At 43.5% G+C, this 144,179-nt stretch overlaps 2 protein-coding genes across 2 annotated transcripts; one reads left to right on the forward strand and one right to left on the reverse strand.

The window, feature by feature from the left end:
• Positions 1 to 8,649: 8,649 nt before the first annotated feature.
• On the reverse strand, positions 8,650 to 53,277 carry TBP (TATA-box binding protein). The gene is made up of 8 exons (XM_030195953.1): positions 53,170 to 53,277; positions 45,995 to 46,237; positions 41,098 to 41,417; positions 34,554 to 34,641; positions 20,701 to 20,792; positions 12,015 to 12,182; positions 11,397 to 11,491; positions 8,650 to 8,812 (listed from the first exon to the last, which is right to left on the reverse strand). The coding sequence occupies exons 2-8, from the start codon at positions 46,046 to 46,048 to the stop codon at positions 8,733 to 8,735; spliced, it is 897 nt and encodes a 298-aa protein (XP_030051813.1). The 5' UTR covers positions 46,049 to 46,237; positions 53,170 to 53,277; the 3' UTR covers positions 8,650 to 8,732.
• Positions 53,278 to 62,997: 9,720 nt separating this feature from the next.
• PSMB1 (proteasome subunit beta 1) lies at positions 62,998 to 87,554 on the forward strand. Its single transcript, XM_030194638.1, has 6 exons — positions 62,998 to 63,147; positions 69,180 to 69,287; positions 72,074 to 72,155; positions 73,145 to 73,274; positions 77,163 to 77,269; positions 87,242 to 87,554. Exons 1-6 carry the CDS (start codon positions 63,083 to 63,085, stop codon positions 87,425 to 87,427), a joined length of 678 nt encoding a protein of 225 aa, XP_030050498.1. The 5' UTR covers positions 62,998 to 63,082; the 3' UTR covers positions 87,428 to 87,554.
• Positions 87,555 to 144,179: the final 56,625 nt, after the last annotated feature.

Raw genomic sequence — 144,179 nt, forward strand, 5'->3', positions numbered from 1 at the left:
CAGGGTTTCAGACAATATCTGTAATTGGAAAATAAGTGAAAGAACCTAGCATAGTAGCCAAAAAGTCTAACACATCACCCTTTTCATGTGTAGGTTGGACAGGACATAGATAAAGAATTTATAATGAGAAAAAAATGTAAAACATCAGAATTGTCCCTATTTTCTAGATGCAAATTATCATCATCAAACAATGTAAGGGAATTAAAACAGACTGTTGAATTTAAAAAATTGGTAAGAATATTATGAATATCCTTCCATTTACCAGGTGGATGATATATTAGCACAAGTCCATTGTTCCTGAAGGAGACTGGTTCAGGAGCTTACAAACCATATTTCAAGCCCTTGAATAGTCAGTCAACCAGAGAGATATTGAAAAAAAGCCCTTATAAACAAGGGTGAGCCAACCCCTGATTTTGTTACATCATGCACAAAAAAATGATTTTATGACTGGGAGGCAAAGGTCTATAATGGTTGGAGAATCAGAATCCAGACGCCATGTTTCTGTAATAAATGAAAGCCCACCTATGAGTCCCCTATCAACTTTCCTAAGAGAAAACTCTTTTACCTACTAATCTAGCATTTAGAAAAAATAACACCAAATGGGAAGGCAAGAATTGCTAGTTGCTCTTTTTAAATTCTTGTCTCTCTATTCAAGTTAGCCAACTTTTTCCTAAAAAAAACCTTGGAGGGCGATTACCTATTACATCCTCAATCGAATGTGGTAAAACAGATGAGCAATCAGCTAAAGATCTGACTAAGCAGGAGCTATTATACTGAATTATGCGATGACTAGTAAGTTAAGTTTGTTGTATCATTCATAGAAATGTCCATCCCACCCTACTCTAATAAATATAAGACACAAAAGATCCACCAACGCATTTTAAAAGCCAGATCAGAGCAAACTAGAAAATATTCCAAAAATTTGAGGATCTTAAAATTTTCCCACAAAGGGGCACTACGTGTCCCTTAAGTATGCCCCTTTGGCGGCACACCTCAGTGGCAGTGCACTTAAGTGCAGGATATTTGAACTGGTGATGATGTCTGAGAAAGGGATGGGGCCAACACCACATTGCCAAACATAGCAGTTCAACACAGCACAGATGTCAGGAATAAAGCAGCATTATGGTCGAAAGTCAAACAGGAACCAGGAGAAGGTAGTTCAACAGAGTGCTCCTTAATGGCAGCACAATGAAGTATGGGATCTTCAGGCTGATGATGATAGCCAGTATCACTTACTGTTTGGAATATTATCTACATTATTCAAGTGCTCAAGTTCTTTTTAGCTGTGTGAGTGGCAAACTGCATATTGGATGTTGGACTCCCAGGCAATTTCAGCTGAAACACGGCTGTGTTGAGCCATTCATGCATTAACTGTTGTGATTTCACACTTCTCTTTGGTTGGTTCCGCTTCTTGACTTCTGGATTTTAACTGCAGGATCTCTTCCTTTTTGTATGGTTGTTTAAAACAATAGCTTTTGCCATAAAAGGAAATGTGTAAAACAAAAGGATACTTTTTCTATCAAAATGTGGTAATTACACTATGGAAACCCAAATCATCATCTTTCTATTTAACTTGCATCACAATCGGAAAAGGAAGCAAATATTTAGGTGGAAAAAGCCTCTGTATGGCTGTAGTCTCAATTTAGTTTGTGGTTCTGTGAGTCCTAAAATACAATCTTCATCGGCTGCAAAAGACCTCCAGTTTTTGTTACTTTAATTCTCACTTTATCAATTCTTTTTATAAAACAAAACTGTGTAGCACTTATCTTTCAGATCCACCTCCAATGCAAGTCTTTGAGATTGTGCAACCAAGAGATACATAGTAACATAGTAGATGATGGCAGAAAAAGCCCTGCACGGTTCATCGAGTCTGCCCAACAAGATAACTCATATGTGCCACATTTTGTGTATACCTTACCTTGATTTGTACCTGTCTTTTTCAGGGCACAGACTATATAACTCTGCCCAGCACTATCCCCGCCCCCCAACCACCAGCCCCGCCTCCCACCACCAGCTCTGGCACAGACCGTATAAGTCTGCCCAGCAGTATCCCCGCCTCCCAACCACCAGTCCCACCTGCCACCACCGGCTCTGGCACAGACCGTAGAAGTCTGCCCAGCACTATCCCCGCCTCCCACTACTGGCTCTTGCCACCCAATGTCAGCTAAGCTCCTGAGGATCCATTCCTTCTGAACAGGATTCCTTTATGTTTATCCCATGCATGTTTGAATTCCGTTACCATTTTCATTTCCACCACCTCCCGCGGGAGGGCATTCCCACATATCCACCACCCTTTCCATGAAAAAATACTTACTGACATTACTGCTGAGTCTGCCCACCTTCAACCTCAATTCATGTCCTCTAGTTCTACCGCCTTCCCGTCTCCGGAAAAGCTTTGTTTGCGGATTAATACCTTTCAAATATTTGAACGTCTGTATCATGTCACCCCTCTTTTTTCTTTCCTTTCCTCCAAGGTATACATGTTCAGGTCAGCAAGTTTCTCCTCATACGGTTTGCAACGCAAATCCCATACCATTTTTGTAGCTTTTCTTTGCATTGCTTCCAGTCTTTTTACCTCTTTAGCAAGATGAGATTGAAGGGGGGGCAGACTCCATGAAAAAATACTTCCTGACATTTTTCTTGAGTCTGCCCCCCCTTCAATCTCATTTCATGTCCTTTTGTTCTACCGCCTTCCCATTTCCCTGTAAATGTTTAATGCAGTATTATAATGTCAAGGTATTTTTTGTTTTGAACTTTCACAATTAACATTCTTTTGGTCTTCTAAAAGCCCTATGCTTTGCCCACCCGAGAGAACTCTGCAGGTTGCTCCTCTGGGGACCCCCAACATGCCTGAAATGAATTAGTTGACTGGATTTCTTTGCTAGTAGTTACCTGTACTACTGTACTTGCCTTTGTTTTCTTCCATGTAATACTTGTTCTGACCACTCCTATGGTGGACTTGATAAGAGGATTGTTTCATTTTGTCTTATGTTTTGCCGTTGATAGATATTATGTTTCTTAATTGTAATCTCTTTTTCTTTGCAAGTGTGCTTGGATGTATTACTAAAATTTTTCATTAAAAAAAGACAATATTAACCAAATCCTTAACAAAGAAACCGATGGACATCTCATCGTTTTGAAATCATTTATTGAATTATTATATTGAGAAGCATGTTAATTTAAAGTTAGAGAATGTTGACTTTATCTATTTCCATTTTTATGTTGAATATTGAAATAGATAATTTGTAATAAAAACATTCTAATATATTTTCAAATGTTGTAATATTACCTTGTAAGCGGTAAGCTACTATTTCTATTGCTATTGTGTCCCAAATTCCTTGAAACCATTCATTTTCAGTAAGAGCCCATGACACATCTAGCAGACAGTGATTTTGAGCCCCTTTTACTAAGGTGCATTAGGCTGTTAATGCATGGATTAGGGTGCGTGAACTGCTAGCACAGTGCTGCGGTAGTTGCCCATGTGTTAAAATCAGCAGCAGTGCACACAGCGAACCACATCTTTAATAGCCTAAGGTGGACATGGGTGAATCTGGGAAAGAGGCATGTTGTAGGCGTGTCTACAGAAGGATGGTAGCGTAGGCATGCATAGGTCCTTAACATGGGAGATAGCTCAGGAGGTCTTAGTGCCATGAAAATAGGTGTAGTTAAAGGATTTTCATCCATTTACATGTCAGATTCAATAGCATGCAATTAACAGAAAGCACAGGATTAGTCAATGGCTCCACCTACATACACCTTCAGCCAATAAAGGGCAAGTAAACCACCAGTTGATTTCCTTACAATGGCTTGGCTGATGGGGTCCACCGATAAATAGCTGCACAGGTTGTGTCAGACACAGAAAAGAAGGTAAACAGAAGTGACCTGCCCATTACAAATGTAACTCACATTAGGACCTGTGATGTACTGTTGCAAGTTGGTACATAAGTGGGGGGGGAGGGGAGGGGCCAGCTTCCTTACTGTAGCACTGCCCAGGGAATGGAGAATTCCTGTCCATTGCCATCTGTGTTGTGACATAACCTAGGCCACAACCAGTCAGGTAAGAGCATCTAGAAAGGCACAATGCCGCCCAAAGCACAAGTAAGATCTGTACCAAAACACTACTGTGTCATTCTCACACCACTCCCATTGTTGCTGTTACCTCATGTTCTCTACTGTTAGCCTCACATAATTCACTGTCACAGCACATCACTATTGTCAGGGTGTATAACTGAAGCATGTCTTTGGACTAATGTGTGTTTAAGAGTTAACAGTGCACTGCCCATAGATACATGCACATTCCATCTCTGAGTGCCATATTAGAACCAGATCCACAATTCCAGGAGTATGTGATGTCATGAGGGTCAGGACATAAAATGGTTGAGAAATCCACATGATGCCAATACAATCCCCATGCAATACAGCAAGGTCAGGACAATGTAACATCAAGCTGCACACTAACCAGCTTGCTATTCTGCCATCAGAACAGAGCACCTTGTGTAGCCCTTATTGTAACCACTGTTGATAGCTTCTGAGATATGCCCACCATCAGTCCCTTTGTACTCCTTTCTAATGTTTGAGGCTTGGTTACGTGGCTGTGAAAATAACTCTAGGACTGCTGTGCAGTTAGTGTCTGCCTTGTCATCCCAGTTCAGTGGGTTCAAATCCTAAGGCCAGGTCTGCTGATGTAATCAAAGTGACTTCACTTCCACAACTGCAAGGGCAGAATAGGAGATCTCCAACTATCACTGTTTAGGAAATTCACACTTGGGACAGATTATCCCACACCAACTATTGTGAAAACCTCCTTTACAGGATCTATGTTCTCTAGAAGTCCCTCAAGCAGCTGTAACAGTAAAGGCACACTTCTGGAATGTGCAAGCTCTAAAAGGTAAGGTACCCTACTATGAGCACAATCAACGTTCAAGCATCAACAGAACAAGGCCCTGTTAGGATCACATTCTTTTCTCGCCTCCCATGCCACTTGGCCCACTACTTAGCACAAGGTCTGCCAGGCTTTTGTACGATACAAAGGAACACGTGGTTACAGCTTTTAAATCACAGTCTGAATTCCTTCCTACAGAACTCAATGAGTAGTGGCTTGGTGACGCATGGACAGAGTATGATGACATTGTTTTCCCCTCAGTATGTACCTCCTTATGAACAGAAGCCTAGAGCCTGAACTGGACACGTAGTTGGAGGGTACCTTTATATGTTGTGTGTTTAGTGTAGTCTCAACTCTCTGTGTATACCAATGCCTCTACCAGTTGGAGCATGAACTAGTCTCTGTTGGATGAAGCTGTATGTTGCAAAACAGACACCCCATGTTTCATACCTGTCACATCAGAGATATGTTCAAACATGTGCAACCATTTGCAGACCAGACTTTGTGCATTTTAATACAGAAGCTGGGTAATTTGGTGCCAACATTGTGCCTAAGGTTAAAGTGATTTGACAGGTGGGAAAGACTGACTATCCCTACCTAACAAACCCATGCTACCTTTCCTATAGGAAGCCTGTCAAATGGGGAGTCAGGTATTCTGAGCATGCCTGTTAGTGTCCATGGGGCTAGCAAGTCCTTAAGTGTCCTACCTTTCCTCACAAGGTACTGTCACCTAAGGCTTGAAAGTAGGGGGAGGGGTACAGATGCACATACTTCCCTACTGTGTTCCGCAGGTGTGTTTGCCCCTGGCCACTAATATGGAGGAGTGGCCTAGTGGTTAGGGTGGTGGACTTTGGTCCTGGGAAACTGAGTTTGATTCCCACTTCAGGCACAGGCAGCTCCTTGAGACTCTGGGCAAGTCACTTAACCCTCCATTGCCCCAGGTACAAATAAGTACCTGTATACAATATGTAAGCCGCATTGAGCCTGCCATGAGTGGGAAAGCGCGGGGTACAAATGTAACAAAAAAACAAAAACATGTGTAGAGGCTAGATCTTTATGTTCTATCCTACATTCTTTTAGTGTTGATCTCTAGCAGACCCTAACAAGTATCTCACACACATTACTCAGACAGAAATATGTTGTGAAATTTCATGCATTTACATGACTCCAGTGACTGAGTGGCATGCTTACAAACAGATCATTGGTCCAACCATGGGCATAATAGGAGAGGGCCCTCGACACCCCCCCCCCCCCCCCCCCCCGTACCTTTGCTGGCAGGGGTCCCCAACCCCTGCCAACCTTAGTCGTCTTCAGCGCCAGTTTCTGGCATGTTCGCTGATCTGTACTGAGTCCTGACTGACGGCCTGCATGCATGCCCTGCACGTTCCTTTAAAGGCATGTGTAGGACGTGCATTTAGGACGTCATCAGTCAGGACGCACAGCACAGATCAGCGAACGTGCCGGAGACCGGTGCTGAAGAAGACTAAGGCTGGCAGGGGTTGGGGGACCCCCGCTAGCAAAGGTACCTGGCAGCAGCGGTGGCCGAAAGTGGCGGGGGAGGGGGGCTAAAATGTGCCCCCCCCCACCTTGGGCTCTAGACCCCCCCTCCTGCCGAGGTCTGGCTATGTCCATGGGGTCAACAACTGTCTGAGCAACACACACTCCTGAACACAGTGTGTAGCGACAGTGGAAAGTGTCACACAGTGGTAGTTTATGCACAAGCTTGTGCAGTCTCTATGTAATGGAAAAGAAATGCTAGTCCAAACCTCTACCAGGCTACTGTAACACGATGAGGACAGCTCCAAGACCTTAAAAGACTGTCATCCCTGCTTTGGCCCGTTACTATCCTAACAGCAGGGTCACATGTTTGACACCATAAAAGGGACAGGCAGTGCTTACAGCATTGTCCATGGCATGCTGGGGTGGTGGGTTCAAATCCTAGCACGTCTCCCTGCAATGCTAGCTGTCTTACTCAAATAGAGGCCAACACATTTACAGATGTGTGTTCACAAGCTGTCTGTATGTTACCTGCATTACACTGGCACCTGTTTTCCCTAGTTTCCTACTTTTCCCAATGTGTCCAAGAAACTCCAAGTGTAGCAGAGTGGTTAGAGTAGTGCCTTCAGACCTTAACTAAGTGTACATAAGTAATGCCATACTCCCAAAGCTTCTCCTTGTGGTTAATGGCAACACAGAAAACCTTGTACTCCCCCCCCCCGTGTAGTATCTAATTTCACACAGATTGACAGTGACTACAGAAAATATCATTTTTGACATTATATTCCTGAAACTGTTATTCCCTGTGATGAAACAGCATTAAGGGTAAAATATCATACTATATGAGCAGTACCAAGAAATATATCATGTGAAGAATAATCCCAAGAGGCCTGATAGGTTTGAATTTCCTCTTTCACACAACCCAGTGGGGTTGGTTCAGGGTTCTCCCTCTCTCTCACCACCACGAGACCTGAGATTGTGGTGACCCAGGAAACTGTGGAGACACCAGAGAAGGAGGAAAGAGCAAATGAGGAACTGGCAGTGGGAGAGGAGGAGGAGGAGGAGGAGCAGTGCAAAATCCTACACCGACACCAGCCATGCCTCAGCTGAGGCTGAACCAGAGGCACTGTGCTCAACGTCCTGCACACAGTGACAGTAATGAAATGTCCCAAATTTACCCGAAGACATTCTCAGCTGTATGGTCCACATCACTTGATTAGCAGAGAAACTACATCTACATCCATGCTAAACATATTCTGGTGGTTCTGGTGTGGATTAGGAATTGGTTATTGGACAGGGTAGGGTTAAATGGTCATTTCTTTCAATGGAGGAGGGTGAACAGTGGAGTGCCGGAGGGATCTGTACTATTTAACATATTTATAAATTCATAAATGATATGGAAATCGGAACAAGTGAGCTGATTAAATTTGCAGATGATACAAAACTATTCAAGGTTGGCAAATGGATATTACGCAGGAGCAAGGAATTTTAACTCTGAATCAGATTCTTAAATGTGTGGGCTAGGACTCAGCAGGTCTTACAACTCTGCACCACCATCTATCTGCCTTTCCAGAATGCATTTTTTTTTAATTCTTAGCAACATACTCAGAATGCAGATAGTGAAAAATTGAATTAGCATTACACCACCACTAATTTGTATATCTTCCAGTTACTTATTCAATAAGTTGAAGAAGTTAAGCAGTAAAGTCTATCTTACACAAGCTGAATTTGGGTTTAGCCCTCTCTTTACATGTAAGGATAGTATAATTGTTTAATAATGCTGACAAGATATTCATTCTGTTTGTCCATTAACACATTTTTATTATGCTCTAGTGAACACTGGAAAGAGTGAAAATGTCTCTGCTAAATAAGCTATTTTACAATTTACAAAAATCAAGAATAAAACATTTTAAAAATAAAATATTTTAAAATGTTTGCAATAAGAAAAAGGGTGGTTATGGTGGAGGGTCATGACACAAACATTACATGTAATTAAAGAGATCTGTGTCTTGTACACTGTTCCACAGTTTGTTTGTTTTTTAACCACCATGACTGATAAAAGGTCTCTAAAATTTGTAAAAACATAATATAAATAAAAATAGTAAACTGTTTACAAGACTAGTCAAATGAAAAAAAATTACAACAGAGAATCTATAAAATAAAACAACCTCCTTTCCTCAAATACTGTAAGCAGTAAAAATGGGCACTAGCAGTAAATACTCTAGGTATGAAGGTCACAACGTGCAAATGAAGTCCATATCGTTTGTGTGTCAGAAAAGGACATTACCATTTAAAACGTACCAATTTGATTAAAAAAAAAAAAAAAAGTAAAACTTGCAAGAAATAAAGGCCGTTATGTTGTCTTCCGGAATCCCTTTAAAATAGGATATATGTTCTCAAATGCTTCATAAATTTCTGCTCTGACTTTAGCACCTAAAATAAAAAGTGCAATCAAACAAAAAGATTCACACCAAGGAACATTACGTACTGTGAAGAAAACAGCTATACACATTCACATTGACCTAGTATCAAAATCAAGAGGATATACCAGAAGTATGAGATATAATTGTCTGACAATTTGACAGTAATCCTTCTCAGGGAGTCTAGCTACTGAAAAGCTAAGTTACTTATCTGTAAGCAGGTGTTCTTTGAAGACAGTAGACATATATTCTCACATATGGATGACACCATCCACGAAGCCCGGTGCGGACACTGCCATACTGTTCTGTCACTTTAAAACTTTGAGGCAGTGCCCCCATCACGCATGCACGAGTGCCTTCCCGCCTGATATTTGAGCGTGGGTCCTGCAGTACAGTGCTAAAGCTAAGATGACAACTCCAAGGGGAGGCGGAAGAGTAGCCTAGTGGTTAGGGTGGTGGACTTTGGTCCTGGGGAACTGAGTTAGATTCCCACTTCAGGCACAAGCAGCTCCTTGTGACTCTGGGCAAGTCACTTAACCCTCCATTGCCCCATGTAAGCCGCATTGAGCCTGCCATGAGTGGGAAAGCGCAGGGTACAAATGTAACAAAAAAATGTGAGAATATATACCTGCTGTCCTCAAGAGAACACCTGCTACAGGTAACTTACTTAGCTTTTTCTGAGGACAAGCAGGCATAATATTCTCACACGTGGGACTCACTAGCTACCAGGCTCACAATATAAATGAATCTTAGCAACTAAGTAGACAGTGAGCCTGATGGGAAAAAAATGGGCCAGAGGGCGGAGTTGGCTTAAGTAGTAAAAAGATTCTGCAGAACTGTTTGTACAAACCGGCTATCTTGCCTAGAATGCTGCTCCAGACAGTAGTGAGCAGTGCCCAGAGTCACAAGGAGCTGCCTGTGCCTGCAGTGGGAATCGAACCCAGTTCCCCAGGACCGAAGTCCACCACTCTAACCACTAGGCCACTCCTCCACATACATATATACATACACACACATGCATCTTTGTTTTTAGTTCACCTTCATTACACTTCTTAAAGCCATTTGGCACCCTTGTTAACATGGAGGGAAAAATGGCCAATGTAAGGGGCTGAAAGACTCTATGGCCTGGGGAGCTCGAGTAGTTCCTTACCCGAAAATGGTTGATGCTTCCCGGGCAAAAGAAGGGCTCAGAGGCCCCAAATGATAAAATATTTTTAAAAAATGGGAAAATTAAAAAAAAAAATGAATACATTGATCAAAATTAATAAAGAAAAAGAATATGAAGAAAAAATATCCCGAAAAAGGGAAGGCACCAAGGCAAAAGTTTGATGCACTGAGGAAAGATTAGAAAACCAACATCTCTGCTCTGCGGAAAACAATAAACTACTGGTCCTGAGCTTGAGTGACGAACAGGAAGGCACCCACGCATGCACGGTGTGGGGGCACTGTCTCAAAGTTCTAAAGTGACGGTGCACTACGGCAGCTTCTGCACCAGGCTCTACTGATGTCACCCACATGTAAGAATATTATGTCTGCTTGTCCTCGGAAAAATAGGCTACAGATTTAATTCTTGTACTAACTACCTTTATACTAATTGCCTATATACCTAATTAAGGAGACTAAAACATCTAACTAAAATTAGCTACCAGATTAGGATAACAATGAAGCCAAGACACGAAATAATACAAACTACTAAACAAATAACTAGGGATGTACCCAATATTCATATTTGATTTGATTCAGCCCAAATACTGATTTAAATTTGAATACTAATAATTCAGGGCTCTTCCATGCTAAATCCTACTGAAATAAACACTTGATCTCCGATTTCATGTTGCTTCTTCTATTATGTGTTAAGTTAAAGCTCAATGCCAGTTATTCGTATTTGGCCGAATAGTAAAATATGCTATTCGGTACAGCTCTACCAATAACTGAAAATGTATGCAGAGCATGCTCATGGAATCATGTTTAACCTCCATGTATGTGTGTTTCTCTCATGGAGTAATGTCTCCAAATGGATTAATTTTTATGCATACCAGAACAGGACTGGAGGTCACTCCTATGCCAAGATATGTTGAATAAGATCAGTCTCAAAAAACTGCTTACATTTAACCCAACATTTGCATGGTTCCAAAGAGTGTCTCTGTCTAAGGATCAAAAGGTGTAATATGCACACGCAGTGTATGAAGATGATTTGGAAATTCTCTATAATCAGATTAGTGGCATCCAATAAAGTTGGGACAATTTCTGTATCTTTGTCACATTTTCTTGGTCTGATTACATTCGTTAGTAATTGAGGGTCTTTCTCCACAAATAGTACAGAGTAGGGCTGCATTTTAACTGTAGTTAAATTTGCAATTAATCAATCATTAATCATGATTTTTAAAAATTAATCACATTGCAGTGTCTTTTGTCTCCTCCAAACATCTCTTCTGCTCTCTTTCACTCCCAACTCCTGTTCTCGGCACAATTTGACATCTTTCCCCCACCTGAGAATCAACTAAAATTGAACTAAGTAATGTAACTGCAGGCTGCTGGTGATCACAGCTCCTGCTATATCAATGCACTGGCCAGTAACAAAATAACTTCTAACTTACCAGTTAAAACAACTTTCCCAGAAACAAATATAAGCAGGACAATTCTTGGTTTTATCATCCTGTAGATTAGACCAGGAAACAACTCAGGCTCATAGCTGCAAAAGAAAGGACAACACTCAGGTCTTTTTTTGTTTCCCCTTTACTGGAGGTTCCTCGCTGACTTCCTCGCTCCTGAAGCAGCCCAAGGAGGAAAAGGGCCGCTTTGACAATGGATTTGTTCAACAGGTGGGGCTTTGGCATCTCCACCAGGAAAGGTATAATATCTAATGGGGGGAGGGGGGGGGGAAGACATGCATGCCCACCCTGTGTCCATCCCTGTGCCCTCCCCCAACAGACTGCTGGCTATACCCCACCATTAATCACAAGATTAAAAATGTTAATTGAAATGCAGTCCTAATTTGGAGACATTGCCCCCAAAATAAACTCCTGTGTCATCTTCAAAACATGAAACAAATGAACATTGTAGTAGCATCCTTGGGGAAAACATACGAAGTCATAGAATAAGTTAGAAAACAAGTATCTGATTAACTGGAGAACAGGTAGTCCATTCTGATTGCTCAAGTTGAGAAATTTTCTAAGTATAACTTATCTGATGTTTGATATAGATAGATGAGGTACCTGCTGAACTGCTGATGTGTAAGAACCAATCCTTCTAATCTGATTGGAAACTTCACATCACAGCTCCCCACCATATTCTGAATCTTGAAATCCAAGAATTTTGCTGGGAATCCCAGTTTCTGTACCACTCTGGCGTATTTCCTCGCTGCCAACCGAGACTGCTCTTCACTGAAGAGTAAAACAAAATAACTTATATCAGCTGTTTGTGCAGCGCTGCGTATGCTTTGTAGCGCTATAGAAATGCTAAATAGTAGTAGTAGTAGCAGTAATAGAGGTCACAGACTACAGTAAGTTTATAAATAAGCTATGGTATTGGCATATAAATTTCAAGTGTGAAAACTTCCACTGAATAAACTAACTGTAAAACAACCAGCAAATAAAGAATAATCAAAGAACAGACATGAATAATGATGGCCAAACAACCTCATGACCTGCCAGTGCAAAGAGATATATTGCCCTTCTACAGTCATAAACACTAGCAGTGGCATACATATATCTCTGGCACATAACAGAATCAGCCTAAGATCCAAAAATACAGTTTTACTATACGAGTGAGTATAAAAAAATGATTTAGCATATATGATTTAAAGTTACAGAGCTGGGCTCATGCTAAACAGCACTGTTAGTAACTGTGATCTGTTTTTGATGACCAACTAGCTATGAAAGGCAACACAGAAATCTAAGTTAAATAGGCAAATGAAGCATTTCAACTACTTCCCTTCAAGAAGGCTTGGCAACAGGTCACTTTGTTTTGGATAACCAATTCCTAAGAGATGTAAATTAGTACAACAGTCATTCACATCTCATTTATTTGCATCTGCAAAGTGATCTGACAGTTGAAGCACCCTTCAAATCAATGAAAGAGCTACAGCTTCATTCAGTTCATTATATCTGCCAGGGAGAAGCTCACTCATTTGAATGGGGCAATTACCCAGGATGGTGGAACCCAGATATTGTACACATTTTGTTTCCTTTGCACTATATTGGCACTACTGCCATTCTCAGCACTAAAACAACAAGAGATAATAACAGAACAGTACAACGACTGTTATTTTCAGCAACACATTCAGTTGGTAAAAGGTTTTTTAAAAAATTGTGCATCTTTTTTTTTTAAGACTAAAGTATGCCAATAGAATTAATTATGAAAAACATGTGGAGCATGGCTCATGGTATTCTTTCCAACTCCTCTGCATGCAAATGCATGTGTGTATGTGTTTGTTTGTATGTATGTATGTGTGTGCTCATGTGTGTATGTGGAGGGGGTGTACGTAGTTGTATGTATCTGTACAGGTCTAAGGAATGGCTAGCGCAGTGGGCTGAGAGACTGGGGAACCAGGTTCAATTCCCACTGCAGCTTCTTGTGACCCTGGCCAAGTCAGTCACTTAACCCTCCATTACCCTAGGTATGAAAAACTTGCCCACTACGGACAGAGAATGTAGTGTATATAATATTTAAACCGTTTTGACTACATTACAGAAAGATGGGGTGCCACATTAAGGAGCCCAAGGGTCTAGAACCAACAAATGCCTGCTCCAGATGAACCCAAAGCTTATAAGGAAGCACCTGGTACCATTCCTGGACCGCCCTGTAGTACCAAAAAGACATTTGGCACTCCCAAACCACCCTTCCGCTTATCCCGGTAAAGAAAAGAATGAGGTAGATGCAAAGAACACAGTTTAAGTGGTTATGGACTGGACCTAGGTCCACCCCGATCCACCCAGGTCGTCCACTCCAGGTGCAGTGTGCTGGAACATCTTATCTCTAGAGGCTTTTGTTTCTTTTTCTCCTATTCCCAATGACTAGTACAATTTCTCTTCTTGATACTGTCCCTTCTCAATCTTTATCTCTTTCTCCATTTGAAACTACTGCATACCTCAGGACCACATTAACAACCTTCTGCTTTCATCACCTCACCATCCCTTTTGTCCTCTCCCTTCTTCTCAGCTCTCAAGCTTCAACATTTCATTCCTTTCATTCAACCATCTCCATTCTTCTGTGAGTGCATCTCATCTTCATCGCTGAAGTAATGCCTCTCCTACTCTTCTCTGTACACTCTTGCTCTTTCTCCTGCTCTCAGCTGGAAATATCACTCCCAATCCTGGTCCTCCAAATAAGCTCTCACCCTACTCGGGCAGGTCACAACACAATATCTCCAATCTAATTTCTGTTCCTCTCCTTTCCCCATCTTCTCATGTGCCCTGTAGAATGCCCGCTCTGTCTCCAGAAAGCTTTCCTACAGCCATGACTTCTCTCTCTCTCGTACTCTCCATCTGCTTGTTCTGAGACTTGGCTTTGCCCTGAAGACTCTACTTTAGCTGCTGTCCTGTGTCATGGAGGTTACATTTTCTCCCATACCTCGCCTGGTTGGCCGTAGAGGTGTCGGGCAACTACTCTCACCCTCTTGTAGATTTCAACCTCTTCTTGCACCTCTGTCTCACTGCTTTTCTTCCTTTGAAGTCCACTCCATTTGTCTATTCACTCTTTAACTTCTCTGACTAGCAGTCATTTATCGACCCCCCCTGATAAGTCCCTTTCTTCCTTTCTCACCGACTTTGACTCCTGGCTTTCCTTCTCTCTTCAATTCATTTCCTTCTCTCATTCTTGGGGATTTTAACATTCATGTTAATGATCACTGACTCTTATGCCTCTCAGTTTCTCGCTTTAACATTCTCTTTCAATCTTCAGCTGTGCTCCACTACCCCTATCCACTAGAATGGCCACTGTCTTGATCTTGTCTTCTCCAACTGCCCACGCTCCAATTTCTGCACCTCAGTTCCTCCCCTCTCTGACCATCATCTGATAACTTTTATACTTAAACACTCTCCCCCCAGCCCCATCTAATCTCTACCAATAAATTTAGGAATCTTCAGGCTATTGACTTGTAGTCATTCCACCAGTGTTTCATCTCTCTTCTCAACCACTATGTTATCCTGGCTGACCTCTAGAATCTCTAGCTAGTCATTTACTCAAAATTGTGCTTAAGTCGTGCTCTGGAGAAAAGCCCTAGTCAAACTTGCCGAAGGTTTTAAACGCTATTACGTTAGAAATTGATCCTCTCAGCAACAGACACTGTAATAATCACTTTTCCCAAATATTTTATTAATTTTTAAAGAATACAAATAACAGGAAAACAATGATGGAAAAACATAGGAAGCAAGAAACACAACAGGTGGGAAAGGAAAAAAAAAGAGAAAGGAAAGAAGAGAAAAAAGGAGGGGAAAGCATCCAGGTGTTTAACAAATAAGTCCTTTGTACTGGTTTAAGGTGTGGCCTGAATAGTTTGGAGGTAGTTGTCCAAAATAGACCAAATTTTTTTCTTAGATACTATCATCCGACTTTTCACAGCCATGGCGAGCTCAAACTTCTGATGCTGCAGGACTGTATTCCACCAGAAATGAATATTCAGCATCTGTGCGTTTTTCCAGTTTTGCAAAATATGCCGTTGAGCAATAGTGAGGAGAATGTCCAATAGTTTTGATTGCGGGGAGGTCAAATCAAAAGTCGCATGAACGGACTTAAAAATTACAATTGAATAAGTCAGGTCATCAGTTATGGGCAAAAGTTTTTGTATAATATTCCAAACAGCCTTCCAGAATTGAAAGATCGGAGGACACTCATATAGCATATGAGAGAAAGTACCCACTTGCAGCAAACAGTGCCAACATTTGTCTGATGGGCTCAGGCCAGCAGTAGCAAGTTTTCGAGGAGTCCAATTGGTTTTATGATATAAAAAAAACATAGACTGCAAAACCGCTGCAGAGGAAAGAGGTTTCATAACTTTAGACCAGAAACAGAACCACATATTTTCATCTACCACAGACTCTGTATCAAGCTGCCAATTATGTTGAAGGGCAGTATTGAAGTTGTGTGTTGCGTTAATAAAAATTTTATAAATAGATGAAGCTGTGTGCCCAGCTAATACTAGTGTCTGGGCGTTGGCAAATAAAGAAGGCAGCTGAGATGACAATGATGCCAGCTCAACAGATGCCTTCACACTATGAGTAAGTTGCATCCATTGAAAGAACATAGTAGGAGGTAGAGAAAATTTGGATACCACCTCAGAAAAGGACCAAAAACTATTATCAGCATTAACAATATCAGACAGATAGAAGACTCCCTTATCTATCCACTCTTTCCAAAAGAATGGAGCCTTATTTATTAAGATATGCGGATTATACCAAAGTGACTGATGTGATGACTTACTGAGAGGTATTGCTTGAAATTTGTCGAGGTCCAATAAACATTTGACCGTGGAGACTATAATCTGATTAACTCTATGTGATGGAAATGAAGAAGCAGTAAGAAGAAGTGGTAAAGTGAGAGGAGCTACCATGGCCTCCTCCAATTGCAGCCACATGGGCTTGTATTCAGAAGCGCGGAAGAACCATCTGCACCCCTGCTGTGAAATGTAAGATTTATGATAAGTGAGGAAGTCGGGAAATAAAACTCCGCCTTTTTCCCTGGTGCATTTAAGTTTCCTCAAAGCAATCTTTGGAGGCTTATTTGACCATAGAAAGGAAGATAATAATTTGTCAACTTGTGAGTAGAATGGAAGGGGGAAGATGATCGGAAGCATACTGAGGATATAATTAATTTTTGGAGATATCATCATTTTAATAGTTTCAAGCCGGCCCCACCAGGACAAGTGTAGAGGATGCCAGGAATGCAGCAAAGCTTTAAGAGTTTTCAAGATTAAGTCGGAGTTATGATGAATAGAATCTATGGAGTTGGCGTGCAATTCTATTCCTAAGTATTTAATTTTTGGGGTGGCCCACACCAAGTTAAAAGACAGTGCTGTATCCAGAAATTAAGCTAAGTGCAAATCTGTTGATTATTGCAGTGTCTGTTGCTGAGAGGATCAGTTTCTAACTCAAATAACAGAAGTAATAACGAAGTAAATTTAGACAATCTTTAAGAGAAAAAATACACAAAAAGTTCTCGCTGGAGTTTTTCATGCCCTGTGATAGAAATCAAGCGCTTTTTACGTTCAAGTTCACACTACATAATAGCATTTAAAACCTTCAGCAAGTTTGCCTAAGGTTTTTGAGGGCTTTTCTCCAGAGCACGACTTAAGCACAATTTTGAGTAAATGACTAGCTAGTTTATCTATCATTCTACTTTGTGATAGCTCTAGCTCATACTGCAGTTGTTTTGGTTGCTTGACCTCTAGAATCCACTACCTACGTTCCTGTGCCCGATCTGCTCAATGCCTTTGGCTGAAATCCCGTGCACATGCCGACTTCATACATTTCAAATTCTTGTGACTTCCCTCCATTCTGCTCTTTCACTTGTCAAACAGGACTACGACATCAACTTGAGAAACTCTCATGGCTCAAACCCCCGATTAAGGAGTTGCACGGGACAGAAATCTTACTCGTCCCCGCTGGAATCTTACCCATCCCCACAAGAATTTAACTGTCCCTACAAGAATTTAATGGTACATTAAAAAAAATTCCGGTCAGCTCTCTCTCTGGGTTCGAGCTGCAGCACTGCAGGAAAGGAAGGAACAGAAGTTGGAACTAGGAACACTCTGGTGAGCACATGTAAAACTTGTCTGATTCACTGGCACTGTGCTGATAGGTCGCCCCACACACACGCGGCAGTAAGTCAGGTGACATCTACTGCTTGTGTCAGAGCTGAGGTCTGCGCATCAGCCCAGGAGCAGAGAAGATTAATAGTAACATACTACGTTAACAGCAGATAAAAACCTGAATGATCCAGTCTGTCCAATAGTCACTCTCATTATCAATTCATAATTAAATCAACAATGAACGTGACATTATATACTTGATTATGGTCTTTCTTTGGCGTTTCTAGGACATAAACCACAGAAGACCGCCCAACCCTTATGTTCCAACTGCTGGTGTTGTTGTCGAGAACCACTCCAGCCTACTTGTCTTCTCCATTTGCAAGAAACAGACTGTAAAAGTCTGTCCAGCACTGTCCTTATGTTCCAGTCACTAAAGTTGCTGTCTAAGCCCTTTCCTGCCCATCATATCGGCCCTAACTCATCACAGCTGGAGTCACCATCTAAGCATCACTCGACACAGCCACACACATGCAGTCATTTAAGTTTAGGCTTTTTTTTATACCTTCTATTTTCTAATTAGAGATCCTCTATGTTCATGCCATGCCTTTTTGAATTCAGTCACAATTTGTGTCTCTACCACCTCCTTAATGGAGACTTTCTGCATCTGTGCTGTTAAAGCAAGGAGGAGGAGACAGCACTCAAAGAACTTGGTATTCGGTAATCGAGAGGCTGGCACAAGTGCAGTGTACACTTCCACAGGAACAGCTTCCGTCCCCACGGGAACAGCTTCTGTACAAACGGGAACCCTGGAGGAACAGCTTCTGTACAAACGGGAACAGCTTCCGTCCCCGCGGAAACCCCGCAGAACTGCTTCCGTCCCTGAAAGAAATCCCCCGGGCTCCGCGGGATTCCCACAAACCCCGTTCCTGTGCAATTCTCTACCCCCGATGCCTCTTTGCCACACTGAACGCACTCCTTAAAGTGCCTTCACCTCCAATCCCCCCCCCCCTCCACACACACACACACACACACACCTTCACTTTCTCCCCAGACAATGGCTGAGTATTTTCATGACAAGGTTTACAAGATTAACTTCGAGTTCCCAACCAATTCAGCTCAATCTTTCCTTCCCCCAGTCCATTCTGTCAACCCTATTTCAACCCCTGCCTCCTTTTCTGAAATCACCAAAGAGGAAACTGCACATTTTTTTTCCTCCTCCAAAGTAAAAGTACCTGTTCTTCTGATCCTATTCTCACCCATCTACTCAGCACTATTGCTTCTACTGTCATCCATTCTATGTCATATCCTCAATCTTTCACTTTCCACTGCAACTGTTCCTGATGCCTTCAAACATGCCATAGTTACACAATTCCTCAAAAAACCTTCACTGGGCCCTACCTGTCCTTCCAACTATCACCCCATCTCCCTCCTCCTTTTCATACCCAAGCTACTTGAACGTGCTATTCACAGCCGTTGGACTTGACCTTCTTTCAACTCAAGCTATTATTGATCCACATCAATCTGGCTTCTGCCCCCTTCATTCAACTAAAAAACAGCCCTTGCTGAAGTCTACAATGACCTATTCCTAGCCAGATCCAAAGGTCTCTATTCTATCCTCATCTTTCTTGATCTATCTTCTGCTTTTGACACTGTTGATCACCACCTACTCCTTGATTTGTTGTACTCGCTTGGATTTTGGGGTTCTGTTCTTTCTTAGTTTTCTTCTTATCTCTCCCATCACATTTTAGTGTATGCTCTGGTGGATAATCCTGCACTTCTATCCCACTATCAGTTGGTGTACCTCAGGGCTCTGTCTTGGAACCTCTACGTTTCTCCATCTATACTTCTTCCCTTGATGCTCCGATTTCCTCCCATGGTTTTCAGTATCATCTTTACACTCTTGACTCCCAAATCTCTCTCTCCAACACCAGAAATTTCAGCAAGAATCCAGGCCCTAGTCTCAGCCTGCCGGTCTGATATTGCTGACTGGATGTCTCAGAGCCACCTGAAACTAAACATGGCCAAGACTGAGCTTCTCATCTTTCCCCCTAAACCCACCTCTCCTCTTCCCCCTTTCTCTATCTCTGTGGATAGCACTCTCATCCTCCCCGTCTCATCAGCTCTTAACCTTGGGGTCATTTGACTCTTCTCTCTCTTTCTCTGCAAATATCCAACAGACACCTAAAACCTGTCGTTTCTTTCTTTATAATATCACCAAGATTAGTCCCTTCTTTTCTGAGTACACTACCAAAACCCTTACCCACACTCTCATCACCTCACGCTTACACAACTGCAACTTGCTTCTCACAGGTCTCCCACAAGCCATCTCTCTCCTTCAATCTGTTTAAAATTCTGCTGTACAACTTATACTCTGCCAGTGTTGCTAGCTCACATTTGCCCTTTCAAGTCACTTCACTGGCTCCCTATTCGTTTCCGCATACAGTTCAAACTCCTCTTACTGGACTTACAAGTGCTTTCACTCTGCAGCTCCTCAGTACCTCTCCACTCTTCTCTTCCTATACTCCTCCCCCAGGAACTCTGTTCACCAGGTAAATCTCTCTTATCTGTACTCCACTGCCAACTCCAGACTCCGTTCTTTTTATCTTGCTGCATTATACACTTAGAATAGACTTCCTGAGTAAGTCAAGTTCCACCTCTGGCCATCTTCAAATCTAGGCTAAAAGCCCACCTTTTTGAGGATGCTTTTAACGCCTAACTCCTAGCACTTGTTCAGTACCCAAGTCTATTTTATCATTCCCACCTTAAGTAATTCCCTTATCCCTTATTTGTCCTGTTTTGTTTGTCTTATTAGATTGTAAGCTCTGTCGAACAGGGACTGTCTCTTACATGTGTACAGTGCTGTGTATATCTAGTAGCGCTATAGAAATAAGTAGTAGTAGTCAAAACATAGTATGCTGGGTAGTGTTTGCGTACTGGGCTCCATCAGATGGCCTCACTCACATGTGACAATATTATAGCCTGCTTGTCCTTGTAGAAAATAAGGCTCAAGAAAGTGTCAGTGACTAATGTCAAGAGTCTCCATAAAACCACTCACTCAATCAATAGACATACACATGATATCAATTCACATAAGTAATTTGTACAGTCCTTTTCTTCATATCACGTGGATATAATTCTCTCTGCATAACATTTACCTTTTAGCCCCTGTGCACACCATTTTCCCAGAGCTGAATATAAGCGCTGTAGTACGTGGCTCTCGTATTCTCATAATCACAGCCGCAAAACGCTGGAACATATAACTAAAAGTGTCAATCAATTATTCCATTTAAAAACAACAAAAAAACCTAAAAAAAAAAAAAAAAAAAAAAGAAGAAAAGAATCCATGAACACCAGGCATTCTTGTTCTGACTCTATGAGATAAGGGCTGAGCGCTCCTATACTTCTACAGGTATCACAGTGCAGCACACAAATACAAAAAAAGAGAAATTAGGTGTTACTTGATAATTTTCTTTACATTAGTCCATCTTACTATTCCAGAACAGAACCTATGTGGTAGTTGCGTCCATCAACCAGCAGGTGGAGCTAGACAGCTGAAAACTGAGCTAAAATCTCTCTCTTGGCATCCAGTCCAGCTCCTAAGTATTTACATAGACAAGCAGTACAGATAAACTCAGTATAAATGCAACAACTTTAAACAACTTGCTAACCTAACATTAACCAGAAAAGCAAACGTGTGAACCTCTCTCATCTGTGGACAACTTGAAGAGAACAAGAGATATGCAGGAAGCACCATGCAAGGTGACATCTCAGAAACATCGAGCGGGCCTCTGGAATAGTGGGAAGGACTAATGGAAAGAAAATGATCAGGTTAAGGCCTAATTTCTCCTTCCATTACGTAGATTCCCACTTTTAGAACCTGTGGGATGTTTAAAAGCAATCCCTAGAGTAGGTGGGATCCTGGTGCCACCACCCTGAGGACGCCACAACATACACTCTGTAGTGCTTACCAAAAAGCACAAACAGTCTGACCGATTTTCGAAACTCATTTGTGACTTCCAGATATCTAATAACGACTCTCGCAGAGAGGACAAAAAGGCTCAGTATTCTTCATTGAAGGTTCTAAATGTGCATAAAGGACAGAAGCTCCACAGATTGGTTGAGATGAAATGCTGATACCACTTTTGGAAGAAATGAAGAAACCGTGCACAGGAAGACCCCGCCTCCAAAAACAGAGAAAGGGATCCCGACAAGGAAGAGGTTGAAGCTCTGAAACCCTACGTGTTAATGCAACAGCCACCAAAAACGCTGACTTTAATATAACATCTTTCAAGGCGGCTTTCTGGAATGGCTCAAAAGGAGGCCTCTGAAGAGCCTGAAGGACTAAATTAAAAGGTTCCACTCTGGACACGGTGTATGAAAGGGAAGTTGCAAGTGGCCCATGCTCCATAAGGATCAAACAATATCCAGGTGAGCCACAAGAGACATCTTCTGTTGTTGGCCCCTGAAACAGGCTAAAGCCACAACCTGAACTTTTAGAGAACCCAATGCCAATCCTTTCTGAAGACTTGCCTGGAGAAACACTAGGATGTGAACAATTTGAGAACAGAAGGGAGGAAGTCTGCACTCAGAACACCTGCCTTCAAACTTCCTCCACACTCTCACCTATGCCACGGATGTAGAAAGTTTCTGAACCTGAAGCAAAGTAACAATGACCGAATCAGAATAACCTTTCCATCTCAACCGAGCCCTTTCAATGGCCAAGCCATAAGGCCAAAGGGGCACGGATCCTCCACGAGCACCAGGCCTTACTTCAGTAGGCTATGTACCTGTCGAAGACCGATAGGATGCCATCCAGTAGTTGAATCAGGTCCGCATACTTTAGCCTCCATGGCCAATCCGGGGTTACAAGATTTGACCTTGGTGCAATGCAATCCTTTTCAATATGCAGCCTACCATGGGCCAAAGAGGGAAAGGGAATGGGACTTGATATACCCTTTCTGTGGTTTTTGTAACTACATTCAAAGTGGATTACATAGTATATACAGGTAATTATTTGTACCTGGGGCAATGGAGGGTTACGTGACTTGCCCAGAGTCACAAAGCGCTGCAGTGGGAATCAAAGTCCGCTGCACTAACCACTAGGCTACTCCTCCAGAAGACATACAATAGATGTGTCTCTAGTCAACGGCTGAAGAACTTGGGCACTTTATTCCTTTTCATCACCATCGTCCAGAAATAAAGAACCCCATCATGCCACTATTAGCTGAAAACTCTGGCTGGATAGTTTCCATTTTCCTGGGTTCCAGGAGTGCCTGCTGAGAAAGTCCACCTCCACCTTCAAGAACCCAGCGATATTAGCTGCCGACAATCAGGAAAGATTTTTTACCCAACTTGTGAGGGAAGCCGCCTCCACTGCCTCTGGACAGCTGCGGGTCCCACCTTGCTTGTTGATATAAGCCACCGGTGTCGACCTGTCTGAGAAAACTTGGACCAGGGCCCCTGCCAGAAAGAGGGCGAAGTCACATAAGGCATTCCACACTGCCCTGAGCTCCAAGAGGAAATTTGTTGAACACGAGACTCCTGTTCTGTCCAGGTGCCCTGTGCCAGCCTATTCTCTTTGACAGACCAATTGCCACAGTCACTTCCTTTAAATATCTTGGAATAATTATTGACTCTGCTCTCTCTTTCACTCCACAGATCATGACTGAAGAAGACAGAACTCCTGATGACGAAGCAAAAGGCTCCTCAATGGAAAGAATACCAATGGCTGAGAAATGAGTATTAAGCTCCTCTTTATGAAACAACCTCAGTACTTTTGGGTTATCCCGATCCTCAGGAGGTAGCTCTCCCTCCTCTAACACTCCTTCAATGATGGCTTCTCTGAATAGACCAAGGCCACATCAGATGAGGGAGAAGCAGAGACCTCCAGGAGTGGGCAGATGAGGCTAAATGAGATCTGTTAGGAGCCAGAGGGGTGGGGGCAAGAAATTGAAGCATCTTGCAGCAACTCCAACTGTTCCTGCTTCAGTAAATAGGCCTGGTGTAAAAGCAATATAAGCTTCGGAGAAAACAAAGATCCCAATGCAGCTGAATGCTCTGTCCGGCCCCGAGGTTATAAAATGCCGGCTGTGCTCTGCAAGTATCAGATAGAGGCTGTTCCTCACTGCCAGTTGACTCCTACAAAATGGCACCCATTCCTGCGCTCTCCTGCATCAAACTGTGAACCGGTCCTGCCAGAGAGCCCACGTCCCCCCATGTCATGCAATCACTGCAATGCCCAGACGCCAGCCGGTGGGTCCCACAGCGGGAAAACTACTTAACTGCCTCTGCGGAAGTTGCCATTCACCCAGACTGGCACAAGAGCAGCACAATGCTGTCCCAAGCAGTGAGTCAGTATCCCTTCCATGCACCAAGCAGAACTTGCAGACCTCCAAGCAGTTCAGAGTCAAACTTTAGTCAGACTTACCACTGTCAGCTGTTCCCCCAAGCTCACAGTCTCCACAAGTCTTACCCCAGATGAGAAAGGCTCAGGACTGATACTCTGTGCTATGCTCTCTAGCAACTCCTTTAGACCTCCATATATGACTCTGCAGACTCAAGCCATCCACAAAGCTCAATTGGGGACCAATTGACCAACTGGACCAAAGGCAAATCACTCAAAACCTGAAGCTGAAATGTGTTCATCTGCTGGAGACAGAAAATATTGAGGAGATGGATTGGATGCAAAGAGATGTCTCAGCTCAGGTTTCCAGTTATTTATCTCCACCTGCTGGTTGATGGACACAACCATCCTACAGGTTCTGGAATAGTGAGAAGCTACGAAATGGAATAAGGCATTTGTTAGCAAAGCTCTACAACTGGATTATATCTCCCAAACAACAACACAGTGGCCATTCCTTTTTCCTGCTCTGTGCACTATGTTGATATGACTCAATTCATGCACAATCAAAGCCTCATTTATGAGCATTCTTTACAATTAAGTACTGTAGTAATGTTGTATGCGCCTGCTGTGTCCAGTTGTGCAATTTTTCATTTGACCACCCACATGAAATTAAGCACATAAAATTAAAAACAGACTGACAATGGACCTGGAGGACAGAACAACCTGGAGAAAGGAATTTCCCAGACCCCACCAGCAGAACTACTACAGGCACCAGTGGCAAAATACTGCCCAAGTGTCCTTGCAGTATAGGAGTAGGGTGGCCTAATCAAGTGGGGAGGCAGCAACCCAGACACTGCAGAGATTAATGCAGAGCAAACATTGTATGTTAACAGTTTTGCAGCAGAACACGATCTTCCCAAACTCAAAGCAGAACAAGGAACACAGCGAAGATGACACAGAAAAGAAGGTCTTAGACGATGTGTAAAAAGGTCCACTTTGTTGAGCGAGTCCAGAACAATGTGGGAACTCGAGGTGACTCAACACGGCCATGTTTCAGCCAACCGGCCTGCTTCAGGAATCTTAATGGTCTTATGGAATAGTCTGTAGAAACAAATTGTGTCTATCAATCTGCTTCCCAACGGTGACACATCTCTACAGACCCTGTACAACTCATCCTTGGAGCATTTCGCACCATACAAGAAGTTTCCTTTGGGAAGCAGACTGATAGACACAATTTGTTTCTACAGACTATTTTGTAAGAACATTAAGACTCCTGAGGCAGGCCGGTTGGCCGAAACACGGCCATGTCAAGTCACCTCGAGCTCCCACATTGTTCTGGACTCACTCAATAAAATGGACTTTTTACACATTGTCTAAGACCTTCTTTTCTGTGTCATCTTTGCTGTGTTCATAACAGTTTTGCAGCACCATCTTCCAATATCTATTTCTTTTTCAATAAATTAGCAAGACCGTGTCACAAGAACAGCTACTGAATCACGTGATACTTAACCTTGGCATCAGGAGAATAAGCACTTAAGTGCTTCTTCAGCTGCTAGGCAAAAATCAGGCAATTTACATGAATAAAGAAAAGATGCTGGGAAATAGTGCAATAACACTATTAAAAGGCAAGTACAGTGTTTGCCATGCTGAGCCCATAATATTCTTAAGGCTTTATGGCACCTCTCCCTCCTCAGCAAAATTCTGTTTGGGAGTCCCTCAATTTGAACTTATGCTACCATGGAGACCAGGTGATCATGGGCCACTAGAGAAGGTAGAATCAGATCCCCCAAGGAAAAAGTGAACGGTGCACCTAAGGAGAGAGGGAGGAGAGGACAGAGAGCTAAAAAGAGAAAGAAAGAATGGATTAATTGAAGTCAACTACTCTGGCATGGGTGCATGAGTGGAGCTAAACAGAAGACTGCTCTGTACTGAACAGGGCTAGATTAACATTATAATGTGCCCTAGACAAACATGTGTTTCTGGGCTCCTCCCATGGACATCCATTTCTTTCATCGCCACTCCCTCCACTCCTCCTCCCAAGTCACTCTTTCCTTACTTCCCTCTCCCTGGATGTTCATTTATGGTCTTCCACATTGGTAAATCCCCCAGGGCGCCCTACTGTATCAGGGGTAACCGTTAGTACTTAAAATAGATTCATATATATATATATTATGCTCATTTGTTGGTTTTGTTACAGCAATACCAATTAACTGAAGCTCAGCATATTTATCTAGTTACAAAGGATGTCTCAGCATTATACACTAATAACACATAGGAAAGTCCTTGTAGTTTCTTATGATAGTTTACAGCATTTGGAAATTTCACTGAAAAAAGTTACTTTGACATGTCTGAAGCAATTGGTTCTAGGGAAAAATTATTTTTTGTTTGTGGATCAGTTTTATTGACAGATTAAAGGCACAGCGATAGGGTTCACGGTGGCTCCTTCTTCAGTTTCCTTGTTTATGAATCAGTTTGACTAGACACATATGTACACGTCTCATTATTACCAATACATGATAGTTTAGAAGTGATTTATAGATATTTTTTTTCATTTGGACTGATGATAGGGATTTGTCTGAATTTTTACAGTGGGTTAATGGATGCAATCCCGATGTTCAACTTACAGCTGAGATTTAGTCAGAGTCTATCTCCTTTCTGGATATTTACATCATTGACAAAATGGGCCAGTTTGAAACCACTATTTACAGGAAACAGACAGATTCTTTATTGCATTTTTGTAGTTTTCATCCCCAACATCTTAGACATAATAAACCACTGGGTCAATTTCTCCAGTTGAGAAGTTTATGTACATCTTTGTCAGAACTTAAAGTTCAAGCACTGGGATTAAAGCTCAAGCAGTGGGATACCCCCGATTTGTGGTTTGGGGGTATCCTACTAGTATTGTAAAGAAGGCCTATATGTGAGAATTGTATGCTGGACATCAGTGGTTCTTGTTACCGAAGTCAAAGTGAGATGCAGGAATTAACTTGTGTTTTACCATATTCAACTAATGTATTTGATGTGAAAAGAATTATACATAAACAATAGCAGGTGTTAACAGTATCATCCTCAATTGAATTCTCTGTCAAGACTTGCATACAGAGTAAAAGTTTGGGAGATCATTTAATGAGCTTGGTTTTGTCATCATTTGCTTTGAGGGATGAATCTCAAGAAATTGGTCACACTTTTTGTGGCCATTGCAGTTATTGCAATTTTGAGTGGGTCACATCACAGATTCCGATTCATGACCAAGATACGTTATTTAAAACATAAGTCGGACTGTAATACATTACAAGTTGTGAACTGTATTAAGTGTCCTTGTGATAATTACTATATTGGATATACTGAGCTAGATTATATATATCACGCCTAAAAAAATCCACACCCAAAACACCTACAGTTTATAGAATATGCTTAAATCTAGGTGTAATTTATAGAATACTAGTAAATAAGGCCCGTTTCCGACACAAATGAAACGGGCGCTAGCAAGATTTTCCTCGGAGTATGTTTGAGAGAGTGTGTGTGAGAGTGACTGTGTGAGAGAGAGAGAGAGAGTGAGTCTGGGTGCAAGTGTGTCTGTGTGAGAGAGAGAGTGTGAGAATGAGAGTGCGTGTGTTTCAATGAGAGTGTGTGCGAGTGCGTATGTGAGACAGTGTGTGAGAGAGTGTGTTTCACACAGATACACTGTGTGTGAGAGTGTGTGTGAGACAGAGTGTGAGAGAGTATGTGTGCGATACACAGACTCTCTGTGAGACCGAGAGTGTGTGAGAATGACTGTGTGACAGAGAGTGAATGTGATACAGTGTGAGACATAGTCTGAGAGACTGTGTGAGAGTGACAAAGACACTGACTGTGAGAGAGTGTGTGTGTGACAGAGATACCTCCCCCCTCCATCAATGGTGTCAGGACCCCCTCCCCCTCTGGTATGAGGACTCCCTCTCCCCCCCGTGGTCTCAGGACCCCCTGCCTCTCCCCCCCTCTGCGTGGTTGGCAGCACCGTGTGAGTGTGTGTGACAGAGAGAGAGTGAGACTGGGTGCGAGTGTCTGTGAGAGTGTGTGTGTGTGTGTGTGTGATTGTCTTCTCTCCCCTACCCCCCTCCAGCCACCCAGCCCCCCTCCAGCCACCCAGCGATATCCCCTGCCCCTCTCAAACCATCCAGCGATTCTCCTGTCTCCCCTGCCCCCCCTCTCCAGCCACCCAGCGATTATGCTCTCTCAGAACGTTGGAGGTGAGTGCCCCCCTCCAGCCACCCAGCTATTCTCCTGTCTCCCCTGCCCCCCTCCAGCCACCCAGCGATTCTCCTCTATCCCCTGCCCCCCCTCCAGCCATCCAGCGATTCTCCTGTCTCCCCTGCTCCCCCTCCAGCCACCCAGCAATTATGCTCTCTCAGAACACTGGAGGTGAGTGCCCCCTCTCCAGCCACCCAGCGATTCTCCTCTATCCCCTGCCCCCCCTCGAGCCATCCAGCGATTCTCCTGTCTCCCCTGACCCCCCTCCAGCCACCCAGCGATTATGCTCTCTCAGAACGTTGGATGTGAGTGCCCCCCTCCAGCCACCCAGCTATTCTCCTGTCTCCCCTGCCCCCCTCCAGCCACCCAGCAATTCTCCTGTCTCCCCTGCCCCCCTGAGCCATCCAGCGATTCTCCTGTCTCCCCAGCCCCCCCCCCCCCCTCCAGCCACCCAGCGATTATGCTCTCTCAAGTTGGAGGTGAGTTCGTTCCCTCAGTTCTGCCTTCTGATTACCCGCCCTCAACGTCATCACATTTTGAAGCAAGGGCGGAAAGAGAGAGATGGTGAGTCGAAGTCGATGACACATTTACGAACCCTTCACTGAAGCCACGGAGTCAGCTTCAGAAAGTTGAGGGTACGTTTTATTATTAGATGCCCAACATCCATTTTCTGCAACTATATTTATTCACAGCCATTTACGTCAATGTATGCCAATCTGGTACAAATGCTGAAGCCTAAATTACCTGCGTAACAGGCATATTCTGTAACAGTGAGAGTAAATTCAACGAACGCCTATGGACACGCTCCCTTTCAGATCTGTGTTTTAGAATTTACACGTATCACTTTATAGAATATGCTTAGGCATCCGTGCACGTAAATTCTAATTAAAGCAAATTAATGTCAATAATTGCTTGCTAGCTTCAATTATCGGCACTGATTGGCCCAGATTTGCACGCACAACTCAAGTCACACTATACAGAATCCAGGGGACTGTGCATAAAATCAAGATAAGGATAGCAGAACTTTTGAGTTATCTGAGACAGTAACAAATGGGGGCACTACTGGTAGATCATTGATGGGCAAAATAAACATCGACTTCAGGATTTGAAATTTGTTGTAATACTGACATTGTATTTTCCAGGAGTAGGGAATGTTTCACAAGCTTTGTTATGTAGGAAACAAAAGTTTATATCTGAAAGAATACTGTTTTGCCAGTGGGTTTAACCATCTCCTATACTCCAAACTGTAACCTCTGGTCATTAGATGCCAATTGCCTCACTTTGCTGTCACTTCTTATGGCCAAATACAAGGCCACTCGTTCCTCAACTTTCTATAATTTAAGCTGTTTTTGAAGACTTTTTTTTTTTTTTTTAACGTGGCCTTTGTTATTGAGCTTGGTTATTCCTGGCAGATTCCTCAGATTTCCCCTCTTTTCCCTATACAATTGCGTGGTTTTCCTGCTACAAATAGTGATCCTTTATATTTTATTTTGCTTATTAGCTTTTTATTGTTAACTGCTGTGACCAGATGCTTTGTAACAGCGGTATATCAACCATACTCTGTGGTTTCCATATAAGGCTCACTTGAAAAGGAGACTCAGCATTGTCAGTTCTCCTAAATACCATTTTGTGGTGGAGTGGTGCCCCACCTTCTGTATCTTTGTGGATATGCAGTTGCTTGATTTCTCCTGAAGCCGCCAACTGTTTTGGCGAAACTTGAATCCAGGTTGGGATTAAGGAACTTTTGAACTCTGTATCTACCGCACACTGATTGTAGTTCCCTATAAAAAGGATTTGCGATATGAATTTGTTGTGATACGTTGATATATCTGTGATTTACATCACTGCAAGACAAGACAAGTACTGAATATGCTATTTTTTTTTTAATATTGAAAATATTATAACAGCAAGGGATGCTAGATGTGCAATTACAGATAAAAGTGGCAAAGGCTGGATGTTACTCACATTGATAAAGCCACATTTTTTCTGAGCACATCACATTTACATATATTTTTTGTGTATTTAAAAAGAATAATGATTTCTGGTTTACCTCTCCAGAAAGAAAACTGCAGGGTGTAGTTCTGGGTATGACAGCAGCAGCAGGTTGTGAGTGAGCACAGGAACTGTGCAAGCAAATGCTTCAAATGCCCATAGCACAAAGCATAAAACTTCAAAATCCTCTGCCTGATGTTCAAAACTCTACAACACCAAACTTCGTAGATCCTCACATCCAAAATACAAGTCTACCAGCAAAAAAGACCACTTATATCTGAAGCCAATGGTCTCCTAATAACTCCATCTTATCTTCTTATCCGGCAAGAGGAATTTAGATGCAAGATCTTTTACACTGCCGGTCCTACATTATGAAACAAGCTACCGCTGAGAATCAGAAACATCACCAACCTCAAAGAATTCAAAAGAGAACTTAAACTCTCCTGTTTCTACATACTTACAGCTGGGGAGAACTGGAACATCTGTCACCAGATGTTCAATATATGATACATGGATCAACACCTTGCACCAACACATCCCAGTGACTCAATGACTAGACACCGAATTACTTATACTGTATCATGTCCCCTGTCTTATGATGAATGTTCCCACTGTAATCCGCTTAGAACAAAGGATAATGTGGAATATAAGGTTTTTTTTTATTAATAATAATAAAAAATAGAGTGGCCCAGTGATTACAGCACTGGGCTGAAAACCAAGGAAGCTGGACAAACCCAAGATGTAGAGGATGAACTGCACCAAAAAAATCAGATTTACAAATGATGCATCCAAGGTATCATTTATACAATTGTAAGTGTCAAAAAGGCTTCACCAATGGAAGAAGCAACAGAATATGACATTTAGCTTCTTTGTATCTCTCTTGGTACAATTTTCCTAGTTAACTAGTTAGCTGTTTAAGCTCCATAGGCTAAAATCTTCCATTCACTTGGTTTGCACGATTACACGACCATGGACTTCTACACTGTAGCCCGAATTTTCAAAAGGAAACTATATTTGTACAACATTATCTCTACACTCTTCTGGTGCTGTGCTGCTGCTTGTGTGGTCACTTGGTCACTCCTGCCTACCGCCATGTAAAATTCCTGCTTTTGCTACCACTCTCTTCCTCAGCCTGCAGCAGCCTCTCCTGACACTTTCACTCATCTTAACTCCTCCCCAAGAGCACTCACTGGTTCCACGGTGTCTCTTCAAGTCAGCCTAATGTCCCACGCAAAGCACAGGAACTTCCCCTGGCTCATCCCTGCCTATTGGCTAGATCCTACCATAGTGCTGTTGCTAGTAACACTGGAAGCAAGCAGGGCAGACAGGAAAACTGTAGAGGTCTGAACTCAAACATATCCAGATATTTCAGTACCAGAGAGTTGTTTGGCGCGGTTTTGTTGATTCTCCCTTTAGGAGAAGAGTTAGTACAATGCCTCCTACCTCCCTAGGAAAGGATCCTGTGTTTAACAAGGATTCTGCCATCATTTTGATGTGCTCTACTACTAACCTCTCATTCTTTGCGGGGGGGCATTCAATGTTGCCTTGTGCGGTTCCCAAGCCTCAGTGCTGATTTCTACAGCTCCTTGCAGTGTTACTCTGCCTCGTTCAGGTCCCAGAGTTGTGGCACTGCTCTGCACAGCTTCACTCAGCATTGTTCCACCTCGTGGGAAGAGGGACTTTTCTGTTTTTGAGACAATGCAGCTCCCAGAGACTGCCACAGTATAGCTCCCTCTGGGCCTTTTCCACAGGTTCCCCAGGTCGTGGCGCTACTTCACTCAACTTAGCTCGGCATTGCTCCACGCTGCACCCCTCCGCCTTTCTTAGAAAGGGGATCCTTGATAATGAACAGTTGTGTCCCACCAATTCAGTGGGAAGGGGGTGCCTTCTCTGGTGTTGAGGCAATATGGTTCCTGTCGTTACCGTGTCTCCCTTCTGCAGGTGGATTTCATCAAGCCACTATGGACACCCGGACAGCCTATCAGGTAAGAACTGCCTGATGGTGCCAGTTGGTAACTTGTTTTAGGGGGTTAATTCGAGTAGGGTCATTGGAGCTCACTGCTGGCGCTCGTCGCATCGCGGCCATCTTTAGACACAGTCTGAGTGGAGCAGAACAGATAAAAGTGAATTGATTTTACACTTTCAAAAAAGTACAAAGACCAAGGGACACTCATGGAAATACTTTAAAAATAAATAGGAGGAAATATTTTTTCCACTCAAATAGTTAAACTCTGAAACTCGTTGCCAAAAAAATGTGGTAATGGTGGTTAGCATATCTGGGTTTAAAAAAAGTTTGGAAAAGTTCCTGTTGGAAAAGTTCCTGGAGTAAAAGTTCAGAGTCTGTTATTGAGATGGACATGGGAGAAGCCACTGCTTGCCCTGGGATTGCTACTATGGAATGTTGCTACTAACTGGGTTTCTGCCAGGTACTTGTGACCTGGACTGGCCACTGTTTGATGCAGGATATTGGGCTAGATGGACCATTGGTCTGACCCAGTATGGCTATTCTTACGTTCTTACCTCTGAAATGGGATTAACTTGCTCCTCTCGAAGTTGATCACCCAATCGAGCATCTGTAGTAGACCAACCACTGTTTGTAGTCTGTGGACTCTCCTGTTCCAAGGGAGCCCTGATCAACCAATCATCCAGGTAAGGATGAACCCCGATGCCTAACTTCAGTGCCGTCACTATCATCATTACTTTGGAAAAGCTCCATGGTCAGACCAAAAGGCATCACCTGGTACTGAAAATGCTGCACCATGACTGCAAACAGAAGGACCAACAAAAAGAAAGGAAGGCAAAATACCCTATGTAAGGAATTACCAAAATCTGCTAGAGTAGGTACAGTAGTGGTATATTCATATTAGACCCCTGCCACAGGCAGGAATGCCCATACATGGCCCCTATCAGGTCTTTGAATAAAGAATTGCTAGCCTAGCTCCAGAGGCTCTTAATGCTTTTTTTGTTCTTCTGTTGGAAAAAATCCAGACAGTTGGGAACCTTTCTAAGTGCTGAACACATCTGACAGGACCCCATAAATATTTGGACACTTCCAGGGGTCGGTTGAACAATTCTTGCTAGATGTCCCTGGAACATTTTTGACCTCTATCTAGTGCCACAACTCTTTTGAGCTGTAATTTCTGTCTGGTGGCACTGAAAGTTATCTTACAATATTAGCTTTCTCCAGACCCTCCTGCCTTTTGGCAATGGAGGAATCAGATACATCTACTGGTCTCTTGGGAGGCAAAGGGAACGCTTAGACATAAGAAGACATTCCTGCTTATATGGAATCCCTATTTGGACATTTTAAATCCTCTTGGGCACAGTCTCATCGTTAATAACCTTTAGGGATGGGGGAGAGGGAGGAGGACACTTTATGGAGCATGTATCTAACTGTACTGAGGGGTGGGGAATTAAGGTTGTACTGTTGTAGGGTTATACTAATGGGGAGAAGAGCGAAAGGGGGCTTTGATGTTCCCTGGGGAGGGGGGGGGGGGAGTACAAGGGAAGTTGGGTTGAATCCAGATGTTTATTCATGTATTGATATCTTCTAAGATGGGGGGGGGGGGGGTAAACGGTTTACCAGTTTGAGGGCAAAAGAGACATAAATCTGTTTCCAACCTATAGGGTGGGGGGGGGGGGGGGGGAATAACTGGTTAAAAGTTTTGATGACAAATGATATTGTTGACTATTATTATGAGCACTAGATTTGTTCCCTTTTTTATATGTGTGTGAAGTTTTTGAAGCTCTCTTATTTGTAAAGTGTTTACATTGAATTGTCATCAATAAAAATGTTGAAACAAATAAAAATTGTGCCAACATCTAGGTCACATTATACTGAAAAAAAAAATTGGGGCACTAGGTATGTACCTAAGCTTGCCTCTGCCTTAATCTAGCTCCAGTGTGAACAAGGATTTATTTATTTATTTGCATCCCACATTTTCCCACCTATTTGCAGGCTCAATGTGGCTTACATAGTTTTGTTATGACACTGTTAATCCAGGGTTGTCAGATACAATTAATAATGTGCAAAGATTAAGTAAGGGAAGAAAGAAGGAAAGTATTAAGCGGGTAATTGTAGAGGCGGACTTTCATAGTTGGGTGGGTTAGTGAAGTGGATTAGTAAGATGGTTCAGGGGTGAGTAAGACAGAGGGAAAAGAAGAGATTGCATTTGTGGTGAGCGCACACATGTATTCCTGCCATCCTAATCCACAAAATATTAGAGGAGGTAGGTGGAATAAGTGAACAGTTATAGGTTTCATCATCTGTAAGTAGTAGAAAAGAAAAGAAGCCCTTAGAAATTATTTAATGCTAGCTATAAAACTGTGCATAAATCACAACCAGGACCAGTCTTCGAAGTGCTCCTATTCAGTTTTTGTCTCAGGTTTCTCAATCACAGTAGAGAGATATATGTACAAATTGTTTCTAAAACTACAGCTCACCTTTGGATTATACTCTGCATTTCGTGCACGAAGAGCGATGGTTTTCAAGTCCAATTTACAACCAAGATTCACTGTGGACACAATATTCCTGGCAAAAGAAAAAAAAAAAACATCAATGGAGTCCATGTTCAGAACAATTTAACCAGGCAGGAGAGGTTCCTGCCTGGTTAGTCAGTGGGCCATTCAACCATGGAGTGCTGCCAAAAATCTGGTGTGATCACCACAGCACTTGTCAGTTAGTGTCAGGACAGTCCAAGGGTGGAATTGGGGAGGGGCAAGGAGTTATGCAGGCGCTGGCAATATTCAGTGCCGATGGCAACATAGCTATCTTGGCATACAGCACTACGCAAAAGGCGGTCTTAACTTTGCCTGGTTATCTATGAGTAAAACACTAAATATCGGCCATGCCCACATAACTTCCGGGTGCTGCTCAGAACCCAGATATTCCTTGCTGGTGCCCAGGGTCAAATTTAGCTGGCAACCGTCAGCACTTGCCATCTGTTGAATATTGACCCAATTGTGATCAATGATACTGTCTTATACTGCAGCACAAATGTACATTTTGTAAAGCAAATTAAGTTGTTTTCTTTTTTCTAACCTTCTACGATTAGTGATCCACACATAGACAAACGTGCATTTATCTTGGCTTAAAAGTTTCAATGCATCAAAATGTAACAAGATCAATCACACTGCACATTTCAATATAGCTTGACTCCTTCAACGGGAACAAAAACATTTACTGCTTTTTAAATACAATCAAAGTGTTCTCTGACCAAATACTACTTGGTCAGTATCTTAAAAATATAAATTTAATGATTTCCTAGCTCTAGGTCTTCCTTTTTCCAGTTGTTCCTAGTTGTCCCTGGGTTTTTTTTATTCCACTGTTTTTTGTTTTTAACAAAGACACACGCATACCAAAAGAACCCATATATGTGCACCTTACATTATTATGACCACATAGAAATACTGATTAACTAATTATGCCATGCTTGTATAGTTTCCTATCTGGGTCTGAGATCTGCATGGGTATTTCTAAGGATCAGACTAGTAGTATCTAAATTTGCATAACTACATCTATCATTATGAATTTAAGCAGGATGGTATCCTATTCAGACTATTTTGAGAAACCATCTGTCTGCCTCCCTCCTTCAGATAGCCTTAGTTCCTGTATCTGTTCTAGATGGCCTATGTCTCGCGAGAAAGCAGTCAAAGCCCCATCCCTGGTTTTGGCTGTGATGCAGGTTGGGACTTTTGGGCCCTCTACTGCCTGGGATGAGAGCCAGAACCCCAAGACTGGGAGGAGTAGTAATAATAGGATCTCCATTGTCCTCAATTCTGATACTTCCTGGAGAAGGCCAGGCCGGAAATGGGCCTGGAGAATGGGCCTGGAGAAGGTGTTAAGAGTGGTAGCTTCCTGAACTTTATCTCAGAAGAGATTCTCTCCACGGCACAGCAGATCAGCAAGCTTTTTATGTAAATCTTGTCCGAGGCCAATAGCCCTTGCAGGCACCAATCTAGCAGAAGATCTTGATGCCATCCTGAAAATACAAAAGTCACTCAGACTATGTATTTTCTACATTCCTACCCTTTGGCTACTGTCCAAGGCACTCCCCTTGTCCACAGACTCCCTGCAACACTAACAATACACACTATATTTTTCAAGTACAAAAGAACTGGCAGGATTCTATGCAAAAGCATAGCATTCTGCATCAGTCTCTCCCCAAAAAAACTCCAATGTCTGAGTCTCCCTCTCAGGAGGCAGCAAGGAGCAAGTCCTGGAACTCTCAACTCTTGAGAGTGAATTTGACCACTACTACTACTAGTATAAATCACTTTTATAGCGCTACCAGTCGTACGCAGCGCTTTACAATTGAACATGAAGAAGAAAGACAGTCCCTGCTCAAAAGAGCTTACAATCTAAATCAGGACAGACAGGACAGTGCACTGTATAAACACACATACACATATATATATATATACACACACTTACAATGCACTCCATTTAAGTGCATGTCGGATAAGCGCATGCTCTGTTTAATTGCATGCCGTACTTCGGTCCCGTTTTTGGCACCATCAATTTCTATGGGGACAAACTATGGTTTAGTGCACCACTGATAGGTGCAAGATTCGCTTATATGCATGGTTTAAGACCGCTCCACTGTAGGGAAGACTCTGCATAAGCGAGCACGTAATACTGAAGCCGATTGGCGCGTGACAACCAACGAGATTTCAAATTTACCACCCCTTTAGCTGCCACAGGCAGAATAAGTGAAAGAATGTTGTTAGAGTGTACACTGGGGTCGTCGTCGCAGCGGAACTGTAAGACTAACACTGGCTGAATGAATAGAAGTTCTTAAAAAATTAGAAAACAAAGTCAAGCAACTATTGCTAAAGAATATGGTGTCAATCCCCGTCAAATTTCACGTGTCTTGAAGCAGAAAGATCAGCTTCTGGAAGACTAGCAAAACAATACAAATCCACAATGGAAACGAAAACGGGCAGGAAAAGCTGAGGAGGTAGAAGATGCTCTTCTTCGGTGGTTTTCTCGAGTCAGGAGCAGACAGTTTCCTGTCAGTGGTCCACTGCTTATGGAGAAAGCTAACCAGCTAGCAGAAAGTCTTGGACTAACTGAATTCAAAGCCACTGTTGGATGGCTGGAAAGATGGAGAGAAACAACATAAAATTCAAGAAACAGCATGGTGAGAAACAAGACGCTGATGACTTTGGTGCTGAAAATTGGGTTGTTTCAGTTCTTCCTAAAATCTTGAACGAGTTTGCACCTCGTGACATTTTCAATGCTGACGAAAACGGTCTCTACTGGCGAGCGATTCCTGATGGAACACTTGCATTCAAACATGCCAAAACTACTGGAGGTAAAACATCGAAGGACCAACTGCCGATCCTCCTTTGCTGCAATATGGATGGGAGTGAGAAGTTGGAACCCCTCATCATTGGAAAGAGCAAACAGCCCCGTTGCTTCAAGAAAGTTAAGCGACTTCCTATGTCATACGAGGCTAACGCAAATTCATGGATGACTGGGGAAATTTGGAAGCAGTGGCTAAAGAAGTTAGACACTAGAATGCGGGCACAAAAGTGTCAGATTTTGTTGCTTTGTGATAATTGTGCTGCAAACAGGGATGATGTCAGGCTGTAACATCAAGGTGGTCTTCCGGCCACCAAACACTACCTCTCTGATCCAACCTATGGATCAGGGCATAATAGCCAATTTCAAACAACATTATTGGGCTCTTGTGCTACGTCGTCTGATGAGCGTTATGGATGACCAGACTGACAAGGATAAACGTGCTGTTGAACTGGCTCGTAATTTATCACTGTTGGATTCCCTACATATGCAGAAAGAAGCCTGGAATCATGTTACACAGACAACCATTGTGAACTGCTACAAGCGGGCAAGCTTTGTTAAGGATGTGGAGAGGGACGAAACAGATGCAGCTGTTGCAAACGCATCAGATGAAGAGGTTATTGACATCCCAGCCAGTGTTACTGAAGAGGAGTTTCATCGCTACCTAGCTATTGATTATGATCTACAAACAGCTGACGACAGCACTGATGTCGAGATATGCGCCTACATGCAGGCGAGTCAGGAGCAGAATCTGTCTGCTCCTGACTCGAGAAACTACCGAAGAAAAGCATCTTCTACCTCCTCAGCTTTTCCCGCCCGTTTTTGTTTCCGTTGTGGATTTGTATTGTTTTTGCCAGTCTTCCAGAAGCTGGTCTTTCTGCTTCAAGACACGTGAAATTTGACTGGTATTGACACCATATTCTTTAGTAATAGATGCTTGCCTTTGTTTTCTAATTTTTTAAGAACTTCTATTCGTTCAGCCAGTGTTAAAGTCTTACAGTTCCACCGCGATGACGACGACTCCAGTGTACACTCAACAACATTCTTTCGCTTATTCTGCCTGTGGCAGCTAAAGGGGTGGTAAATTTGAAATCTCGTTGGTTGTCACGCGCCAATCGGCTTCCATATTACATAAGTGAACATATGCAGAGTCTTCCCTGCAGAAGAGTGATCTTAAACCATGCATATAAGCGAATCTTGCATTATCAGTGGTGCGCTAAACCAAAGTCTGTCCCCATAGAAACTGATGGCACCAAAAACGGGACCGAAGTACGGCATGGAGTTAAACAGAGCATGTGCTTATCCAACGTGCACTGTATGTGTATATATATATATATATATATGTATATATATATATATATAGATATATAGATAGATATACCACTGAATGGGAGCTCCTCTGGAGGGGGATTTGCAGTTCTCATGTGGAAGGGAAGGGTCTGAAGAAAACCAGTGGACCTCTTCTCCACAAAGTTCCCTGGCTCCAGATTCCAAGGAGTATTCCAACTCACAGAAGAACGCAGTAGTGTGATACTGGCAGAGACTCAGCAGCTAACACAGTGGTCAGGCCTCCTATTAGGCTTCCTTAGTGTCAAGACATTGAGAATTCCTAGTGCCTCAGTGAAGCTTCTTCTCCCAACACACTGGAAACACCTAGACTCTGAACCTTCTCAAGGCCTTGGTATCAAGGCGTTTATTTCACGCAGGGGGTGAGTCTCGGGTATCAGTTGATTAGGCTCTGCTCTGGATACAGATGTTAAGGCTGCAGCATCACATCGAGCAAAGAAACCCTCCATCCACTTCTTGAACTTTTGCATGACCGTAGGAGTGGCCACATCCTCCAAGTCACTTGAGGAATATCAAAACTAAGGTCTCAGATTCATGGAGACCATCATGCCTTCTATGATGACATGAAGTATGAACAATCTTCATGGCAAAAGACACAAAGATTTCCAGGTCATGCTTCGATTGGGAGCAATGGCCAGACACCTCAGCCTCTGGTCCATGTCCTGCATTGGTATCATTCATTATTGATAAATATGTGGCTGAAACTTCCTCTTCTTCGATTAGACTGATCCCAGTGGGCTCTACTGATGTTCAGTATCAATAGTGACCAAGACATTCAGGGGAAGATGCACTAAAAAAATCGTTAGAGCCCTTCCCTTACTGATTCCCTTAACGAATCGGTAAGGAACAGGCATGCATTAAGGAAAGGGAATGCAACTGAGCTGCTTGTTGTAGCTCACTTGCATTCTCTATTCTATCGGTAAACACTCGGCCAGTCAGCCGGTCAACAATGCGCAGAGCAACCAAGCGTTATGCTGGCTGCTCTGCGCATGCCAAGGACGTCCTTAATGGCACATTTTTCTTCAGTGCACCTATTGCTCCAAGCATTATGAAGAGACATTCCCTCAGAATAAACAGCAGATCACAGCAACAGACTCCCTTCTCTTAGTAATCTGGTGCCAACTTTATCCTAATAGCAAAAGAAAGCACCAAGAGCCTTCAAAATTGGGACAGAGTTCCATCATATAAAGGAATTCTGTCCCGATTTTGAAGGCTCATGGTGCTTTCTTTTGCTATTTGGACTTTGCTCTGTAGTTTGAACCCTCTCAATGCTGTGTTGTCTCAACTTTATCCTACTCACAATGTCATAAAGACAGAAAGCTCACTTAATGCAAGCAAATGGGATTCTTCCTGGTATCCTGAGTTTGAGAACAAAAAAAAAAAGCAACTGAATATTCTTGAGGACTCACAACATTTGCATTAATTCATGTGACCACTATGAGTCTGGGGCATAGATTGAGGATACTGTGCCATATAAGCAGTGTTTCTTTACAAAGCATCAAAGCAAGGAATTACTTTGGAGCCAGCCTCTAGCTGCATGCTTAGGGGGTCTTTTACAAATGCACGCTAGCATTTTCAGCGTGTGCTGTGTAGATGCCCATGATATTCTTATGGGTGTTTATACAGCACACACTAAAAACACTAGTGCGCCTTTGTAAAAAGGGCCCTTAGGAAAGGACACTATCTTTTAAGTAATTCAATAATTTTCACAGAAGTCTATGCTACATAAAATTTCTAGCATGCTAGATGAAAGCAAATCAGGCTGCTCAAAAGGCACCATTCATGGCATTTCACTCTGTGCTGGTAATACTGAAAAAAGCAAGGTAAGTTCCCCATCAACCAATGAGATGTCATGGAAAGGTATGTTATAGTGCCTTAGCCATAATTACTTTCTGAATATTTCTATAGTTGTTCCCATCATATTGAAAGCATAAAGTACGTATATTTTGTAGATCAGTGAAACAAACTGCTATTTTAATACATTATGAATTGTATTTTTAGACAGTAAAATGTGAAAAATGTACAAAAGTGTGAAAGCTTTTACAAAGCATGGTACGTTCTTCTGATACCAAAAAACTGCTGCAACTTCTCACATGGCTACAGGAGGTCAAATCTTTCTATCCACTGAAAAGAGTTGTGAAATAGCCCAAATTCTTCCACTGGTTCAACAATAAAAAACCAGAACCAATTTCAGCTAACGGTCATCAAAATAATTTTAAGATATATAACTCAGGGCCAAATGTACTGAACAGCTTTCCCATTTTGCATCTATGGGAAAACTGCTTAGTAGAAAACCCTTCAGTACATTAAGAAATTATCTCAAGGACTACATACTGTAGTTGTGGTACAATGCCAGAACTCTCAGATGCCGGTGTTGCAGGTGTGATTGGCGTCATGGGAGTCATTGGAGAGGGGTACAATGGTGTGTTTCCAGGTAACGGTGCCGTTGTAAGTGTCTGTGAATGGAACAACTGTGGTGCTTGGACAGTGGATCCCTGCGTTACTTGTGATGTAGATTGCTGAACTTGCTGCTGCTGCCTCTGTTGTTCCTCCAGTATAGATAAACTATTTGTGCTCTGAACAGGCTGTGGTGTCAATCCAGTGCCATAGGGCATCATAGGGCTGAAAATAGGGATTCCAGGCGTCACAGCACCCTACAGAAGAGAATGAATCATTTGTAAGGAAATAAAGTATTAGCCACTTGGCTTACATAACTTCAGCTGCAAACAAATACTTAATTAACAATGTGGCTTCAATTACAGAAAGGCCAAGAAATCTCAGATCCTAAACCCTACATTTTATCCAATGGATTTTCCCATGCTGGAGACAGGGCCAGCTCAAGAGATGTGGTACCCTGAACCAACTTTTGCGAAAGCAAAAGAATTTGCTTTCACCACTGAAGGGAGAACCAGTGAGGCAGGCTTTGACATCCTTGAGCTTCAGTACCCCGAGACAGTTCCTCACCTGGCTCAGGCCTTAAACTGGCCCTGGCTGTAGGGTTTCTAGGACTTCAAAACCATATTACAAGGTTACAACTGTTCTAGTTTTATTAGAAAATTGAAGCTTCTTTACCATACCACCATGCTATACAATTTTCATAAAATACTAAGTGACAAATCAAACGCAATCCATCCATACTACATTTCCAGATCAAAAATGAAGAGTTTTTGCAGTTAATATTTTCTGATGAACCCTCCCTCCTGTCACGGCCAGGTCAGCACCACTTGTCTTTCATTGAATGTAGAGAAAACTCAAGTTCTGTGGCTATCCAACTCCGAGGAGAAATGCTCGTTGTCAAATTTTCAGTTTGAGAATGTTTCTCTTCCTGTGCTAAATGCAGTTTGAAGTTTAGGGGTCATTTTTGATTCCTTTTTATCATTTAAACATCAACTTGCTGCTATTGTTAAAACTGTTTTGTTTTTTTAAAAGATCTTTTTGGTAATAAGACTTAAAAGCTTTTTGTCTACAAACTTTTAGTGATGCAGACCTATGTTATGCCATACTTGGACTACTGCGATGCCCTCTTTTGAGGTCTTCCACAAATGTCTGAGGGTGCTGCAGGTTGCCCAAAATTCTGCAGCAAGAGTTGCTGGAGTATTAAATAGATGGATCACATTACACCAAAACTTATTGACCTTCATTGGTTCCCTACAGTTTAGCGTATCAAGTCCAAAATATTAATGTTAGTTTTTAATGCGCTACTTGAGGCACCAATACATATTTCACAAAGTTTGAAAATTTATCACCCACCAAGAAGTCTAAGATCACAAGGGAAGTGTCTTTCAGATGATCCTTCATTTCACCAAGTTCGTCCGGAGGAAAATCGTTCACAAATGTTTTTATAGCATGACCAACAATGTGAAACAACCTCCCTCTAGAATTACACCAGTTAACTTCTTTGTCTGTGTTTAGAGGTAGCCAAAAACATTTCATCCACAAGGCGTTTTTAGATGAGATTTTAATACAATTTTGTTGTACTAATATTTATACTCAATTATTTTACCTTCTGAACTGTAATCATAATTGTGTTTTTATGTATTTGCTGTTTTGAATATTTAACCATTATTTATTATTTGATTTTAATTGCTGCATTTGTTAGTTCCTAACTCGTGACGCAGCCGCAGGGCGAAATGTGGCCAAGTCAGGTAACTGTTTCAATAAAATTGGCCAGCATTTCTGGCCTGCTTCTCTTTCTGCTACTCTCTATATACACATACATACATACACACACATGCAGCTTTGTTTTTAGTTCACCTTCATTTTCAATACATTGATTTGCATTGTATTTGACTTATCAAGCGAAAATATGCACTTTACTAAATGTTGATCCTTTCCCATATTGGGAGCACATTCACATGTACTTATCACCTGTGTATTTATATGATCTTAACAAAGGGATTGCACTGCTCTTTTTCATGCTGTTTTACATAAGTCAAATACTATTTTTATCTCCATTCATCCATATTTGTACTGATATTTATTCATGATGATTACATTCAATTTTCCTCTATACTATTTTTATTATATATATTGATTCAATTGTCCTTTTTCACATTTGAGCAATATCACCTCAAGTATCTATATTTGAGCATGTTTATATATGTCTGCATATATCACTCCAGAATTTACTTCGTTTTGTTCACTTTTAAATAGAATGCACTATTTATTAATTTTTCCTACTTCACGCTCATGTCTGCTGTTCACTTTTAGCTTTTTAACACCTGTCAATGCCATTCACTGTTCACCTTGCTTATGTATGCATATGTGGCGTCATTGTTGCTTGGCGCCAATTTCCCTCTAGATCCTATTTAAATCAGTTCTTCGATAGCAGCTCTGTTTGGCTTTGACTGTGTTCTGCAGTAGTGCTTAATACTGGAAGATTTTACAACACCCCTGAGGTGTGTCTTTTTCAAGGTACAGTAACCTATTTCTTTCTTGAAATCTCCTTGTGTTATCCACACAAGACCGATTGTAAACTCACTCATTTACATTTTTTGCATGAATGCGTGAGCCTTAGGAGTTTTCAATCTATAACTTGAATCATTTTTAAATTGCATTTTTAATGTACAATAGCATATTTGTGCACCGTGTGGTACATTTCCCCACCCTGCGTCACTCCACAGTGGATTTAGCATCTTTTTGCACGCTATTCGAGAACACAGCTGATTTCAGCAATGTCTCCGCTTGTCCAATAAATCTTGGTTATTTTAGACACCCAATTGTAGCTGCGCTATATATACATCTTAGGAACCAGGGTATATCTAGTTCTTAAGCATTCTCTGGCGACTACTGTCTATTTTAGTATTGTATGAACTTTTGTTTTTACTGTCAGCACTTTACTCCTATCCTTTTGGTACATCCTTTTTATTTCTCTGTTTTTTTTGTTGTCAGTATAGTTTTGTATCCAAGAGTGCTTGCTGCTAGTTTCTATCCCTTGGAACACTTTTTAATCTTTCCTTTTAGATTATTTATTCTAAGAGACAGCTTTTGTGGGGGGGGGGGGGGGGGGGGGGGCGGGTTTCAATATGGTCTATTTTCATACCTTTGTAGACTGCTCCACGTCTGTTGTGCGTGGCGTACTGACAAGCCTTTTGATGTATTTGTAATTACAACAAGGTAAAATTTTATATCTAGCTTTTATTTTGATTAGGATCAATTTATGTGTTCTATTATATATCATATGAAGTATTAAGCTTTGGCGATATACTACTTGTTTAACTGTCTGCTCAACTTAAGCAACCTTTTTTCATGTCTTTTTATTCAAATTCTGAATGTTTCAAGTATTTCTTTTTATCCTTTATTTTAGAAATATGTTTGTGTATTTATTCATTGATTTGCTTGTTTTAGACTCCTGAGGCGGGCACTTTTGCTGAAACATGGTGCCATGTCAAGTCTACTAGTGGTCTTTTTTTATGATAATCTTCGACTCCCTCATGTTCTTGGAAACACTTTGTTGTCTATGCTACCCCTTTGTTTACTCTCTACGTTCGCAGTGTTCAGCATTCTTCCACTTCGGTGGCTGACCTTCACAAAGGAAATGTGAAATCATTGAGGGAGGATGGGGCTTTCTAGTTGATTGCTGTTAAAATTCTTTTCATTCCTAACCCTCAGGATGGTGAAATCATCAATTCAGAAATATGCCAAAGGATACTGCATGTTAGATCCTTGCCCAGGTAAGTTACTAAGAGGATCTTTTACTAAGCTGCTGTAGCATTTTTAGTTTGCGATAGAAGTCAGATGGCGGTAAATGCCGATTATATTCCTATGGGCATCTCGGCATTTAATGCAAGCTGATTTCTACCACAAGCTAAAAACGCTACAAAAGACCCTTATGGCGAAACAGGAGGCTTTCAAGCCTGTGAACTGTATTAATATTTTCATGTTTAGTTTACTATCTTTATGGTACTTGTAAATGAAGAGTTATTCAATATTTATAATTACAAGTAGTACTCAACTTTCAATTTATACTTTTATTATTATTTATGGAGGAAAATATTTCAGATGCTCTGTCTTCTCATTGTACACAAGTGTATAGAGAATTGGCAGATTGCTTTGTATCCAATGTGGACTACTCAATTGTAATTCTTGGATACTTAGCAAGCTCTTCACTAGTCAAAAACCTCCAGTGGAGATAAAGAGTTGAAACATTTATGGATGTTTTATTATGGTTTTGGTGAAGATTTGTGAAAATAAGAAACATGGTGGCTAAACCTATACCATATCCGATTAGATTGCATTGGTTCACAATTAGGACACAAATCATGTTTTAAACTTTTTGTGTGTATTTTTAATACTATTTGGTTTAACCCCAGAATACTTGAGTAAATGTGTCACACTATGCATGCCAAGATGACATTAGTGTTCTGTAGAGGATGTCACTAGAAGTTTCATTTCTCTATCTCTATCTGCTGATAGGGAGATATAACCCATTGGTCTGGCCTGGTCTAGCAGGATGAAAAAGGAATGAACGAATAAACACTGAGAAAAATCTGAGTCTATAAAATGATAATCACAGGCATAAAGTACCCCCCGCAAGATGACAGGAGATAAAGATCAAAATGACCCATCTAGTCTACCCAGTAAGGTGGTTAGAATTTTAACTGCCTCTCACTGCAGATAACATTCCCGCCATGTCTTCATTGAAGGCTTTTAATTGCCCCTTTATGTAATTGCTCTTTTACCCTAATGCATGAGAAAGGCTTTATACTATTTCAGCTGCAGGCTGACTTACCTGAGGAGATGCTAGCCCCTGGGTGAATGGTGGCAAACTGTTATTCTGATCCATGGTGTCTGTTAATTCCTCAGGAAATGCAGAAAAAGATTAGCAAATTCTGCACAATATGTCCAGACTTCTGGCAGCTGTATGTTTTCTACTGCATTCCCATAGATAGCTCGAGCACATCAGCATTACACTTGAGAAGAAACATTTGACACCGCAAAATGTAAGTGGCTGTTGCTGAATTAAAATCCAGATCTACAAACAAATAAAATAAAAATCTGTTACATAGCTCCTCAGTATGGAAATTGGAAAAAAAGGTCATGACATCAACCTTCAGCTTCCCAAATTTTAGCAACAATTTTGCATTTTGTTGTCTACGCTACCCCTTTGTTTACCCTCTACGTTCGCAATGTTCAGCATTCTTCCACTTTGTTGTAATGGAGCCAAAAAAACATCGTTCTCAAGTTTCTGAGGTGAATTCAAGCAGCAGTGCTAACATATGGCTCAACAAGATGACAAGTGGTAGAAATCAGCCCACAGAAGACTGGTTAGTACAAGTGTGTAAAGCATGCAGAGTGTGGCTCAAGGAAAAATTTTTAACCCTTCTAAAAGTGTAAGCATTATGTCTGCATATGTATCTGTGAGTCTGTCTGTTCTATCCAGTGCGTTTTTCTAGCAAAAAAAATGCCAGTACTGAAATGCCAGGCCACACTTCAGGGGTGGGGTGATCACTGAGGGAGCCACCCCACAATAGCCAGGCTCCCTGCAACCAGTCACAGAATCTATGACAAGGCAGAATTGGTGTGTTGAGCCTGAGCACTTTCATTAAATTGAGGTCCATGGGTCAATTTTAGCAAACAATGGAAAAGGTGCCGGTACTCAGTACCCCCAAGTACCCCCTCAAAAAAAGCCCTGGTTCTATCTGTGTTTTGCACAAGTGGTGCATGGGTCTATTAGCATGTTTGTTTTGTGTATGTGAGGATGTGTGTGTACATGCTTGGCTATGTACATGCATGGGTATGGGATCTTGACAGGTACTTGTGACCTGGATTGGCCACTGTTGGAAACAGGATACTGGGCGTAACAGATCTTTGGTCTCTCCCAGTATGGCAACACTTATGTTCTTATGTATATATATCAATTATGTGTTAGTTTTCCATGTGTCTGACTGAAGGAGGAGAGAAGAGGGTAGCTTGAAAAATATAATTCTTTAATTGATGGAACTGCTTCTCCCCTAGAAACATACATTGGAATTTTTGGGGAGGCTTCATTTCTATCTGCCCCCCCCCCCCCCCACCCTGCCACCAGTAGGATGGACTATTGTAATTCTCTTTCTTATTTTAATAAGTGGAGGAAACATGCAGAGCATAGCTCATGGATCTCTTTCCAACTATCCATGTGTATGCATATATGCATACACCCATCAGTATTTGTGTCAGCACATCTGTGTGTGTGGGGGGGGGGGGGGGAGCTGGTATGTCTGTCAATGAATGCGTTTGTACAATGATGTGAAAAATTCTCCCCCCCCCCCCCAACTTGATCTCCCCTGTTATTCTACATGTCACACCGAATGGTTTCTGATCTTTAACCTTACACATTTTGATCTGAAGAAGAAAGTATTGGCTTCAAAAGCTAATCAAAAAATGTATTAAGATTAAACCTTTTTTTAAAAGGCTAATTTATGTTCTTTTCTATGTTTTGTTTTATTGCTATTTATAATCTTTACACAAAATATAATATTAGACAAAGATTACAAAGAGAACTTGAGTAAACAGTTTTAAATTATTACTTTACTAGTAAAAGAGGCCCATTTCCAACAGAAAGGAAACGGGCGCCAGCAAGGTTCCAGGTCCCCCTCCACCCCTCCCCAAATTTTCTATCTTAATTAAGATTAACATGGGTGGGAGAGGAGGTAATATAAGTCAGAAATTGATGATCACTGAACAAAGAATTATATTCACCTGGAAAACGTTCTTCCCATATGGGTTGAACAAGGATGTGGAATGGGCAGAAGTAATCTAACATTGGTTAGCAGCAATTAACTTAATTAAATCTGTAACAGCTGGTTTGAATTATTTCTTTGACATGATTTAACCAGTGGGAGGTCCCTGTGAAGGTATTTAAATGGTTAAAAGGAAACTGTTGCGCATGTGTGTTTGCCTCTCACTGACTAGAAGAACATAGGACGAACCTACCTGATGGGTCTCCTGTCTGAGGGAATGTGTCAGTGAGGAATAGGATGAATATCATGTAATTGTAAGTAAAGACAAATGTTTGATACAGAAGTTTAGAAAAGTAAATTAGTTGATATGAGATTAATACTACATTATATTCACAGCTACCGCAGTTGATAAATATATACAATGGATGAATCATGCTGGTATACCGCTATATTATAGCGACTTTTAAACAGCTCCCGAGGACACCAATGGCGAAACACAGCACTGTGTAGAGCTGCAAGAGAAATTTTGCTTTGTATACAGAGAATTCAAGAGAAATTAAGAACATCAGTTTCAATTTATCATTCAGCCAATATTATTGGCAATTGAATGAACAAGGATATAACTGGAAGGAAACAACACGGTATAACGGTACAACGGAATTAACATCATTCTTGAAATACATGAACTTCTGTATTACTCTTGATTGTTAGGATTTCAGAGTACAGACTATGGTTTATATTATATTGATTGGACAAGAATATGGAATAGTAACCATTGTTTTGTGAAGAAACATTTTGTATATGTTTGTTTGTAATCTCATATGAGCTAGACAAAAAATAGCATAGTAATAAATAGCAATTTTGGATAAAAATATTTATCTATTCTTAATTGATTTTTTGCAACATGAATGCATGCCTTTGTGTCCAGTGATCTCCCATTCAGTGTGCAATATTGGCAGTCTGAGAGCAAGAAGCACCATGTTCAGCTGTGACCCTTGGACTGTGGATCAACTGACTGCTGAGCCTCCAAGGCTCACACAGGTAGTGGAGCAGCACAGATTGGATGTGGAACTGCTGTCATCCTGCAATCTGAGTTCTGGGAAACGTACAGCAGGGGATGGGTAAATACAAATGGTGTAAGGAAATGGATATTTAATTATTTATTTAGATTTTGCTCACACCTTGTTCAGTAGTAGCTCAAGATGAGTTACATTCAGGTACACTGGGTATTTCTCTGTTCCAGGAGGGCTCACAATCTAGTTTTGTACCTGAGGCAATGGAGGGTTAAGTGACTTGCCCAAGATCACAAGCAGCAGCAGCAGTGGGATTTGAACCGGCCACCTCTGGATGTCAAGACTGGTGCTCTAACCACTAGGCTACTCCTCCACTCCTAGAATCTTGACCTCCACCATCCGTCTATAAATCCCTGAAATATAGCAGCAGCTATGAGCTTTGATATCACAAGACATGGTTGATCCAGTCCTGAGTTCACACCAGGACTTGTAGTGTTCTGGGGTTCTAGGAAGGAGAAATAGGAATGTGATGCATGCCCAAGAGAATGGAAATAAAAAAAGAATCTGAGACCTGAAGTCAATCTGCTGAGGAGGGATGGATAACCTATGCCACTTTGTAAGTCTAAGTGCTTTAAAAATACACCTAATGACCTACTAGTCTAGATTGGTCTTGCAGAATAAGGAAACTACTTTTTTTTGTTAGCTGAAAATATTTTTGGTACTAGCTTCTGAAGGTTATTTCAGTATAGAAGGCAATTATTCATATTTTTTAAAACTGCACATACCCCCTTTAGAGCAGACAAAAGTGGGTGGTGTTAGGTCAGGTAATAGAAAGTACACATTGGGATCGGTTTCTTAAATCCCAAAGCATACTTTGCACCTGTATACAATACAAAAATTAAGGGCTTCTTTTACAAAGCCATGCTAGCGAACTGAATGGGCTTGCTCTCATTTGCCACACAGAGAATCAGCAGCACAGCTTTGTAAAAGAGGCCCTAAAACAACTCTGGATGTATCATAGAAAGGCAGTATATCAAATCCATGACCCCTTTACCCCTTTACTGGCTGGAAAAAGCATGCCAGGATATTTTTTTTTTAATTAAAAGGCTAACTACTTGAAGGTTTGCACATATAAAAACTTAAAAGCTGCCCTCATAAAAACAAATACTGTGTGTCCAATATGTTACATGTATGTAGCAAGCACAATAAACGTAGCTCAGTTACCACTAGCCCTAGCCCATATCCAGCTCTGATTAGCAATAAATACACTTCAGTTTGAAGACCAATACACTAAGCGGGTTTTCACCATTTTAACATATGGGGAAAATGCTAAGTACGTCTGACCTTTAGGCAATTATACCACATAACCAGTTTACCACTTTCTCATTCCAACCCCATTCTAAAAACACCAAGGCAGCCAAGGACACTGCCTCACAAAGCCTCTCTACCAACAATTGCAAAAGGCTTGAGAGGTACAGCTGTCTCCCATCAAGAATACTTAAGAGAGACCATTACAACCGCACTATATAGCCAACTGGGAGAAATACAAATAGATCAAACCCTGACAAAAGGGTAGGTAAAGAGAGGTGAACTTAAACTTCATGATAAGAATGGTACCACACCACTTTACTCAAGAAAATAATGAAAACTGCAACACAGGACAGCGTACTGCATATAAGATTGTCATAGCATTGAAAAAAAATTGTAAAACTACACAAATGCAGATTCTGTAGCACAGAACTGGAAAACGTATATCTCATCACAGACCTGTATATAGAAAGGCATAAAGGATAACATAACTCATCCGCTGGACGTTGTGTAAATACTATAACATTACGGCACCAGAAAACACACCAGGATCATGTCCCTGACAGAAATGCCATAAAGCAAGAATTTTGCTTCACATGGGACACTCATTTCAACCAATAAAAAGCTTGATGCAAGAAAGGTGGATAGAGAGATAACAGCAAAAAGAACAGGATTATCAATACAATTATCCATGCCAAGTTACTATTCTGTACAGTGCCTCTCAACCTTTCCTGGAGGCACACCTAGCCACTCTGGTTTTCAGGTTTACCATAACAAATACTGCAATAAAGATTGAGAAGCAGTGATGTACAGCATATGTAAACTGATTTGATAAGACTGCAAAAAGGCATTATAGCAAATACATTTATTTTTGTTACATTTGTACCCCGCGCTTTGCCACTCATGGCAGGCTCAATGCGGCTTACATATTATACTACTACTACTACTACTATTTAGCATTTCTATAGCGCTACAAGGCATACGCAGCGCTGCACAAACATAGAAGAAAGACAGTCCCTGCTCAAAGAGCTTACAATCTAATAGACAAAAAATAAATAAAGTAAGCAAATCAAATCAATTAATGTGAACGGGAAGGAAGAGAGGAGGGTAGGTGGAGGCGAGTGGTTACGAGTCAAAAGCAATGTTAAAGAGGTGGGCTTTCAGTCTAGATTTAAAGGTTTATTTGTACCTGGGGCAATGGATGGTTAAGTGACTTGCCCAGAGTCACAAGGAGTTGCCTGTGCCTGAAGTGGGAATTGAACTCAGTTCCTCAGTTCCCCAGGACCAGAGTCCACCACCCTAACCACTAGGCCACTCCTCCACCATAAACTATTCAAAAATCCTCAAATACCAGAAGATGCAATCGGAGGCAAAAAAAAAAAAAGTGCCATAAAAACACAGAAATAGTTCAAATTGTGTCACATACCACCAGCTTCATTCAAAATAGGTTTCCAAACACACCTTGAGATAATCCTGTATATATCATATGAACTCTAGGTAATACTAGAGCCCAGCTAAGGAACAGGTAATTTTGAGTTTGTCAACCGTCAGACACAATGCAAAAGCAAGAGCAATAACAATACATTTGAGAGACTGAGATCATACTCATACTTTGGCTTAAAAGTGAAGTTCACTCCCATCTTGGTATGCATAACACCAACCCATTGGGAGATATTACCCCTTTCAGAGTCATAGAGGAAGAACAAGAAAGAATCCTTACATCACCTTCCCAAACAGCAGCTTTGCAGGGTTTCATACTGCAGTACAATGTTTTTACACCACCACATTCATAGCGTCCCTTTGCCACAGTATGCAGTAGGGGTAACCAACTAGCTCATTCTTTCCCAAGCTATGCTGTCCTACATCCTGGTTTTACTTTACTGATAACTCTAGCAGGTTAAGAGGCAGGCAAGCAAGGCGCCGGCTCAGGATGCCAAAGCTTAAACATGCTGAAAATCTGCTTCATGGTTCACTCCTTCACAGCAGCAGGACCATGTTTTGCTCCCATAGCTGTGCTTGAGAGAAACAGAAGGGCCTCTTCTCATGTTTGAAACCATAGAACTTAGAGGCTGATGCAGGAGTTGAGGACCAAACAACAGTAGCTAGAGACTGATAGAGGGATGAAGGCTGGGAGAAAAGAAGAGGACAAATATTGTGAGAAGGCTGAAACTAGGCCATAGGCAGAGGAACACACTGAGGAAAGAGCGAAATAATTACACGGGAAAAGGCAGAGACAATGGAGGGAGATACTGAGGACATGGAGTTGCAGAAAAGCAGGAACTCAGCAGAGGTTCTGAGATTGGGTGGGTGGGAAATCAGAACAACACAATCAAATTGGCTGGGTACTGTGAGTAGGGTCTCAGAACTGGGTATGAATGAACAGTGGGGACTTGGGGAAGTAAAGGGAGGGGGGAAAACTGGGAACTAAGAAATTGAGCAGGAATAAAGACAGCAGGGACTAGGTGAGTGGGACAGGGGTATGAGTAGGCCTGGGAGGCTAAATGCAGAAAACGGAGGAGGAGAGCTGGTTTGAAGGGAGAATTTGTAAATGGATTGGAAGGCAGCTGAAAACGAAAAAAGTTCAAGGAGAGGGTGAGATACAACGGGAGGGGACAGGTCTTTGAAAGAGATAAGAAGGGAAAAGAAATGGAAGAGGTAAAAAGGCGTGTAGAGAAGGGTAGCAAAAGGCCTGTAGGTGGAGAGGGAAGGAGCTAGAGCCAGTATAGGAGATGCAAAAGAGAACAGACGAAGCTGGGGAGGAGACTCTTACACCGTAAATATGGGGCACTACAAAGTAGGTGAAAACAAAGATACCAAATCACAAGCATTCGGCTGCCCTCACACTCGGGGATCTGCCATCTCTCACTCTACTATCTTCCACTCTTGTCCGCGATCCGACACCTCGCGCATCATCAAACTCATACCTGAGGTCGCCCAGGTGCCCACCAACAATCTTTCTTTTTCCGGTGCCCCGTGCCACCGTCCCCTATAACACAACCCCTCGCCCTGTCTGAGGGGCATCCCGCCTTGACGGAAACAGGAAGTTGCGTGAGCGTCAGAGAGGAGAGAGAGCGGGATGGCCAAGGTTTAATGACAGGAGACGGCATAAGCCCATCTGTACCATTTTGAGGGATGAAGTCAGTGGGCGGAGCTTGTCGCCATATTGACAGGCGCAAAACATTCGCTGACGCGATTGAAAACAATAAAAAAAAACTAATTGTTTTGATTAAACTTCCTTGGTTTTGCATTCTTTATTTTGGGAGGGGATCGGGGTGGTGTAAGGGGAGTTTAGGTTTCGAGGGGTCTCCTCTACCGCTAATTCCAGACTCCGTTCCTTTTATCTCGCTGCACCTCACAATTTTCAGTGAAGATATGTTTCCTGGTGGGTTCATCTTAACTTACTATAATCTGCCATGGGAAACCTGGTGTTATAAAGATAGAATATATTGAAATTAAATGGAAGTAAAATAAAACTCGCCTTTCATTGGAGCACATGGAATCACATCTTAACTTACATAGAGGCATATTTTCAAAGCACTTTGGGAGGCTAAGTTCCATAGGTTTCTATGGAACTTTGGGAGGCTAAGTGCTTTGAAAATATGCCTCATTGTAACATAGTAGATAACGGCAGAAAAAGACCTGCACGGTCCATCCAGTCTGCCCAACAAGATAAACTCACATGTGCTACTTTTTGTGTATACCTTACCTTGATTTGTACCTGTCTTTTTCAGGGCACAGACCGTATAAATCTGCCCAGCACTATAGTAGCACTTTAGAAATAAGTAGTAGTAGTAGTAGGTACACAACAGTAGCCTAGTGGTTAGTACAGTGGACTTTGATCCTGGGGAAGTGGGTTCGGTTCAGGGTTGCCAAATAAAAAAAAAAATTCTCACACAAAACCGCCCAAAAACCGCACACACCCCACCCCCGCCGTCATTAACCCCGCCCCTTCCGTCATCACCCCCACCCCCGCCGTCATCAACCCTGCCCCTTCTGTCATCACCCCTGCCGTCATCAGCCCCACCCCTTCTGTCATCACCCCGCCCCGCTGTCATCAGGCCCGCCCCCACCGTCATCACCCCGCCCAATACGTCAGCAAACCCCGCCCAAAACGTCACAAACCCCGCCTCTGTCGCCATTAGCCCCACCCCCGCCGGCCAAAAAACCGCCCCAAAACCCGCACAGAAAAAAACAAAACGAGCCCAAAAAACCGCAACCCACCGTGGGCAAAAGTTTCCTGCAGTGGGTTGCGGAAAACTGCCCAATTGGGTGGGGAAACTGTCCATCTGGCAACCGTTGCCAGATGGGTTGCCAGATGGGAAAAATTTTCCCAGCCCAAAATCAGCCCTAAACCCGCCCAAAAAACGCCCAAAGTCAAACCCCGCCTCCCATGTCACCAACCCCGCTTCCCACGTCACCAACCCTGCCCCTCACATCACCAGCCCCGCCTTCCATGTCATTAACCCTGCCCCCTGACGTCGTTAACCCCGCCCCTGATGTCAACCACGCCCCTGAAAAGCTTCTATTGGACCAAATTGGACCAATAGAAGCCCCGGAAAAAAAGCGCACAGCGGCCACAGGAAAAAAGCCCAAACCTGCACCCCGCAGCCGCCGAAAATTTTCCGCAGCTGCTCACAGAAAACCTGCCCAGTGTTGCGGGAAGACTGCAACCCTGGCGACAATGGCAGAAGAACTCCGCGTTGTCCCACAAGTAATTTGGTCTCTCTCTCTCTTGCCTGCATGCCATATGGTCTCTCAAACATCCCCCTCCCCCGCATACCTTTTAAATAGCAGATTTTCACTGGCAACGAGCAGCAACTAATACACAGTGCTCGTTTTCCCCACAGCCTTCCCTCTGATGCAGTTTCCTGTTTCTGCATAAGCAGGAATACATCAGAGGGAAGGCTGCAGGGCCAGTGCGAACAGTATGTATCAATCGCTGCTTGTAGCAGGCAAAGATCTGCTATTTAAAAGGTATTCAGGAGGGACAGTTGGGAGTTTTCGGCTGGTGGGGCTTGGGAATCCCTGCCAGCCACATTAGAGATGTGCTGCTATTGGGTGGGCCTGAACCCAAAGTGGATGGGCCTGGGCCCACCCTTGGCTACGCCACTGCTGTCTCTCCTTTGAAGCTCTGATTCAACAGCTCAGGATCGGCAGCTTTCTCTGGCATTACTACAAGCCCTTTCCCCTAAACTTTTCAGACATTGATACCTAATCTCTCTCCCTGTAAAATTCATAACAGCAATAACCCTTTTCTTTCTACACTAAGAAACAAACTTCCTAGTCTTCCTTTAGCTGTAACTATAACAACCAGAATACTCTGACATCATCTTTCCCTTACTATTTATTTTTGTTGCATTTGTACCCCACACTTTCCCACTCATGGCAGGCTCAATGCGGCTTACATGGGGCAATGGAGGGTTAAGTGACTTGCCCAGAGTCACAAGGAGCTGCCTGTGCCTGAAGTGGGAATCAAACTCAGTTCCTCAGTTCCCCAGGACCAAAGTCCACCACCCTAACCACTAGGCCACTCCTCCACTCCACTCCACGATCCAATCAAAAAGTCTTTCAGGGAAGTCACAGTTTGTACTGATGAAGATGGAACTTTGAATCTTTAAATATCAGCTCCATTTTTGAAACTGAATTCCCATAGACTTTAATGGGATAAGACATTTTCTTCAATATGTTAACACCCGAATATGATACCTCTTCCCCACTTGCTGCACCCCTGTAGCACACCTCTTAAGACCTCTTCACAAGTTTAGATTTTAAAAATCTGTCACACCCTTAAAATGCCACATTTTCCCCATTAAAAACAACCAAACCATTACTGAAATTCCCCATTAATCACTTAATAAGTTCCCATAAATTCCCTCTATCAAGTATAACCCTTAGAATATTAAAACAGATGCTCAAAGATGTGCAACCCCCTTGAAACTGCGCCTTTCTATAATCCAGACTCAAACCAGCTCCCCTTTTAGCCAGACCCCAAAGCTCACCTGTACTTATCCCCTTCATGCCCCAAGTGCTAAAAAAACAACATATATTCTCCCTCACTCACAGCCAGCCAGCCCAGCTTTTCACAGCTTATGCCAGCTCCTGTTCTGAACCCCCAGGTATTTATTAATTTCGTTTACTGAGCCTACACTTTGTTACTTCACTCCAGATTTTAGCTCAGATTTGATCGTTATGATCACTGTTTCCCAGCGGATCCAACACTGTTACTTCTCATACTATGCTCTGCATTCCACTAAGGACTAGTTCCCTTCTTGTTGGTTCCTGAACCAGTTGCTCCAAGAAACAGTCATTATGTCTAGGAATTTTACCTCCTTAGTGCTCCCTGATGTAACATTTATCCAGTCAATATTGAGGTAATTGAACCCACCCATTATACTGTTGCCCAATGTTCCAGCTTTCCTAATTTCTGTAAACATTTCTTCATCTGTCCTGTCCTGGCTACCTCCGTTCCATGCAAATTTATCTCATGCATATTCCATTGTGGATATCCCAAAGACCTGACTGGCCACAGTGTGTTCCGAGGACTGGGTTGAGAACCTCTGCTCTAGATGTACAATCATAACTCAGTACAGAAGAAGGTTTTTCTTTTTGGAATAGAAGCGTCCTTCTCTTGCAAGTCAAGTATGACAGGCCAAGTTTCAGTCTTATAGGCCCCATCTCAGAGAGAAAGCAGCCTGAACCAGTGGCTCTGATTCAGTTTAAGAAGCTTAATCTTTTTAATTGAATGATCTGAACACTGTCAATTGCTTAAATCTCAAAGCATGGAGGAAATTAAAAGGTACTTGGATGCTTAGCAACATCAAATCAAGATATCGCCTAACTAAAGTTTTCTCCCTTTCTCTGAGAGGAAGATGCACTAAAGTCGTCGGTAATTCCCGTTCCCTACCGATTCCATAGCGAATCGGTAGGGAACGGGAATTCACTAAGGAAAGGGAATGCAAATGAGCTACTCGTTGTAGCTCCGTTGCATTCACCATTACCTTGGTAGCCAGTCGGAGAATCGGGACGTCCCATTCGGTTATGCTCCTCTTCTTGGGTCTCTTCAGCCAATCAAAGCGCATCTAGCTTGCTGGTGTCAGCTACATGCACTCTGATTGGCTGAAGAAACCTGGAAGAGGAGCATAATGGAAAGGGACATCCCAAACTCCGGATCGACTCGCAGGTCCCCGATTCCCTTCTCCTTGCTGCTACAGAAGGTGAGCAGCGCCGGGGAGACAAAACTAAAAAAAAAAAAAGGGCGAAAAGACATCCCTCACAAGCGCAGGCAGAGTACGTTCATAAAGGACGCCCCTCACATGCGCTCACTGCTTTTTTTTTATTTTTTACCTTTTTTTGGGGCCCTTTTCCTTTCCGATTCCCTCACAGGAGCCCTAACGAGAGGTGCAGACCTCACGTTAGGGTTTCCACAGTAAGGGAATTGGAAAAATGGTAGTGCATCTCATTATAATGAGCTGCAACGGTACTGCAGTTCATTATAATAGCATTTGGATAATTTGCATTCCGTTTTCGTTGCCTGCTACCGTGACAGGAAAAATGCCCTTGGTGCACGCCCCCGGTAAACTACTTGCATTTTAAACTGCCTGGAACCAGTTTAAAATGCAAGTTGTGGGCTCGTTAGGTTTTGTGCATCTGGCTCTGAGAATAAAGATAAGCTGGGCTTATCTTCTCCAAGACAATCTACTACTACTACTACTACTACTTAGCATTTCTATAATGCTACAAGGGTTACGCAGCGCTGTACAAGTTAAAACATGGGGAAGGACAGTCCCTGCTCAAGAGAGCTTACAATCTAAAGGTAACAAGCTATGTAGTCAGTGTAGGTATCATGAATGGGGAAGGTGGTTAGGCGCCAAAAGCAAGGGAGAAGAGATGGGCTTTGAGTAAGGACTTGAAGATGGGCAGGGAGGGCACATGGCGTATGGGCTTGGGGAGTCTGTTCCAGGCATAAGGTGATGCGAGGCAGAAGGGGCGGAGTCTGGAGTTAGCGGTGTTGGAGAAGGGTACAGATAGGAGTGATTTGTCCTGAGAGCGGAGGTTACGGGTGGGGACATAGGGGGAGAGGAGGGAAGAGAGGTAATGGGGGGGCTGCAGATTGAGTGCATTTGAAGGTCATTAGGAGAAGTTTGAACTGTATACGGTAGCGGATCGGGAGCCAGTGAAGCGACTTGAGGAGAGGGGTGATATGAGAGTATCGGTTCACGCGGTAGATAAGACGTGCGGCGGAATTTTGGACAGATTGAAGGGGGAATAGGTAGCTAAGCGGGAGACCAGCGAGGAGAAGGTTGCAATAGTCAAGACGAGAGGTAACGAGTGAGTGGACGAGGGTTCGGGTGGTCTGTTCAGAGAGGAATGGACGGATTTTGCTAATATTCTAGAGGAAGAAGCGACAGGTCTTAGCTGTCTGCTGGATATGGGCAGAGAAGGAGAGGGAGGAGTCGAAAATGACTCCGAGATTGCGGGTTGACGAGACGGGGAGGATGAGGGCGTTGTCAACAGAGACGGAGAGTGGGGGAAGAGGAGAGGAGGGTTTGGGTGGAAAGACAAGGAGCTCAGTCTTTGCCATGTTCAGTTTCAGATGCCGGTTGGACATCCAGGCGGCGATATCTGAGAGGCAGGCCGAAACTTTGGCCTGGGTTTCGACTGTGATGTCGGGAGTGGAGAGGTAGAGCTGGGTGTCATCGGCATAGAGATGGTACTGGAAACCATGTGATGAGATCAGCGAGCCCAGGGAAGAGGTGTATTTCGAGAAAAGAAGCGGTCCAAGGACAGATCCTTGAGGAACCCCAACAGAGAGTGGGACGGGGGTGGAAGAAGAGCCATTAGAAAATACTCTGAAGGTGCGTTGGGAAAGATACGAGGAGAACCAGGAGAGGACGGAGCCCTGGAACCCAAATGAGGACAGTGTGTCAAGAAGTAAATTATGATTGACGGTGTCAAAGGCGGCGGATAGGTCGAGGAGGATAAGGATGGAATAGTGACCTTTGGATTTGGCAAGGAACAGGTCATTACAGACTTTGGTGAGTGCTGTTTCTGTCTGTCTGTGTGTCATTGTGTCTGTAATCATGGACTCACAAGTGGCTTTGGTTTATTCCCATTCTGGGGTATTGAGTCTTATCCTATCTAGAGGAGTCAGGATCTGCTCCTGTCTGCTGTAGTCTCCCTTTTGGACGGACAGCGCGCTCGGTTGGCGACTTCATGGGGTGCTAGTGGTGCAGGAGGGCGGACAGCATTGATCCATCTGGGCCTTATTACAGCTCAAATTGTCGGTTTCCAGTGGAGGCCGTCGGGTGTTGTGCTGGCTGAGGCCGCCGGGTCTTCGTCAGTCTGAGGCTGTTGAGGATTGTTCAGACTGAGGTTGTCGGGCCTTGCTCAGGCTGAGTCTGTTGGGCCTTTCTTTGGCTGAGGCCGTCAGGCCTTGCTGAGGCCGTTGGGCCTAGCTCCGGCTGAGGCCATTGGGCCTGGCTCTGGCTGAGGCCGTCGGGCCTTATGCCGGCTGAGGCCTGGCTCCGGCTGAGGTTGTCAGGCCTTACTCCGGCTGAGGCCTTCGGGCCTTGCTCCGGCTGCGGCAATAGGTTCTTGCTTCGGCTGTGGCAGTAGGTTCTTGCTTCAGCTTTGCTACGGCTCAGGCCGTTGAGCTTTGCTCTGTTGCAGATCATCAAGCATTGCTCAGGCTCAGGCTGTCGAGCCTCTATTGGGATCAGGCCGTTGAGCCTCTATTGGGATCAGGCCGTCAAGTCTCTCTTCGGCCCTAGCTGTCGAGCCTCGCTCCAGCTCAGTTTTTCCGATGAGGGAACATATCTACAGGAAAAACTGAACACGGTCCATGGCTTAGGCTGGGGATCGTTGCTCTGGCTCCGGCCGTCAAGTTTTGCTGACTTTGCTCCGGCTCAGGCCGTCGAGCTTTGATCCGGCTCAGGCCATAGAGCTTTGTTGACCTTGCTCCGGCTCAGGCTCTCGAGCTTTGTTCCGGTTCTGGCTGTCGAGCTTTGCTCCAACTCAGGCCGTCGACCTGGCTCCGGCTCAGGCCGTTGAGCTTTGCTCCGGCTCAGGCCGTTGAGCTTCTCTGCGGTTTAGGCCATTGAATCTGGCCTTAGCTCCGGACGTCGAGCCTGAGTCCAGCTCAGGCTGCCGAGACTTGTTTCGGATCAGGCCGTTGAGCCTTGCTTCGGCTGAAGGCTGCTATGGCCCCGCACTTCTTTTTGTTCTTGTGTCAGCGCTGCTGTAAAGAGGCCCGGAGGGAGAGAACATGGCTGGAAAGGGTAGGGGAGTGAGGATGCTGGAGGAGAGAGAGAGAGAGAGAGAGAGTGTGGAAAAGAGCAGGGTAGAGCCAGGGACATGGAAAACAGCAGGGGAGAGCCAGAGAGAGAGAGAGAGAGGGAGAGAAGAGAAAGAGGGGACATGGAAAAGAGCAGGGGAGAGCCAGAGGGAAGATGCTGGATGGAAGAGGGGTACAGAGAGAGAGATGAGTGGAAAGATGGGGAGAGAAAGAGGGGACATGGGAAGGAAAGAGAGAGACTCTGTTGGGGAGAAACTGGGGAAGACCCTAGCTGTCAGATGGAGAAATGCTGGATGAAAGGAAGAAAGAGGGAAAATGCTGGAAGGAGGGGGCAGAAAAAGGGAAGACGCTGGATGGAAGGGTAGGGAGGGAGGGAATGAGGAAAGACACTGGAAGGATGGGGAGAGAGAGGACATACTGAATGGAAAAGGGTAGAGAGAGAAAACTGTCTAGAAGGAAGGGGAGATGGAGACAATGGATGGAAGGAGACAATGGACAGAAGGATTGGGAGAGGGTAGTGGGTGGAAGGATGGAGAGAGAAAGAGGGATGACTTTGGATGGAAGGGTAGGAGAGAAAGAGGAGACGCTGGATGGAAGGATGCAGAGAGGGGGGGGAGACACTGGAAGGATGGGGAGAGAAAGAAGGGAGATGCTGGATGGAAAGGGGGAGAGGATAGAGTTAGTGAAAGACTGGAGAATAAGAAGAAGGGGCATGGGGAGAACAAAAGTGAGGAAAAGATAAAAAGCCATAGGTAGATGAAGTAAAAAGAGGGAAATTAAAGAATGGATAGTAAGAATGAATTAAATGTGGACAGGAGGCAGAAAAATAAACTGAAGAAAACAAAGAAAAAGGAGAGAAAATGACAAATGGACAGGAAACCCTGGCAAGAGAGTTAAGAGAAGACAAAGGAAAGCAGAACCAAGAGACTGGGACCAATACAATTAGAAAAACTAAATGGCCAGATAACAAAGGTACAGAAAATAATTTTATTTTTAATTTAGGATAACGCAATGTGGTAGCTGTGTTAAGGAAGGATAATAAATGTAAATAAAACATAAAATAGAAAATAAGGTGATACCTTCACTGATTTTTAAAACACTTTTGATTAGCCTTCAGAGACCAGCACTTCCTTCCTCAGGGCATGAGAGGATACCATAACAGCATTATATTGTCCTGACCTGAGGCAGGAGGTTTTGGCCTCTGAAAGCTAATTGAAAAGGATATTAGGCTATTAAATAAAGTATTTGTTTGAAATGGCTGTGTGTCAAGGGGCTGAGCCATGTAGAGTGGGTGGAGTCAAGGCAGAGTGGGGTGGGGCTGGGGGCTTGTACTAAAATCTCCCTTTCAAAAATTGGGACCCCTTGGCAGCACTGTTTTGGTGGCCCTTTACTGGGTAAAAAAAAAATCACAGCACCAATGCAATGCCTGCTAGGGTGTCCCTATAACTAGCCCCTCAAAATGACACACTGATTATTACGTTTTAGAACTAATTACTACTCTAACTGATAAAAGGTTATGCCATTCTGATGGTTCCTTTGTGTATGCTGCAGAAGCTTTTCAATAACTGAGATTACATAAAAATGCTAAGGATGCAGCAGCTGATATATTGTTTTGGGTACACTAATATGGTGGCTGCACGGGACAGCTGGCTTCAGCTTTTTCACATCATGCAGTTTCCTATCTTATTAAACCTCACCTCAGGTCCTTGGTTTAAATCAAGGAGGTTGATCTCCCACAGGGCATTGGAGACATTTACAGGTAGCACAAGAGTTGCTTCAGGCAGGGTTTGCTGGGTGCAAGGAGGTTTCATGACAACAGAGGGCATAACGTCAAACATTTGACGCCATCTCCCCCGCGCAGCCGCGGTGAGGTTTATGACTGCCTATGGGGGTTTTATTGGCGTTTTTTTTTTTTAATTTGGCAGTGTTTTTTTTATTTTTTTGAAAGCTTCCCATATGCAACCCAAAGTCAAAAGCTTTTTTTTTTTTATTTTTTACCACGAGTGGGGTCCTGGGGTATAAGCCATGCTCCGGTGCAGGTGCTCGCTCCGGAGCGTCAGACTTGTTTTTAGAGCCGGGGGAGACTCGATTTTTGTCCTAATTAGATTGTAAACTCTGTCGCAGGGACTGTCTCTTCATTCAAGTCTGCCGCTTCGGAGCGTCCTCGCCTCGACAGCGGCTCCCCCCCTCCCCCCTCCCCCCTCCGCGAGATTAAAAAACCAAACCAAACAAACAAAAAAAAGCTCGGGTTACATTTGGGAAGCTTTCAATACAGCTATCAAATTAAAAAGATAAACTCAAAAAATTTGCTATTGTTTTCATACAATATGGAGACAATCCCCACCCACTGGCTTCAGGCCCTAGAATGGGCCAGATAGGCTCATGCCGTCTCCTGTCATAAAAACCTCCGCGCGGCAGGGGGCGCTAGATGCCGCCCAGGGAGGGCAAAGGGCGCAGTCACTGTGGGGGGTTTTGAGCCGCCATATCAGTGAGACAGCATAGCAGTAGCGTACCGGTGTTGTTCATATCACTGGTAGAAGACTATGGAGTTGGAGGTGCAAGGAGAGCGCCGGGCGCAGCGCTTTAATCCCTACACTTTTAACGGCGGGTGAGAGATTGTGCGTCCGTTTCGGTTCACGGGAGTGAGGGGTTGTAGCAGTACTTGTCATAAAGAACATAAGGTTTGCGTGCCGGCTCGTCGAAAGGCCCATCTAGCCCGGTATCCGTATCCTGTAACTCTTCACTGTCACACAAGTACCTGTGGGGTCCCAAAGATTATATCCGGTCGCGTCGCCTTTCTCTGGGTAGTTAGGCGGTGACTTTCGAATTTGCGTCTACGTGTCTTAACAGTAGTTTCTAGAGTTTGTGGTCCAGGAACACGTTAGGCCAGGTGTGCCCCCCCCCCCCCCCCAGCCCCTTCCCTTTTGAGGGTTTGTCAAATGTACTGACTATGAATGTCTTTTTTTCTTCAACTGTACAAGAATAGTAATCTTAGCATATTGATCTGATCAAACTGTTTGATCAGATCAATATGCTAAGATTACTATTCTTGTCATCTTTTTTTTTTTTTTAACACCAATTGTATTTCTGTAACCTGAAATGGCGTTGCCATTACAGGTATTTGTAAGCCACATTGAGCCTGCAAATAGGTGGGAAAATGTGGGGTACAAGTGCAGTAAGTGTAGTATGAACGTTCTAGGACTCGGTTTAGCCCCAAGTTGCTCTTCCACTTTCACTTTCCCTTTTGTCTTGGACGAGCTGTTTTGTATACTGTTTTAGTTCCCTCGCATATTAAGTAGTGATGGCCAGTAAACAAGTTGATATATAGAGTCGAACACATTCTGTCAATAGTTTTTGTAGAGCAATGTTACATTTATTAAGGCTCAATGGAAAGCAAGTTGGTTCTGGAAAACTATTGCATGCAGCTTGGTCTTGTGGCAACTGAGGATCAATGTTGTAAGCAGTCTTATAGTGTATTTATTTATTTATTTATTGTTTGCATTTGTATCCCACATTTTCCCACCTCTTTGCGGGCTCAGTGTGGCTTACAATAAGATATGAATACAGAGAATACAGTTGATACAAATTGGTTATGGGTTACATTGTACAAGTTATGATAATCAAATTATCATTAGGAATATCACAATGGGACATCAACAGGGAGACTTTGGGAGGAGATAATAGGAAGTTTAAGGGTAGTGTTAAGACATTTAGGCACATGGTTTACCTATTCCTGTAAGTATATGTATGAGTAATGTGGAATTGGGGGGAATGAGAGATCTTGAGTGGATGTGTGATGCATTGATGTAAGTGAGTGTAGACTCTATGTGTTTTGGTTTTTTCCGTAGATTGACTCAAACAAGTGGGTCTTCAGTAATCTGCGGAAGGATGCTTGTTCGTGGATCGCTCTTAAGTTGCATGGCAGTGAGTTCCAAAGCTGCGTGCTCGTGTGAGAAAAGGTTGACGCGTGTAGCGTCTTGTATTTCACGCCCTTGAAAGTAGGGAAATGGAGGTTGAGGTATGTTCGGGAAGATCTCCTAGCATTTCTGGGTGGTAGGTCAATCAACTCGGACATGTAGGCTGGGGCTTCACCGTAGATGATCTTGTGGACTAGTGTGCATACCTTGAAGGTGATGCGTTCCTTCAGTGGAAGCCAGTGTAGTTTCTCTCGTAGTGGTGTTGCCCTTTCATATTTTGGTTTTCCGAAGATGAGTCTGGCTGCTGTGTTCTGGGCTGTTTGAAGTTTCCTCAGTGTTTGCTCTTTGCCGCCTGCGTATAATGAGTTGCAGTAATCCAGATGGCTGAGGACGAGGGATTGCACTAGGTTACGAAAGACGAATCTTGGGAAGAGTGGTCTTATCCTTTTCAGTTTCCACATGCAGTAGAACATCTTCTTAGTTGTGTTGTGTGCGTGGGTTTCCAGTGTTATGTGGCGGTCGATAGTGACTCCAAGGATTTTTAGCGTTTCTGAGATTGGAAGGTTTAGGTTTGGTGTGTTTATCGCGTTGAATTCGTTGGTGTTGTGTAGCAGTTTACTCTTGATTTGATTAACCCCCCCCCCCCCAACAAAATCATCTTATTTCCGCTGTAGTAAGAGTTTTAGCATGGGGAAATCAGCAGTAAAACTACTGCCTTACTGGTGGGCTTGCTAAAAGACAGATTCTAAATTGCGGCTGATGTAAAAAGCCATGCAGAATTTTAGCATGTTTTTTTTTCCTTTCAGTACAGAATAGTAAAGCTTTGTGAATGGGAACAGAAGGGCCATTTGAGGTGCAGTGCAGCTCTTCACCTTGGATACATTTTTCCAGCAGGCTTCCCTGGTGGCCAATTTTCTACCCTGTACCACCCATCCTGTATTCATTTTCCTGGGGGCCCTTGGTCACCCCAGCCCCACAAAAATTTCCCTGCTAGCTTAGTGGACCCCAACCCCAGATTCTCACCCATGCCATAAACCTGCAAACTTTTTCCTGATGGCCCAGAGGGCGCAGTAGGCCCCTTCATCGCTTCTTCCCCCCCCCCCTCAAAAAATCCCCCCCCTCAAAAAAAAAAACCACTTCCCCAGTTGACCCTTGGACCCTCCTACTCACCTTTTGGGGTTGGAGGGCAGGAGCGATATCAGGAAGAGTATGCTGCTGGATGCCTCCCTGGGACTAGGTAAGTATTATTGGTCAACAGGGTGTGCTACAGCATCGGAGGCTCTCAGGGGTGCCTCTGTGCCTGGGGTGCTTGGATCAGATAGCATGGGGGGGGGGGGGGGGTGAGGTTTTTTTTTTTTTTTTTGTTCTATCATTGCATGAATTGGTCCCCTGATTTGTTTGGCTCATTACTGACAGAAAAAGAGAGAGAAGAAAAACTCTTGATGCAGAAAATGGCTGCTTCCATAGCGTCCTTCCAGATTGGCACAGAGGGGTTATACACTCTGACCAGCAGATAGAGATTGAGAATCACCAATTTCTGAGATTGCCTCCCAGAAAGCCAGTTGTTCTGTCGTCAGCAGATGGTAGATGTAGTAAGCTGTGCTGTCCCAGTCTTTTAGTTGGCTATGTGTGCTGTTTTTTAGAAACTAAAATGGAGATCTAGCATAGAAGATTGAAATTGACAACAAAGAAGCTGGTTTTCTAGTCTCTCTCAGTGCTGATGGCTGGTTTGCACTGGATGAGGGTTGAGGTCCACAAGGACCTCTTTAGCCCTTGGGGTGCTACACCCAGGAGGCTGCCCCCCCCTTTCCCCAAACCCCTCAGGGTTTTCTGGTGTGTGCCTCGGCTGACCTCTGTCTTGCAGCAGACAGGCAACCTTGAGTACTGTGGGGGGTCTGCTCTTGTGAAGAAGGGGGGGAGCATAACTTTTTTTTTTTTTGCTTTTGTACCCCATATTTTCCCACCTATAAGCAGGCTCAATGTGGCTTACATAGTACCGTCAAAGTCGGTGGTTAACAAATACAAAGTTGTATAGTGATCGTATGAGGTATAAGTGGGGAGTCAGAATGGATGAAGATTGTGTGTTGTCCTGTTCGATCATAGTCATGCTGTGTTGGTAGGTGAAGAGGGTTACGTGGGGTCGTTGGGGCAGGCCTTTTTGAAGAGGTTGGTTTTTAGTGATTTCCTGAAGTTCAGGTGGTTGTAAATTGTTTTCATAGCTTTTGGGAGCCCATTCCATAGTTGTGCACTTATATAGGAGAAGCCGGCTGCATAAGTTGTTCTGTTTTTCAGACGCTGACAAAACTCTTCCTGACCCAGTGTTGGCTCTCTCTTCCCTCATGGTCCCAGGCACTTTTCCTTGGGCAGGTCGGTCCGTGTGCTTTGGCGCAGCTTCAATGGGGTTTTTGGTTTTTTTCAGTCGGATCTGTGCAGGGGCAGGTAGATGAGATGAGCTCCGAGAAGCTTCCATGTGTGCGAGCCAGGGGATCAATGGGTTTGGCTTGTGTACATTTTGTGCTGGCTGTGGGGATCAGTCTGCACTGCAAATGCCTGCCGCCTCTCAACCTTCCAAGCACCCAGAGGGGGGATTTAGGAGTGTTGTCTGGGTGGAGTGCTAGGGCTGTGGTCCCAATTTTGGTGGGAACTGCTGTCTCCATCTTAAATCAGCCGGCAGGAACTGAGCAGCCCCTACAGCTAAGCTTATGAGTCTGCCGAGGGCTTCTGATGTGGATACGTCATTGGGGCCTTCTGGGGTTGGCTTCACTTCCAAATTCATCTTGTCCATGAGCAAGGCCTGCCTCAGGTCTGCTGGTGCGCCTGAGGGATCTGTGGAGAAGCAGTACCGGGAGGCCATGTCTGCTGTTCTTCCTCCTTCCAAACATAGGCATAGGTCTTGGGAGGAGGAGGAGGACATGCTGGATGAGGCATTTCTGGTCTCTGAGGAGCTGGGGTGGACAGATGATGAGCTCTCGGTAGGAGAGGAACCCTGGATGGAGGAGGTTCTTCCCGGTGAGGATGTATCAGTTGTCTGCATTTTTTGTAGGGATTAGCTGCAGGAGCTTATCAGTCAGGTTTCTTCCATTTTAAAGTTTGAGGAGGATCCCTAGGGTGTGCCGCGCATGGTGGATCCACTGCTTAAGGGTGTGCGGAAGTCAGCGCAGTCCTTTCCAATGCATCAGGATATTAGGGAGGTGATCCAAGCTCAGTGGAATGCCTCTGACGTACTTTTTAGGATGATAATTTGTATCCCATTCTGGAGCAGGGCAGGAATTCTCTGCAGCCTTCGGTAGTTACATAGTAACTTAGTAGATGACGGCAGAAAAAGATCTGCATGGTCCATCCAGTCTGCTCAACAAGATAAACTCATATGTGCTACTTTTTGTTTATACCTTACCTTGATTTGTATCTGTCATTTTTAGGGCACAGACCGTATAAGTCTGCCCAGCACTATCCCTGCCTCCCAACCACCAGCCCCGCCTAGTGATGTTGGTTTTGGCCAAGAAAAATAAGGTTTCTGTGGACGGCAGGGGTCGGACTTGTGGGATCTGCAGGACTGTAGGATGGAAGCCATTCTCAAGCAGAATTTTGATGTGGTGGCCCTTGTGGTACAGTCGGTTGTCGTTGGGGGGGGGGGGGGGGGCTGGTGGCTCGCATTTCTTTTCGTTTGTTGGACAGGTTGACGGGTGATTTTGAATTGATAGAACAGGAAGTAACCACAATTGAGATGGGGGCCTAACACCTGTACTAAGGTATCATGAAGATGAGACAAACATTAGTAGGGGAACTGAGATTGAGATCAACATTTCATTGCCCACCATCCTGTGAAGTGTGCTTGATTCTCTTTCTCAGCTTGTAGCAGCTCTCGCACTTTACCCCATTCATCTTGTATTTCTAGCCCTTCTAAACAACCTTACTAATCTCCTCTCCTGCCAAAGACACTTGTTCCACTAACTCCAGGCCTGGTGCGCAGAGTTCAGCCCCCCCCCCCCCCCCCCACCTCGAGCTCTTGCATCTCAGCCCCTCCTTCCTGTGTCTAGAGAAGCTTTCCCCTTGGCTGGATCCACAGTCTGTTCACTAGAAGGGAGGGGGAAGCAGAAGAGAATTAGAAAAAGTTATAGCTCTGAAAAATATCCAGATACTCTCATTCTGGATTTGTGACAGTTAATTGACAAATTTGTAGGATGCAGCAAAAATGCAGACAGATGGCAGTTTTAGTCTCCTGAGTTCTCAACCTATCTGACAAGGCCCCCTCTAAACTTCTGGGCTCTAGGCACATGCCTAGTTTACCTATACCTTAATCGGCTCTGCCAGCTGTAATCTAGCAATAATACTCTGGGAAATACAACCGTGGCCATGGGATGTCGGCGTTTTACAATGCTCAGCCATGTCTGTCTTGAACTTGCATGCACATGAAGAGTTGGAGCACAAACAACTTTGGGCAGTGGTGGCATGGTGTTAATGGGCTGCATTGGAGGTAGTAATATCAGTAGTGTTTTTTAGAGAGCATGAATGATCCCAAGATAAACTATGTTACTGAGAAGGTACACCAAACTGTGGTAGCCCTCCGGGCACCAGCAGACGTAGGCCACATCAGATATGCTTATTAACTCATTAAGTACAGTGAGTATAAGCTCTTCACGTTGTAAAATGCATAAGATGTACAGCTAAACAGTATATTCCCTTAAAATACTATGAAACTTAATCAGTGAATTTGGTTTTCCAGTACTGTGTTGGCTCTTGCTGGAGAAGACTTTGCTATTGTTGCGTCTGACACAAGATTGAGTGAAGGCTATTCAATTCATAGCCGGGACACGCAAAAATGCTACAAATTGTAAGTTCAGTGAATGGCTGAGTAACTGTGTGTATATATAAAAGTGTACAGCTGTAGAGAGCCGTAAATGGATAACTGTATATATTGGCCCTTTTGAGACTTGTTTTGGAGCTCATTTCTCATTTTGTTTAAATAACTTACAAAAAGTGGGCCAGATCCAGGGTGCAATTTTTGTTTCTCTTTCAACTGGAGAAGTACTGGCAAGAAATAACTCGTATGTTATTGGACTCTTTAAATACAGCAATATATTAGTATTAGGTTTACTTTTACTGCAGGTAATCTCAATTAACATCTCTTTATATCCACAGGTTGTGACTCTGGTATTGGTTGCATGGGGGCGTTCAGTACCAGGTCCTTACTGATTTACTGGATGCTTCTATTCTCTCTACCTCCTGTTACACCTCATTCTTCTGGGTTATCAGGGTGGTGATGTAGTAGTAGTGATGCACTGAATGGCACGCCCACAGGTTTTGTTAAAATAAATACAGAACTGTGGGGGGGACACAGATTGTAATTTCAATTAGATAGGGTTTATTGGGCTTCAATGAGAGAGCGCGTCTGAAGGATCCAGCAAAATCAAGATAGAAATTACACTATCCTTATTTTGTAGCTTTTTCACTTGATTTGATGGAATTTTCACGTGTTTCAATAAACCCTGTCCACTATGGAGACTATATTTTTTTTTCCCAAAGAACCATATCACAAATTATCACATCTGAAATGTCAAGGCCTTCTAGATACTTCGAGCCCTCTGCAGTTGGCCTGATAAGCAGAGTCTTGTCTTGGTGGTCATGGTGCTATGCTAACCAATATAAAAATAGTTTGAGATATTAACCCAGCTGCTCTTGAGGTGCAACTTAAAAATTCATCCTATACCTTGCAAGATATCCCCAGAAAACAGAGCAAGCAAATATATAGGACCTGATTGAAGATTCTGATAAAATGCCTGGCAGGCACTTTACTTGCACAATTTTAGAATATGGATATAAAATATGCAGGGCTCCTATCCAGAGAAGTTCTTTTCATTGGGTCCATGCTCAGGTTTTCAGCAGCATTATCTGGATAATGGACCAGCTCGGTACTAAGAAGTCGAGTTACTCAAGGTAGTATGCAGTCGGCTAATCTGGTAACGATCCAGATAGTTAAGATAGCAAGAAGGCTGTCCTACCTTTTTTTTTATTTTTTTTTATACATTTTTATTTATAAGAATTTATAACGTACATTTCCAAGATAATAAACTCTTGTCACAAACTACAGAGCTCAAGATAGTAACATAGTAGATGACGGCGGAAAACGACCTGTACGGTCCATCCAGTCTGCCCAACAAGATAAACTCATATGTGCTACTTTTTGTGTATACCTTACCTTGATTTGTATCTGCCATTTTCAGGGCACAGACTGTAGAAGTCTGCTCAGCATTTGCCCTGCCTCCCACCACCGGCTGTGCCACCCAATCTCTGTTAAGTTTCTGAGGATCCATTCCTTCTCAAAAGGATTCCGTTATGTTTATCCCATGCATGTTTGAATTCCATTACCGTTTTCATCTCCACCACCTCCCGCGGGAGGGCATTCCAAGTATCCACCACTCTCTCCGTGAAAAAAACCCTTACATTTGTTTTTGTCTGACCCCCTTCAATCTCATTTCATGTCCTTTAGTTCTACCGCCTTCCCATCTCCGGAAAAGGTTCGTTTGCGGATTAATACCTTTCAAATATTTGAACATCTGTATCATATCACCCCTGTTTCTCCTTTCCTCCAGGGTACACATGTTCAGGTCCGCAAGTCTTTCCTCATACGTCTTGCCCAGGGTAACAAGGATAGTTCACTGTCCTGTTTTTTGCACCTTGTAATCTTGGGCAAGTCACTTTATAACCCTCTGTTGCCTCCAGTACAAACTTAGGGGGATCTTTTACAAAGCCACAGTAGCGTTTTTAGCTTGCAGTAGAAATTAACTGGCGGTAAATGCCGAGACAGCCATAGGAATATAATGGGCATCTCAGTCATTTACCTTCAGCTGATTTGTACCGCAAGCTAAAAACACTACCATAGCTTAGTAGAAGACCCCTCTTAGATTGTAAGTCCTCTGGGGATAGGAAAATATCTTCTATACCTGATTGTAGCCCCCCCCCCCCCCCCGAGCTAAAACTGAAAAAATGGTATGAGCTAAATCTAAAATACCATCCCTTCCCATCTCCATTCCTACTACTACTACTACTTAACATTTCTAGAGCGCTACTAGGATAACTACTGTCTCTAAGGATCTACATTCCTTGCCAGAATCTCTCCTAGCTCTCTAATATAAGGAAAAAGGGGAGGAGAAAAGCAATCCTTAAAAGAAAAAAAAAAAGTATAGAGCATTGTGAAACTTCTGTTCAGAAGTGCTGCATTATTAGCTTTTTGCACAAAGACTATATCATAGTGCTTTTGCTTATTTTGCTTTGTGGATTTTGTTTTTTCCATTTCTGAAGTTGCTGGAATCCTTTAACAAAAGACGTGCAGTTCTAAAATTGTGGAAGCAAGCTACCTTTTTTTGGTCTTAACTCTGTCTGAAAATTAAATATTGTGCTTAATTACTAACTAGAAAGGGATTGCAAGCTAGAAAATAAAGGGTCCTCCAAAGACAAAGGAAAAATCACCCACTTAGAAATGTGTTTTGTTCATAGTTAACTTTGAAGCAGTCCTTTAGAAATGCTGATTCTCTTTTGATCAGTTTTATTAAAAGCTTAGCTTTAAAGTTTCTTTAATGTTGATAAACATACATTCTTACAAACTTTTGCATCTTGCAGAACTGACAAAACTGTGATTGGATGCAGTGGCTTCCATGGCGATTGTCTTACGCTTACAAAAATTATTGAAGCCAGATTAAAGGTACCGTGCTTTAAATGTTGTCTTTTTGTCTATCTTTAAGTTTAATTAAAAATGACACACTGCAAGGGAACCTTAGTACCAAAATACTGGAAGAAAAATCAGGGTTAAGTTGCACAGTAAAACCATATAAACCTTGAAATTTGGGGAACATTTGGTATTTTGTGGTTTAACTTCCTTTTCTTAAGGCTCTGTTATGAAAGTACTTTCAGGTCTTATCAATTCATATCCATTGCTCCTATTCTAGCATGCTCAAAATTTACTTCATTAAAGAACACCTGTAAAGTAGCGATTTGGTTCTGACTCTGTATCTTCTTCACATTACTTCCTCGATCAGTCTGAGAGAATACACTCGGTTCAGCAGTACTGAGCAATCTTTTCATCCATTCAGCTCTTGCATTATCCTGTGAACAGTTTATTCCTCTGCATGGAGACATTTTACCCAAAAAGCTGGGGCAATCCTGAGCTTGGGAGGTAACCTACTTCATCGCTTGATTCAATTCCACTTGTTGGAGAAAAGCAGTTTCTTACCTGTAACAGGTGTTCATCAGATAGGATTAATCAGGCACACAGTCTAATCCACCTCCCTGAGAGGAGTCTGAGCTTTAAATTAACTATGCAGACTGAGGGAAAAACTGCAGATGCTCAGAACTTTGCACTAGTTTGATCCCAGTGATGTATTACTGGTTAATCCTGCTGTCTAGGGAGACGCTTGTCATAGATAACTAACACATTTCTTGGGGTTTTTTGTAAAGATGGGAGTTCTACTCACGCAATTGTCTGTGTTCCAGTCAGGTCCTTTGTCCATCCCACCTTCCCTAATAGCAACATGATGGAACTCGATATTAGACTTTTTCCTTGTACAGCTTCATACTTTAGCAGGAACAGTTCTCTGGCATTTGAAATAAATGGTATTGAAAAGTTGAGCTATTATTGTGTTATATATTGCATTGTATTTAAATGATTGGTTGTACATCATGCTTCAATTTCAGATGTATAAGCATTCGAATAACAAGACTATGACTACTGGGGCCATTGCAGCAATGTTGTCCACAATTCTGTATTCACGTCGCTTCTTTCCTTACTATGTGTATAACATCATTGGTGGACTTGACGAAGAAGGTAAGAAATAGTTTTTCTGACAAATTAAAATCAGACTTGTTGCATAGCAATGTGGGCCAACCAGCTATACCCCACTAGATGAGAAGCCTTTGAATATACCTATCCAAGAAAGATGGAAAGGACCTTTTGGAGTAAAATCATAACTGGAGTGGCTGAAACTGTTTCATGATTTCTCTTAGATTGCCTGTCATGTACAGAAACAGGGAGATCTCAGCCTAACCTTGTGGTAATAGTGGGAAATGCACCAAAAACCCCGAAGCATGCTTTGCAAAGCTCCTTGAAAATGTTCGAAATAATTCTGAGCCATGACCATTAGCATGGTTGTAATTCAGGATGAAACCGCTGAGTGTCCAGGCCTGCCATAGGCACAGCCTAAGAGTTACAAAGACTGAAATTTGATCCAGTGAGAAGGATTTTTATTTTAAAGGGCACAGAAAACCATATAGTGGAGGAGTGGCCTAGTGGTTAGGGTGGTGGACTTTGGTGCTGGGGAACTGAGAAACTGAGTTTGATTCCCACTTCAGGCACAGGCAGCTCCTTGTGACTCTGGGCAAGTCACTTAACCCTCCATTGCCCCATGTAAGCCACATTGAGCCTGCCATGAGTGGGAAAGCACAGGGTACAAATGTAACAAAAAAAAAATAAATATAGACATTTATTTATTTTACATTTGTACCTTGCACTTTCCCACTCATGGCAGGCTCAAAGTGGCTAAATGCTGTTATCAAGGCAATTCTCTGGATGGGACCAGAAATGGTACAGTCTGGTCAAAGAATTTTCAAATGATCTAACTTTCAAAATTGCCCTAGAATATAAAACTTTCCTTGTTGTAATATAATTATTGGGAATATCTGGATTTATATCAGTTTCAACAATGTAAAATGCACTACTACTAATCATTTCTATAGCGCTACTAGATATACACAGCACTGTACACATTATATGCAGGTACTTTCTCTGTCCCTAGGGGGCTCACAATCTACGTTTTATGTTTCAACATTTTTATTGAAGACATAACAGGAACATTCTTACAATCATTGATACCACATCTGCCAAGCAAAAACTATACAACAACCTGTTATTACTGTCTCCAAGAGTTTTTCTTTTCCCCCTTCCTCCCCAGTCCCACCCCTCCCCCCGTTTTTTATTGATACTTATGCTTTGTTATCATCTTAATGTGTTGAGGACCAAACTTCTTCCCCTATGAGACAAAGAATCTACATAAGCACCCCAAATTTTCATAAATGTTTTCTTTCTTTTTAGTGAATGTTTGGCTTCTTTAGCTTCCCACGTCATTAACTGGTGGACAAGGTTCCGCCAGTGCCAATAATCTGGCCCTATATCATTTGTCCAGTTTTGCAAGATACATTTCTTTGCCAGCAATGTTATTTTACGGAAAAATAAATTGTGCTCTGGTATTTGACCTTTAAATGATCCTGGTAAATTTAACAGCATCTGCACTGGTGTACCTGCTAACTTTCGACCTAATAGTTCTGATATATAGTGAGTTATTTTCCCCCAAAACCTTCTAATCTTCCAACAGCTCCAAAAACTATGGTAAAATGTGTTGTCTGTTCTCCCACATCTCGCACACAAGGGCGTCTGCAATCCCCCGAATTTTGCTAATTGTGCAGGTGACATGTATGCTTGATGTATAAAACGGAATGCACATTCCCTATATTGAGCTCCGCTGACCAATTTCGGTATCCCCTTCAGTTGCCTCTCAACATCCCATACCAATAACTTGACTCCTAAGTCCTTCTCCCAGCGCTCTTTTATCTTTTGAAGGTTTTTGGGTTTCTCATATGTCCACAGAGCTTTATGTATCCCTGAAATTGATGGCACTTCTTCAGAAATCTCTAGGAAAAAATTTCTTAGTTTCAATCCCTGTTTCTGTTCCAATCGGCCTTGATCTATTGACTGAATAAAATGTTGCAATCTAGGTTTTTTTTTGTTTTTGTACCTGGGACATTGGAGGGTTAAGTGACTTGCGCAGGTTACTATGATCAAAGCCCGCTGCACCTCCACTTTGTTCTTTATAATAGTTTCTACCATTTTGCCTGGCACTGATGTTGGGTTTACCAGTCTGTAGTTTCTTAGATTGCCCTAGAGCCCTTTTTAAAAATTAGCATTATAATGGCCACCTTCCAATCTTCAGGTACCATGAATGCTTTTAACAGGTTATAGATTACCAGCCGTTTCTGGTCCAGGTGATGTCCTGCTCTTTAACTTGTCAATATGGCTTATAGCTGCCAGGTTTGCTGTGACTTGTTTCAATTCCTCCATACTGTCATCCTTAAATATAATTTCTGGCACATCCTCCTGAGTAATAAAGACTGAAGCAAATAATGCATTTAGTGTCTCCGCTATGGCCTTGTCCTCACTGAGTGCTCCTTCTACTCCTTGATGATCTGACTCCCTCACAGGCTTCTAATGTACTTGAAAAATTTGTACTATGAGTTTCTTTTGCCTCTGGCAAGCTCCTTTTCAAATTCTGTTTTAGCTACCTTCAATGCTTTACATCTGCTTGTGCTGCTTCCTGTTTTCTTCATTGGGCTCGCTTTCCATTTTTTGAAAGATGTTCTCATTCTCTTCTGCAGCCCTCTGCCACTCTTGAGCCTTATGGCAGTCGTGTCCTGTGGCTCAAAGCAGCAGTTGGGTTCCAGGAGGCAGAGGAGGACAGGGCAAGGTCAGGGCAAGGTACAGCTACTGCTGTCAATCAATTGGAGGGATGTGTGCAAGAGGTGTTGGGCTGTGTGTAATAGTGGCTATGGGGGTTGTGTGAAACTTGGTATGGATTGTATAATCTGGGCTTGGGAGGGTTGTGAGAAGCAAGGCTTGGGGTGTTAGTGTATATGTGGAAAGGAGGCTAGAGGGAATAGGCTGTGTGTGAAAGAATTAAGCAGAAAATGCATGGTGTATATGGGAAGAGGAAAGGAGAGAGGGTTAGAGTAAAAGGGGGGGAGATAGAGTAAAGACCTTTGGGATGGGGGAAGGAGAAGGACATGAGTGAATAGTACTGAAGGCAAGCGAGGGATGCCTCTTCTCTTCCTCCCAGATCTTCCCCCTTCTCTCTCAACAGCTCGGCTCTCAAAGCTCCTGTTCCTTTTCTTCTTCCCCAATAGTATCTAAAATCCACACCTATAAAACTTCCAGAAAAACTCTAAACAAAAGCAAGGTTGTGGCAGCCAATTTTACTGTGGAGATGGCATGGGCTTGAGCAAGTGGGCATCACTCTTTTTCCCTAGTGCACCACTAGACCACCAGGGCGCTAAAGTAGGCTCGGGGGAACGGAACGGAGGAGGAAGTAAATGGGAGCTGTACCTGTTTGGATGGAGGGAGTGAGGAAGTGGAATATCTGCCAGCTTGGGAGGATGGGGGCCAGGCAAGGGGATGGGATTTGATATACCGTCTGGGTACAAAGTGGTTTAGATATTTATATACAGGTCCTTATTTTATATGTGGGGCAATGGAGGGTTAAGGGACTTTCCCAGAGTCACAAAGAGCTGCAGTGGGAATAAAACCCAGGTTCTCAGGCTGCAGCACTAACCGTTAGGCTACTCCACTCCACAGGAGTGGGAGGGAGTAGGTCTTTGAATATAAACCAAGGTTCAGTTTTTGATGCCCCCTTTTTTTGGCCAAAAAAATCTTGATTTATATTGTAATACAAATTTGCCACAATTTCTGCAAAACTTTAGAAACTTGCTGCAGGATTTTCTAGTTTAACTTTCAATTCATCTATATTGCATGTTGGGAGAGCATCTGGCAAGGACACTGCAGATTGAATTAGTGTTCTGAAAATGTAGCCACCTCATTGTTGAACTAAAACTGATGTCTTAATCTAATCATGGTGTACTTTTGACTTGTAGCATGCTCTTTTCTTCATAGGGAAGGGGGCTGTCTACAGCTTTGATTCAATTGGATCATATCAGAGGGATACATATAAAGCTGGTGGGTCTGCCAGCTCTATGCTGCAGCCGCTGCTTGACAACCAAGTAAGAGATTTGTTGTTAGTATAATTTTATATCTGTATTAAATTGTGATTGCATGCTGTTCATAACTTAAGAGCCTGAATCCAGCAACACAACGAAACCAAATCCCGTAACAAACACTATATAACTCTTCTTCCCAGTGACTCTTCTAATGTATCTGTAACACATGAACCTCTTTGACAATAATTTCACGTTGTATATGTTTATCATTGAAGGCAACTAACGCCTCACAGTACTATGTAAGCCACATTGAGCCTGCAAATAGGTGGGAAAATGTGGGGTACAAATGTAATAAATAAATAAAGCTATTCCTTGTCATCAAGCAGATGAAGCCATTACGTATGGGTTATGTCCATCAACCAGCAGGGGAGAGAGAGAGCACTCAAACTTTCACAGTGCCCTCTTGGCCAGCTAGCTCCACTGCCTCTTCAGTATTCTCTATCTCCCTTAGCAGGGTGGCTGCAGCTTGTTCGAGCTCCAGAAAAATCTGCCGGGAGGTGGTTCCTGGCTTGCCAGTTGTTAACTGGGGTGTTGGAGGCTATAGCAGCTTCACTTTAAAGGCATATAGGTTAGCCCTTTCCCTGCCTTACCCATACCTCTGTGGATGTGGACATATTGCCTTGCTTTCCCTGTCCTTACCCACCAACAGTGGATGCAGGCATATAGGTTTGCCCTTTCCCTGCCTTTCCCACTCATCTGAGCCTCCGGAGTCTTCAATACCTCTGCTTTCCTCACAGCTTAAAAAAAAAAAAAAAAAGTTGCGTCGCGTTTTTAAACGCAGAGACGCTGGAACAGAGGTTTTTGACCTGATTTTCAGCAGGATCGTAGTTGTACACTAGATCCTTTGAGGTAAGAGTGTTTTCCAACTCCTCCGGGGTGGGCCCGCGATCGGGGCGATTTTGCCATTTTGGATTTTACCGCTGTTTTTCGGCGATGGCTGCGGACAATGTAAAGCGCTGTTCCACTTGTGGCAAGCGCAAATCAGCAGCAGGGCTCTGTAAATCGTGCTGTATTGGCGTAGGAGCCGGCCCGAGCATGGCGAGCGATGTTTCTTCCCTCTCTGAGCTGGCAGCGGGTGCCATTTTGCTTACACCGCATGGCGCGTCCTCCGTGGACACGGAGAGACCTGAGCCGGGTGGGGCACCTCGAGATGAGGTTATTTCAGGAGTGGCTAGCACCGGACAGGATTTGGGTGCCCAGGGTGAGATTTTCTCCCCGGATTTTGTGCTTTTGCTGCATAAAGCATACATGATGAAAGAGCCCTTCCTCAAGGGTCGCCTGAGGCTCCTCTGATTGCCCCCCCCCGATGGATTCTGGCCTGGGACTGCCCAGTGAGGCTTTTTTCCCGGATGCTTGGCCTAAAGATAAGCGCAGAAGGGTTAATTCCCCTTCAGATTGTGGTGCACCTTCCCCCCCCCCCCCCCCCCCCCCCCCCCCCCCCCCCCCGTGGTCGGGGTGTGAGGATTCGGAGAACTCTGACAGACGTTCTTGGTCTGAGGAACCAGAGTCAGGTGCGGATTTACCACAGGATCTGGATGATCCCTCCGCGGTGAGGATTTTCCACCGTGATGAGCTGCCAGCGCTTTTTTCAGATACCCTGCAGGCCCTCTCGATTGAAGATCCTGACAGTGGCATGGCCTCCTCAGGTAATCCCAGGATGGCTAGTACCAAGAAAGCTGCTCGGGCCTTCCCTTTGAATGACTCCATCCTAGAGCTTGTTTCGGCTCAGTGGGCTGACCCCGAGGGACCTTTGAGAGTTTCCAGGGCTATGGGGCAGTTATACCCTCTGCATGAGGGACATATGGCTCGTTTTCAAATGCCTACAGTGGATGCCCTAGTCACTGCGGTGACAAAGAGAACTACCCTCCCTGTTGAAGGAGGTGTTGCCCTGAAGGATGTTCAAGACCGTAGGCTGGAAACAGCGTTGAAACGGTTCTTTGAAATTGCAGGTCTCACTGTTCGGGCGTCTGCATGCAGCTGTTATGCTGTGAGAGCCTGCCTAGCTTGGCTGCAACAGGCAGTGGCTCAGCCCGGAGATGGAGCAGAGCCATTCTTGGATGTGGCTCCGCGGATGGAGGTGGCCTTGTCCTTTCTGGCTGATGCCCTTTATGACCTTGTCAGAGCTTCGGCTAAACAAATGGCAGTAGCAGTGGCGGCTCGCCGTTGTCTGTGGCTACGACACTGGGCAGCGGACATGGCCTCTAAGCAAAGGTTGGTGAAGTTGCCTTTTCAAGGACTTCTCCTATTTGGTGAGGAGTTAGAGAAAATTGTGAAAGGCCTGGGTGATCCAAAACCCCAGTGCTTGCCCGAAGATAGGCAGAGGCCTTCCTCTAAGGGCCAGGCGGTCCACTCCTCGTACAGACCTCGCTTCCGTGAAGCTAGAAGGTACCGCCCGGGGCGTTCGGCTGGGTTCACTTCACGTGCCCGTGGTCAGCAGAGGAACTCCTTTCGCTCGGACAAGCGTTCCGCAGCCGGTGGCTCAAGACCAGGAGTTCAGGGGCGACCCTCTCAATGATGGTGCGCCGGCCCTCTCCTCGATGCCTGTCATCGGAGGACGGCTTTCCCTCTTTGTCGAGGAGTGGGCCAAGATTTCCTCAGATCAGTGGGTTCTGGACCTGATCAGAGATGGATACAGAATAGAATTCAACGCCCCAGTAAGAGACGTGTTTGTGGAGTCCCGAAGCGGTTCTGCCGTCAAACGGGCGGCGGTGGCGGAGACTTTACAAGGTCTGATTCAGTTAGGGGCAGTGACCCCGGTGCCTCCCGCTGAGCAAGGCTGCGGCCGATACTCCATCTACTTTGTGGTGCCGCGAAAAGGTGGGTCCTTTCGCCCTATTCTGGACTTAAAAGAAGTGAACAAGTCCCTGAGAGTGCGGCATTTCCACATGGAATCCCTGCGCTCCGTCATTGCGGCGGTTCAGCCAGGAGAGTTTCTCACGTCTCTAGACCTGAAAGAAGCTTACTTGCACATACCGATTTGTCCCCCGCACCAGAAGTTTCTGAGGTTTGCGGTGTTGGGAAAACATTTCCAGTTCAGGGCCTTGCCTTTTGGCCTCGCCACAGCTCCCCGAACCTTTTCGAAGGTAATGGTGGTAGTAGCTGCTTTTCTCAGGCGAGAAGGTATCAGGGTTCACCCGTACCTAGACGATTGGCTCATCAGAGCAGACTCTGCAACAGAGAGCTTACAAGCTACAGCCAGAGTGGTCTCAGTACTGCAATCTCTAGGCTGGGTCGTCAATATGGCCAAAAGTCACCTGTCCCCTTCACAATCTCTAGAGTTTTTGGGGGCCAGGTTCGACACAGTCTCGGGCTATGTGTTCCTACCCGAGCGAAGGCGGTGCAAGCTTCAGAATCAGGTCCGTCTGCTCCTGAGGATGCCCCGCCCGCGAGCTTGGGACATTGTCCAGCTGCTGGGATCGATGACAGCAACGATGGAAGTGGTACCCTGGGCGAGAGCGCACCTGAGACCTCTACAGTATTCCCTACTCCGGAAATGGTCTCCTATTTCTCAGGATTACCAATGCAGACTTACTTGGCTCCCTGCGGCCCGTCTCAGCATGGAGTGGTGGCTCTCGGACAGCATGCTGCGGCGAGGAATGCCGCTGACTCTCCCCATTTGGTGCCTAGTGGTAACAGATGCCAGCCTGAAGGGCTGGGGCGCACACTGCAAGGGGAAGCATGCCCAGGGTCTATGGACACCCGAGGAGTCGGAGTGGTCCATCAACCGCCTAGAGTTGAAAGCGGTGTTTCAGGCGCTTCTGGCCTTTCAAGTGACCCTGGAAGGATTGGCTGTCAGAGTGATGTCGGACAACACGACAACGGTGGCCTATATAAATCGACAAGGCGGAACAAGGTGCAGAGCACTAGCCGCGCAGGCCGAACTGATTTGCCACTGGGCCGAGCTGCATCTTCAGTGTCTGTCGGCAGCTCATATTGCAGGTCAGAGCAATGTGCAGGCCGATTATCTGAGCAGGCATCAGATCGATCCAGCAGAATGGAATCTGGCAGACGAAGTATTCCTGCAGATCTGTGCCAAATGGGGCAAGCCCGTGATGGATCTAATGGCGACAAGTGCCAATACCAAAGTCCCGTGCTTCTTCAGCAGACGGAGAGATCCTCGCTCGGTGGGGTTGGATGCCTTGGCTCAACCCTGGCCTCCGGGTCTACTTTATGTGTTTCCCCCATGGCCCTTGATAGGGCACCTGCTCTTGCGGATTCGGCTGCACCCAGGAGAAGTGGTCCTCATCGCCCCGGATTGGCCAAGGAGACCTTGGTATGCAGACCTCCGACAGATGCTCCTGGAGGCTCCTCTGCCGTTACCTCTGGTACCGAACCTGTTGACTCAGGGACCGGTAGCCATGGAGGACGCCGGCCGCTTTGGTCTTACGGCATGGCTATTGAGAGGGCGCAATTGAGGGATAAAGGTTATTCCAATAAAGTTATTTCCACTCTCCTGCAAGCCTGCAAGCGGTCCACTTCCATGGCTTATGCCAGGATTTGGTGCCTGTTTGAGTCTTGGTGTGCTTCCAGAGCCATTGTTCCAATGCGGGCTCCTGTCTCGCCGATTCTGGGCTTTTTGCAGGAAGGTGTACAAAAAAGCTTGGCCTGTAATTCCCTGCGGGTGCAGGTGGCAGCGTTGGCTTCCCTTCGTGGTAAGGTGGAAGGCGTGTCTTTGGCTGCTCACCCAGATGTGGCACGGTTTCTTAGAGGGGTGCTTCGGCTCCGACCTCCAGTGCGAGCACCCTGTCCAGCTTGGAACCTGGGGCTAGTTTTGAAAACCCTGCAGGCATCTCCTTTTGAGCCGCTTCGGCGTGCATCGGAGAAAGACTTGACACTGAAGGCCGTTCTTCTGGTGGCCATTACCTCGGCGAGACGGGTGTCAGAGCTCCAGGCGCTGTCCTGTAGAGACCCATTTCTGCAATTTTCAGAGTCCGGAGTCACGGTTCGGACCGTGCCTTCCTTTATGCCTAAGGTGGTTTTAGCCTTTCACTTAAACCAGCCTATTTTCTTGCCCTCTTTTTCAGAGGAAGAGTTTCCAGAATCTTTTGGGCAGCTGCACCTTTTGGATGTGCGCAGGACTCTGCTGCAGTATCTGCGAGTTACTAACTCTTTCAGGTCTTCTGATCATCTGTTTTGCTATCCGGTTCTCGCAGAGGGTCTCCAGCGTCTAAAGCCACTATTGCCCGCTGGCTCAAAGAAACTATCTTTTCAGCTTATCTGCTGGCCGGCAGGGTTCCGCCTGTAGCCTTTAAGGCACATTCTACTAGAGCGATTTCTTCCTCTTGGGCTGAAACTGGAGCACTCTCTCTTCAAGAGATATGCAGTGCAGCAACATGGCTTCTAGCTCTCCTTTGCCCGACATTACAGGCTGGATGTGGCTGCCAGGAGGGATGCGTGTTTTGGTGCACAAGTGCTAGCGCGTGGTGTGGCTTGTTCCCGCCCTATCTAGGGATTGCTTTGTTACATCCCATACGTAATGGCTTCATCTGCTTGATGACAAGGAAGGGAAAATTAGGTTCTTACCTTGGTAATTTTCTTTCCTTTAGTCATAGCAGATGAAGCCATGAGCCCTCCCTGTATGATTGTCTGTATGCTGTGAATCTGTTTTTCAGGTTCTGTTCTAATTTCCTGAAGTTCCTTCCTTGGGAGAAAGTTGGAAAACAATCTTCAGGATTCATGTTCAGTTTAAATTTAGGAGGATGTGTTCATTCCCTCCAGCATGTTTTTTTTGGAGAATGTGTTGATTCTCTCCAGGAGGCGCGTGTGTTCCCCTCCAGTTCTATAAATAGGAGGATGAGTTCATTCCCTCCAGTGTGTTGGGAGGATGTGTGATTCCCTCCAGGAGGCGCGTGTGTTCCCCTCCACTTATACAATAAGGAGGATGAGTTTATTCCCTCCAGGAGGATGTGCATTCCCTCCTTTATGAGTTCACCTCAATGGGTGGCGGTAAGTGCTCCCCACGCTGTGTTATCGCATGGCCATTATTTTTTTTTTTTTTTGGGGGGGGGGGGGGGGGGGGCTTTTTTACCTGCTATGGTACAAAGGGCCCTGGCGCACGGGGAAAATGGCTGCTACTGCAGGGCCCTTTTTTTTTCCCCCCCGCAACTTAGTAAAAGGACCCTTTTATTACTAAACAGAGCAAATTTCAATGAGCAGGATCATTTAGAAGATCTCGGTGCTGTTATATTGTAGCTCTTTCTTCAAGTTCTCCCATAATGCTATCATTGGTCCAAAGGAAAAAGTGCCACCATGCTCAGTTGTTTTTAAGAGCACTGGATTTTTATGTATTTAACTTAAACTGTAGCTATTTTTCAAATACAGATGTCAGCACAGAGGGCTTATTGCTCACTACACTTTACCCCTGGGTAAAAGTCCAAGCATAAATGTAGTCTGCAATGCATTCCACAGGCTGCCAATTCAACCAAGCAGCTGGTTCAGTATAGTAAACAGCCTACTGCAACCGTCACAACAGAACCAGCCTGCCCAGTCTAAACTGAAGTGCAATGATTTTGCTGCATACTTTGCCAACAAAATTAAAAGTCTCCACCAGGATTTACAGGCAATCCCACCCAGTCAACCAGGAGTGCACAAACTCGCCCCCTCCTAACAGACAGATGGAACACTTTTAACCTGACAGAAGAGAGCCTTGACAAAATCCTAAGAGACCTTTGACCAATTACCTGCTCCCTCGATCCTTGCCCATCAAAGATAGTGCAGCAGGCAAATATGAGCCTTATAGAAGGCGCCACAAAAAATGTGAACAACTCTTTCTAATGGGCAACTACTTCTAATGGGCAGCTACTAACAGCATTAAAAAGATGAGTGGTTCGCCCTCTGCTGAAGAAAAACAACCTTGAAAGTTACAGGCCAGTATCCAACATCCCGTTTCTAGGGAAACTCATAGAACAAACTGTCTGTGTTCAACTTAATGATTGGCTAGATCCATGTCAATCTGGATTCAGACCCGGTTATGGAACAGAAACTGTCCTCGTATCCCTGCTAGATGATCTTCACAGAAACTGAGACAAGGGATTTGCCTCGATGTTAGTTCTGCTAGATTTCTCAGCAGCTTTTGACACTGGATTATGATATCTTGCTAGCATGACTGACAGAAACAGGTATCAATGGAACAGTGCTTGCCTGGTTCAGATCCTATCAGAGGCAGCAATCCATAACGTTTGGCAGCAACTCATCACCACCATGGACACTGACCTGCGGGGTACCACAAGGATCGATACTATCACCTATTCTGTTCAGTATCTACCTCAAGCCACTAGCCAAGCTGATTCGGTCAATGGACGCTCAGTTCTTCATCTGTTCGGATGATGTGCAGCTACTCATACCCATTGAACCTGACTTACTTACAGCCTTGAATAAACTGATTAAATGTCTAACATCAATTCAAGAATGGGCTAAACACAACAAACTTTGCCTGAACCCAAGTAAAACTGAGCTTTTCTGGGTCCCTAACACAAGTGGATACATACCTGACATCAAAATCCCTTTTGGTAGGGTTACCATATGGCTGTAGAAAAAGGAGGACAGATTGAGCCAGACTGGGTTTTACTTCCATTGATTTCAATAGAAGCAAAACCTGGACTGGATCAGTCCTCCCTTTTGTGGTGCCATATCCACCCCTGAAATCACAAGTCAGGAACCTTGACATACAGTTAGATTCAACAATTACTCTGATTCCCCAAATCCAAGCAACCTTCAAGAGCTGCTTCTACTATTTGTGACAGCTACGCTGCCTCTCTCCCTACACTGAGAAGGTAAATCTTATCCCAGTTGTGCATGCCATGGTAACATCAAGACTGGATTACTGCAATGCACTATACAGTGGTCTGACTACAAAGGACTTGCACCAGCTCTAGTTGATTCAGAATGCAGCAGCAAGACTCATAGAAGGTTGCAAGCGATGTGACCACATCACACCATTTTTGCAAAACCCTCATTGGCTACCAGTACAATACAGGGCTAAATTTAAAACTCTGTCTGATCTTCAAGGCCCTGAAAGGAAATGGCCCTGAGTACATGAATAGGATGATCCTCTACACACCTCCAAGGAGACTAAGGTCCTCCCAAGGACTTTCACTAACCACACCCTCTCCAGAAGACATTACACGGTGTGTTACCCGCAAGCGAGCCTTCTCTGCAGTAGCCCCAAACACTGGAATGCATTGCCTGAAAGGCTCTGCTTAACACAAAACTATCTCTACGTCAGGAAGCAGGTGAAAGCTTGGCTTTTCAACCAGACCTTTAATGGAAGAAGTAACTAACTTGTTAGTCTCACTCACACACGAGTGACGTGGGCTGCACATACTGCAGTGGGACATGTTTATCCACCGTCTCTGACCTTATGTACAACTTCTTCAAATCAGTCACTTTACTTTCTAACTCTTCCTACTTTCTTGCCCATCTACATGTTACAACTTTGCCTTACCCTTCACTATCAATTATGTTCTATTACGTATTATGTTGACATTGCAAGTAGTATACCATGCCATACTTTGTATTGTTGAATATTTTTACTGCTATAACTCATGTTTTGATCTATTCTTACTGTACACGCCTTGTATGAATTCCTTCAAAAAGGCGGTAAATAAATCCAAACAAGCATTTATTGCACCTAAAATTTAGGTGCTTTCTGTATAGAACTAGCCTTTGAGCCCGTAAAAACGGGCTATTATAGGAAGGGGGGGTTGAAAGGGCCGCCCCCGCCGCTGAGTTTGCCGCTGCCCCTCCCCCTCTGAATTTGCGCCCCCCCCCCCCCCCCCCCCCGAGCCATCACCACCCACCTTCCACCCGGCTGGGCCCGCGCTCCGCTATTGAAACAGCGAGGGTCCGGGAACGCAGCACTGAGCTCTGCTGAGCTGCCGACGTCGGCCTTCGTTCTTCTTCTCTGCCTGTCCCGCCCTTGTGTGACATAACGTCGTCGAGGGCGGGACAGAGGCAGAGAAGAAGAAGGAAGGGCGGTGTCGGCAGCTCAGCAGAGCTCAGTGCTGCGTTCCCGGACCCTCGTTGTTTCACTAGTGGAGCGAGGGCCCGACCGGGTAGAAGGTGGGTGGCGGCGGCGACTCGGGTGGAGGGAGCGTTAGACGGCGGTGTCCCTCCCTCAGAAATGCGCAGTACAGACCCTCTCTGTTCCGCCCCCCCCCCCCCGTCAGCACGTATTGACGCTGGGGCGGGGCAGAGAAGGTCTCTACTGCGCATTTGCGAGTGAGTACGACACTCGCCTTTTATATATCTTGATGACTAGCCGTTGAGCCTGTTAAAACAGGCTACTATTGGAATGGGGGTTTTCCAAGGCCCCCCCCCCCTGAGGTCACCTTTGCCCCACCCTCCCACCCCCCCCGAGGTCGCCGCTACCGGTACCCCTCCCCCGGATTCGCCGCCACCCCTCCACCCGGCCCGGGCCCTCTGTTCGCTATTAATTCAACTTACATCGCTGCAGCATGCAGATCAGCTGAGCTCCCGTTGGCCTGGCCTTCCTTCTCTGCCTGTGTCTCGCCCTCATGTGACGTACCGTCGGCGAGGGCGGGACACAGGCAGGGAAGGAAGGCCAACCGGAGCTCAGCTGATCTGCATGCTGTGGAAATAATTGCGATCAGAGGGCCTGGGCCGGGTGGAGGGGTGGCGGTGGCGACTCGGGGGTGGGGGGGGGTGGGGGTACTGGTAGCGGTGACCTCGGGGGGGGGGGGCGCAGTTTCCCTCTCTGTCCCACCCCCATCATCACTTATTGACGCGGGGGCGGGACAGAGAGGGAAGTCTCTACTGCGCATTTGCGAGTGAGTCGGTCACTCACCGTTTATGTTTGATAGGCTCCATATAGGTGCTTTCTATAGAATGACCCTCATAGTGCTCAGTCATAAGTCACTGTTGTAGCCATGAGATTATACCTCCTATTTATTCTGTCTCCTGCCCTTTTAGAAGTGTTGTGCATAAAAGTTTTTTTTTTTCCCCCTCTCTTTTTAGATTGGTTACAAGAATATGCAGAATGCGGAACATTTGCCTTTGACCATGGTGAAGGCTATTCAGTTGATCAAAGATGTTTTCATCTCTGCAGCTGAGCGGGATGTGTACACTGGTGATGCGCTTAAAATTTGCATTGTCACTAAGGATGGCATGAAGGAGGAGACCATCCCACTAAGAAAAGACTAGCTAATCGCCTTAATCCATTCAATGTCTAGAAAGTGTGATCTCTAGTTCTTCAGGGGACTTTGATGTGTGTATCCATTTTTGTCTTCTAAGTTTGTCTGTTATAACAATAAAAATAATTTTGGTATAATTTTGTATGTATCATTGCAGCTTTTCTGTTTATCATTGAATTGCACAAGTAAAAATTGCAACATGTTGGCAAAGTATAAAAAGATATGTCTACACATTAAAACATGTTTTCAGATTAGAGAGAGACTTGCTTGATTTGGATTTTATATTTTACTCATCTTCATATTCATGCTCAAGGTATTCCTGGGGGAATTCTGTGCAAAAAGGAAAAAAAAAATCAATGGGCACAATATTTGAAAATTCTGTACACTTTATTTGTAACTTTCTTGTGCAGAATTCCCCCATTATAACAAGGGCTAATATAATATTTATATTCCGCAACCACCTTTTCCTTAGCGTCCCTCCGGACCGGACCAGGATTGGACTGATGGGTTGTGCTCGCCTACCAGCAGGTGGAGACTGAGAAAAAACTCTGACTCTAGAGAGCCAATAGGAGCCCTGGCCATGTGACCTTAGTCTCATATTTAATTTTGGCTTTCTTCTGATAGTTACAGGACAGATGACCACTTAGACAATGAGGTCACTTTTTCATTTTGCATATTTCCCCCTTAACGATAGTGGAAGGTTCTCAAACCATCTAATGGAGTTTTTTATCTTCACTATCAGTTCAGCATTGGCAGATGGTAAACTTTATGGTTTGGTCCAGTATGCCTATACATACCATCTACTATCCCTTCCTCTTCCTTAGAGATCTTATATTCTTGTCTCCAGCTTTCTTGAATTTAGACACAGTATTGTCTCCTCCACCTTCGCCAACAGGCTGCTGTGCTAATCCACCACCTTTTCTGTTAGCAGGATTTACCTCAGAATGGTAACATAGTAGATGATGGCGGATAAGAATCTAATAGTCAATGATTGGTGCTCTACAATTCTTGCTATAATATCTTATTTCCATGGCTATAGTATTCTACAGTGTTTTAAAAACTTAATAAATTTTTTCTATGACATAGGGTGCATTGTTCAGAGGCCATGGGGATCTATAGCTCTTTTGTATTCCCTGAGGGACAGTCTGGGCTACTAAGCGCCCAATTTTGTAGCTGCCTTTGAGGGCATGCTTTATTCATATTTGCCCTACTTTTCCACCTGGCGTGAACCTCTCATTTTTTCATCTTGGCTGTTTTCTGGTAATTACAGAACATATGAGGTCATTTATAGTTTTTTCTATTAATACCGCATTAACAGTTTGTAAACATTCTGGTTTTTGTCCGGTATGCTCGTTCATAGCACCCACTATCTCTTCCTTAGAGATCTTATGTTCTTGTCTCAAACTTTAGTGAAGTCACATACAGTCTTGTTTCCATTGCCTTCACCAGAAAGGCTGTGGCACAAAATTTCACCACTTTTGTCCGTTTCACATATATATATATATATATATATATATATTTTTTTTTTTTTCACTTCCTGTGCATTTTTGCTATCGGTACATGAGTTTTGTCATACGGGGAAAGACTAAGATTCTGTCAAGCCCACCATCCTGTTCTCAGTTGGGGTCCATACAGGTGGCAAATACCACATTCATCTTGGTACATCTCAGTATGGGAGGAGAGATGACCATGATACAAAAAGGATGTTGAGAAGGTCCTCATTACCAGTTTTCTTGCCCTGCTCTTCGGTCTAGCGGCGGCTCCGCGTACTTTCACTTAAGTTATGGTCGTAGTAGCAGTGGCGCTCATGAAGCAAGGCTTCTCGTTTCATCCTTTCCTAGACGACCGGTTCATTAGAGACAATCTTATTGGCAGAGTTCTCACGTCAAGCAACGGGTGGTGCATTTCGGACAGACTCTAGGTTACGTGGTGAATGTAGCCAGGTCTCTCATTTGATCTCTCTTTTGAGCTTTCATGGGATCTCATTAGATTTTATTTCATATCTCTGTTTTTTCTCTCTTTGTTTAGTCAAGTTCAAGCATCCCACTTTATGTTTTTTCTTGATGATCTTGGGCCTTTGGCCATTTCCTGCCTCTATTTTGCAGAGTACAATTTTTCTTTCTAGCTCCCAAGAAGGAATTTCTTCTGCATTCTCTTTGGAGTCTCGGTAGTCTCCTTTGGCAACTTTTCACTCCGTCAATTTCAGGGGCATTGGAATAATGGAAATAAATAAATAAATAAGAGAACCTTATGTGTATTTTTTTTGTGTGGGTTTTTCCTCCTTGATTTCTCCGTGCTAGACTCTCTCCTTCTGGGCGTTGTCAGCAGAGGGTACCTTAATGGGATGTCCCAGTTCTAGAACCTTTTGGTTTTGCTCTGACCTCCCATATTTCTCACTTAGTCTCTTGCTGGAAAGATTCGTCAGTGGCACGGATACATGCCCTCTCGCACCCGGATATTTATCTTGGATGGTATTCCCTCAGCTCAGTTGGCCTCTGTATTCTCAATAGTGCAACACGGGTCTGGTGGTTGAGATTGAGCATCCTTCCTGCAGGTATGCCTGGAGAATATACACAGTGGACAGTTTTTGGTGGCTACATCGAGGAAAATATATATGTATATATATATAGTCTACTACATAAGTACATATGTAATACCACACTGGGAAAAGGTCAAAGGTTTCATCGAGCCCAGCTTTCTGTCCACGGCCAACCCAGGCCATGAGCACCTGCCTAGATTCCTAAACGTACAAACATTCTCTGCATGTTATTCCTGGAACTGTGTAGTGGTTTATGGACTCCTATATGTATCTAACAGATAAAAGGTACGGACAAGTGTCTACTGTTGTTTTATTCCCGTTTCCACTAATTGGGGTCTACGACAAGAGTCTCAGGTGATCTGCTTGCAGAGGCAACAGCTACAGACGATTCTTTCTCTCTCATTTGAATTGCGCTCTGAGATATGTTTTCTTCATATTGTCTTAACTGCAGCGGCTGGCAGTTGATTGGGACCTTCAGTCTAGTTTGCAGCAGGAATTTAGGTACCTTCTTCTCCTGCATGGTATTTTATTCTAGGCTGATTTATTTAACTGCACTCTTATTTTTACCTCTTTAGCTTCAAGTGATCAGGTACTTTCTCACTGACAGCCTTTACATACTTCCAATCTGTTGCTAGGTTGGCAAGGGTCTAGGATATCTGCAGGAATGGTAGATTCATTGCAGATTTTTTGTTTGTTTGTTTCAAGGCGGCTCCGTCTCTACTTTTGCCTTCTTTCGTTCAGTCGTTTTTTTCTCGACTCTGTCTGTCCTTTGCGCTGTACTAATAGTGCGGTAGGGAACAATATATAGCGGCCCTTGGTAGGGGGCATGTTCAGCGTCGCTTGGACTTTTCAGTTTTCTGGCTTTGTAGTCATCCTGTTTAGTTTGTTGGTGGCTCTTGGATCGTCAAGCTTTCGGCTCGTTATTCATCCTAGTTTGGGTGTTTTAAGGGACTCTACCGCGTTCTCAACGTCTGTCCCTCCCGTAAGATTACTGCTTTGGTACTTCCCATCAGTCCAATCCTGGTCCGGTCCGGAGGGACGCTAAGGAAGGAGAAATTAGATCTTACCTGCTAATTTGCTTTCCTTTAGTCCCTCTGGACCGGACCAGGCCCCTCCCATTTTCGTCATCTTTTCAACGGAATATAAAAAAAAAAAAAAAAAAAAAATCAATAAATCAATACAAAATGAATAAAAAAAAAAAAAAAAAAAATAACAACCACCACAAACAAGCAATTAAGCCAGAAGCGTGTGTAGATAGAATTTTAAGTGAGCCATGTCACTTCTCTGGTCGAAGTTGCTGGTGGGCTCCGTTCCTGGTATATGTTTATATGTATCTTGGTAGATATCTGTACAGCTTTAAAGGGCCATACCACTTCTCTGGTGGGAATTGCTGGTGATCTATAATACAAGTGAGCCATACCTCTCTTCTGGTGAGAGTTGCTGGGGAGCTATGATACGAGTGAGCCATACCTCTTCTCTGGTAAGAATTGCTGGTCAGCTATAATACGAGTGAGCCATACCTCTCTTCTGGTGGGAGTTGCTGGTGAGCTATGATACAAGTGAGCCATACCTCTTCTCTGGTGAGAATTGCTGGTCGGCTATAATACGAGTGAGCCATACCACTTCTCTGGGGGGGAGTTGCTGGTGAGCTATGATACAAGTGAGCCATACCTCTTCTCTGGTGAGAATTGCTGGTCGGCTATAATACGAGTGAGCCATACCACTTCTCTGGTGAGAGTTGCTGGTGAGCTATAATACAAATGAGCCATACCACTTCTCTGGTGAGAGTTGCTGGTGAGCTATAATACAAATGAGCCATACCACTTCTCTGGTGAGAGTTGCTGGTGAGCTATAATACAAATGAGCCATACCACTTCTCTGCGGAGAGTTGCGGGTGAGCTCTAATACATAAGGGGCCATACCACTTCTCTGGTGAGAGTTGCTGGTGAGCTCTAATGCATAAGGGGCCATACCACTTCTCTGGTGAGAGTTGCTGGTGAGCTCTAGTACTTGGCTTTGCCGAGGAAGTTGTGGCTGCTAGGATTCCATACGGCACAGAAGGTCTTTCTTTCTTTCCTGCTTTGTTATTCAAATACTGAGGCTAAGGTCACATGGCCAGGGCTCCTATTGGCTCTCTAGAGTCAGAGTTTTTTCTCAGTCTCCACCTGCTGGTAGGCGAGCACAACCCATCAGTCCAATCCTGGTCCGGTCCGGAGGGACTAAAGGAAAGCAAATTAGCAGGTAAGATCTAATTTCTCCTTTTAGCTCGGTGTGGATTACATAAGAGGCCAGGCATTCCTGAGAATTACAAAAAAACTTTCTAATATGTGATCATAAAAAATCATTTAGTGGGTCTTTTACTGAGGTGTGCTAACATTTTTAGCTCTCACTTAATGCTAGCGCACATTATTACCCCCCCCCCCCCCCCCCCCAAAGACAGACATTTCTCAAACAGCCACATTTCTAATGATCTCTGAAATAAGAACTTGAAGATAGACAGCCGATTGATGTATTATTCTACCAGGCAGATTATTCCAAGATTTAACTCCAAAAAAGAAGAAATCCCCACCACCACAACAGCAGTTCCCACCTTCTTATAAGAATAGCCATTTTGGGTTAGACCATTGATCTATCTAGCCCAGTAACCTTCTTTCAACAATGACCAATCCAGGTCAAAAGTACCTGGCAGAATTCTAAATAGTAGCAAGATTCCTTGCTACCTATCTCAGGGACAGCAGTGGCTTCCCCTATATCTATACCACAATACCAGACTACGGACTTTTCCTCCAGGATCTTGTCCAAACCTTTTTAAACCCAGATGTGCTAACTGCAGTAACCTCATCCTCTGGCATTTCTCTTAGCTTATATTCCCCTGGTAAGTTCAGTCCCTGGTTTTCTCTACTCTAAGTGAACACTCCCAATTTTTCTCCCCCTCCTCCACATGTTCTCTGCCCTCTAGCATCATCTGCCTTCTAGAGTTCTCTCTCCTCATCACTCGGCCTTCACTGCCCTCTCCCTAACTCCGAGGCAAACCTTTCTCCCCCTCCTCCACCTGTTCTCTGCCCTCTAGCATCATCTGCCTTCTAGAGTTCTCTCTCCTCATCACTCAGCCTTCACTGCCCTCTCCCTAACTCTGAGGCAAACCTTTCTCCCCCTCCTCCACCTGTTCTCTGCCCTCTAGCATCATCTGCCTTCTAGAGTTCTCTCTCCTCATCACTCAGCCTTCACTGCCCTCTCACTAACTCCGAGGCAAACCTTTCTCTTAGATTTTTCTAGCCCCCTCTTCAGTAAATAACTGCTTTTTCTGTGGACAAGTAAGGGAGATGCATCTATATGATTGGGTAGGAATAGTTGATCATCTGCATACAGAAAACTGGTACTAATTGTTCAATCAAACTTAAGTTCCTTCTATTAAGGCAAAGTGATATTATTTGGTCTGATAATATTCTAAAAGTGAGTGATCAGAATTTTATCTTTTGAGACCTTTTGGTAGTTTTTTTTAACATTAGAAACTCAATGTGCTTGATTAAAAAAAATTATTTTTTGTGATGAAGAAAACAAAGAAGGATTAGTTTCTGTTTGATCGGCCAGTTTTCTGTCTAGTGGTGGGGAGCCAGCTCCTATCACTATTGGACTTACTGTTGACTCCCTGCATAGATACTATTATTAAAGGAACTTACTGTGCAAACAGCAGCATGTTTAATATACCATGTATACACATATGATAGTTACTCCTCTGGTTGAAGCCTGTGTTTGCTTTAAGGTATGTATAAAAGGTTTTATGGTCAGGCTGTGTTGTATCTGTCTTAAGTTGGTTCAGACATTTTCTAATAACATGTTTTTTGAGAGATACTACATTTTCCTATCCCATAGGGGCTGAAATATAAATCCACTTTTACTGTGGTTTTTTTTAATCTTTATTTTTGAAGTCTTTTCAATATATATCAAAACAGTAAGTGGTACAAACACTGCCATTGTGTACATTAGTGATTATCATTGCTATAACATCATAATAGTAGTACAATAACAAAATCTAGTGTTCATCGCTGTTGTCCCCAAAACTATTCTTATATACTAACCCCCTCCCTCGCCTATCTTCCCTTCTCACCCCCTTCCCTCCTGTGGTTATCCAAGAGTACAGAAAGAAAAAAAAAAAAAAAGGAAAAGATCATCATACATTACAATAGTGACCGTTGTGACTCATATATATCCCACACTTTGTGATATTGGGCCAAGTTGCCTTTTCGAATAGCAGTCAATTTTGACATCAGGCGTACATTATCTTTAGCAGAACTCTTTGTATATCTGGGAGCGTTGGAGTTTTCCAAGCTGCCACAATCAAGAGCTTACTAGCCACAAACAACTGTGTGGCAAACTGGTGTATGTCCGGTTTAATTCATTTTTTTTTACTTTTTTTTTTGTTTTGTTTTGTTTAATCAAGCTCTGGTCCTTTGGAACTCGTCCTAGACAAATTAAGAATTATTTAACATTTAGGAAGGTGTTGAAAACTTACTTGTTTAGGAAATATTTGACTTCAATTACCTAAAAGTGGAACTCCCACTACTAATCATTTTTTTTTAAATATTTTATTTATTAATATATATCATTATTTCACAACAAATTATGAATATGTAATAGGCATTAACAAAGAAATATAAAAGGAATAACATTAAGGCCTATTCGTCCACAAATTAAGAAATTGGTTCCAAGAATCAAGAAATGTAGATAACAAAAGGCAATAAAAAAAAAAAAAAAAAACGCCAGTTGCTACCTCGGGGTTACTGATCCCAGCCTGCTATTTTATGGAGGGCATACAACATTCATATCTACTCTAGCGTCGAGAAATTCTTTTAACTGTTTAGGGTCAACAAATTGAAACTGTTTACCCTCAAGCATTAAGTTACATATACAAGGAAATCGTAGTACAAAATTTATTCCCAATGCCAACGCTCTAGGACGCAGTTCCAAAAAGGCCCTGCGTCTAGCTTGGGTAGGCCTTGAGAGGTCAGGAAAAACACGGACCTTTGAACCCATAAACAGGTTTTCTAAGTGTCTTAAAGAAAGTCTTAATATTGCATTGCGGTCAGGCTCCAATACAAAAGTAACAAGCATAGTAGACCTCTGGGTAATAATCTCCAGTGAGCTCTCAAGGAATGAAGTTAAATTCATTCCATCCCCCACCGCTGGGAGGTTTCCATCACCCCCCTGTGGGTTCCAGATGTAATAGGCCCTTGTTATGCGGGGCAATGAATCCTTGTCCATTCCAAGAATGTCCACCATATATTTCTTGACCATTTCAACAGGTGAAATTAAAGGTGACTTAGGGAAATTTAGAAACCTAAGATTAAGTCTCCGAATCTGGTTCTCCAGATATTCTGTTCGTTTATGAAGAAAAATATTGTCCTTAACCAAAACAGTCTCTAAAGTTCCCATCTCTTGCAATTTGGTATTTAAATTTTCCAGTTTCGAGGCCTGCTGCGCAGATACCTGTGCTTGGAGTAGCGCAGCTTCTGAAATAGTTCTTATATTATCAGTGTTCTCTTTTATTGTAGGTTGCATAGAGATTTGAATATTATGTACCATGTCCCATAGTGACTCTAATGTCACAATTGCTGGTTTAACCACGCCAGAAATTCCAGGAAGGGACTGAACTTGAGCACCAACCTGAGATAGTTTAGAAACAATTTCTAAGGGAAGTACCTGTAAAGCTGATTGAAAAAGTGCTTCTTTCGGTTGGAGTTCAAATTCTATCGCCGCAGACCTTCCCTCGGGCAGGTTGGATTGAACAGCTTCATTCTCTTTCCTTGCCTGGGCTGCTAGCAATTCCCTTCTGGGTTGAGGCGGAGCAATGCGCTCTACAGGGCTCAAGGAAGCCCCGTTGGCGCTCTCAATCGACGCCGATGCGTCGAGAGCGGCAGAGGGGGTCGAAGTTCCCCGAGGTCCCGGCTGCTGCTTTGGAAACTGCAGAGTCGTCTGCCGTAACGCCGAGGACGCCTCAGGAGCCGAGGAATGCTCCTTAACTTTCCCCCTCCGTTTCCCCATCAAGGAGGTTACAGAGGCAGCGAAACCAGCAAAAAAACAACGGAGTCACCTCAGCAGCTAACTCAGGTGCGTCCGGTCAGAGCGCCATCTTGGAACCACTAATCATTTTTATAGTGTTACTAGATGTACACAGTTCTGTATCCTTGAACATGAAGAGACTGTCCTTGCTAAAACAGAGCTTACAATCTAATCAAATTCCCTCAGGTAATGGTACAAATGTCCCCTGGGAATGATCACCTTAGCCCAAAAATTGTGTACAAAATAACGTATCTAGTGCTAAACCTATACTACCCAGTTCCCTGCAATGAGATACTAACACATCTGGCTCTGCTAAATCCAACAAAAGCAACACTCTCTCCTGCAGTGCAGTCAACATTCTCTGCACTGTGATAGTGTCCAAATACAGCTTGAATACCAGACAATCCATTAGTCTTTTCCAAATCATGGCAGTTCTGTAATGACTGCATGCTCCAAAACTTTGCCTGAGAAAGGGAGGTGATTTGGAAAGCTTCAAGAGGTAAATGAGTAATTTTGGGAAAGACAGCAGAATGGGTCCTGGCAGCTGAAACTAGTCTATTTGAATTGGTAAAATACCTTGGTCTGCTACAGCAAACTTATGACACTGGTTGCTGAGAGACTGTATGCTCTTCAAAAGCCATGCCGTCAATGAGAGGGATCTGAGTTTGGGGTGTAAAAGGTTGAACCCTTTTCTTGGTCAGCATGGAGAAGTGGATTTATAAGGAATGCCATCTGATGAGTCACAGGAATTATTGGGGGGGGGGGGGGGGGAGGGCAGTAGGTGGCTATTCCAGTTTATGACAGAAGCACCATAAGCCAGTTTGCCCTTGGCAGGCCTGTATGAATAGAATATATGGCACTTTCTGTTCTACTGAGAAGTGAACAGGTCTGCTCTGGGCAGCCCCCAGCAACTGAAAATGGCCTGCATAACCTCCTTGTTGAGGGACCATGAGGGTCTAGTTTCCTGCTTAGATAATTCACCAGTTAGGTTTACTCAGGAGAGGGGTTGTCCATTGGACTGTATCCACAGAACTGGCTAGGACCCAAATCTGAACCATTTCTCTTCAAACCTTGAGGGATTTGAAGCCTCCTTTCTTGTTGATACAGAACATGACTACTACCTGGTTTTTGGTCTAGATGAAGCTTAGAGATGGGAGCTGGAATAGCCAATAGGAAGAAGCTGCCTGTATTCTATCAAGGCTGCTATAGGCCAGCAAAGGAAGCACCAACCTAGTGAACTGAACTGTGCACAGCATAGAGAATTTAAAATAGCTGCTAAAATTCTCATGATGGTACATGAGCATATAATCAATAGTACATTGAAGGGGGTGGGGAGTGCTATGTCTCCCAAGCACTGGGTTGAAAGAATGGTACAGGAACACACAGCACCTGCACCGACCTCAGCCACAGGGGCAGATTTTCCAGGTGCTAGGAGTGACAGAAATAACAGGAAAAAGAAAAACAGTGTGGGGCCTTTGAACATCTGCATCTTAGTCCAGCTGTGTCAAGAGACCTTGAACATGGGCTCAGGGCTCAGGGCTCTGTGCTGCTTTTCTCTTTTCTACTGCAGCAGTATGCAGATGATGGCAGAGATGATACGAAGGGAAGCAAGGGTAAATACTGGGGAGGAGGAGAAGAAATAAAGAAAGCAAAAAGGAGCCGCAGGACCTGAAGAGGGGATGTGAAGGAAAACAAAGGAGGCATTCTGGGCCTGGAAGGATGAGAAGGGAAACAAGTGGTTGATGCTGAGGGGAAGCTAGGAGAAGATGCTGGATCTAAGAAGAGTGGGAAGGGAAGTGACAGAGATGTTGGACCTGAAAGTGAGTAAGAAAGGAGGTGAGAGGGAGATGCTGGACCTGAGAAGGGGGGAGGGAAGGGAAACGAGGACATGCTGGACCTGAAGTTGTAAGAAAAGAGGGTAGGGTTAAATGGTCATTTCTCTCAATGGAGGAGGATGAACAGTGGAGTGACACAGGGATCTGTACTGGACTGGTGATATTTAACATTTATAAATGATATAGAAATCAGGTGATGAAATTTCCAGATGATACAAAACTGTTCGTTTGTTAAAACATGTGCGAACTGTGAAATATTGCAGGAAGATCTTTGGGAAATTGGAAGACAGGACATCCAAATGGTTATATGAAGAGCACTGCTATAGAGAATGACATAGTATCAGACAAAAGATGTATCAGAGAAGTAACTCCGTACCAAATTATGGAATCATAAGGGCATAAAAGAAAACTAAAAACATGGAAAAAATGTAAGAAATACCCTTTATCACTCAGGACAGGAGCGGCAAAAAACTAAAAAAAAAACCCCAAAACGCTATAAAGGCATGGATATAACAGTCACCAGCATAAAGTGTTAAATTCCCTATTACAAATATACAAGTGGTAAAAGTGCTAGGTCAAGAAACGAATATAGAAGGGACATAAAAAAAGAGGGCTTGTATTAACAGAACACTATTCAAAATAAGAGAAGGCTGCGTGAACAAAACATCTTACTGGAGAGGAAACCACCAAACCAATGCTAACTTAAGGACATAATACAAAGGAAAAAGCTTGGAAGAAAATGTAAACAGTGCACATCTATATATATAAAACTCACCCTCAACGTTCTATTGTCTGACGTCACTGAAGCCAAGGTTCGTAAGTTCGAAGCTCTGAAGCCATGAAAATCACAGTCTCTGGGCCCCGCCCTCATGTCAAACATTATGACGTTGAGGGCGGAGCAGATTCTCACCTCCAACGTTCTACTCAGGCCACAAACTCTGAATTTTCACACTGTAGCTCTGCTCCGCCCTCACGTCAAAACGCGATGACGTTGAGGGTGGGGCACGAAAACCGCCACCCACACAGAGCTACGACAACGGAAACAACAGCGGCGCATGAACCAGGTAAAACCGCGACGAGCCATGCAGGGCTAACAAACCATGTCGCTCCTGCCCCTCACCAGAAATGAGCCACCCGCCGCCAGAACCACGTCAGGTCACCCCCCCAAGGAACAACAGCGGTGCAGATGACGGTCCTGCCCCCTCCCCCCAGCCACACACGACACTCACAAACAACATGACCCCGCTCCTGCAAAAAACAAACACATCTTCCCCCTGAAACGGAGACATCCAAAAGGTCAGAGGGAGGCAGGCGAGCAGGCAGCCAGCCTCAACTTCTGAGGGAGCCAGCCAGCCAGCCTCAACGTGGTGCAAGGGAAGAAGGGAGGGAGCCAGATGCATCATGCTGGCAGTGGCAGCAGGGAGGGAGCCACATTGAATAACACAATGCGACGGATGACCCTGAAAGGCTGAGGGAATGGGACTCACCACCCTCAGGCAGGGAAGGGGGGAGGGGAGGAAAGGGGGGGAATGACGGGGGGGGGGGGGGGGGGGGGGACACAGGGGGGAAAAGGAAGGAGGGGGAACCCTGCCACACACTCTCATTCTCACACACACACAGACTCACGCTATGTCAAACAACCACACACACTACCGCATTCACTCTGTCTCTCTCTCTCACACAGTCACTCACACACACACTCTCCCAAACATACACACTACCATGAAACCCTTGCTAGCGCCTGTTTCATTGCTCTCAGAAACGGGCCTTTGTTTACTAGTTAAACATAAAAAGACAGGAGTGGTGGGAAGCTGTTCCAAAGGCATCAAAAGACGCTATTTAAAATCAATAAGTAAAACTGTATCCATTTCGATTAGGAATAATAAAATACAGATAGGCAAGGTGACGTACACTGGACAAATCACATATAATTGATGTGAAAGAGAAACCTAAAGATAAAAGGGCTCCAAGAGGACCTGGAACAATGAGCTCAGTAAAAACAAACACAAACCAGACAGACTGATAAACAGAAGTCATTTTACTTCCGGGAAGGTTTTTGCCTATGATGAAGTAGAGATCCATATAGATCCATAGAGAGATCTACACAGATAGGTATAGCTCTTAAAACCTGGTTTTGAGCTACTTTGAGGCTTTTCCTTCCCTTTTTTGCACATTATATGTATATTTATATGTATCTACATTGGCTGCAAAGCCCAAATCCTAAAAAGCTACAAACCGCCCAAAACACAGCAGCGAGACTCATCTTTGGCAAATCACGATTTGAAAGCACAACACCACTACGGAAAAACCTCCATTGGCTCCCTATCAAGGAACGCATAAACTTCAAAGTCCATACAATGATCCACAAGAATCCTCAATGGCGAATCTCCAAGCTACATGTCCGACCTGATCGATCTTCCAGCCAGGAACTGGTCCAAATCTTCCTGAACATATCTCAATCTTCATCTTCCTAGCTGCAAAGGCATCAAATACAAAACTTACTACGCATCCAACTTCTCTGTCATAGGCAGCCAACTCTGGAACGCCATACCTCGACACATCCGAAAAACCACTGAACACCTACCCTTCCGAAAACTGCTGAAGACTTACCTCTTCAAACAAGCCTATCCAAATGACCCATCCTAACTCTTAAACCTAATCCCACACCACTAGTATTACCCATACGCCAATCCTTTCCCCATATCTCTTACTAATGTCCTACTCTATGTAATTATGTCATCTCTGTAATACTTTGTTCCATACTTTGTATTATCTCTGTGATACTTTGTATCATATTTTGTAAGCCGCACTGAACCTGCTATCGAGCGGGAAAGAGCGGGGTATAAATGCCACAAATAAATAAATAAATAAATATTTGAGTTTCATATTAGAGTTTCATATTGCTACACTTGTGGATTACTTTGTTTTTGCTGCTATTTGCATTTGTAATTCCACAGCCATTTTTGTTATTTAGTTTATGGTACAGGAAGAGCCAGGCAATGTTAAATATGGATAAAAAGAAAATAAAAGATCTTTCAGGCCTTGAGCATGCGCAGTTGCGCAACGCCCCATGCTGGCACAACTTGCAGTTACTGTAGTTCTGTGACTGTGGTAGCTTCAAGTTCAGAGGCAGCTGCAAGCCGGTAAGGAGAATTACGGTCACTGCGAGGGACAGGGGTGGGGATAGGGGAGGAGAGAAAGACCAGAGGTGATGTGCAAACTCGACTATAAGCCAAGATCCCAATTTTTGGGCTTCCTTTTAAAGCTCCAAAATCTTGGCTTATAGTCGAGTAAATATGGTAACAACCGGCTTTTGAAATTGCTCTAATGTTAACAGCTGGCTGCGAGCCGGCTCCAGCACACCACTGGCTGTACCTCAAAAAAGATAATAGTGGAACTAGAAAAGGTTCAAAGAAGGGTGACCAAAATGATTAAGGGAATGGTGCTCCTCTCATATGAGGAAAGGCTGAAGAGGTTAGGGTTCTTCAACTTGGAAAAGAAACAGTTGAGGGGAGATATGATAGAGGTCTACAAAATGCTGAGTGGTGTAGAATGGGTAAATGTGAATTGATTGCTTATTCTTTCAAAGAATACAAAGACTAGGGGACACTCAACGAAGGTATCTATATATATAAAAGGCTCCTCCAACGTTCCAATGAAGCCTCAAGCCGGATGAGGCGCCCGAGATATCCGGTTTGCTCTGCAGTCACTGTAGCTCCGCCCTCGCGTCAAAACGCGATGACATCGAGGGCGGGGTGGCGAATTACGTCGAGGGCGGGGCGGCGAAGGCACAACGCACGAGTTCCAACTTGCAGAGATTCTGACAGCAGCAGCGGAGAGAGCGCTGCGAACTTTGACCACAAACTCGCAAACAAGTTAGTGAGGAACGGAGGGAGGGATAGGGGGCTGTGGAACTCGGAAGGGAGGGACGGAGGGGGGGTCTGGAACTCAGGAGGGAAGGAGGATGGTGCGGGGGGGATTACCTTGCTAGCGTCTGTTTCATTTTTTCCCGAAACGGGCATTTCTTACTAGTATGGTAATAAATTTAAAATGAATAGGAGGAAATATTTTTTTTCAGTCAACGAATAATTAAGCTTTGGAACTCGTTACCAGAGGATGAGATAACAGCGGTTAGCGTATCTGGGTTTAAAAAAGGTTTGGAGAAGTTCCTGGATGAAAGTCCATAGTCTGCTATTGAGGTAGAAATGGGGAAAGCCACTATTGTCCCTGGGATTGGTAGCATGGAATGTTGCTACTATTTGGGATTCTTCCAGGTACTTGTGACTTGGATTGGCCACTGCTGGAAGCAGGATACTGGGCTAGATGGACTATCGGTCTGCCCCAGTATGGCTATACTTATGTTCTTTTGTTGTTTTTCTCCAAGTCTCTTTCCAGGATCTCATTTCTATTTTCTGTTTCTTCTTTATCCTGTCTTCTTCCTTACAACTAACTCTTGAAAACAATTCTTCTGTTTTAATTTTTGTCTCCTTTTCTCTCATCTGCCTTTTTATCGACCTATAACTAGATTTCATCCTTCCTTCTCCCCACAATCCTCAATCTTCTCTTGCACCTACTTATCTGCTTTCCACTTCCTACATTTTCCTCTCTTCTCCTCTCATTCCTACCCCTCTCTTATTCCTTTCCCAGCCTCCTATTCCCTGAATTTCACCCACTCTCTAGTTTCCCATTTCCACCCTCTGTATTCATCACCTCCCCGGCCTCATCAATCTCTGCCTCTTGTCTCCTTACCAACCTCTGCTCCTTCTTCCCTATTATCAACTCTTTATCTCCAGTCTCTTTCTTATGTCTTACCCTCTTAGTCAGGCTCCCATTTCCCCTTTTACCTCCTCTTTTCCCACCCTCTCTAACCTATCACATTCTTTCTTTTATCCTTCACGCTCTTTATAGCTCTCTGTCTTTCCCCCAGCATTTACTCATCTCCTTCTCCAATAATCTATCTTATCTTTTTTCCACCTTAACCCCAGCATTCATCTCTGTGTCCTCCATCTTCATCTTCCCTTGCATATATACCCATGATTATCTCCCCCTCCCAACAATATCTGTTCTTCTCTTCCTTCTCCCACCATCTCTGTATCAGGCTCATCTCCAAGCCGTAGGTCCCATTTCCCATCTGACCAGCACCACTAAATCCTCTGCAGAGCAGTTGAGCTCCTTTCTTCACTCCAGAAACTGGCCACAGGCACTGCACAGGAGTTGAAAGCAGATAACAGATACTTCCTGCATTGCACATGAAACAAGAAGTAGATTCTCTCTCGTTTTAACAGCTATACGGTGCTGGCAGCCACAGCAACTGGAGCAAAGAAAATAGTGCCCTGCTCTGCAGTGGATTTAGGGGCACCATGCCAGACAGGTAATAGAAAGGAGCAGCTAGTACAAGTCGTGCTGAGGTAGGGGCCATGTGCCCACCCCCTTGCCCATCAGAGATGCCAAGGATGGCCCATCCCAAACGGTGTGATTCACTACCACAATGGCTGAGATTGAAGAGCAATGGGTGAATTTTTCTATCGGTGCAGCTGGGATATACATTTGGAAGGATTTACATGTTGTTTTGCTTTCTAAATGCTGCTGAGGCTCTAGGGCAGGGGTTCTCAACCCAGACCTCAGGACACACCTAGCCAGTCAGGTTTTCCAGATACCCACAATGAATATGGATGAGATGTGCTACCTCTGGATGTGCTACCTCCATTCCATGCAAATCTATCTCATGCATATTCATTGTGGGTACCCTGACTGGATCATTAAATCCCGAGGACTGGGTTGAGAACTCTTGTTCTAGGACAATGATTCTCAACCTTTCTTTCAACTGGGACACAGCAGATGGATGATGCTCATATATGTGACATGCTGCACACATGACCCGTATGGACCTTTGATCCATCACAATATAGCAGTTCATATGAGTTACATGTAAACATGCTCTGCATCCACAAAAATCCAACCTCCTCCAAAAAGTACAGATCATAACTAGGACATTTCTCCATGGAAATCACAATACAATTGTTCTGATTCTCATGTCATCAGAGCAATAGCAACCAGGCAGATTATGAAATATAAAACCTGAAGAAAACCCAAACTCAACATACTTTTAGCAGACATATCATACAACAGTAGCATTAGTGCTAGGATTCAAACAGCAAGAACTCTACCCATTACTCCTGGGGGAATTCCATGCAAATTAAACAAATTCTGCATAAAATCTTTGGAAATTCTGTACACGTTATTTCAAAATTTTACATTCTATATTTCTAATTTTTGTTGTGCAGCATTTCCCAAATCATAGGGCCTGACTACTCCTCCAGCTTCTTCCTTCTCAAGTAATAATCACTCTCCATGTTCTACCCTCTCCAGCTCTTTCTTACTCTGACTTAGCTTGAACCCCCTTCCATTCCCCCAGCTTTCTCTTTTCCCTAGTTCTTTCTCTCCTCTCAGTCCCCAACCCCCTCTCTTTATTCTTTCTCTCCTTGCCCCCCCACCTTACTTTGTCTTCCTCTGAGATCATGTGCAGCCGCTTGCTTCTTATTATGCCACATCAGACCACCTCCTCTTCCTCTGCTGGCCTGGGCCCACTGCTTATTTGAACCATGCGGGACTCTGTACAGCCACAGAGTTTAAATAAGCAGTAGGTCAGTAAGGAGGAGGAAGTGGTCCGATGTGCAGCTATTGGCTTCTTCCTTGTGCCACATGATCTGTGTATGTGTGTGTGTGTATTGTATGAGCCCTGCTCTCCCATTGCCTATCTTACTCCTTTCCCAGCCTCCAATTCCTTTTTATTTATTTATTTAGATTTTTGCTCACACCTTTTTATCTTTCATCTACTTCCCACTACATTTCTACCCTCTGTACTCACTATCCTCTCATTCGTCTCCTTAACAAGGCTCTCAAAGGGCATCTCCCACACGGTTCTACCATTTCTAGTATCTACCCTCCCTATCCCTCACTCCAGGTTTGCAGCCAAGCATCTCTTCCCTCTCTCTCTCCATCTCCCTATCCCATTTCTCTTCCCTACCATCCTTCTCCTGGGGTCCACAATCTTCTTCTCTTTCTTCCCTGCCGCCCTTCCCCTGTGGTCCACATTCTCTTGTTCTCTCTTCCCTTCCGTCCTTCCCCTATCCTCCATATTCTCTTGCTCTTTTTTCCCCTCCCTGTCTCCCTCCCGTTGTCCAGCATCTCTTCCTCCTTCTCTTCTGTCCCTGAATCCAACATCTCTCCCTCTTTCTTTCCTCCTGCCCTCATCTTGCCCAGCATCTTTCCCTTCCTCCCCTCCACCACCAAGTCCAATATGTCTCCCTCCCTTCTTTCCACTGTCCAGCATCTCTCACTACCTCCATCCCCTCCCAGCACAATATTTCTCCCTCTCTCCTTCCTGCCTCCCGTTGTCCTATATTCTCTACTTCACCCCTCCCCCACAGTCTGGCATGTCATCTTGCCCACTCTCAACAAGCACTACCCCACCGCTGCCGTGGCCTGGCCTCATTCTCTCTCAACCGCCCCCCCCCCCCCATATACCTCAGCTTGTGCCTTTATTATGTCACCAGCAGTGAATCACACTGCCTGTCACCGGCTCCAGGACACTTTCTCTGCCGCGTTCTGCCCCTGCAGTACTAGGAAGCACGCCAGAAAAGTAGCGAAAGCTCTGGAGTCAACAGCAGACAGTGTGTGATTCACTGAAAGCTGCTGAAAATGAGATTCTGGACTGAGGCAAAGCACAGAGGGGGGGGGGGGGGAACACTGATTGAGACTGAGAATGGGTGAGATGCCAGATTGTTTTGGGGGGGGGGGGGTAGCACTGGTCGAGACAGAATGCGATACCAGACCATGGACTACAGGAGATGGAAGAGTGCTGCTCCCTGAAAAGTGCTGTCTGAAGCCTTTGCTTCGGTTGGCCTAATGATAGGGCCACCCCTGGAAAGGATGACTAATTGTTAAATAGCCCATTTAACTTGCTAAATGACTTTTGGAAACTGCCATCATTATTTGTGTGTGTGTGATAGACATACACACAGGCAACAAATTTTAATATTTAAAAGCATGATGCTTTCAGCGGGGGTGGGGGGAGCATAAGGCTAGAGATTTCCCTTGGGCACCCAATACTCTTGTTCCCTGAACGCACCTACTACTTAACCCTCCATTGCCTCAGGTACAAAATTAGATTGTGAGCCTGATAGGGAAATACCCAGTGTACCTGAATGTAACTCACCTTGAGCTACTATTGAAAAAGGTGTGAAAAAAAATCCAACTAAATAAACACAATTGATGCCTAAAACGTAAGAATCAATTACCTAGTTTTAAGTAACCAAACTTTTTCTCATATTCACACATAAGCTTTCATTTCATAGTAAGGATCCTGAAAGGTAACTTTAAAACAATACAAGAACGTAAGACCTTTGAAGTTAGAATGATTGAATATTTTGACACCCAACAGACAGGACTTAATAAGGATCTGGGTTTTCTAGCCCATTATAAACCATAAAGTTGTATTTCTCTGTTTATCACCCTCCTCTCACCTTCCCACACCATCCTGTTAGAATATCAATGAAATGCTTTGATGTCCCCATGCATACCCCCACCCTCCCACTCTGTCAGACTGTCAAAGTAATGCTTTGATGTTTCTCTCATATATACTATCTGCTACCACATTTGCTTATTTCCGAAATGACGAAGAAGGGCAACCTTCGAAAGCTAATCAAGAAATGTATTAAGTTATGTCCAATAAAAAAGGTATCATCTTATTTTCTTTTCCATGTTTTATTTTGTTTGATTTCTATTGATAACATTCAAGGAGACATAAATTTTAATTTATATCCATAATATATAATAAAAGGGAGTAAACAAAGAGGTACAAATCAAAGTAGGGTATACACAAAAAGTAGCACACATGAGTTGTCTTGTTGGGCAGACTGGATGGACCGTGCAGGTCTTTTTCTGCCGTCATCTACTATGTTACTATGTTATAGCATACTAAACATCAGACATTAAAAAACTAAATGGTTAGCAGTATATCATGATCTGGTGTGTAACTAAACCTCAGTCTGTATGAGTATGCATCATGTTACTTTACATTGATTTTGGATGAACCAATGCTGCAAACAAAATAAAATTTTAAATTAATAAATATTGTTAACCATGGGTTAGCAAAGCATTTTTTCTCTGATGCTATCAGGTAGATCCCAGTTCAATTTCAGATATTTCTTTAAGTTTCAGCATTAAGTGGCTCAACACTCCCATCTAATGGCATTTAGTAGTACTGCTTGCAAAGCCCCAATTCCCATACAAGTGGATTAGTCAAAAATGCCTTGGGTGAATCTCTTCATAATGGTGGCTATGAAATCCCAATCAATCAATCAATCAAAAAAGAATGCTGCTTTTCTCCTTTGATACTGCTAGGCTCCCATCCCACAGATTCGGATCCAGTTCTTCCTTGAGACCAGTAAAAAAGCACAGACAGACAACATACAAGAGACTCTGAAGTAGAAGTGACCACAAAAAAAGTTTGACCTGAGATATATGAAGAAAACTACTGGAGAGTAGTGCCTGAAGCCTGGATAACAGAAAAGAACGATCAACCAAGTCAAAAGCTGCTGAAAGGTTGAGTGACACTACCAGAGCAATGTTACCTACCTAGAGAACTGGAATTCACTAAGCAAAGCTGTCACCATAGTCTCAGTACTGTTGCATGTCATTTACCAAATGAAAATGAGTAGAAAAAAAACAGATTTTGTGTTTTTGTCATTTGCTGATACCAGTGTGTTCTCTTTGGAAATAGCGTGCACTGTTTCCCAATAGTGGAACCCACAGACATGTGTGAACTATTGCACAGGTGCAAACTTGTGTCCACTTGCGTGCCCTATCGTAAAAAGAGCACACCTTCTTTCCAAAATAGTACATCCTCGCCACATTACACACACTATTTCCAAAGAGTGCACATTATTATCAGCAACTGACAAAAAGACAAAATGGCCAAATCAAATCAAATCAAAATTCCCTTAAGCATGGGAAATGATACACATGAAAATGTTCTGGCTGTCCATCCCTAGTAGAAATCTAAGGAGCAAACAGCTGATTAGATCTGTGACCTGCGTGGGCAAGAGAGGCACCAGTAACACGAATGGCAGGTTAGAGAAGTACTTGGCCCACTGCATTACCAACTGTACACTCCTGAACTGCCTGGTGGGGAGGGCAGAGGCAGGAAGTGACATATGTATTGGGAGGGGCCACAAATGTAAATATTGGTCCCCAAGTACTGGAGATTCACGTATAATGAATATGGGCAAAATTGCATGTGAGAGCCATTCCTTGGGGTGGGGAGGTTACACCATTGGGCTTACAACCAGGGAAGCCCAGTTCAAATCCTGATACTTCTTCTTGTGATCTTGGGCAAGTCACTTAACTCTCCATTGCCTCAGCTACAAACTTAGAGGCCCTTTTACTAAGATATGCTAACGGATTTAGCATGTGCTATTAGCGTGTGCTAAATGTCATACAGCCCATTGTAAACCTATCAGCTGGTTGCATGGCATGTAACACATTAGCACATGTTATTCCTTTTTCTGTATAAACACAAATTTCTTTGTATCCTTGTTATCTGATCATTTTGTTTTTCCAATCCATTAGTGTGCCTTAGTAAAAGGACCTCTTAGATTGTAAACCCTCTAGGGATAGGGTAGCATTTGCTTTGGTTTTCAAATGTAGTAACTGAAAAGGTAAGGGAAAAGAAGTTAGATTTCATAAATTACAAGATATCACAGAAAAAGGAAGACAGGCAACAATATCTGGAAAAGCTAAGGGAAGCCCTAAAGTGACTGGCTGGGCTAGAAACTGGTTAAATGGAAGGAGACAGAGGGTAGTGGTAAACGGAGTTTGATCTGAGGAAAGAGAAATTGTCAGTGGTTGTCATAGAGACTGGTCCTTTGGCCAGCACTTTTAAATATTTTCTTGAGTGATATTGAGGAAGGACTGTTTGGTAAGATTTGCTTCTGTGCAAATGATATCAAACTATGTAATAGGGTAGATTACACCCCTGGTAGTATAGATAGCAAGAAGAAGGATCTAGCAAAGCTTGAAAAATTGGCAACTAAAATTCAATGCTAAAAAAATGCAGGGTCATGAACTTGGGCTGCAAAAATCCAAGGGAATTGTATAGCATAGGGGGTGAAGTACTGTGTATGAAAGAAGAGTGGGACTTGGAGATGATCGTATCTAATGGTAAAGTGGCCAACAGATAGAAAAGGTGACAGCCAAAGCCAGAAGGATGCCCGTTTGCATAGGGAGAGGAATGGCCAGCAGAAAACAAAGAGGTGATAGTGCCCTTGTATAAGTTTCTGGTCAGACTCCATTTAGAATACTGTGTGCAGTTCTGGAGACCGCACCTACGGAAAGATATAAACAGGATGGAGTCGGTCCAGAGGGCAGCTACAACACTGGTCAGTGGTCTCCATCACTAAGCATATGGGAACAGACTTAAGAGACCTCAATATGTATATTCTGGAAGAAAGGAGGGAGAGAATGCATACTATTTCAGTTGAAGGAAAACTCTGCAATGAGGAAGCATAGGATGAAGTTAAAAGGTTGTATGCTCAGAGGTAATCTAAGGAAATACTTTTTTCAAGAAAAGGTGGTGGTTGCATGGAATGGTCTTTCATGAGGAACTTTGTCAAAAGCTTTCTGATAATCTAGATACGCTACATCAACCAGCTCACCTTTATCATCATATTTCTTCATGCTTTCAAAGAAATGATTAAAGCAGCTGCCTAAGACCCAACAGAACCCCAGTTCAATTCCCACTACAGCTTCTGGTGGTCTTGGGCAAGTCACTTAACTCTCAATTACTTCGTGCATTAGCTCAGATTGTGACCTCTCCAGGGACAGCGGAAATTTTGGCACCTGAGCTGGGACAGAGTTTTCTCAGCTAGTTTTTCCAAATTACATTACATTATGAAAATGTTCTAAATTACTGATCTGAAGAAGAAGGGTTACTTTTGAAAGCTCATCAAAAAAATGTATTGTTAGTCCAATAAAAAAAGTATCATCTTATTTTCTTTGTTTTATTTTATTTCTATTTATTAAGTTTAGGACAACAATTTACATGATCTTATTTAATCAAACGAAGACATGGGGTCAATATTCAGATGGTGGGGGTGAGCTTTTTGCTGACCACTGCCGGCATTATATCTGGATATTCAGTACCAGGCCATGTCCGGGGTTTGGCATTGAATATCTGGTTTATGAAATGCCAATTGCTTTTGATTCTGCATAATGTTTTGTACCAGAAACCCTTTTTATATTTGACACATGCTGTGCAAAAGTACGTTCCATCACGTCAATTGCAATCACTGCTGTCTTGTGATTTTGTATTACCTGCTTTGAATTATGTGCGTTTGGACAACAACATGGAATGAATTGCAAAGATACCTCAAAAAAGAATGACGTGCACTGACATTTAAAAATCAGCTGACAAGACATTTGTTATGCCTGGCATATTATACATCTGGTGATGCTTCTTTTTTGATTTCCTAAGGGACCTGGATGTTATCTTTTGTTTGGTCTGGCTTACTATGCATTTGATGATACTACTTCTTTAGATCATCTAAAGGGCCTGGATGTTATTGCCTGGTACAATTGAGTATCATAACAAAAAAAAAACAGCACCACGGGCCTTTAAAAATGGAACACAGTTCTTTAATGAATGAGCCTTGACAAAAAGACCCGACACGGGCCGTGTTTCGGTGACTAGCACCTGCGTCAGGGGTCACAGTGATGACGTGGAAAACTTGGGGAATAACTCGAATATATTCCTCTACAATATATTATTCCTTACCCCACGTCTCATATAGTAGAAGCTACAAAGCACCAAGGCACTTTCACTTTCTGTATCCAAATGGATTGACTAGATTTTATGCATGTGTTTACATGATTTATGTGCATATTTTTGTAAGCCGTCTTGGACAATGGCGGATTAAAACTAATAAATCCAAATCCATGGGTTGTCGCCTAAAGATAGGACTGTGTTTTATGTTGTCCCACTTATGTGGTTACCCTGGCCGGTTAAGTGCTGTATATCAACACCTGACTGGCCAAGTACCAATTCCATACCCGGGATGCCCCTAAAATAGCCAACTTTCACTTAGGTGCTGACCACTAATTTTCAGTGGCAATAACCAGTTAAATGCTGCTGAAAATTAATAGATAGTCCTGAACAAGCGATTTATCTAGTCAGCAGCTGTTTCTTAGTTGGTTAAATCGTTTTGAATATTGACCAGATGGTAACTGGATAGCACTAAATATTGCTATCCAGTTATTTTTTAAATCTACCCCAGAACCTCTCCGATTCCTCCCATTTTTAACCATATAACATTTGACCAGACATTGAGATTTTCTGGTGGTGCAAAATTTTGTGCAAGCTGCATTTCAGTATATTAGTATTCTATAGGCATTGGGGCAATTTTTAGTGTTAAGCTGTCTTACTGGCCAATATTGTGTATTATTACAATAATGCAGCTTAGTAAATAGAACCCTAAGTTTATATCATAGGTTAAGTGATTTGTTCAAGAAGTGACAGTGGGAGAAGCAGAATTTAAATCCTAGATGCGGTGGTTTATAGTCCACTGCTCTAACCAATATATCAGACGTACACTTCTCTGCATTTTAAGCTTGTAACTACCAGTGGCATAGCCAGAAGGCAGGTTCTAGGTGGGTCCAGGGGTCAAATGGGTGGGCTCAAGCATTTCCTCTCTGTCCGCACTCCCTACCCCTCACCAGCCCTCCCTACCCTACCATCCCACCAAACTTACAAAATGAATACCTTGACTGGTGGGGAGCCCCAAGCCCCATTAGCTGAAGACATCTTCAGCTGGAACCCCCGGGCGATCAGAACACTGTGGTGGTGGTGGGCAGCCATGCTCCCAGCTGCTGATGCCAGCACTCTGCACATGCTCAGTTCTTGTGCATGAATTGAGCATGATGGGGTGCTGTTGTCAGTTGCTGGGAGTGCAGCTGCCAACTGCCAGCATTTTGATGGCCCGGGGCTTCCAGCTGAGGATGTCTTCAGTTGGTGGAGCTTGATGTGTGATGCTGCTGAGTGGGCCTGAGTCAAATATGGACAGGCCCAGGCCCACTCAGACCCACCCAAGTCTGTATCTCTGGTAACCACCACTTCATCTAGGTTACTCCATTGCTCCCTTTGTAGGGTTGTAACTGCTACTCTGTTAAAGCTATTCCAGTGTTTTCTTAGAAGCACACAGCAGTCATACTTCTGCTGTTATAGGCTCACTTATCCACATTTAGTTGGTACTTTCTCTTTTAATCCAGTTGGATAAAATATGTACCAATTTATGAATACATTGTAAGTGTTCAAGAATTTGTATTGCCTTAAATATTTTGAATCTCTGATCCAGGACTGTTCATATAAATCCAAAGCAAAACTGAACTTTTTTGGTAACTACTACTACTACTACTACTATTTAGCATTTCTATAGCGCTACATGGCGTACGTAGCGCTGCACAAACATAGAAGAAAGACAGTCCCTGCTCAAAGAGCTTACAATCTAATAGACAAAAAATAAACTAAGCAAATCAAATCAATTAATGTGTACGGAAAGGAAGAGAGGAGGGTAGGTGGAGGTGAGTGGTTACAAGTGGTTACGAGTCAAAAGCAATGTTAAAGAGGTGGGCTTTCAGTCTAGATTTAAAGGTGGCCAAGGATGGGGCAAGACGTAGGGGCTCAGGAAGTTTATTCCAGGCGTAGGGTGCAGCGAGACAGAAGGCGCGAAGTCTGGAGTTGGCAGTAGTGGAGAAGGGAACAGATAAGAAGGATTTATCCATGGAGCGGAGTGCACGGGAAGGGGTGTAGGGAAGGACGAGTGTGGAGAGATACTGGGGAGCAGCAGAGTGAGTACATTTATAGGTTAGCAGAAGAAGTTTGAACAGAATGCGAAAACGGATAGGGAGCCAGTGAAGCGACTTGAGGAGAGGGGTAGTATGAGTAAAGTGACCCTGGCGGAAGATGAGACAGGCAGCAGAGTTTTGAACCGACTGGAGAGGGGAGAGGTGACTAAGTGGGAGGCCAGCAAGAAGCAGATTGCAGTAGTCTAAACGAGAGGTGACAAGGGTGTGGATGAGGGTTTTGGTAGAGTGCTCGGAAAGAAAGGGGCGGATTTTACGGATGTTGTAAAGAAAGAAACGACAGGTCTTGGCAATCTGCTGGATATGAGCAGAGAATGAGAGAGAAGAGTCAAAGATGACCCCAAGGTTTCGAGCTGAGGAGACAGGGAGAATGAGAGAGCCATCAACAGAAAAAGAAAAAAAAACAACCACCCTTAAATATACAGGTAGATTCAAACTAGATCAAAGGTGACTGATTATCTGAGTACATGAGTACTGATTCAACGCTGGATTTAATGCTGCATGGTCAAAGAAGAATCACACTTCTCTAAGGCTGCAGTATGAACAGCAGCCACCAGGTTGGGCTCTTGAGCTGTCAATTGTTCTCAACGTGGCTGAGTGAAAACAAGGACAACAAAATCTCCTGTTTGTTTACAGGCATTACAGCACAAACAATCTGCTCTGTTACTGACACAGCTTGCACCAGAGCCAAGATGACTTTCTAATAAACTATTAATGTGTTATAGATTTTCACTCCTAGAACGTGCTTACTTTAATACAAGAATGAAGAATCTGTACATCAAACAGATGAACATTACAATGTTAGGATTTAATCAAGTCCTCTTGAGAAAATGTCTACAGAGGAAAGAGTAAACACTCAATTTTACAAGCCTAAAGATATCAAGTCTTCGGCTAAACTGCTGCCAATGAAAATTAGACACTGCCTGTCCTTTCTTTTGAAGCATGTTAGGCCAATCATTGGGTGAGATCACAAAACCAAAAAGGAATCACACATTTCTAACCAGGAAGTTATTGCATCCAAAATACACATCATACATGTCATCTCAACATTTCACAAATGGCTGATCTACCTCCCAGAATCAGAATGAGTGCCATTGCAGCCATTTTTCTTGTACTCTTCATATATCTCTACCTAAAAACAGTTCAAGAGGTCCATTAAATTATTAGATTACATTAGATACACAACATTTTCAAAAATTACAAATCAGGATCTGAGATTTTTGAATCATAGGAAGTAGTATTGTAGGAACCCAAGAAAATCATAGGTCACTAGTTGAGGATCACAATTTTAGACATTTCAAACTCTGGATCAATCCTGTATCTGTCACACTGACATGAACTTCCATTCTAGGACTTGTATTTTCCCTGCTCTAGAGTGGAATCTTGATGGGGTTTACAAGTTCACTGCAGCACTGCAAAAGGTCCCTGTATCCCATCACTGTTACAAACTTTCTTGAAGCACATAATTATGCAAAGTCACATAATTATGCAGTGCCACATTGTTCAAAGCATGATGGTCTGCTAGCTGGATTCTAATAGGCAGTCCAAGCAATGCAATTATAACTAGTCCAGAATGCCTAACTTTGATGAGGGAACGATTTGCATGCAAAAAAGACTCAAGTACAGGGAATACCAAAAGGGAAAGAATTACTGCACGCCATGATTTATATACCTTGGCAATTGTCATTATCACCGATGCTTCCTTTTAAAATATTTTCAGTTTAAGACTTGCAATTGCTCACTTATCATTGTCCATTCTAGGTGTTCTCACAGTGCCTCATCATAAGAACAGTGGGCTGCCATCGAGCTGTGACAGGGTGACTGAATTTCACTTTTTTTAAAATGTGGAACATCAGAGTTTACACAGACTCTGTTGGCAATAAATAATTGTGGCTTCAGAGACTAGCCCAATCTCTGCTAGTACTTAGTGGTACTGAGTGTTGTGTATATAAATAACCTGCTTTTGGAGGATTGCACGATGCGATGCATTAGTGAGGATGTGTATCTTATTAGCCCAGCAGTAGCCACCCTAATTTGCTGACATAAATAGGATATCTGGCTCCCACAGCAAAAGCACATGATACTAGACGCTTCATAAGAGAAGAGATTTCAAGCAGCACTTTGAGGGGTACGATGACAAATAAAATCAGTGAAAAAAGACTATGCCAAGCCTGCTAAAAAACAAGATGATGGAGGATACTTTACCCCTGCCAAACCCTGCCACTCAGGCAGCCCAATTGGATATAACATACCTGAAAACAGAACAAGTGAAAGAGACGGCTGCAGACACTGGGTGGCAGCTTGATTTAATGTAGCAGGGAATATCAGACATGAATGACACCATTGATAAACAGGGTGAGAAACTGTCTGCATACGAAGCCCGGCTTCATGCACTTGAGAGGAAGATTGATGACCTGGAAAGCAGGTCTTGGTGCAATAACTTATGATTCCCAGAATCTATTGCCAGTGGAACTCTGGGGCCTATACTGGAGCAGAGTTGCAATGTTAGCCAACTCATGGAGGGAGATTTGAAGTCAGTCCTAGATTTCTGACAACTCTACCCTGTAGGCTGATTCTCAAATTCTACCGCTGGCGGTAAGGCCAGTTAGCGTGGTGTGACAAGTCAGTAGCCAGGGCTTGTCATGGTAGTGGGAAAAGACCAACTACACCTAGAGATGGGAGTAACTAGTGAGGTAATTAAATTTGCTGACGACACAAAGTTATTCAAAGTCGTTAAATCGCGGAAGGATTGTGAAAAATTACAAGAGGACCTTAGGGGACTGGGAGACTGGCCATCTAAATGGCAGATGACGTTTAATGTGAGCAAGTGCAAAGTGATGCATATGGGAAAGAGAAACCTGAATTATAGCTACGTCATGCAAGGTTCCACATTAGGAGTCACAGACCAAGAAAGGGATCTAGGTGTCATCGTTGATGATACGTTGAAACCTTCTGCTCCGTGTGCTGCTGCGGCTAAGAAAGCAAATAGAATGTTAGGTATTATTAGGAAAGGAATGGAAAACAAAAATGAAGACATTATAATCCCTTTGTATTGCTCCATGGTGCGACCGCACGTCGAATATTGTGTTCAATTCTGGTCACCGCATCTCAAAAAAGATATAGTGTAATTAGAAAAGGTGCAGAGAAGGGCAACGAAAATGATAAAGGGGATGGGACGACTTCCCTGTGAGGAAAGGCTAAAGTGGCTAGGGCTCTTCAGCTTGGAGAAAAGGCGGCTGAGGGGAGATATGATAGAGGTCTGTAAAATAATGAGTGGAGTGGAACGGTAGATGTGAAGCGTCTGTTTATGCTTTCCAAAAATATTAGGACTAGGGGGCATGCGATGAAGCTACAAAGTAGTAAATTTAAAACAAATCGGAGAAAATCTTTCTTCGCTCAACGTGTAATCAAACACTGGAATTTGTTGCCAGGGAATGTGGTAAAGGTGGTTAGCTTAGCAGAGTTTAAAAAAGGTTTGGATGGCTTCGTAAAGGAAAAGTCCATAGACCATTCTTAAACTGGATAAGGGAAAATCAACTATTTCTGGGATCTTGCCAGGTATCTGTGACCTGGATTGGCCACTGTTGGAAACAGGATGCTGGGCTTGATGGATCTTTGGTCTGTCCCAGTATGGCAATACCTATGTACTTATGTACATCCCAGAAAACATTGGAACCACCAGCTCAGAGTAGGGGGTTGAGGAAAACCTTGGGCGTGCCTCCTTACTGAAAGGGGAATGAAATGTGGGTTGAGGCAATTCCAAAGAGCCCCTCTAGAGGGCAGAGACCCAGTAGAGAGTGGAGGAGTAGCCTAGTGGTTAGTGCAGTGGACTTTGATCCTGGGGAACTGAGTTCGATTCCCACTGCAGCTCCTTGTGACTCTGGGCAAGTCACTTAACCCTCCATTGCCCCTGGTACAAAATAAGTACCTGAATTATGTAAACCGCTTTGAATGTAGTTGCAAAAACCTCAGAAAGGCTGTATATCAAGTCCCATTTCCCCTTTCCCTTAGGAACAAGACTCCCAACCTTGTTAAGGAAGTAATAGGTGATGCGGGAAGCTGGGGTGGGGGCATTCTCAGCCCAGCTGAAAGCAGGCCAAGCTGAGCAGCAGCTAGGGGAAGAGACCCAGCAACTCCAGAGCCTGAGGCTATGGACAATGTGGATGCAGGTTGCAGGAGCACTTAGCTCTGCTGGAGGAGAAGGAGAGATAGAATGGGAAGCTCCCTAAGGGATAACCCTGAGGTATGGGAAAAGCAGCTGTGGGAGGCCTTTCATAAAGGAGTAAGGCTGTATGCAATGGCAGGTGAGATGCTGGCGCCTCAGTAGTGAGGCAGGCTGCTAAGTAAAGACTGCCCACATTATAAAACCTGAGCTGTATACTCTGTGGGGGAAGGGTCAAGGTGAAAGGACCCTAGTTATGGACTATTTACTGGAGTTGTTTTTTGCTGTAACTGGTGATATTCTTATGGGCATGAGGCTGGTGGTTGGGAGGCGGGGATAGTGCTGGGCAGACTTATACGGTCTGTGCCAGAGCTGGTGGTGGGAGGCAGGGATAGTGCTGGGCAGACTTATACGGTCTGTGCCAGAGCCAGTGGTTGGGAGGCGGGGCTGAAGGTTGGGAGGCAGGGATAGTGCTGGGCAGACTTATACGGTCTGTGCCAGAGCCGGTGGTGGGAAGCAGGACTGGTGGTTGGGAGGCGGGGATAGTGCTGGACAGACTTGTATGGTCTGTGCCAGAGCCAGTGGTTGGGAGGCAGGGCTGGTGGTTGGGAGGCGAGGATAGTGCTGGGCAGACTTATACGGTCTGTGCCAGAGCCGGTGGTGGGAGGCGGGGCTTGTGGTTGGGAGGCGGGGATAGTGCTGGGCAGACTTATACAGTCTGTGCCAGAGCCTGTGGTTGGGAGGCGGGGCTGAAGGTTGGGAGGCAGGGATAGTGCTGGGCAGACTTATACGGTCTGTGCCCTGAAGAGCACAGGTACAAATCAAAGTAGGTTATATACAAAAAGTAGCAAATATGAGTTATCTTGTTGGGCAGACTAGATGGACCGTGCAGGTCTTTATCTGCCGTCATCTACTATGTTACTATCCAGCTTATTTTCGAAAGTGATAGCCGGCCATCTTCCGACACAAATCAGGAGATGGCCAGCCATCTCCTAAAACCGGCCAAATCGGTATAATCGAAAGCCAATTTTTGGACACATTCGCCGGCATTCCGTCGCGGAGGTGGCTAAACTTCAAGGGGGAGTGTCGGCAGGGTAGTGAAGGCAGGATATGGGCGTGCTTACGAGATGGCCGGCTTCAGCTGATAATGGAAAAAAGAAAACCGGCGATGACGAGCATTTGGTCGGTTTTACTGGGTCTATTTATTTTCACGACCAAGTCTCAAAAAGATGCCCAAACTGACCAGATGACCACTGGAAGGAATCGGGGATGACCTCCCCATACTCCTCCAGTGGTCACCAACCCCCTCCCACCCAAAAAAAACCTTTAAAACATTTCCTTCCTAGGAGGGGAAGCCAGTCGGCCAGCTCGTAAATAAAAAAAGGATCTTGCTGATCAGTTATGTTATGACTTACTTGTTCTGGAGTGCTGTATTTTGTGATACTGTTTTGAGAAATGCTCAAGAAAGACTACATACAAATTTTAAAAATGTCCCTGCCTTGCATTTTCCCTTGATGGCAGTCCCTGACGTGCACTTCCCTTAATAGCCGTCTTTCTCTCCGAAAGTGCTGGCCGGCTTTCTCCCCAAACAGGGAAATCAAAACAGTTTTTGCTCACACTTTTTTTTTTCAGTAGTAACAGTGGGATTTGAACCAGCCACCTCTGCATTACAAGAGCCATGATGTAACCACTTGGCCACACCTCCACTTCTTTGGCTATCCCTCCCTTTTGATTATACCCCTTCAGGTCTCTCTCAGCCAATCACAGCGCATCAAGCTGTGAGTGGCTGAGAGAGAACTGGAGGGGTATAAGCAAAAGGGAGGGGCACCTAAGTAAGTGGAGCTGTGGCCAAGTGCTTACATCACTGGTCTTGTAATGCCGTGATGGCTGTTTCAAATCCCATTGCTACTACAAAAAAAGCAGTGTGCAAAAACTTTTGATTTTCCTGTTCAGGGAGAAAGACGGCCATTAAGTGCACTTTCGGAGAGAAAGACGGCTATTAAGGGAAGTGCAGGTCAGGGACAGCCATCAAGGGAAAATGCAAGGCAGGGACTTTTTTCATTTGTATGAAGTCTTTCTTGAACATTTCTCAAAACAGTATCACAAAATACAGCACTCCTGAACAAGTAAGTCATAACATAACTAATCAGCAAGATCTAAATATCCAGAAGTACCAGTGCACTATGAATGCTGGCCCCTCCTACGGCCAAATGCCTTGGATTTGGCCGGGTTTGAGATGGCCGGTTCCAGTTTCCATTATTGCTGAAAAACAAAGTCGGCCATCTCAAACCCGGCGATCTGTGGCATTTGGCCGGCCCCAACCGTTTTATTGAAACAAAAGTTGGCTGGCCATCTTTTTCGATAATACGGTTCCGGCCAGCTGTTGCGGCGCCGCCAAAATAGATCGCCGGTGATCGATTTCGCCGGCGCCGTTTGATTATGCCCCTCCACGTTACTATGTAATAAAAACCCAGACAGGATCGGTTTGTGGCCTTGACCTGAACTTAAGGGAGTTGCTAAGCTGAGAGTATTTGCAGCAGCCCGGGATGCTTGAGGAGCCAGAGCTCAGGGTCTTGTCACAGTGGGAATAACATGTATTTTAATCTGCATGGAATGCTCAGAGGGCTTTACCACAGGAAACAATGCGTGCACCAGAGATGGTCACAAACATATGTTAATGATGTTGTTTGCTATGCCTTCCTAATATTCAGAGAACAGCACACAAACAAACCCTGCTTGTACTGTTGGAAAAATAGCGCCAGCTTGGAGTTGGTGATGGGGGGTTTGAAGAAAAGATTTCTTTTGAGTTCCAGTTTAAAGTCTGTTGGTTTTGATTTGTTTGGGAAGGGGAATGAAGCCTGTGCAAACCTGTAAAGCACTGGTACTGAGAAAGAAATGTTTGTGAGTCCAAGCAAACCTGAAAGTGAAAGCACACGTAGTAGTAAAGCACACATTGGATACTGTTCACCTGTCCATGCCTATCCTGTAGGGCTGTGCTATTCTCAGTGGTTGTTTCTCCTCCTCCTCTCAGCACAGATTCAATCTCTGCTGATTCAGACTCTCCTCTGGTCTGACCTTCTGCCAGTGGTGGACCTCCTCCCATCCTCCACGGATATACCTTGGTGCTGGGACTGAGCTCTCCCTGGCTCCAATCCCTTGCTCTCAGGCTGGGTCTCTCCTCTACCCGCAGCACACACAATCTCCCAGTTTCCACTTTCGGGAGCTGCAACCCTCCTTTACAGCCAGTGATCACACTCCGTACTGGTCTCTTGGCAGGGGACTGTCAGACAACCAATAAACAAACATCTAGCAAAGACTAATAGACCTCAGTGCAAAAGGTGGTCTATCCAGCTTAAGTGTAGTACTAATACAACTAGGAAAATCACTATTCAGTGCCTTATGAATTATAACAAAGATCTTAGGGCTATTTTTACAGAGCCATGCTAGCGATTAGTGGTGTGCTAAATGCGCCAAAGCCCATTCTGTGCCTCTTCTATCAAGCTGCGCTATTGGTTCCTGCATCGCAAGGCCGGAGAAGCCCATTCAAAGTGAAAGGGCTTTGTCAGCATTGCTACATCGGGGACCACTAGGGCGGCTTGATAAGAGGCCCTCAATTCCTATGGGCTTCGTTGCATTCAGCATGTGGTAGCCACTACTGTGACTTTGTAAAAGAGCCTTAAGACTTTATCAGGGCCATCGAGAGACTGGGCCAGGTCTGGGACAAGGCTGCCCCCGGGGCCCCCCCACCCGAGGTCTCCGGGCCCCCCTCCACCCGCCACCGGGCCCTCTCTCTACCCTCGGGCCCTTTGCACTGACCTTAAGCGCCTCACCTTCAAAAGCGCAGCAAGCAGCGGTAGACCACTACTTCCTTCTGTGTCCCACCCTCGCGGAAGTTACATCAGGCGAGGGCGGGACACGGAAGGAAGGAGTGGTCTGCCGCTGCTTGTTGCGCTTTCGAAGGTGAGGCGCTTAAGTTCAATGCCAGGGAGCGACGGAGGGCAGGTGGGCCGGGCTGCGGCGGTGGCGCCGGGCCCCCCCCCGGAGGCCCAGGCCCAGGGAATTTTGTCCCCCCTGTCCCCCCCTCTCGGCAGCCCTGGACTTTATTCATCAGACAATAGGTAACCAATATAAAGAATGTAAAACAGAAGCAATATGTACAAAGTGGAGGCGTGGCCTAGTGGTTAGGGTGATGGACTTTGGTCCTGGGGAACTGAGTTCAATTCCCACTTCAGGCACAGGCAGCTCCTTGTGACTCTGGGCAAGTCACTTAACCCTCCATTGCCCCAGGTACAAATAAGTACCTGTGTACAATATGTAAGCTGCATTGAGCCTGCCATGAGTGGGAAAGCGTGGGGTACAAATGTAACAATAACAATAAATGACTAATGCCAGGAGCTTCTGCACCCTGAATAAGTTTTGGAGTGGAGTAGCCTAGTGGTTACGGCACCAGTCTTGACATCCAGAGGTGACCGGTTCATATCCCACTGCTGCTCCTTGTGATCTTGGGCAAGTCACTTAACCCTCCATTGCCTCAGGTACAAAATCAGATTGTGAGCCCTCAAGGGACAGAGAAATACCCTGTGTACCTGAATGTAACTCATCTTGAGCTACTACTACTGAAAGGTGTGAGCAAATCCCCCCCTCCCCCCCAAAAAAAGCAGAGGCTAGTGGACTTTCAAAAAGAAAGCACTGCAATAATTTAAAACTGTGAAGATCAACATCTGCAAAAGAATAAGAAAATCTTCTTCTGTCATTAAAGGTTTCACACTACAAAATAGACATAGCAGAAAAAAGTCAGTTTTAACAATGGATGAAAAGATAAAGCTGAATCCGGGATACATCCTAGGTCACAAACATAAAGAGAAACTAAAAGACTGCTCACCCCACTGAAACACAGAGGATGTGGTTATTACATTTGTATGATAATATTTAATTATAGGTGTTTATTGATTTATTTTATCAATTTCTTTATCATCCACAGATTCAATCATTTGGTTTTAAAATTGTATGTCCCTGTTGCAGGCATATAGCTAAACAATGCATTGACAGTTTTTTTTAAAGTTCAATAAGTTTTTATTGATTTTTACTATACATTTTGCTTATTTCCGATCTGAGGAAGAAGGGCAACCTTCGAAAGCTAATCAAGAAATGTATTAAGTTATGTCCAATAAAAAAGGTATCATCTTATTTTCTTTTCCATGTTTTATTTTGTTTGATTTCTATTGATAACCTTTAAGAGTGGACTAACATGGCTACCACACCTCTCTACTATAACTTCAAAACAGAACAGTGTCATTATGGTAAAATATTAACAGCAACAGCAGCGGCACATGAATGACCACATCCATCAACCAGTAGCATTACTTAATGCTTAAGCAGGCAAATTAATTTGTGTTTTTAGGATAAAATTATTTTTATACTTAGGATTAGCATTGTTTTATCTTCATGTGGATTTCTTAGTGTTAGCCCTAGCTCACATGGTCTAGGGTGATGTTTCTGTACTGGCAACAGTCTCTTCAGATACGCATGATTTTGTCTGCCGGTGATGGAAGAATAATTATACCACACTATGTTTTCTGATACTCTGCCTTGCTTCCCAGCTGTCGAAGATCTTATCTACCTGTCTTGAAAAGCTCACCCTCTACAGAAATATACATCTAGGTTTATCTGCTTTCAACTTCAGTCACTGCATCCCTTATCCACTGGGAATGAAGTGCCTTTACTTTGTTCATTATTCAGAGTGGTACATAAGGGTAAGGTTTCTTGCAGATCTCATGTAACTAGTGTTGGACAGCACGCTTTGCCTTGCTTAGACAAGTTAGATCAAAGTGGTCAGGTTTGTCCAGGTTCTAACTAAGGTTTCATTTTCATACAGCTGAACTATGATAGAGGGTCAAATGCTGTCAGCTTTTGCAACTGACTCACTTGTTGGGGCTTCCACCAACTCTGTTGTTTCCTCTCAGTTGACAAGTAAGCTGGAAAATTGGTTAAGTCAAGTCTCAAACTAATAGAACTTATATCAGGTCCTCAAGAGTAGTATTGTTTTACAGAATGAAATTGAGCAGCTGCATCATACTGCTTAGCAGCTGTTCGCAGGCCATTCTGCCACAGTAGCAGCCTCTGATGTTTTAGGGTCCCTTTTACCAAGCTGCGGTAAAGGGGGGGGGGGCCTGCAGTGGCATCGGTGCATGGATTTGCTACACGCTGAGGCCCCTTTTACCGCAGTAGGTAAAATGTTGTTTTTGGCCCAAAAAAGAGAAATAGCCCTGTGCTAATCACAGGGTTTGGTGCACGGCCATTTCCGGGGGGAGCCCTTACTGACACCTATTTAGATGACAGCAAGGGCTCATGCTTTAATCTGGCGGTAACCTCGGAGCTGCTCAATTACCGCTGGGTAAGCCCAGGCGCTACAAAAATAAAAAATATTTTTCTCACACTTGAAGTGGTGCTCTCCTGTGGTAGCCAGGCAGTAGCCCTGATTTTGCACACCGCAAAGCAACAGTAGCTCTACCACTGCTTTGTAAACGGGTCCCTTAAGTTTCCTTTTATTTGGACAGGCTGTGCACCAGTTTGTAAAATACCAGTAGTAAACTTAATATGAATCGGAGAAAAGTTTTCTTCACTCAACGTGTAATTAAACTCTGGAATTCATTGCCAGAGAATGTGGTAAAGGTGGTTAGCTTAGTGGGGGTTAAAAAAGGTCTGGATGGCTTCCTGAAGGAATGGTTCACAAACCATTATTAAAATGACTTGGGGAAAATCCACTGCATATTTCTGGAATAAGCAGCATAAAATGTATTGAACTTTTTCGGGATCTTGCCAGGTATTTGTGACATGGATTGGCCACTGTTGGAAACAGGATGCTGGGCTTGATGGACCTTTGGTCTGTCCCAGTGTGGCAATACTTATGTACTTATGAATGTTTAGAATGCTTACTAGTAGTGCTGGGGGACTAGACATGTTTTAGATATGTAAGTAACATACAGAAGTGCCAAGGTATTGTAAGGATGAAGAGAACACCATGTTGAAGCTGATAAAGATAAAGAGGAATTGCTTAACAAATATTTCTGTTCTGTATTCACAGATGAAGGATTGGAAATAAAGTTGACAAACGCTAATAGGAATGGATGTGTGGTTGACCTGGAGTGATTCTCAAAAGATTGTGCTCATGAGGACCTAGCTAAACAAAAAGTTTACAAAGCAATGGGGCCTGATGGGATACTTCCAAGGGTGCTGGAGCAATTCAGAGAAGTTCTGGCAGCTTCACTGTCTGATCTTTTCAATGCTTCTTTATAGTCTGGAGTAGTCCTGGAGGACTGAAGAAGGGCAGATGTGGTCCCTCTCCACAAAAGCAGAATAAGGAGGAAGTTGGGAACTACAGACCTCTGTGGTGAGTAAATTAATGCAAATGCTTCTAAAGCCGAGGATTGTGAGGTTTCTGGAATCAGATTGCAGGATCCAAGGCAGCATGGTTTCACTAGTGGTAGGTCTTGTCAAAAAATCTGACTAATTTGTCTGACTGGTGGCCAAACAGTTGGATTTAGGGGAAGCGCTAGATGAGATGTACTTAGATTTTAGCAAAGCCTTTAACACAGTTCTGCATAGGCGACTGATAAATAAACTGAGTACCCTTGGTGTGGTCCCTAAAGTAACTGGGTTAGAAACTGGTTAAGCGGAAGGAGCCAGAGGGTAGTGGTAAATGGAGTTCGTTTTGAGGAAAAAGTGGTGTGCTGTAGGGATCGGCCCTTTGGCTGTCTTTTTTCAACACCTTTGTGAGTGATACTGAGGAGGAGCTGTCTGTAATAGAGTAGACATCTCTGATGGTGTGGATAGCATGAGGAAGGATCTAGCGAAGTTTTAAGGATGGTCTAGGAATTGGCAGCTAAGATTCAGTGCTACAAAATTCAGGGTCATAAGTACATAAGTACATAAGTAGTGCCATACTGGGAAAGACCAAAGGTCCATCTAGCCCAGCATCCTGTCACCGACAGTGGCCAATCCAGGTCAAGGGCACCTGGCACGCTCCCCAAACGTAAAAACATTCCAGACAAGTTATACCTAAAAATGCGGAATTTTTCCAAGTCCATTTAATAGCGGTCTATGGACTTGTCCTTTAGGAATCTATCTAACCCCTTTTTAAACTCCGTCAAGCTAACCGCCCGTACCACGTTCTCCGGCAACGAATTCCACAGTCTAATTACACGTTGGGTGAAGAAAAATTTTCTCCGATTCGTTTTAAATTTACCACACTGTAGCTTCAACTCATGCCCTCTAGTCCTAGTATTTTTGGATAGCGTGAACAGTCGCTTCACATCCACCCGATCCATTCCACTCATTATTTTATACACTTCTATCATATCTCCCCTCAGCCGTCTCTTCTCCAAGCTGAAAAGCCCTAGCCTTCTCAGCCTCTCTTCATAGGAAAGTCGTCCCATCCCCACTATCATTTTCGTCGCCCTTCGCTGTACCTTTTCCAATTCTACTATATCTTTTTTGAGATACGGAGACCAGTACTGAACACAATACTCCAGGTGCGGTCGCACCATGGAGCGATACAACGGCATTATAACATCCGCACACCTGGACTCCATACCCTTCCTAATAACACCCAACATTCTATTCGCTTTCCTAGCCGCAGCAGCACACTGAGCAGAAGGTTTCAGCGTATCATCGACGACGACACCCAGATCCCTTTCTTGATCCGTAACTCCTAACGCGGAACCTTGCAAGACGTAGCTATAATTCGGGTTCCTCTTACCCACATGCAATTGGGCTTCAAAACTCCAAGGGAACAAAGGATGGTCTAGAAATTGGCAGCTAAGATTTAGTGCTACAAAATTCAGGGTCATGCAATTGGGCTTCAAAAATCCAAGGGAACAATATAGTATAGGAGGTAAAGTACTTCATAAGAACATAAGGGTAGCCATACTGGGTCAGACCAATGGTCCATCTAGTCCAGTATCCTGTTTCCAACAGTGGCCAAGCCAGGTTACAAGTACAAGTATCTGTCAAATTGTGGCAACATTCCATGCTACAAATCCCAGGCTAAAAGGTAGAAAAGGTGACAACCCAAACTAGAAGGATTCTTGGGTGCATAGGGAGAGGAGAGAACCAATCTGGAGTACTTTATGTAATTCTGGAGAACACACCTTCAAAAAGTTATAAACAGGGTAGAGTTTGTCCAGAGGGCAGCTACAAAATTGGTCAATGATACAGTCATAACGTGTATGGGAACAGACTTAAAGATTTCAATATGTATACTCTGGAAGAAACTAAGCAATAAGCTCTAAATAGCTCTATAGAGTGACCATGTTAATATCCATATGAAAAATGATTTTAAATGCTTTTAAATAAAGAGGCCTCAATAGCCCAGGGTACCAACTCAGTGGACACACCTGATAAGGCTTTTATCATGGGCCAAAAACCCTCTGAAAAAACCTACAGAGTGAAATACTTCAAACAATCTGTAGTAAAAAACAGAGAGGTTGTAATATTAATGATAATAATTCAAATATTGGACCACGTTATTAACATAGTCAACAATATAAGAGCATAGAGATGACAAAATATCAATCGGAAGAGAGAAAAAAAAATAGCAATATCAAGAGAAAAAAGACAAAAAAATGTTGTACAACACTTCGATAATAACTGGAGTACTTAGCTTCAAATCCCAGGAGAAAAACAACGGGAGGCGCCTCCACATGCGAAGAAATACAAACAAACAGTCTCTTAATCTCTTAGAATTTCTCTCTCTCTCTCGACAGCCATATAATTCTCTGGAAGAAAGGCATGAGAGAGAAGATATGATAAGAGACATTTAAATACCTATGTGGCATAAATACACAGGAGTCAAGTCTCTTTCAATTGAAAGAAAACTCTGGAATGAGAGGGCATAGGATGAAGTTAAAGGGTTTTAAGCTCAGAAGTAATTTAAGGAAATACATTTTTATGGAAAGGGTGGTGGATGCGTAGAATGGCCTTCTGGTGGAGGTAGTGGAGACAAGGACTGTATCTGAGTCAAGAGGCATCTCTTAGGGACAGGAAGGGATAGTAGATGGTATGGATGGGCAGACTGAATAGGCCTTATGACCTTTATCTGCTGTCATGTTTCTATGATAGGTCTTGCTAGCTGAATTAGTTGATTCTTCCAGGATAGATCTTTTTGTGTCGGTACCAACTGAAACAATAGCCTGCTTCCTAGGTCCAGAACTTACACTGGGTTTCCCTCCTATACAGGTCTGTAGGTGATTTGTTAAGTGCTTGGTGGGACATTTCTGAGAGTGTTCACAAAACTTGTGAAAGATATATAGAGGTAGAGCATTAGAACGTGATGAGCTGCAGCATTGTGCCATGTCCCTACATGCTAACTTGGAATCACAGGGTGGTCTTATGGTTGCACTGACATTAACGTCACTCTGATGAGACATAATGGGATAACTTTTATACTGGCGTCCAAAACATTGCAGGTTTGTGTGCTTTGCTGGTTGTAGGACTTTGAGGTGGTGGAAATGAAAACGGTAACAGAATTCAAACATGCGTGGGATAAGCATAAAGGAATCCTGTGCCGAAGGAATGGATCCTCAGGAGCTTAGTCAAGATCGGGAGGTGGGGCTGGTGGTTGGGTGGCAGGGATAGTGCTGGACAGACTTGTACGGTCTGTGCCAGAGCCGGTGGTGGGCAGCGGGACTGGTGGTTGGGAGGCTGGGATAGTGCTGGACAGACTTGTACGGTCTGTGCCAGAGCCGGTGGTTGGGAGGCAGGGCTGATGGTTGGGAGGTGAGGATAGTGCTGGGCAGACTTATACGGTCTGTGCCAGAGCCGGTGGTTGGGAGGAGGGGCAGGTGGTTGGGAGGCGGTGATAGTGCTGGGCAGACTTATACGGTCTGTGTCCTGAAGAGCATAGGTACAAATCAAAGTAGGGTATACACAAAAAGCAGCAAATATGAGTTATCTTGTTGGGCAGACTGGATGGACCGTGCAGGTCTTTTTCTGCCGTCATCTACTATGTTTACAATCCCAGTACCATTTTTGGCAATCCTCAATCTGCAACCAGATTGGAACATTGAAGTAGTGAGTCAAGGCTGATAGTAACTTGCTTGTCCTGAGTGAACTTGGTGAAACTAAAACCACAACCATCTCATCAATTAAAATATGATATTGCTGAAGCAAATGCTGCTCAATCATGCAGGGGAAATCTTATTCTGCAATCTCTGCAGTCCTGAGCATCACAAGTTGCCTTCTTCGCTGCACCTCTACTCAGGCCTCTCTACTTCCTCTTAGGCTCAGCTCTCCTCAACTGCACACATACACACTGTCTTTATATGGCCTATTCTTTCTTGTGCTTTGACACCACTCCTCCATCCCGATTGGCTACACTGTCAATTATGTAACTGTTGTCAGCAGGCTTCTGTGTACAGTTTTCTTCTTATTCATTCCAATATGTGCATCTCCTCCATTTTAGCTAGCAGGTCACAAGAATGGTGAATATCAGCCAGGCCCGCATAAGCTCCAGCAGCCTACCTGCCCACATTTAGCCCCAAATATTCAGGTTGGTGCTCAGCACTGAATATTGGGGGCTAAGAGATCGTGTGGAGAGGCATTTTTGACATGACATCTAAATCCGACTTCGTAAGTTTTGCAAAAAACATCCAAAAGTCCAGTAGCGAACATGGCCATTTTTCAAACCAGAAAAATGTCCAACTTTTTGTTTGGCCATTTGCTAGACATTTTTGTGCTCACTGTATCTATCTTGTAGGACCATTTTTGAAAAAAAAAAAAAAATCCAAGGAAAAAATGCATAAAAACAAGCCATTGGGATTTATGGAGGGCCAGCACTCATAGTAGACTGGCCACATAGACATCCCAACAGAGCATTGGGGCACTCTAGGAGACGCTGCAGTGGACGTCACATAAAAGGTCCCAGGTACACATTTATTTATTTGTTGCATTTGTATCCCACATTATCCCGCCTTTTTGCAGGCTCAATGTGGCTTACATTATGCCGTAATGGCGATCGCCATTTCCGGAATGAGAAATACAAAGTAGTGTTACATTAAAGTTCATAAATGTTAAAGTAAAATTATAAAGTACATTGGATAAACAGTTCATCGCAGGCATAAGAGATAAGGGGGTAATGCGCTAATGTTCATTGGTGACAAATTGATTGATGCAATCAGGTGTAGAGAATACGGTTTCATCTGGTTCTAATAGAGTTTTGATGTTAGGTCATTTATGATGGCTCAATATGATATGTCTTCTCGAACAGGTTGGTCTTTAGTAACTTCCAGAAGGCTGTTAAGTCGTGCATTGTTTTTAAGGCCTTTGGTAGTGCATTCCACAGATGCGAGCTGACGTAGGAGAAGCTAGATGCATATATTGATTTATATTTAAGACCTTTGCAACTGGGGTACTGGAGGTTCAATAATGTGCGTGCTGATCTTTTTGTGTTCCTGGTTGGAACACCATTACCCCTTATATTGTATGGGGAGCTCTCCAAAACCCACCAAAAACCTATTGGGGCCCATATTCAGAACATGGGACTTAGCCAGACTGCCTCCTGCAGTTAGCGCTGAGCCCAGATATCCAATGCTGGGCCATTTCTGGTGTCCTGCATTGAATATCTGGTTTATTTTTGGCCAGTTTAATTGTCCCAAGTCAATATTCAGTGCTGGCCAGTTAAGTTTAAACCAAACAAAGATTGTCTTGCTGTTTGGGCAGCCCAATTTGGCTGCCAAATTTAGCCAGCGATGTGCTGAATATTCACAGATAGCCAGTTATATCGTGTGATAGCTCTGACCACAAATATTCAGCGGGAGATAATCATCTCGCTCCCACTGAATATTTATGGATAGCTGGTTAAGCGTTATTTAACCAGCCAGGAACTGTTCCTGGCCCGTTAAATAGCGCTGAATATCGGGGACTGTGTCAAACTGTACACCACTAAAATAGCCCTTATGCCTGCAGGTTCACCTATATGTAGATACTGTAGGTATTTACTCCCGATACTCAGTGCTGATTGGCTTGTTAACCAATTAGGTTATGCGCATTGTTATGGAATACACTTCGATTTCCACGAGGAAATCTCGGTGCAATATATAGAATCTGGGGGACAGCAGCTAACTGACTATATTGCACGATCTAACTGGTTAGCGCCGATATTCAGCACTGGATTGAGAGGTTAAATAGGACTGCATAAATAGCAGTCCTATCTTTAACTGCTAGGAACTTAACCGGTTAGTGCTGAATATTGACTTAACTGGTTAAGGGGCCCTTTTACTAAGCTGCTTAGGTGCCTATCAGCGGCATAATCGAAAGAGAAGGACGCCCATCTTCCGACACAAATCGGGAGATGGGCGTCCTTCTCTCATGGTCGCCCAAATCGGCATAATCGAAAGCCGATTTTGGGTATCCTCAACTACTTTCCGTCGCGGGGGCGACCAAAGTTCATGGGGGCGTGTTGGCAGTGTACCAAACGCGGGACGGGGCGTGGTTAACAGATGGGCATCTTTGGTCAATAATGGAAAAAAGAAGGGCGTCCCTGACGAGCATTTGGCCGACTTTACTTGGTCCAATTTTTTTCATGACCAAGCCTCGAAAAGGTGCCCGAACTGACCAGATGACCACCGGAGGGAATCAAGGATCACTTCCCCTTACTCCCCCAGTGGTCACCAACCCCCTCCCACCCCCCACCCCCCAAAAATTTAAAAACAATTCAGCACTGGATTGAGCGGTTGAATAGGACTGCATAAATGGCAGTCCTATCTTTAACTGCTAGGAATTTAACCGGTTAGTGTTGAATATTGACTTAACTGGTTAAGGGGCCCTTTTACTAAGCTGCTTAGGTGCCTGTGTGCACCCAGCATGCACCAATTTGTAACTACAGCCCGGCTACCACATGGCCCGGGCACTAACTTCATTTTTTACGAGCATCCAGTACGTGTGACGGAAAATATATATATTTTTGTAGCATGCGGTGCTAACTGGGCGGTAATCGGCATTGTACGTGCGCTGACAATTACTGACCGATTAATGCTTGAGACTATACTGCTAAGTGATTGGGTGGAGGTAAGGTCTCAGGCCCAAAATGAATGCGTACCAATTTTCATTTTGCCTCATGCCCATTTTCAGGCCAGAAAAAAGGCCTTTTTTGAAGGTGTGCTGAAAAATGGACCTACGCGCGCCCAGTACACGCATCTACAACAACGGAGGCCATTTTTTTGGTGCACTTTAGTGAAAGGACTCCTAAGTTCCTGCAGCCAAAAATGAAGCCGGATATTCAATGTTGTTCACTGGAAATGGCCTGGCATTGAACTTCTGGGCTCAGCACCGACTATGGCACTTATACGGGCTGACTCCCATTGGTTGAATATTGGCCCCTTAGTGTTTTTTGGAGGTCTCACATGTTCCACCACAAGAGTACCAGTTAGAGTGGGATATGGGCCACAGTCCTCTTCTCTACAGTCCACTGCACTAACCAATAGGCTATTCCTGGAACCTGTTCACTGCTCTAATAGGAATGGCCATCATATCTGAAGCTATCATAGAGCCTGGTATGTACTGTCACTCTCACATCTTAGGGGACTGGGAGAGGGGGAGGTCAGTGACCACTGGAGGAGTAAGGGGTTTATGCCTTAATCCCTCCAATAGTCATGTGATCATTTAGGGCATATTTTGGTCACTTACCAGCTTATTTTCGAAGGAGAAGGGCGGCCATCTTCCGACACAAATCGGGAGATGGCCGGCCTTCTCCTAAGTCCAGCCAAATCGATATAATCAAAAGCCGATTCTGGTCGGCTTCAACTGCTTTCTGTCGCAGGGCCGGCCAAAGTTCAAGGGGGCGTGTCAGCAGTGTACCGGCAGGATGGGGGCGTGGTTAAGAGATGGCCGTCCTCGGCCAATAATGGAAGAAAGAAGGGCGGCCCTGACGAGCATTTGGCCGACTTTACTTGGTCCCTTTTTGTTCACAACCAAGCCTTGAAAAGGTGCCCCGAACTGACCAGATGACCACTGGAGGGAATCGGGGATCACCTCCCCTTACTCCCCCAGTGGTCACCAACCCCCTCCCACCCAAAAAAAACAACAACATTTTTTTGCCAGCCTCTAAGCCAGCCTCAAATGTCATACCCAGCTCCATCACAGCACTATGCAGGTCCCTGGAGCAGTTTTTATTGGGTACTGCAGTGTACTTTAGGGAGGGGGACCCAGGCCCATCCCCCCCTACCTGTTCCACTTGTGGTGGTAAATGGGAGCCATCCAAAACCCACTCGAAACCCACTGTACTCACATCTAGGTGCCCCCCGTTACCCTTTAAGGGCTATGGTAGTGTTGTACAGTTGTGGGTAGTGGGTTTTGGGGGGGGTTGGGGGGCTCAGCACACAAGGTAAGGGAGCTATGCACCTGGGAGCAATTTGTGAAGTCCACTGCAGTGCCCCCTAGGGTGCTCGGTTGGTGTCCTGGCATGTGTGGAGGACCAGTGCACTACAAATGCTGGCTCCTCCCACGACCAAATGGCTTGGATTTGGCCGGTTTTGAGATGGCCGCCATTAGTTTCCATTATCGGCAAAAAACAATGTCGGCCACCTCTAAGGGTGGCCCAAATGTTGAGATTTGGCCGGCCCTGACCGTATTATCAAAACGAAAGATGGCCGCCCATCTTGTTTCGTTAACGCAGTCGGGTATGCCGCTTTACGGGGCCGTCATTAGAGATGGCCCGTTCGATTATGCCCCTCTTAGTTGTGATTAAAATAGGTCTAGAAGTCTTAATTTTTGGCCCCAGACATTTTCATTTTGTTGCATTATTGCAGAAAAACGTCTATCTTTTGGTGTCGCCCATATCCCACCCAAAACACGCCTTCTTGAAATTTGGATGAGCCGTGGAGCAGAACATCTAGAACTGGTGGGGTGTCAAAAATTGCAACTTGGACATTTTTGAGAGAAAAATGTCCTTCTGCCACCTTTATGATTTTTTTGGATGCTTTTTTTTGTTTTGAAAATGAGCCCCACAATCTTCCAAACCAACATGGTGAATCAGAAATATACAGATGCCATGATTCAAATTCTTCCATGGATGAAACAGGATAGATGTCAGTAGAATTTCATCATCACCACCAATTTTATTTGATATACCACAAAGACAAAAGTGTATCTAGGCATTTTCAATATTAAAAAATATAAAAGATAGAAAAAAAATAGAAACTATACAAGCACAAAAAGGGAAAAGTTACAGATTTTGGATATTAAAATTCTAAAAAAACAAACAACCCCCACCCTATAATTTAAAGAAAGTGTGTGAATGGGGGGGGGGGGGGGGGGGGAGGAGAAACATCAGGAAGGAGACATGTATTTACAAGACAAAACCAGTGCCAACATATAGGAATAATGCTGCAGTGGGGAAACCGCAAACAAGAAAGGTCCCCAAAACTTTAACCAGTGGAGAAAGCCAAGATTATAATAAATAAACAAGATTATAGAGTGGAGGAGTAGCCTAGTGGTAATGGAGGAGTGGCCTAGTGGTTAGGGTGGTGGACTTTGGTCCTGGGGAACTGAGTTCAATTCCCAGCACAGGCAGCTCCTTGTGACTCTGGGCAAGTCACTTAACCCTCCATTGCCTAAGCCACTCTAGAGGCATGTTAGTTCTTTTATTGCGTGCTAACTAGGCGCTCACAATATTCTACTACTACTACTATTACTACTATTAAACATTTCTATAGCGCTACTAGACTTACGCAGCCTTATGACTTACTAGACTTATGGCCACCTACATAGAGCTCGCTAATTTTGTGCATGCGCTAAAAACGCTAGCGCACCTTAGTAAACAGGGCCCTAAATTTTGAGCGTTACCTTGAATTTACAGTATGAAGCTTCGGTCTGAATGTAAAGTGGCATTGAATTCCAAAGTACAGGAGCCATAACTTGAAAACAGGAGGTGCGATTTGAATCTGAATCTGCATATATGTCAGAATAACTAATAAATGTTGCTGTGATGAGCGAAGCGCACAAGCCGGTTTTATGTGGAATAAGAAAGTTATAGCGAAATGGTGGTAATCCAGAATGAAAAGCAAGATGAGGTAAAATTAAGAATTTTGAAGGGAATACAGTATTGCAGTGGAAGCCAATGCGCTCCAAGAGCCAGAAGACATAAATCTGGGAATATACAACAAATACAATACAACTTATTTAACAATGCAATTATTAATCAAGACTCAACACTATTAGGTGGAAATTAACCTAAAAAAATCCCAGGACTAATAGCTGTCCCAGATAACATATTCCCTAAACAAAGTAGTTGTTAAATGTTATCCCCAAAATGTTCAGTGTAGGTTCTAATTTATATGTAGTATTTTCTGTATCTAAGGAATCCTCCAGATCCACCTTTCCTTTTGCTCCAACTAGGAGAATTTTACTTTTGTCTTTATTCCGTTTTAGATAGCTATTAGACATCCAGTTGCTTATTAAAGAAATACATTCATGTATTCTAGATATAACTTCTGTTAGATGAAAAGACACTGGAATTAAACAGTGATATCGTCAAAATACATTTTAAATAATAATAAATGAAATATATTAAATAAAATAGGGGATAATGGAGATCCTTGTGGGACCATTTATCAGAGTAAACTCCCCTCATTTTGACCCTATAAGATCTCATGGTAAGAAAACCTTCAAATTGTTTAAAGACATTTCCTGTAATTCCAGTATCACTCAGAGTATGTAGTAATGAGTTGTATCAACTAAATCAAATGTACTAGAGAGCTTAAACTGCAAAATAAGAGCCTTTCTTTTTCTCCACCATCAGCAGTTTGACCTCAGCGAGCAAAGTAGCTAATGCCCTTTCTCTACTGAAATTAGTATGGAATTCAGTTTGTGAGATGTGCAAAGATATCAAATTTATCTAAATAATTAGCTAATTGGATTGTAACTAGGCCCTGTATAAGTTTAGGGGCCCTTTTACAACAGCATGCTGAAAAATGGCCTGAGGTAGTGTAGACGCGTGTTTTGGGCGTGCGCAGAATCATTTTTCAGTGCACCTGTAAAAAAATGCCTTTTTAAAAATTTTTGCCGAAAATGGATGTGTGGCAAAACATTTTGGGTCTGAGACCTTATCACTAGCCATTGACCTAGCGGTAAAGTCTCACACGGTAACCAGGTGGTAATGACCTGCGCGCATCAAATGCCACTTGGCACGCGTCCAGTACGCACATCTGAAAATAAAAATTATTTTTCAGATGCACATATCAGACGTGTGCCAAAAATGAAATTACCGCAAAAACCACAAGGTAGCCGAGTGGAAACTGCTTTTTGGTGCGCGTAGACAATTACACAGCTTAGTAAAAGGGCCCCTTAGTAAAGAAAGGAATTGTGTCTACTGGTCTATAGTTTGCTATATTTGTTTGAGAATCTTTTATATTCTTCATGATAGGAAATAGGAAATACGATTCTTACTTCTTTCTCCATACAGCGTTCTGAACAATTTGCAATCTATGCAATTGGTTGTGAGGTAAACCTACTACTACTATTTAACATTTCTGAAGCGCTACTAGGGTTATGCAGTGCTGTACAATTTAACATAGAAGGACAGTCCCTGCTCAAAGAGCTTACAATCTAATGGACAAATGTACAGTCAGTCAAGTAGGGGCAGTCAAATTGGGGCAGTCTAGATCTCCTGAAAGGTATAAAGGTTAGGTGCCGAAAGCAACATTGAAGAGGTGGGCTTTGAGCAAGGATTTGAAGATGGGTAGGGAGGGGGCTTGGCGTAGGGGCTCAGGAGGTTTATTCCAAGCATAGGGTGAGGCGAGGCAGAAACCTAGAAGAAGAAGAGAATTATAATTATCAATACAGAACAATACCAAAGAAAGAATCAGAAGGCAACCCCCCAAATTCTATCTATTTATTTGGATTTTGCTCACACCTTTTTCAGTAGTAGCTCAAAGACATACAGACACCAGCAAAACCGTTCGGTTTTATGAAAGGTGCTTTGGTAATGCACAGCTCCTTGAACCCATTTCTATTTTCATTGATTAATTTTTGCATCCTGTGATACCAAGTATTCACTCATATATCAGAGACTCTTCTGATATGATTAAGTTTTTAGAAGAAGTTATTTTAGATGATAATAATATTTTAGTAACTCTAAATGTTGAAGCCCTTTATACAAATATTCCACAAGATGGTGCACTAAAAGTTATTGAGGAGACTTTATCAAAGAATACTTTATTTAGAAAAATTCCTACTGCATTTTTCGTCTCTATAGCAGAGATAGCATTGAATAATAACTTCTAATTTGGTGATTTTTTTTTTCAACAGATAAGAGGAATGGCCATGGGGTGTACCATGGCATCTTCCATTGACAACTTTTTATTTGTTGAATTGTGGAGCCTCTCTTGCCTGGTTAAACCCTTCTTAATGTTGAGCCCTTCATCTTTACATTGTGTTTTTGTGCGCTGTGTCTTATTGAGACCTTTCTGACTTCACGCCCTAACTCAAGGTGTAACGTTTGACCCTATTGGTCATCACTAGAGATCCTAGTCCTTATGGATAATCTATTGTACCCCTCCCTATAAGACAGAAATCTCCATCTTGAATACAGAAAGCAAGCCATTCACTGCTTGCGTTTCCTATCTACTCTTGTGAATTGGACCATCGTTTTACAAATTATTCAACTATCCATATAACCAGTCAGCAGTTTTTCAACTGAAGTAGCTACAGAAAAATTAATCACACTTGTTTTGAATCAGAATTAGTGCAGCATCCTTGATTTCAACTATTCATTCATTGTTCATTGTTTGCTTATTTGTAAAAAAACAAACAAACAAAAAACCAAAAACAGATCTAAATGTAAAAAATGAAACTCATGTGGAGGCTGACCTGGTAGTACAGGTGGTTAATTTAGAAGCTCTATTCTTGTTTTGGATGTCTGAAAGCTGAAATTTAGATATATATAGTTCATGGATGTCCAAATCCCGATTATATAAAGCCAGAACATGCACTTCTAAAACTGCGGTATGCCCATATGGCAAGGGGGCATGGTCTGGGTGTGTTTTGGATAGGACTAGGGAGGGGCCAAAATATGGACATCCAACTCCAATCACAGAAGGGGAAGGGACATTGTTATTTAGACCCCTCACTTGGCATGTCTAGGTTATAGAAAGATGCTCTGATTGAGCGGCTGTCCACTTGAGGGATTGAGACATGACACCTCCTTAAACTCAATCCTCCAGTGGTTGCTGTCCTCTTTCCTCTCCCCCAAATGTGAAATTGGCAAGAGATACCAGGCTCTATGACAGCTTCAGGGACTATAGAAATTCTTAACAAAGCAGCATGCAGATTTGAGGAGTAGCCTAATGGTTAGTGCAGTGAACTGGGAACCAAGAGATCCAGGTTCAAATTCTACTTCAGCTCTTTTTTTTAATGTTTAATTTGTGAGCCCTCCGGGTACAGAAAAATACCTACTGTTCCTGAAGGACACCTACAGGCCTGAATGCTATTGAAGTGGTGTACATGCAGGCACAGTAGATATTTTTTCTGTTCCTGGAGGACTCACAATTAAAAAAAGAAAATTACAAACAGCTGAAGTGGTGAATTTGAACCTGGGTCCCCTGATTGGCAACCCACTGCTCTAACCATTAGGATACCCCTCTGCTCTCTATGGATTTCTGTGTGGTCATATTTTAAGATGGACATTCCTATCCTGCCGCACAGATGTCCTGTCCCTTGTTTTCCTCATTCATAATTTGGAAAATGGACGTTTAGGCTCGACATTTCCAGCACATGGACATCCATCTCACACGTATTTTTAAAACAGGTTGTATCCTTTTCTAAAATACATGTGAGATGGATGTTCATTTGTGACATACTAACTTGGACGTAAAAATGCAACTCCAGTCAAGGGAAGAGTTAATGAATAAATCCAAAATACTACAGTTAACTACTCTATTGATTATTGTGAATCTTATAAAGAGGATAACAGGAAGGAAAAAGCCTCAGATAACTTTAATCTATGAGTTAAATTTCAGTCATAGGCATTAAAAAAAACCTTCCTGCAAATAAACTTAACCAAACCTGATTCTGAGTCTAAATTAAATGCATCAAATGAAAAATTCAAAAACCTTAAGATTTCATAGGTCTTGCTCCAGGTCCCCCCCCCCTCCGTTTTTAATAAGCCGCGCTAGTGGCTGGTGGTGCGGTAATTCCGATACAGCCCACTGAATGGGCTGTGTCGGCATTGCCACATTGCAGCTGCTAGCATGGCCTAGTAAACAGGAGGGTTAGTAATAGACTTTTAATACAGAGTGTTGTCTAGTATGGGTTTACCACCTACGCTGTGTGTGTTGTGTTGATTTGGAATGTTGAAGGCTTGCTCTTCTGTGGTTTCATTTGTTCCAGTTTTAGTAATAACATAAAAATCCTTAAAATAGTCACATTTTGGCTTAACTAATACTACTAATCCCTTGTGGACTCTTGCCCATTAGGGATTTCTGCTTAAATATAATAAATTATAAGGATTATCATATTTCATTTAGAAGGCAGAGATTACCTACAGAAAGTTCAAGTAATCCCCAAAATGATTGTGCACACCTGCTGTTATAAAGATGTGCTGTCAGCCCTTTAGAGCTTTACTCCAGACAGAGGTGATGTGTGGCGGCCATGATATATTTATAAATATAACTATATTATAAAACGGTGTCCTTTTTATGGCCACCATAGAAATTTAATTTGACTCTGTGTCTCCCAAATCAAGATCTGAATCCTGCATAAGCTGTTACTTGTGAGCCCACCCCACAGCTCACACAGCTAGGGAAAAGTATACTCTTGAGCAGTGGCATAACCAAGGGTGGGCTTGGGTGGGCCCAGGCCCATCCACTTTGCGTTCAGGCCCACCCAGTAGCAACACATCTATAATGTGGCTGGCAGGGATTCCCAAGCTCCACCAGCCAAAAACTTCCAACTGTCCCTCCTGCATACCTTTTAAATAGCAGATCTTTGCCTGCAGCAAGCAGCGACTGATACATACTGTTCGCACCGGCCCCGCAGCCTTCCCTCTGATGTATTCCCGCCTATGTGGAAACAGGAAGTTGCATCAGAGGAAAGGCTGTGGGGCAAGCATGAGCAGTGTGTATTAGTTGCTGCTCGCTGTTGGTGAAAATCTGCTATTTAAAAGGTATTCAGGGAAGGGCGGATGTTTGAGAGACCATATGGATGTAGGCAAGAGAGGGAGAGAAATCACTTGTGGGACAAGGCGGAGTTTTGCCCACCCATCTTGGGCCCAGGCCCACCCAAATTTGGGTGTCTGGCTACGCCCCTGCTCTTGAGTAAAATTACTATATAATCTCTGGAGTAAGTACACACAAGAAATCCAATACATTAGCATTTAACGTTCAAAAAAAGGAGATTATGATAAAATGAGGAGAATGGTCAAAATTAAAGGAGCAGCTCTAAAGGTGAAAACTTTACATCAGGCGTGGATACTATTCAAAAATACCATCCTGAAAGTGCAGAGCAGATGTATTCCATGTATTAAATAGGAGGAAGGAAGGCCAAATGACAGCCGGTATGGTTAAAAAGTGAGGTGAAGGAAGCTGTTAGAGCTAAAAGAAAATCCTTCAGAAAATGGAAGAAGGATCTGACTGAAAATAATAAGAAACAGCAAAAGGAATGGCAAGTCAAATGCAAAGCACGGATAAGGAAGGCAAAGAGAGGCTTTGAAAAGAAGATTGTGTTGGAGGCAAAAACACACAGTAAATTTTTTTTAAGGTATATTAGAAGCAAGAAATCAGTAAAAGAATCAGTTGGACTGCTAGTTGACTGAGATAAAGGCGAACCCTGTGGGACCCCCACAAGGCGGGGTCCAATCCTCTGAAAAAGCTTCCTTCATCTTTACAGTATAATCTCTACTGGACAAAAATTCTGAAAGCAAAGACAGGACTCTGAGATTCCCAATGAACTTAATTTAAAAAGAAGAATCTCATGGTCTGCTGTGTCCAAAACGGGCAGTCATATCAAATTGTAATAAGATAGAAGCGACACCCTTTGCCAAGAAGAGTCTAGCATTAGATACCAATGCTAGTAAAGCCATCTCTGCATTCTTTAACTCTAAACTCTCTGGGATGCACGTGAGTTGGGTCTCAAAAGGCTTTCTGCTTCAAACATATTTCTCAAAAATTACTGGTATCTCACACTGCAGCCCTTCTTGATCTGGATGCTTTTTCCCCTCCATCCCATTGTTAGGCCTAGATGGCCTATGGAAGCCCTCTACCTATCCTGACCTAGCTGGTCCTGGAAAAGAACTCCCATCCTGCTTTTACAACATTAAGAACTCCAAGTTCCCTTCTTTAGATTCAAAAAGATCTTTTATATGTGATGCAGATGTTATTAACTTCCCTAGCAACAGGAAATACTTTTTTGTGCTGACTATTCATGAGTAGTACATGTCCTAATAGCAACATAGATGTATATGCCCTAGGAATTTTCTAGCTGGTTTTGCCTTGAGAGGGGAAACCATGGTGTGAGCCAGGTGGATTGAGATGTCATATAATACCTTCGTGGCATAAATGCAGAGGAGCTGAGTCTCTTTCAATTGAAAGCAAGCTCTGGAATGAGGGAGCACTGGATGAAGGTGAAAGGGGATAGACTCAGGAATAATCTAAGGAAATACTTTATAGAAAGGATGGTGATGGTGGTGGTAGTGGAGATGAAGACTGTATTTGAATTCAAGAAAGCATGAGGCAAGCATGTAAGTTCTCTAAGTGAGAGGAAAAGATGATAGATTTTATTTTTTGTTACATTTGTACCCCGTGCTTTCCCACTCATGGCAGGCTCAATGCGGCTTACATGGGGCAATGGAGGGTTAAGTGACTTGCCCAGAGTCACAAGGAGCTGCCTGTGCCTGAAGTGGGAATCAAACTCAGTTCCCCAGGACCAAAGTCCACCACCCTAACCACTAGGCCACTCCTCCACCTTTCCAGGTGCTTGTGACTTGGATTGGCCACTGCTGGAAACAGGATATTGGGCTTGATGGACCTTCAGTCTATCTCAGTATGCCAATGCTTATGTTCTTATATTCTTATTTAGATGACGTGCATGGGCAGATTGGATAGGCCATATGGTCTTTATTTGCCATCAGTTTGTATGTTTCTGTGGGTTTTGGAGGGAAAAGTGTCCTATTCCCTTTCTTTTCTTTCAAGCTAACAACTGAGAGAGCAAGCTCCAGGGTAAAAGGGAGTGGGGTGCTGAAAAAGGTCTGCACCAAAAGAAAAGGGAAGGTCTTTATGGAAGAAGATGTAAGAGATCTACCTGTACTGGAAATGGTTTTCAAGGGTGATGATGCGGAGGAACTGAAATAAATCTCTGTGAACCTGGAAGATGTACTGAGCCAAATTGACAAATTAAAGAGTGATAAATCACCTGGACTGGATGGCATACACCCCAGGGTACTGAAAGAACTCAAACATGAAATTGCTGATCTGTTGTTAATGATCTGTAATCTATCATTAAAATCATCCATAGTACCTGAAGATTGGAGGGTGGCCAATGTAACGCTGATTTTTAAAAAGGGTTCCAGGGGTGATCCAAGAAATTACAGATGGGTAAACCTGACGTCAACGCCGGGGAAAATAGTGCAAACTATTATAAAGAATAAAATTGTAGAACACGTGGTCAAACATGGTTTAATGGGACAGAGTCAGCATGGGTTCAGCCAAGGGAAATCTTGCCTTACCAATTTGCTTCATGTGTTTGAAGGCGTAAATAAACATGTGGATAAAGGTGAGTCGGTTGATGTAGTGTACCTAGATTTTCAGAAAGCTTTTGACAAAGTTTCTCATGAGAGACTCCTGAGAAAATTAAAAAGTCATGGGATAGGAGTCAATGTCCTTCTGTAGATTAGGAATTGGTTATTGGATCAAAAACGGAGGGTAGGGTTAAATGGCCATTTTTCTCAATGGAGGAGGGTGAATAGTGGAGTGCTGCGGGGATCTGTACTGGGACCTTTGCTATTTTAACATATTTATAAATGATCTGCAAAACAGAACTACGAGTGAGGTGATTAAATTTGCAGAAGACACAAAACTATTCAAAGTTGTGAAAACACAAGCGGATTGCGAAAAATTGCAGGAAGACCTTAGGAAACTGGAAGACTGGGCATCCCAATGACAGATAAATTTTAATATGGACAAATGCAAAGTGATGCACATTGGGAAGAATAATCCGAATCATGGTTACCTCTACAGCAAGCATGGGAATGACTTGTTCTGGCTGCAGGAGGACCTCTTCCAGCTGGTGGAGCTATGGGGATCCTCGCAAGCTCAGGTATTTATTTTATTTGTTAGGGGTTGCTGGGGATGGGGTAGGGGTAGAGACAGAAAGCATGGGGGAGGGGGATTGTGTGCCCTCCTACTTCGGGTTCAGGCTCACCCAAAATACCATATCTGGCTATACCTATGGTGTCAGGAGTTAAAAACCTTCTCAAAATGCCAGAAGTTTGAAGTCCTGTGCTCAGCTCCTTAATTATCTCCCCTCGGTCATGGAAATTTACAAAATCCACCACTTGCCCATAACTGCTATATTTTGCAAAGCCCTGATGCAATGCTACTTTTTCTGGTTTCCTTTGTAAAATGATTTCATCTGATGTTTGTGCCACCAAATACGTGTGCTTTCTGGCAGCACTGTACATACTTTTTAAAAGATCTGCATTTAGTGAACATACTGTAAAATACTGGGGTTTGTTCAATGCACGGAGCTAAATGGCATTACCTGACCTACATGCCTTATACAACTTTATCCTCAATGTGTTATCAAATCTTTCAAGTCCTTCTTTTTTTAAATTATTCAATCTTTATTGAATATTCTGGAACTTACAAAACATAAGTAGTTGGAAAGCAATTGGAAAGGCGGTGCCGCTTAATGTTGACATGGTAGGGAAGAGGCCTTCTTGTTTTAGTGGCCATTGAGCTTCAAGTCCCTGCATGTAGATAAATGATCAGAAGCATGGATGTACATAATCAATAGCCTGACTGATCACAAGAGTTGATGACTTCTAAGGAGCCGTTCCATGCTCGTATACAAGAGCTGAACATCTGTCAAGCCAACACAAAGCACCCCAGCTGGAACAATGGTGGGGATTAGTTTCCCTAAAGTTCTTTTGCAGTGTCGGCAGGCAACATTCAAGCTGTTATCAGTTCTAAACACCGATGCTTTCATGGCCTGTGCTGGCCTACAAAATGCAAGAGGCTTTGCTGAAAAGGACAAAACCTTGGGAAGGGGAATGAAAAAGCAGAAAGCTTCTACAAAACATCTATTCGTAAAATGATATGTTTATCAGGATTCTGTTAGAAATTTTAACAAAATTTCACATTCACATTCATATTTCATATTCAGATGAAGTAGCTTTTAAAAAATTTTTGGAACAATGTAGGAAGAAAAATTAACACCAGTCCCCATTTCGGTGCTAATTTCTGTAACTATGAAGTAAAAATGTCAGCAACATGTTTGCACAAAAACAAAAAGATAAGAAAACTAAAGTTATACCTTTTTGAATATTTTACAAAATGAAAACTTACATTCTTGCACATCCAGGTAAAACTCTTGTCTTATGACATTTATGTTCCTTGCAGGAGTAATCAATGAATAACTTGGTCTTGGCACCACTAGGTTAAACTTTGAGGGTCAATATTCAGCCATGGGTTACTGCATAAAGATAGAACTGACTTTTATGCAATCCTATTTATGCAGTTAACCTGGCTGTTTAAGTGCTGAATATCAGCACTTTAACTGGCCAAGTGCCAACTCTGCCCCTGGCACAAGCTAGGGTTGGAAGGGAAAGAATGTTCCCAAAGACACAGGCAAGCCAGAAATAAAAACTTCTAAAGTAGTTTATTTTCCCGAAAACCACAAGCAATAATCCACAAGGCTATGAAAGGATAACCCAGATGACCCTACACGGCACAGAGCCTTCCTCAGGGGTCATTGAAGGTTTAACCAAGAAACTTCACAATTTGTGGATTAATAAACCGGTGGGTTTAAGGAAACTTTGAACTTAAAAAGTGTTCCTGCATAGTGTCATCTTTTGTGGAAGCTGTGTGGACCGTCTTTTTTGCTTGGACTAACTTTGCCCCTGGAACACCTTCAAAATAGCTGGTTTTCAGTTCGATGCTAATCAGTTATTTTTAGTGGCACTAACCGGTTAAGTGCCACTGAAAATTAGAGGTTACAACTGAATAGGCAATTTAACCAGCCAGGAGCTGTTTTGGGCCGG

The sequence above is a fragment of the Microcaecilia unicolor genome, chromosome 3 (assembly GCF_901765095.1).
Source record: "Microcaecilia unicolor chromosome 3, aMicUni1.1, whole genome shotgun sequence".
Taxonomy (NCBI): Eukaryota; Metazoa; Chordata; class Amphibia; order Gymnophiona; family Siphonopidae; genus Microcaecilia; species Microcaecilia unicolor.

Coding starts and splice junctions, on each gene's coding strand:
- PSMB1 (XM_030194638.1), top strand. CDS start 63,083: ATGGAGTTGGAGGTGCAAGGAGAGCGCCGGGCGCAGCGCTTTAATCCC. Junction 63,148..69,179: donor CCCTACACTTTTAACGGCGG/GTGAGAGATTGT, acceptor TTGGTTTTCCAG/TACTGTGTTGGCTCTTGCTG. Junction 69,288..72,073: donor ACGCAAAAATGCTACAAATT/GTAAGTTCAGTG, acceptor TGCATCTTGCAG/AACTGACAAAACTGTGATTG.
- TBP (XM_030195953.1), bottom strand. CDS start 46,048: ATGGATCAGAATAACAGTTTGCCACCATTCACCCAGGGGCTAGCATCT. Junction 12,183..20,700: donor GTGTGCACAGGGGCTAAAAG/GTAAATGTTATG, acceptor TTTACTCTTCAG/TGAAGAGCAGTCTCGGTTGG. Junction 8,813..11,396: donor TGGGAAAGTTGTTTTAACTG/GTAAGTTAGAAG, acceptor TTTTTATTTTAG/GTGCTAAAGTCAGAGCAGAA.